The 112,929-nt window shown below is 46.3% G+C and overlaps 1 protein-coding gene across 2 annotated transcripts; it reads right to left on the bottom strand.

The window, feature by feature from the left end:
- Positions 1–17,659: 17,659 nt before the first annotated feature.
- On the bottom strand, positions 17,660–107,386 carry rtf1 (RTF1 homolog, Paf1/RNA polymerase II complex component). Of its 2 annotated transcripts, XM_041214683.1 has the most exons (18): positions 107,084–107,386; positions 69,236–69,346; positions 60,899–61,046; positions 59,001–59,205; positions 57,300–57,411; positions 55,942–56,053; positions 51,086–51,221; positions 49,441–49,618; positions 48,781–48,863; positions 38,657–38,744; positions 38,208–38,315; positions 37,126–37,203; positions 34,479–34,600; positions 25,322–25,379; positions 23,401–23,478; positions 22,734–22,832; positions 21,708–21,828; positions 17,660–19,446 (listed from the first exon to the last, which is right to left on the bottom strand). In XM_041214683.1, exons 1-18 carry the CDS (start codon positions 107,159–107,161, stop codon positions 19,340–19,342), a joined length of 2,022 nt encoding a protein of 673 aa, XP_041070617.1. In that variant the 5' UTR covers positions 107,162–107,386; the 3' UTR covers positions 17,660–19,339. The 2 variants fall into 2 exon arrangements, with proteins under 2 accessions (XP_041070617.1, XP_041070618.1); XM_041214684.1 differs by lacking the exons at positions 69,236–69,346; positions 107,084–107,386 and having other exon boundaries at positions 59,001–59,244; positions 60,899–61,028.
- Between the last annotated feature and the right edge of the window lie 5,543 nt (positions 107,387–112,929).

Here is a 112,929-nt window from a genome sequence, read left to right as displayed (position 1 = left end):
GGATTCCAAGGGTTATATTACAAGGAGAGATTTCTTAAACTAGGGATGAAACCCTGGAATTTGGAAGGTTAAGGGGTGATTTGATCAAAATTTTCAAGATATTAAAGAAAACAGATAGGGTAGATAGAGAGGAACAATTTCTACCAGTTGGGGAGTTTAGGACGAGGGGGCATAGTCTAAAGATTAGAGTCAGACCTTTCAGGAGTGAAATTAGAAAACTTCTATACACAAAAGGCGGTTGAAGTTTGAAACAGTCTGTTAAAAACCAGCAATTCTGAATTTCAAATATGAAATTGATAAGATTTTTGTTAGCCACAGGTTAAAGGGAAATGGAGCAAAGTGGGTACATGTAGTTAGGTTGCATATCTGCCATTCAATGAGATCATGGCTGAACAGGCTCAAAGGGCAAAATGGCCTACTCCTGTTCTGATGCTCCTAAAGGAAGGAGGCAACAAAATACAGGAAGACATGAATAAACTTGCAAAATTGGCACCTAATTGACAAACGAATTTTAATAAATATACCCCAATAAATAAACACACCCCAGGAAGAATAAGGCGGCCACTTACAGCTTGGATAATAAGACTGAATGGGGCAGAGGAGCAAAGGGATTAAGGGGTATGGACACCCAAAGTAGCGGCACTGGTTAATTAGGCCATTAAAAATCACAAAACCAGCATTAGGGTTGATTTCTAAAAGAACAGAACTGAAGCAGAGAAGTTATGTTAAACTTTGTACAACGTTGGTTAGACCACACTTGGAGTACTATGCATAGTTCTGGTCTCCATATTATAAATATCATGCAGGGGCACTGGAAAAGGTGCAAAAAGATTCACTAGGATGAGACCAGAACTATATATTTATCAGAAAAAACTGAACAGACTGGGTCTCTTTTCTCCTGGAAAGAGAAGACTGAAGGGGTGACATGATAGAGGTCTTTTTTTTACCCACTTACAGGATGTGCGCATCACTGGCTAGTCCAGCATTTATTGCCTGTCCCTAATTGCCCTCAAGAAGGTGGTGTTGAGCTGCCTTCTCAAACCACAGCAGTCCCTGTGATTTAGGTATACCTACGGTGCTGTTAGGGACAGAGCTCCAGGATTTTGACCCAGCAGGATATTTCCAAGTCAGGATGGCGAGTGGCTTGGAGGGGAACTTTCCAGGAGGTAGTGTTCCCATGTATCTGCTGCCCTTGTCCTTCCAGATGGCAGCAGTCGTGGGTTAGGAAAGTGCTACCTAAGGAGCCTTGGTGAGTTCCTGCAGTGCATCTTGTAGATGGGGGTACACACTGCTGCCACTATGCGTCAGTGGTGGTGGGAGTGAATGCTTGTGGAAGAGGTGCCAATCAAACTTCTTGAGTGTTGCTGGAGCTGCACTCATCCAGGCAAGTGGGGAGTATTCCATCACACTCCTGACCTGTGCCTTGTAGATGATGGACAGGCTTTGGAGAATTAGGTGAGTTACTTGTCACAGGATTCCTAGCCTCTGATCTGCTCTTATAGCCAAAGTATTTATATGTCAAGGCCAGTTCAGTTTCTAGTCAATGGTAAACCACAGGATGTTGATAGTGGGTGATTCAGCAATGGTAATCCCATTGAATGCCATGGGGCAATGGTTAGATTGTCTTGTTGGAGCTAGTCATTCCCTGGCACTTGTGTGGCACAAATGTTACTTGCCACTTGTCCTCTCAAAAGCCTGGATATTGTCCAGGTCTTGATGCATTTGGCCATAGACTGCTTCAGTATCTCAGGAGTCACAAATGGACATTGCACGATCATCAGCGAACATCCCCACAACTGACCTAATTAAATGGTTTGATAGAAGAAAATAATTCAACTCTAGGGGAGCCCAAAACTAGAGATCATAAATATAAGACGCTCAATACTAAACCATTCCTTCACTGGTCAAGGAATTCAGGAGAAACTTCTTTACCAAAAGAATGGTAAAAATGTGAAATGTATTACCAGGAATAGCAGTTGAGGCAAGTAATGTAGATGCATTTAAGGGGAAAATAGTTCGGCATATGAAGGAGAAAGGAACAAACAGATTTTCTGCTAGCTAGATTTAAAAAAAGGGGTGGGAGCAGTCAGATGTGCAGCATAAATGATATCATAGACCAATTGGACTGAATGGCCCATTCTTGTGCTCTAGACTCAATTATATCTGTTACAGAACTCAAATGTAGCAAGCAGTGAGGAGGTTACTAACAGACTTCAGGAGGACAAAGGCAGACTGGTGAAAAGCAGGTGCGCCATGTTGTTACAAGATTGGACAGAGATAATATAAATTAAATGGCACAATTTTGAAGGAGATATAGGGATAAAGAAACCTGGAGGTGCACATACACATATCTATGAAGGTAGCAGGAAACATTGAGAAGGCTGTTAAAAAGGCATAGGGGGATCGCTGGCTTTACAAGCAGAGACCTAAAGTACAAAACCAAGGAAGTTATGCTATAATAAAAACATTAAATACTGGAAAAACTCAGCAGGTCTGGCATCATCCACGAAGAGAGAAACAGGGTTAATGTTTTGCAGTCATACGGACTCAAAATGTTAACTCTGTTTCTCTCTCTAGATGCTGCCAGACCTGAAATTTTCCAGCATTTTCTGTTTTTATTTCAGATTTCCAGCATCTGCAGTATTTTGCTTTCATTTTAGAAGTTATGCAGAACCTTTATAAAACACTAGTTAGGTCTCCGATGGAGCAGTAGGTTCAATTTTGGCTAAGAGAGTACAGAGGAGATTTCCTGGAATGGTACCAGGGATGAGGGAATTCAATTATGTGCAAGGACTGGAGGATCTGGGATTGTTTTCCTTAGAAAGTCAATGACACGAGAGACCATTAGGAAAGGATGTAGGAAGGCTATGGTTGGAAGTAGGTTATGGTGTCGACAAGGGTTCAGTTCTGAGACCATTTCTGTTCACTGAATACATCAGCGATTTTGGCGACAGAGTTAGAGGGGGTGATGTCCAACTTTGAAGACAATACAAAAATAAGAGGCAATTTAAATAATTGAGGATATTATTAAGATGATGGAATGGGCAAAAAAGTGGCAGAAGGAATTCAATTACAGTGAGGTTGATAATAAAAAGCAACAATTATTCTTTTGGGATTGTTGGGTGGCGTGGAAAAAAACTAGGGATTTGGAGCTTCAGGATTACAAGACATTAAAAGCAACATCTAGAATGGATAAACAACACCTCAAATGGATATGGCCAGAAAAAACAAATACTGAATTTGATGGCAAGAATGTGGTATAGAATAAAAAAAGCTGATGTTGAGGATATGCTTAAGGCCACAGTTGATAAGGCTATAAGACGTAGGAGCAGAAGTAGGCCATTCGGCCCATCGAGTCTGCTCCACCATTCAATGATCTGATAATCCTCAACTCCACTTTCCTGCCTTTCCCTACACTGAGGTTATGCCCTCTGGTCCCAGACTCCCCCACAAAGGGAAACAACCTCTCAGCAACTACCCTATCAAGCCCCCTAAGAATCTTACATGTTTCAATAAGGTCACCTCTCATTCTTCTGAACTCCAAGGAGTACAGGCCCAACCTACTCACCCTTTCCTCAGAAGAAAATCCCTCCATACCCGGAATCAATTTAGTGAACATTCTCTGGGCTGCCTCTAATGCCAGTATGTCTTTCCTTAGATAAGGGGACCAAAGCTATTCACAATATTCTAGGTGTGGTCTAGTTAGTGCCTTGTATAGTTTTAGCAAGACTTCCCTATTTTAATACTCCATTCCCTTAGAAATAAAGGCCAACATTCTAATTGCCTTCCCTATTACCTGTTGAATTAGTGTATTGGCTTTTTGGGATTCATGCACAAGAACTCCCAAATCCCTGTGCTGCAGTTTTCTGCAGTCTTTCTCTATTTAAATAATATTCAACTCTTCTATTCTTCCTGCCAAAGTGCATAACCTCACATTTTCCCACATTATATTCCATCTGCCAAGTTTTTGCCCACTCGCTTAACCTGTCTTTATCCCTCTGCAGACTCGTCGTGTCATCCTTACCACTTGCCTTCCCACCTATTTTTGTGTCATCCGCAAACTTGGCAATAGTATATTCATTTCCCTCATCTGAGTCATTAATATATATTGTAAATAATTGAGGCCCCAGTACAGATCCCTGTGGCACTCCACTAGTTACAGGTTGCCATCCCGAAAATATTCCCCTTTTCCGAACTCTGTCTTCTATTAGTTAGCCAATCCTCTATCCATGCTAATATACTACTCCCAACACCCTGGGCTCTTATCTTAAGTAGCTTTATGTGCGGTACCTTATCAAACACCTTTTGGAAATCCAAATATATGACATCTACAGATTCACTTTTATCTATCCTGCTCGTTACCTCCTCAGAGAATTCTAATAAATTTGTTAGGCAAGATTTCCCCTTCATAAAGCTATGCTGACTGCTTGATTAGATTATGTGTTTTTAAATGCTTTATTACATCCTTCATAATAGTCTCTACCATTTCTCCAAATGAAATGTTAAGCTAACTGGCCTATAGTTAGCTGTTTCTTGTCTCCCTCCCTTCTTGAATAAGGGTGTTGCATGAACTGTTTTCCAATCCTCTGGGCCTTCTCCAGAATCTAAGGATTCTTCGAAGATTACTACTAGTGCGCCTAATATCTCTGTAACTAATTCCTTTAATATTCTAGGATGCAACCCATCAGGTTCAGGGGACTTATTGGCCTTTAGCCCCATTAGTTTCCCTAGCATTTTTTCTCCAGTGATAGTTATTTTATTTCCTCCCCACCTTCTGCCCCTTGATTATTTAGTATTTTTGGAATGCTATTAGTGTCTTCCACAGTAAAGACTGAAGCAAAGTATTTATTCAGCTCCTCTGCCACTTCCTGGTTCCCCATTATTATTTTCCCAGCTTCATTCTCTAAAGGGCCTATGTTCACTTTGGCCTCTCCCTTCCTTTTTATATATCTGAAGAAGCTCTTACTGTCTGTTTTTATATTTACTTGCTAGTTTACCTTCAAAGTTTATTTTCTTCCTCTATTTTTTTGGTCATCTTTTGTTGGTTTTTAAAACTTTCCCAATCTTCTGGCTTACCACTAATCTTTGCCACATTGATTGTTTTTCTTTCAATTTGATACTGTCCTCAACTTCCTTGGTTAGCTATGGTTGGTTTATCCCCTTCCTTGAATCCTTCTTCCTCACTGGGATATATCTTTGAGAGTCATGAACTATTTTCTTAAATGTCTGCCATTGTTCATCAACCATCTTTTCTGCTAAACTGCTTTCCCAGTCCACTCCAGCCAACTCTGCCCTCATACCATTGTAATTACCCTTTTTAAGTTTAGCAGTTGTTTCCATCCAAGCTTCTCTCTCAATCTGAATGCTAAATTCTACCATGTATGGTAACTGTTTCCTAGGGGATCCTTTACTCTGAGATCATTTATTAAACTTGCTGCGTTACACATTACCAAATCCAAAACAGCCTGATGACTGGTTGGATTCACAACATAAACGCAAAATACTGTGGATGCTGGAAATCTGAAACAAAAACAAAAATAGCTGGAAAAACTCAGCAGGTCTGACAGCACCTGTGGAGAGGAATACAGTTAACATTTCAAGTCCGTATGACACTTCATCAGAACTAAGGAAAAATAGAAATGAGATGAAATATAAACTGGTTGAGGTGGAGGCAAAGAAGAGATTGCCAAAGATGTCATAGACAAAAAGACAAAGGGGTGTTGACGGTGGTGATATTAGCTATGGAATGTGCTAATGGTGACATTAAGGATAGAAAGCAGGACGAGCAAATGACAGATAGCCCTAGTGGGAGTTGGGTGGGGGGAAAGGATCAAAATGGGCCAAAAAGGTGGAGATAAAACAATGAATGGAAATACATTTAAAAATAATAGAAATAGGTGGGAAAAGAAAAATATATATATATATAAAATAAATATATATAAACTATTGGAAAAAGGGGGTGGAGATGGAGGAGAGAGTTCATGATCTGAAGTTGTTGAACTCGATGTTAAGTCCAGAAGGCTGCAAAGTGCCTAATCGGAAGATGAGGTGCTGTTCCTCCAGTTTGAGTTGAGCTTCACTGGAACATTGCAGCAGGCCAAGGACGGACATGTGGGCATGAGAGCAGGGTGGTGTGTTGAAATGGCAAGTGACAGGGAGGTCCAGGTCATGCTTGCGGACAGACTAAAGGTGTTCCACAAAGCGGAACCCAGTCTGCATTTGGTCTCTCCAATGGAGAGGAAACCACATTGGGAGCAGCGAATGCAGTAGACTAAATTGAGGTAAGTGCAAGTGAATTGCTGCTTCACTTGAAAGGAGTGTTTGGGCTCTTGGACGGTAAGGAAGGGGGAAGTAAAGGGGCAGATGTTGCACCTTCTGCAGTTGCATGGGAAGGTGCCGTGGGAGGGGGGTTGAGATGTAAGGGGTGATGGAGGAGTGGACCAGGATGCCCCAGAGGGAACGGTCCCTACAGAATGCTGATGGCGGGGGGGTGGGGGGGGTGGGGGTGGTGGTGAAGGGTAGATGTGTCTGGTGGTGGCATCTTGCTGGAGTTGGCAGAAATGGCAGAGGCTGGTGGGGTGATAAGTGAGGGCAAGGGGTCTTTCCAGCTATTTTTGTTTTTGTTTCAGATTTCCAACATCTGCAGTATTTTGCTTTTATGTTGTGAATGCAACCAGTCATCAGGCTATTTTGGGTTTGGTAATGTGTAACGAGGCAGGTTTAATAAATGATCTTAGAGTAAAGGATCCCCTAGGAAACAGTGAGCATAACAAGTTGGAATTTTGCATTCAGTTTGAGAGAGAAGTCGGACAAGAGGTTCTATCATGGTTCTGGGAAGGAGAGGAAGGTGTGAGGGCAGATGCGCGGGAGATGGGCTGAACAGGGTTGAGGGCCCTTTCAACCACCGTGGGTGGAAAACCTCGGTTAAGGAAGAAGGAAGACATTTCAGAGGAACTGTTTTGGAAATTGGCATCATCGGAACAGATGTAACGGAGGCGAAGGAACTGAGAGAATGGGATGGAGTCCATACAGGAAGCAGGGTGTCAGGAGCTGTAGTCGAGGTAGCTGTGGGAGTCGGTAAGCTTGTAATGAATATTAATGGACAATCTATCACCAGAAATTGAGACAGAGAGGTCAAGGAATGGAAGTGTCAGTGATGGACCATGTAAAAATGATGGAGTGGAAATTGGAAGCAAAATTAATAAATTTTTCCAGGTCTAGATGAGAGCACGAAGCAGCACTGAAGCAGTCATCGATGTACCGGAGAAAGAGTTGTGGGAGGGGGCTGGAGCAGGACTGCAACAAGGAATGTTCCACATACCCCATAAAGAGACAGGCATAACTGGGGTCCATGCGGATACCCATAGTCACACCTTTTATTTGGAGGAAGTGGGACGGGTTTAAGGAGAAATTGTTCAGAGGGAGAACAAGTTCAGCCAGACGGGGGGAAGAGTGGTGGTGGATGGGGATTGTTTGGGCCACTGTTTGAGGAAGAAGCGAAGAGCCCTCAGACCATCCTGGTGGGGGATGGAGGTGTAGAGAGATTGGACGTCCATGGTGAAGAGGAGGCGGTTGGGGCCAGGGAGCTGGAAATTGTTGATATGATGTAGAGCGTCAGAGGAATCGCGGATGTAGGTGGGAAGACACTGGACAAGGGGAGAGAGAATGGAGTCAAGATAACAAGAAATGAGTTCTGTAGGGCAGGAACAGGCTGACTCGATCGGTCTGCCAGGACAGTCCTGTTTGTGGATTTTGGGTAGGAGGTAGAAGCGGGCCGTCCGAGGCTGGGAGATCATGAGGTTGGAAACTGTGGAGGGAAGCTCTCCAGAGGAAATAAGGTCAGTGACAGTCCTGGAAACAATGGTTTGATGTTCAGTGGTGGGATCATGGTCCAGGAGGTGATAGGAAGAAGTGTCTGCCAGTTGACACTTAGCCTCTACAAGGTAGAGGTCAGTGCTCCAGACAACAGCTGCACCACCCTTGTCAGCAGGTTTGATGACAAAGTCAGGGTTGGACCTGAGAGAATGGAGTGCGGCAAATTCAGAAAGAGACAGGTTAGAGTGGGTGAGAGGAGCAGAGAAATTGAGACGACTGATGTCACGCTGACAGTTCTCAATGAAAAGATCAAGAACAGATAAGAATCCAGAGGAAGGGGTCCAGGTGGAGGGAGAATATTGGAGGAGGGTAAAAGGATCCATTGAACGGATCCGTTGTCCTTTTGTCTATGACATCTTTAGCAATCTCTTCTTTGCCTCCACCTATCAATGGCCCTCTCTCCAGCTCTACCTGTCCCACCCCCCTCAACCAACTTATATTTCAGCTCATTTCTATTTTTCCTTAGTGCTGACGAAGAGTCATATGGACTTGAAACATTAACTGTATTCCTCTCCACAGATGCTGTCAGACCTGCTGTTTTTCCAGCTATTTTTGTTTTTGGATTCACAACATATTGTTCTAAGAAACTCCCAAATACACTATGAATTTTTTCTCCTGTCTACCTCTGCCAATTTGATTTCCCACTCTACATGAAGATTAAAGTCATCCATGATTAATGTACTGCCTTTTTAACATGTCCTCATTAGCTCCTGATTTATTCTCCACCCTACATTATAGCTGTCAGGGGGCCTACAGACTACTCCCACCCATGTTTTTTTCCCCTTGTTATTTAAAGAATCAGAGTCATTAGAGATCTATAGAACAGAAAAAAGGCCCTTCGGCCCAGCAAGTCTGCGCCGGTCAAACAAGTAATCCCATTTTCCAGCACTAGGCCCATTGCTTTGTATGTCATGGCATCGCAAGTGCACATCCAAATATTTCTTTAATGTTATGAGGGTTTCTGTCTCTACCACCCTTTCAGGCAGTGAGTTCCAGATTCCCACCACTCTCTGGGTGAAAAAATTCTTCCTCACATCCCCTCTAAACCTCCTGCCCATTACCTTAAATCTATGCTCCCTGGTTATTGATCCTTCCACCAAGGGGGAAAGTTCCTTCCTATCTATGCCCCTCAATTTTATACACCTCAATCATGACCCCCCCTCAATTTTCTCTGTTCCAGGGAAAAATAACCCCAGTCTATCCAATCTCTCCTCATAACTAAAACTCTCCAGCCCAGGCAACATCCTGGTAAATCTCTTCTGCACTCTCTCTAGTGCAATCACATCCTTCCTATAATGTGAATTCCAGAACTGCACACTATACTCTAGCTGCAGCCTAACCAGTGGTTTATACAGTTCCAGCGTAACCTTCCTACTCTTATATGCTATGCTCAGCTAGTAAAGGCAAGTATCCCATATGCCTTGTTAACCACCTTATCTATTGGTCCCGCTACCTTAAGGGACTGGTGGATATGCACACTAAGGTCCCTCTGATCCTCGGTACTTCCCAGGGTCCTACCATTCATCGTGCATTCCTGTGCCTTGTTTGCCCTGCCCCAGTGCATCACCTCACACTTATCCGGATTAAATTCCATTTGCCACTGATCAGCTCATCTGACCAGCCCATCTATATCCTCCTGTAATCTAAGGCTATCCTCATCACTATTTACCACCCCAATTTTCGTGTCATCCGCGAACTTACTGATCCACCCTCCTACATTCAAGTCTAAATCATTTATATATACCACAAACAGCAAGGGACCCAACACCGATACTTGTGGAACCCCACTGGACACAGGCATCCAGTCACAAAAACACCCCTCGACCATCACCTTCTGCTTCCTGCCACTCAGCCAATTCTGGATCCTATTTGCCAAGTTACCTTGGGTCTCATGGGCTCTTACCTTTGTTACCAGTCTCCCATGCGGGACCTTATCAAAAGCCTTCCTGAAGTCCAAGTCGACTACATCAAATGCATTGCCCTCATCTACACACCTGGTCATCTCTTTGAAAAATTCAATCAACTTGGTCAGACATGACCTCCCCTTAACAAAACCATGCTGACTGTCCTTGATTAATCCCTGCCTCTCCAAGTGTAGATGAATTCTGTCCCTCAGAATTGCTTCCAATAGTTTCCCTGCCACTGAGGTTAGACTGACTGGCCTGTAGTTCCCTGGTTTATCCCTTCCTTCCTTCTTGAATAATGGTACCACATTGGCTGTCCTCCAGTCCTCTGGCACCTCTCCTGTGGCCAGAGATGTATTGAAAATTATTGCTAGTGCCCCTGCTATCTCCTCCCATGCCTCACTCAACAGCCTGGGATACATTTCATCTGGGCCTGGAGATTTATCTACTTTTAAGCCTGCCAGACCACTCAGAACCTTCTCCCTTTCTATGCTAATTTCTTTAATTATATCACAGTTCTTCTGCCTGATTTCCATACCCATGTCACCCTCTCACTTGTGAACACCAACACGAAGTATTCATTTAGAACCTGACCTCTGTCTTCCAGCTCCACACACAAATTACCACCATGATCATTAATGGGCCCTACTCTTTCCCTAGTTCCTCATATTCAATGTGTTTGTAAAATAACTTTGGATTTTCCTTTATTTTACCTGCCAATGTTTTCTCATGCTCTCTTTTTGCTGTCCTAATTTCCTTTTTAAGTTGTCCCCTACACATTCAATATTCCTCCAGGGCTTCCGCTGTTTTAAGCCTTTGGTATCTGCCAATAAACCTCCCTTTTTCTCTTTATCCAATCCTGTATATCCCTCGACATCCAGGGTTCCCTGGATGTGTTGGTCCCATCCTTTGTCTTTACTGGAATATGTTGGCCCTGTACTCTCCCTATTTCCTTCTTGAATGAATCCCACTACTCTGACGCAGATTTACCTAAAAGTAGCTACTGCCAGTCCACTCTGGCCAAATCAGATCTGATCTTATTAAAATCTGTCTTCCCCCAAATTAGAACTCTGATTTCTGGCCCGTCCTTGTCCTTTTCCATGACAACCTTGGAGTGACCGCGTCTAAAAACGTGCTATCCACAAAACTCTCAGCCTCACGGACGCACCTGTGCCTCCAGCTGCCGCTCAAGCTCCGAAACTCAGAGCTCAAGTAACTGCTATTTCTTACCTCCATCCATATGGATTCTACACCTTCTGATCCAAGATTCTTTCTTGCTATCGTACTTATCCATCTTGTACTAACAAATCTACCCCACCATCCTTTCCTTCCTGCCTGTCCTTTCAAAAAGTCACATACCCCGAATATTTAGTTCCCAGTTGTGATCTCCTTGTAACCACGTCTCCATAATGGCTATAAGATCATATCCATTAACCTCTATTTGTGTCGTTAATTCATTCAATTTGTTCAGAATACTATGTGCATTTAAGAGCCATTAATTTTGCCTTTTTACCATTTTTTCTTCATTTTGACTCTATTTGCTGCTTTGTTTAACGTTTGCACACACTGTCCATTCCTGTCACACTCTGAGTATCATTGCCTAAGTAGCTGCCCTCCAAGGCTGCCCTGTCCTTTTACTTTGTAAACCTTCGTATCCCTTCTCCAGAATCCTACCGCACTCCCCCCATCCCCCCTCCCCTTTAGTTTAAAGCCCTCTCTACGGCCCTAATTATTTGGTTCGCCAGGACACTGGTTCCAGAACGGTTCAAGTGTTGATGTATGGTGTGTGGTTTTGGGTTCCACACTATAGAAAAGGATGTAACAGATTCACAATGATTCTGTCTGGTATGAGGAAAAACAAATACTAAAACAAATCTAAAAATTGAAGGTGTTTTGTTAGAAGAGGAAACTGCAGGATGATTTGATAAAGTTAACATTATGAAGGGACTGGGAGGAGAGGGAGACTGGTTGAGGGATCTTAAATATGGGGATGTAGATACAAGTTTAAATGTGAGATTTAAAACACAGAAGAGAAACTTATTTTAAATTTTAATTGTCTCTATCAGAGACACAATCGCCCAGTTTAACCTTGACTCAATCCAACATGTAATGCCTCAGTTGTCTCTCTCTGATCTAACCAAACCATTTTCTCTCTCATTGATCCACTCCCTCACCATGACTTATCCCTCTATGAACCTTATTCTGTTTCGGGGTTTATTTCGCTCTCTGGTTACCTGGGCCATGTCGGACCGACGGCAGTCTCAGTCGGTGATTCTCACCCGGAACGTTCCTGCGCCACCGCGACTCCGGGGGTAACCGAAGGCGGGACACCATGCAGGAGCGTTACCTGGCAACAGCAGCCAGGCAACGGAGCGATAGAACTAGCCTTCCCCACGCTTAGTGTCCTCATTAGACAACATGGTATTATAGGCAGTCGTCACTTATACAGTCCCTGTTAGACAACGTGGTATCTTTAACAGCCATTTGCCACCATCTTCAATGGACAACATGATATTATGGACAGTCATTTACCACTGTCCCAATTAGTCAATATGCTATTATTGACAGTCGTTTGCCAGGGCCCCCTTTAGACTACATGGTACTATTGAGAGTCACTTTACCACTCTCCGCATTCAACATATTTAGTAATTTTCCAGGATCCCCTTCGGACAACATGGGACACAGGTGTAGGCCATTCAGCCCTTCATGCCTGCTCAGCCATTCAATAAGATCTTGGCATATCTGGTTGTGATCTCAGTTCCACTTTCCTGTCTGCCAACTAATAACCTCCACTTCCTTGACAACCAAAAATCTGTCTAACTGTATCTTGAATAAATTCAATGACCCAGCCTCCACTGCTCATGAACCTCAGAAAAAATTTCTCATCTCCATCTTAAATGGGAGAGCTCTTATTTTGTCTCACCTCGTTCTAGTCTCCCCCACAACTGAAAACATCTTCTCAGTATTTACCCTATCTTAAATGCTTCAATAAGATCATCTCTCATTCTTCACAACTCCAATGGATATAAGCCCAACCTGTTCAACCTTTCTTCATAGGATAAGCTCTTCATCCCAGGAATGAGTCAAGTTATCCTTCCACGTACTCCTAACACAATTATATCTTTTTCAAGTATGGAGACCAAAACTGTAGTGTATTTCAGATGTGGTCTCACCAATGCCCAGCACAGCCACTGTAAAACTTCCCCACTTTTATATTCTATTCCCCTTGCAATAAATGCCAACATTCATTTGCCTCCCTAATTATTTACTTTACTCGCATACTAACTTGTGATTCATGTACTAGGAGACCCAGGTCCTTCTGTGCCACCAATTTTGCAATCTCTCTCCAGTTAAATAGTATACTATTTTCCTATTCTTCCTGCTAAAGTGGACAAGTTCACATTTTGCCACATTATACTCCATCGGCCAAATTTTTGCCTACTCATTTAACCTGTCTACCTCTCTTTGCAGACTCTATCTCCTCTTGACAACTTACTTTCCTACCTATTTTTGTGTTATTAGCAAACTTAACCACCATACGTTCGGGTCCTTCATCCAAATCATTGATGTAAACCACTCTCTTGTGGCACTCTCCTGGTTACTGCTTGCCAACCCAAAAAAAGACCCATTTATCCCTGCTCTTGCTTCCCATTAACTAATCAATCCTCTGTCCATGCCAATGTTATCCCCTACACCATGAGCTCTTATTTTGTGCAGTAACTTTTGATGTAGCACCTTATCGAATGCCTTTTGGAAATCCAAGAATACATCTACAGGTTCCCCTTTATCCATATTGCTTGTTACTTCCTCAAAGAACTCTAATAAATCAAACACTATTTCCCTTTCACAAAAACCATGTTGATTCTGCCTGATTGCATTATGATTTTCTAAATGAGCTGCTATTTACTCCCGAAATGCTATTAATGGATTCTAGCATTTTCCCTGACAGGTGTTCAGCTAACTGACCTACAGCTTCTTGCTTTCTGTCTCCCTCCTTTCCTAAGAGGTGTTACATTAGTGATTTTCTAATCTGCTGGGGCCTTTCCAGAATCTCATGTGAGTTTCCCCACACATTGCTAAATGTGCACCCATTAAATGCTGCAGTCAGCAGGACCACGAGGTTTCCATTTCTTGTTGTTTTAACTCCTGCATGCACCAACACCTGCATCCCTTTTTCAGGTTAAAATTTCCCCCATAGTCAGTAACGCAGGATGCTGGGGGAAAAGTTACTAACAGGATAGGGGAGATAGATTAACTTCAGTAGAGGTAGTCAGTAACACAGTGCTGGGGGAAGAGTGACAGCATGAGGGATCTTAATTAACATCAATGGAGATATAGTCAGTAGTACAGGATGCTGGGGAGGGGTTACTGAGTGGCAGTGGGAGGGAGCTAAATTAACCTCAGTAAGGATAGTTAGTAAATACAGGTTGCTCTTGGTCGACTTTACTGAGCGACAGTGTGAGGCAGCTGGAACAAGCAAAGATAAAGCCACATTTGATCACTTCAGTGTATCACTCTCCACCTACATCCTGCTTTCTCCTCCAAAACTCACTTCCTTCTGGAAATAGCTCTTCACTTACAACTTCACTTTCAAAATAACCATTTAGACTTAGAATATGCAATTTCTGCAGCTACCACCAATGTGCTCAGTCGCACTCTCAACACGGCCACATTTACCATTCTCTCTCTCAACACTGCCCTTTGTACAGCTCTCATCTCTGCTCCCTCATGTTCAAGGAACACAGACATGAATGGATCATGCAGACAACTAGTTTAGTTATCCACTGCCAGATCTGACCGGATCACAATGCATTATTTATTAGGTCCTGCTCACCATTTCAGGGTCATCTTGGAACACAAAGGTAATTCCAGGCTTCTTTCCTCTACCACATTTTCTTAAAGCCCTGTCCCCTCCACCCTCACCTCCAAGTGCGAGTAGCTCATGGATTTCTTTGACACTATGATTGAGACCATCCAATCAGCTGCCTCTGCTGCATCCCTCTCTTTCCCTGGGCCAAGACCACTGGACCAAACTTCCAAGAATACACATAACCCCCACCCCCAATGCTGAATTTACATCTCTCTCTCTCATCTGCCCCTAACCTTCTCTTGAGCTCAACTTGTCCATGAGTCCTACCTCCTGGTCTCTCAAACCTATTCCCACTAAACTGCTGACTAGTTAACTTCCCTTTCTGCTCCCCATATTAGGTGATATTAACTGTTCTCTCTCAAGTGCTGCTCCCCACTCCTCAAAAATCATTCCTCAACTCCTCCACTCCTGCAAACAGCCTAATCTCCAATCTCTCTTTCCTCTTCCAAGTCCTTGAATGTATTGTTCCTCCCAAATCAGTGCCCTTCTTTCCCAGAACTCAAATGATTGAATGCCCTCGACCATGTTTCCACCCCATTACTGAAATGGCTCTTATCAAAGTCACAAATGGCATTCTATATGACTATGATTATTCCTTCACATCCTCCCAAGCCGTCTGCAATCATTAACAGTGTTGACCAAACCATCCTCCTCCAACATTCTTTCGCTGTCCAGCTGGGTGTAAGTGTTCTTGCATGGTTCCATCCTTATCCAGCTCATATCAGAGAATAGCCATCAACAGCTTTTCATCCCATTCCTTCACTGTTACCTCTGGTGACCCCAAGGATCTATGCTGACACGTCTACACTGTCTCCAGTCAGTACTGGATGAACATTTTTCTCTAATTAAATACTGGAAAGTGAAAAGCCATTGTCTTCAGTCCCTGCCACAAACTCCCCTTCCTAGCTACCAACTCTAAAACCTCCCCCAGTAACTGCTTGAGGCTTAACCAGACTGTTCGCAACCTTGGTGTCATATTTGATCCTGAGATGAGCTTCCAACCACATATCTGCACCAGCTCTAAGTATGACAGACACATTTGCTCAAGGGTAATTAGGCAAGGACAACCACATCCCAAAATTTAAAAAAATCACCTAAACTCATTGCAACACAGTCACTGACATTCTTCCCTCACTTTCACAGGAGGAATTGGAACATAAGAGGCGGCAGCAAGGGACCCACCTGGCAGCACACCCTCACCTCTCTGGAGAAGATGGACAGGAGAATTATAAATGTTACACCCTTGTTCAAAAAAGGGGTGCAAGAATAAGGCAGTTTAACCTCTGGTGGGAAAGTTTTTAGAAACAATAATCCGGGCCAAAATTAACAGTCACTTGGACAAATGTGGATTAAGGAAAGCCAGCATGGAGTTGTTAAAGGCAAATAATGTTTAATTAACTTGACTGAGATTTTTAATGAGGTAACAGAGGGTTGACGAGGGTAACATGGTTGGTGTAGTGTATGTAGACTTTCAAAAGGCTTCTGATAAAATGCATATAAACAAGCTTGTCAGTAAAACCTATGGAATTAAAGGGGCAGTGACATAATGGATATGAAGTTAGCAAAGTGACAGAAAACAGTGGTGAATGGTTGTCTTTCAGCCAGAGGAAGGTGTACAGTGGGGCTCCCGGGGCTGATACCAGGACCACTGCTTTTCTTGATACGTATTAATGATTTAAGCTTGGGTGGAAAGGGCACAATTTTAAAACTTTGGGGATGAGTCAGAATTTGAAGTATTGAGAACTGAGGAGGAGGTTAGTGACAGACTACAACACGGCAGAGTTTGGTAGAATGGGCAGACACACAGCAGATGAAATTTAATGTAGAGAAGTGAGACACCCTGGATGTCCCTGTGAGCACTCATATCCACAGCTGTGACAGAAGCAGACTGAGCCTGTATGGCACCAAGATGAGATTTCATGACATCTGAGCTTCCATAGCAACATTTAGACATTGGGTGGCCTCTGTTGCAATAAAAGCTGATACATCAGTCCAATAAATTGCTCATCCTGTGCTATGTGGGAACTCCAGATGCTTGTCATGACTTGGACAACCAGAACTCATCTGGAAAAATGAAAAGGTTGTAGGTCCCTTTGCTAGAAGAGAAAGTTCTATTTATGAAAACGTTTGATAGGATAGATGTGGAAAAAATGTTTCTACTTTGAGGAGGCCAAAACTAGGAGCCATAAGTGGAAGGTAGTCCACTAATAAATCTAATAGGAAATTCAGGAGAAACTTCTTTACCCAAAGAGTGGTTAGAACGTGGAACTCACGACCACATACAGTAGTTGAGGCAAATAGCAGCAATGCATTTAAAGGGATGCTAGACAAATATACAACAGAGAAAGATATGCACATAAGACTAGGTGAAGAAGGGCAGGGAGAAAGTTTCGCTGAAGCACAAACATCAGCATAGAGCAGTTGGGGTGAATGGCATGTTTTTGTAATATGAATAAGATGCAATTCTATTTATGGTAGTGTAGTGATTATGTTTCAGGACTAATAATGCTTAATTTCAAACAAAGAAGCTTGAAATTTTGAATCCAGTTTGAAAGAAAATCTGGAATTAAAGTCTCTACCAGTAAAAGTGATCACAAAGCTGTCAGATCACTGTGAAAACCCAACAAGTTTAGTAACATCCCTTTAGGGAAGGAAACCTGCTGTTCTTAAACCTGATTTCACCGATATGTGACTTCAGTTTCACACCACTATGATGACTCTTAACTGCCCCTAAGTGGTCCAACAAGCCACTCAGTTTTAGCAAGAACAGGTATCAGCAGTTCACGGAAGGTGGCCCACCACTTCCTGTGGGGAACTAGGGATGGGCATCATATGGTAGCCTTGCCAGTGACACCCACATCCCCTGAATGAATTGGGGAAAAGCAGTTTAATTTCTCAAGATCCATATCAGAAAAAATTCACCGGCAATTTTTTTTCTTTTAAAAATGCCGCATTTTCTAGTAAGGTTAAGATTAGAATATCTATAGACTGGATTAAAAATGCCCAGCCAGACGGTGGATTAGCACTTTATTAACAACACTACCATGTAGTGGCAGGAATACAGTACTACAAGAGTACATTGTTTTCAGTTTCATATATCTTCCTGTTTGTTAAACTGACTCGGAGCACATTCACAATACAACTGCCCTGCCGACATCTGAAGCGACCATGCTCCACTCTCAACTGAAATTACTGCCCAGTACAGGGTATATTTTGCTGGTTTAATCTGGGAATGCCTGCAGCCTATCGTGGACCACCCCACCCACCCTCACATTCAAAACACAAAACCAAGCCAATGATTTAAAGAGCGTCTGGGTTGCTGGGCTAGGCAGGGCAGACACACGTCAATGTAGCTCCAGTCTCTTGGGGTTTAAACACGAACAAGAGATTCGCTGCAGAACTAAACACAAAACTCTGATGGAAATGCACATTAGATAAATTGAAGGAGGAAAGATTAACAATTCAGGCAGCGCATGACCATGCTCATTCCAGCTGAAACACTCACCTGGGTTTCTCTTTCAGATGCTGACAGATCAACCACACATACTAAAGTTTTCTGCTTCCCAGGTACTGCTTGTATTACTTCTTTTTTAAATAAGGACTTGAAGTGAATGAAAAATCCAAACTGATTTAAGTAGCTAGGTGGTGCAGGGTTCAATTCCTGGGGTGCCTTAATTACACAAAGGAGATATTTACAGGGCTGAAGTGATACAGTACTAACAAAGCCCTGGGAGCAGCAGCGGACTCCAGCTCACTGGGTTACTGTCACAGGGATCAGGCAGAAAAGAGCTCGCAGCCAAAGTAAGCCCGAGTGATGGCATCACTGTCTGAAATCATGAGGAGAGATAAAGGTAGCAACACTTCAAATGAGAATGAGGACACAGGGCTCACATGGCTTGATTGATCCAGTCTCCTCAATGACAGAAACTTCCCCATTGGCTGCTGCCTGGAGCCCTTGGCTGATGTGGGACCAACACCTTATTTACAGACTGATGAGTCAACGTATGGAGACTCCCTAAAGAAAACTGCCAGCAGTGGGGCGAGGGGTGCGGAGGTGGTTGGGGGAGGGGGTGGTGGTGTTGACAGTTCATTGGCAATGGAAATCAGACACTGAAACTGGGAGGAAAACAATTACTTACCATCATTTACAGTAGCCAATAGGCCACATGCACTAAACAACCTAGCAGCCAGAACAGATGTGGCGGGGTGGTGCTCTGCATCCAGCTGATCATAAATGCAGCTGGCCACCAGATGTTTTCTTCTGCTAGGCACTTAAACTACTGTGTACATGTACAAAACACAGCTGTAGAAAAAAAAGTTTCCTGTATACAAGATGTTCTAGTGGGAGAACACTGCTTCAAACAGAGCTCGCCAAATACACAAATCAAACCATCCCCTCAGACAAACTCTGGTCTCAATCCCCGTTAAGATTAAAAAAAGACCGTAGACCTACTGAGTGGGATCACTTTGCAGCCAAGCACTAAAGAATGACAGAAAGCAGCACTCAACTTACTTTTACTAAAGGAAAAAAAAAAATAAAAATCACCAGGAGTTTGGTTTTTTTTATACAATGACCGTTCTGCCTGAACAGAGTCAGGCAGCCGGGCTCAGTCTTTCAATGTCCACTTGCTGCACTCATCCACTGCCAGTGAGACACATGCAAAGAAATGCAGCAGCAGTCTGGCCATGCTCAAATCAGCCCCCGGCGCTTCTTGTAGTCCTCCAGGTTTAGGGATCGCCTTGGGGTTCCATCTTTAACGGACGGAGTCTTTGAACTCACCGACAACGACTTGGATTCTACGCCAATATAGAAAGGAAATAAAATTAATGAACAGCAATGTCTATTTATTTAGCAGCTTTATCCTAGCAAAGATGTCCCAAGACACTTCACAGGAGCTTGATCAAGCAAAATTTGACACCAAGTCACATAAGGAGATATGAAGACAGTTGAGGCAGATTTTAAGGAGTATCTTCAGGAAGGAGAGAGAGAGAGAGAGAGACACAGAGGTTAGGAAGGGAATTCCGGATCTTAGGATCTAGATAGCAGAAGCATAGCCACCAATGACGGAGCCATAAAAATCAGAGGTGCTCAGGCCAACAAGAGAGAATCTAACCATTGTCCCTTGACATTCAATGGCATTACCATCACTGAATCCCCCACTATCAACATTCTGGGGGTGACCATTGACCAGAAACTGAACTGGACTATCCATGTAAATACTGTGGCTACAAGAGCAGGTCAGAGGCTAGGAATCGTGCAATGAGTAACTCACCTCCTGACTCCCCAAAGCCTGTCCACCATTTACAAGGCACAAGTCAGGAGTGTGATGGAATACTTCCCACTTGCCTGGATGAATGCAGCTCCCACAACACTCAAGAAGCTTGACACCGTCCAGGACAAAGCAGCCTGCTTGATTGGTACCACAAACATTCACTCCCTCCACCACTGATGCACAGTAGCAGCAGTGTGTACCATCTCAAGGTGCACTGCAGGAATTCACCAAGGCTCCTTAGACAGCACCTTCCAAACCCTTGACCATTACCATCTATAAGGGCAAGGAAGCAGGTACATGGGAACATCACCATCTGGAAGTTCCCATCCAAGTCACTCACTATCCTGTGTTGGAAATATATCACCATTCCTTCACTGTCGCTGGGTCAAAATCCTGGAACTCCCTTCACAACAGCACTGTAGATGTACCTACACCACAGACTGCAGCAGTTCAAGAAGGCAGCTCACCACCATCTTCTCAAGGGCAACTAGGGATGGGCAATAAATGCTGGCCCAGCCAGCAAAGCCCACATCCCATGAATGAATAAAATAAAATAAAATTGGAGAGGCACAGATTCTCAAGAGTGTTCCAGGACTGGTAGATGTTACAGGGGTAGGGAGGGGCAAGGCCATTAAGGAATTTGAAAGGAGGAAGAGAATTTTAAAATTGAGGCATTAGTGGACTGGGGACCAATGTAGGTCAGCAAGCACAGGGGTTATGGATGATCAGGGCTTGAGGGGCTGGGAACAAGCAGGTCTTCAGTTTAGTGTGAATTTCATGCTTATGCAGGGGTGAGTGCTGGGAAATAGGACACTATCAACAAGGGCTCAGTGTTACCATCAAACTCTCAGATACATCATAGGCTAAACAAAATAAGTGACGGCCATTTACTGACTCATTCCTCAGGGCAATGTCTTGACCAATCAGGGTCAAGTTGCCTGTTTAAATTTCAAACAATGCTTGGCAGTTAACTGTCAGTGGTGCATCCTCCATGGCAATGCCACTTGCCAACCAATCAGCACTCTTCACATACAGTATAAATTGTCGTTCACCACCCCCCCCACCCCAAATTGGTGTTCTTGCGAGTGTCTTGCTGAGTGCAAGATAAAAAGCTTAGTCATGTCTCTTTTTTCAGCAATACTCAAGTTCTGTACTACCAAATGACTATAAGGGTAAAACTACCTCTGGACGGTCCCAAACATTCCTAGAACAGCTACAGCATGGGTTAGAAACAGAGTAAAGCTTCCTCTACTCTGCCTCAAACATGCAAAAGGGCATGGGTTAGCTCCTTTTATACTGTACCATTAAGTACTCCCAGACCAGGTGTGGTGATTCACTAGTGCTCCCTTGACTACCTCAAGGCTAGAGTTTTGTAGTGGTTATGTAACTGATCTAGTAATGCAGAGGTCTGGATTAATAATCAGAGAACACAAGTTAAAATCCCACAATAAATATCTGAGAATTCAAATGCAGTTTCGTTAAACTGTCAGTGGTAATACTCTAATTTCCAAGTCAAAGAGTTGTGGGGTTCCATTCCAGTTACTTGAGCTCATCATCTACAAAAGTAGTACTGAGGGAGTGCTGCACTGTTGGAGGCAGTATCTTTCAGATGAGACGTTAAACTGCCGTCTTAGGTGGATTTAAAAGTTTCCATAAAGTCCGCAACGTAATAAGACTTGAAACAATTGACAGGCAGCCCAGTCTGGATTGGAGACATTTTCATTTGAACAATTCGCAATAGGTTAAAACTGACCAAACAGTAGCATTTCCAAGTCTCAGACTCACCTGCGTTGGGTACTTGCAGATCGATCTTGATGTCGAAGTCGTGTGCTTTGAAAAGATCCTCAGAGAGGTCGGAATTGGATTTATTATTACTGTCCTCCTTCTTACTGCTTCCCTGGTCTTGCTACAAGGAACACACATCATTTACAAAAGCAGGAATTACTAGACAAAATAAGTCCAAGGTCCATCTAGTGCACCTTCTACCATTCTGGTAGTCACAGGATACAATATTGGAGTTATTGACAAATCATTGTAATCAATCTCTATCAATGAGATTCACCAGATCCAGACATGAGGTGAAGAAACCCCAATGATGGAATGTTTCAGGAACAATGGGTCCACAATCACCTGTTCCTCACAAGCACGCAACTCATATCACTTCACGTTTCAAGTTACTGATACACTGGGTCCCAGAGTGTTATCAAAACTGCATCTCAAAAACTATTTCTGTGAATCTCTGTTCTACCTATCCTTTTCCAGAAGTTATGTAACTTCCCGGGTATACCTCTGTATTTGTGGAAAGTATAAGACATCAGTGGAACTGCTCCTGAAGAGTCAACACCTTCAGCAGAGAAGGGGAGAGTACCAATGACAGAGAAATATCTCTTTTGAATAATCAGCTTGCGATTTTGAGGGAGATATAAGCTACCACGACAATAGCTGATAACAGACTGACAGAAAGGGCTATTGGTGCTCCCTTAGGAACGAACATACCACTGACAGAGGTACTGGAGAGGCTGATAAAACTAAAAGGTACAGGAAGGGAATCAAAGGATATGAGGATAGGACAGGAACATAGAATTGTGGTAGAAGATCAGCCATGATCTCACTGAAAGGTGGAGCAGGCTCGAGGGTCCCTATGAGCTACTTCTGCTCCTATAAGGCCCAAATGATCACAACAACATCCCCAGCAATTGCTCCATCCAGATCACAAAACCACAAATGCCCTTAACTAGGGAGAGTCAAAGACTTGCTCCCTGATACACCCCACAGGATGACCTATTACCCTCCATTACTTCTCATTCTTACCGGTTTGTTTAATTCCAGTGGCAGCTCTGTCTGGGATCCGGACCCATACTTTGCATTCAGATGAGCAATGATTGCAGCCTGGACAGCAGGATCCCGGGACTGAGAAAACATAAGCAGCATCATAAACCTACCCCCAGCATAGAGGCAGCATCATAAATCTACCCCCAGCAGAGATTGCATCATTACTGGGTGAGTTATCCAGAGGCTTAGACTAATGATCCAGAGACACAAGTTCAATCCCACCACAGCAACTGAGAAATTTAAATTCAATCAGTTAAATAAATAAATCTAGAACAAAAAGCTGCATCAGTAACAGTTACTGTGAAACTTCTGGATTGTTGTTAAAATCCATCTCATCCACTAATATCCTTCAGGGAAAGAAATCTGCCACTTACCTGGTCTGGCCTATGTGACTCCAGATCCACTCTTAACTGCCCTCTGAAATGGTTCAGCAAGCCACTTAGATGTGTTCAAGAAGACAGGGCACCACTTAGAGGGCAGTTAAGAATGGTAATTCGGGATGGTAATAAATGCTGGCCTTGCTAGCGACATCTATATTCGCATGAATGAATAAAAAAATTAACTTCACTATTCAGTCAGCATTGTAAACCCTCCCCGATCAGACATCGTGTAAGTTCTCACTGACAGCATTGCAAAGAGACCTTACATTGGAGACGATGGTGGGCTGACACTGGCGTCTGGTGAAGGGGTCCATCTGTTTGGTTCTCTCACTCTGGACCTCAGCCTGCAAAGGGAGGGAGGTAACAGTAAAAACAGGAGTTATGCTGCCCCCCCCCCACATTAAACAGTCACCTCATATCAAAAGCAATCTGCATATGACATGTTTTCTTCTGATCAGTATTTTGCCAATCTACTGCTGCCCACATTCTATACAGCACTGGTCACTCCCACACACCTATCACACTGACCTTGCTGACATTGGCTCCTTCAACATCTCAGATTTACTATTGACATCCTCCTGTTAAAGTCTTTCCATAGTCTCTCCCCTCGCTGACCCTTTAACCTCCTCCAGCCCTACAATCGCCCCCATCCCCTCAAACCAGGAACAGCAGCATTGTGATACTATTAATCCAGAGGCCTGTAGTAATGCTTGAGCAACACAAGTTCAAATCCCACCACTACTAACAGAGTTGGCTGAGTCCTGAATGACATATCTGCCAGACTGGGTCTGTGGTACGTGGTGAGAACATCAACATGGGGTAAAACCTACTGACGCCTGGAAGATATAATAATTTCAATAATGTTATTGGAATTGATTGTAAAATAAAGTAATAGTGGTATGTGTCTGTGTGAGACTTAATTGAATTAGAGGCAGCTAGTCTGAGTGCTTTGATGTAAGAGAAGTTCGGTTTGAAAGGTTAATTAGGTAAACATAGAGGAAGTTTAGAAACATAGGTGTCAAGGGAACATCTGTATTTTTAAATAAACCATACTAGACTGTTTTCAAAAGAGGGAGTAAAATGTGTCCCCTAGCCAGGGGAAGTTTAGAAAGTTCTGTTGAAGGGTCATGAGGACTCGAAATGTCAACTCTTTTCTTCTCCGCCGATGCTGCCAGACCTGCTGAGTTTTTCCAGGTAATTCTGTTTTTGTTTTGAAGTTTAGAAAGTGTCTGTTTATTTTTCCCAAAGATTACTGTTAAAATTTAGTGCTATGAGAGATTTTTATTTTCATAGTACAGTCGAAAGACAGTGAAACAATAGGTATTTGCATTTAAAGTGGAAAATGTGTATAAAGAAGTGAAGGCTGTGTGTGAGGGAAGGTGGTCTAAAATTCAACAAGTGTGAAACGCCTTCAGTCTATATGGACCAAACTGCTGCCTCCAGGGGCTGAAGTTAAAAGAGCTCACTTTGAATTCGACTGTTATGGGTATTGTTCACTTTGCCTGGGTCTTTTAAAATCTGTGTGTCTTACTATTGCCTTAACGAAAGTGTAACTGGGAGTCAGATTAAGTAGGGGATTTAGAAGTTATCATAGTAGTAACTTGTAGATGTATTTAAAGTCATTTCTTCTTTTAATAAATGTCTAATCTAGTTTTGTAAAAATCTATAAGACTTGGTGGTCTTATTACTATTGAATTTAGGGCACGCATCTCGACATTTATACCAAGTCCAAAACAAGTTGTGGCAGTTGTTTCAAGTTTCCCTTTGGGATTTGAACAACTCCGCACTTACCATTGGCTGTGCTATAACACTTGATTACAATTTCTATGCAAAATATAATTAACCCAACCATCACTAATTTTCATCCCTCCGCTGCTGAAAATGATAAACGTTGGCAGACAGGGGTATCTGAGGTACTCATTGCCTTTCAATTCCTCATCTAAGTGGTTATCCTTCATGATGAATCTAAATAACTAGCATTTGATTATGAAGGACATCACAGCATGTCATTAGGAAGTGATCTGGAGAGCAGCCCTGGTTAATTTTCTCTTCGCAATCCAGTGGCTCTGAAGCCAACTTTAACCCATGGGAAGCCACATCTCAGCACATAGTGGAGGTTGAACCATCTGGTCTTCAGCTAAATACTTTTGAATCAGTAGCAAATAGTTACTCAACGACAGCACTTACCAGCAAAGCCTTCTCAGACTCCACAATGTTCCACTCTCTGTTCCTCTGGTTTATGTAACTAGGGGAAAGGAACAACAGGTTTCAATTGAGACACTTCTAAAACAAACCAACACTTGACTGTTCTGTGTGGTGTGCAGTCACCTCCAAGGCCAGTTTCAAATTCTGGCTGGAATGAAGGATGGCTTTGCCACCAGGTGAAAGTGTATCCTCATGCACATCGGGGCTCAGCAACCCAAAACTTGGACAACTTTGCACATCAACACTTGGCCTATGGAATAGTGAGTCTGTTAAGTGGATTCAAGCTAGATGGTGAAGTACAAAACAGGACACAGAGCTTTTCCTTGTTGGTAGGTTTATTTACAGGATGCAAAATTATATTTGTCTGCCTCTAAATTACCAACAGTATTCCAGTTGACTCGTTTTATACTTCTTTAGTAAAGCAAAACTCAAAAATTAAACAAAAATCAATAATTGAGGGGATGACAGCTCCTGGTGGGGCACTGTAACAAAAATCAAAATGTCAAAGGAAACTTAGCTAACTAAACCAAAATATCATTCCCAGGGATGACAATGCACCCCCACCGATTATGGAAGGCCTCTGGTATACCAATGTGTTCCCTCACCAAAGCCACCCAGCCATGAACATAACCAAGCAAGAGGGGCAGGCAGTCAAGCTGGACAACACCCTTGACCACCCACTGCCTGGACCTGTTGATGACCATCTTGGCCAAGCCCAGGAGCAGGCTAATGAGGAAGTCCTCCTCCCCTCCTGGCTCTCAGTCCTTAAACAAACAACGCTCATCACTTGTGCATTTTAACACAATCAATCAACCATTAACACAGCATATCCGATCGTGGCAAGGCAACATCCCATGCTGGGTCCTCTCTAAAGCCTCAGATTCCTTCTAAGAAAATGGGACTCAAAATGCACACAACACAAACTGAGGTCAAAGAGGTTTCTTGTAGGTTCATCGCGACCTTTTAGTTTTTAATATTCCATACCTCAATTAAAATTCCCTCAAGATAATGCCAGCACAGACACAATGGGCTTGCAGATTTTGATTCAAGAATTCAATGTACTTTTGCCAATAATGAAAGGTATCCTGAAAAGGTTTGCCCCAATTCAGTTTTACCAACTGGAAGAATTTCCACTGTTTGTAAAAAAAAAAAAGCCCTCAGGATTTTCAGGCCAATTTCTCAGCATTACCAGGACTTAGGTGGCATTTTAGGAAAACTGCAACTGAAATATACAATGTATCCACACATAGTAACAGGACTAGGCCATTCAATTCCTCAAGCATGATCTATTAGATCATGGCTCATCTGTGTCGAATTTTAGTTCCATATCCCTTTATATCCTGGCCCAACCTAAATCTATCAATACCAGTTTTGAAATTTTCAATTAGCCCCCGCCACAACAGCCTTTTGGGGGAGGAGTATTCCAGATTCCTACTTCCCTTTGTGATGAAAAAAGCTTCCTGACATCACCCCCTGAATGGCTTAGCTCTAATTTTTTCATGTCTCCTTGTTCTGAACTCCCCCATCAGAGGAAGTAGCTCATATCTGGCTACCCTACTGAAACCTGTGATGGAACCTGCAGGCAAAGCTTTTTTCTTTCCAGAGACAGAACCCAATTGAAGGGAGTCAGCAACAGGAAGCAGACCCGCCCAATTGCTAAGGAAACTAAGACTGAAACTAAGACCGAAACTGAGATTGGGAGCCATCAGAGCTCAGTAGAGGTTGATAAGTACAGTGATGCATTACAGGAAAGCTGATGAAGACAGAGGCTAGATCCAGAAGCTGGAAATAAGCAAATACTCAGTTTCTGCGGCTGTTTCTGTTACATGAAGATAGTATTGGTGGATCTACACCATCTAGACAGTTGAGAAGGTTCTGCAGATGAGCGCCATTTTTGGCAAAGACCACACCCATGGAACTCTGGTCGGTTGGGCACTCATTTTGGCTGGGAATCAGGCTCACTCTCCTAGGAGAGGAGCTGAAATTCTTCATGGGGAAAACAAAGTTCTGAAGGACTTTGTGGCTGAGTTTGATCATCTATATGCTGAGTAGACAGCTCAGCCATTTTGTAAGATCTGTCTTAGCTGCAATTGCCATTTAATGTGTAATTTATCAACCACAATTTGCCTCTTAATTTATTTTTAACTTGTGTTGATTCTGGATTTGAGAGGATAAGAGAGTGCCCAAGGTAATATTTTGCTTTTGTTTCATTTGGCTCTTGTATAGTAAAAATGTTTGTTTTAAACTGAGGAAACTTGTGGCTTCATTCTTTCAGTAAATAACTGAGATTTTGGATTTTTTTTAAAAAAAAGTTACTGCTCTCCACCAAGATCATAACAATCCTTTAATCACCTTGAACATCACAATTAAGGTGAGGTGTCTCAATAACATCAACAGAAGTTGTTTTCTTAGAGCAAAGGAGGTTATGAAGAGATTTGGTAGAGGTGTTTTAAAATCATGAAAGGTTTTACTAAGAGTATTTTTTTAAAAAAGTTTCCAGTGGCAGAAACAGCAGATATGCCCTCCACCCATGCTGCAGCATTCTATGATTCTATAAATTAGACTTCTCCTTAATCTTCTATACTCAAATGAATAAAGTCTAATCTATGCAACCGGTCATTATTATCTGTCCCTTTTAACCCGGTATCATTCTAACAACAATAAAGAGATAGCAGAAAAATTAAATAATTATTTTGCTTTGATATTTAAAAGGGAGATATAACAAGTAGACATGATGGTGAATGATGAGATGAGCAATGAGATAAGTGTACTTAAAATTAAAAAAAGGATACATCGAATAAACTAAAACACAAAAATAAAAAGCCACTGGTCCAGATGGGTTGATTCCATGTCTTTTAAAAGAATCCAGGGAAGAGGTAGCAGAGGCATCACTTATCTTATTTAATATGGATCAGTAAGGGGTGTACGAGGAGACAGGTGACTGTGCCTGACTGAGATGGAGGCCGAGTGAGTGGCAAATGGGTTCACTTGAGAATTCAGTGCACGGGGCGGGGAAGTGGTGTGATATACATAAGAATTATTCTAAGTTAATTAATGAGTAATCAAATTAAGTTAATGAAATAACATAAGTAACAATGGCAGGATAGGTGTCAGGCTGCAGCTGTGGAACGTGGAAGCTTTTGGATACCAAGGCAATCCATGACAAACACGCCTGCAGAAAGTGAGTAACTAGAGGAATTCCAGATCAGGATTATCAATCTGGAAGCTGACCTGAAGACACTACAAAACATAAGGGAGGAGGAGAAATACCCGGACACTTTGTTCCAGAAGAGAGTCACACCTCTCATAAGAGGGCACCTGTTTTGGTCAGCAGTGACGGGGAGATGAGGATGTGACCCTGAGTGAGGAAAGTAAAAGGACTGAGCAGACAGTAGTGGAGGAGCTTCACACTTCACAATTATCAGACAGGTTAGAGGTGCTCACAACCTGTGTGGATGAAAGCAAGGTCTGCAAGGCTGGCCATGGCACCATGGAACAGGAAGCCATTCAAGCAGGGGTGCAAACAGGAATGTAGTGGTAGTAAAGGACAGCATAGGGAGGGGGATTGACACTGTGCTCTGCAGCAAAGAGCAAGAGTCCAGAAGGCTGTGTTCCCTGCCGGTGCCAGGGTTCAAGACATCTGATCAGGGCTGGAGAGGAATTTGCAGTGGGAGGGGGAGGATCCAGTTGTCATGGTCCACATAGGTGCCTACGACATAGGCAGGACAAGAGGAGGTGGTTCTGCATAGTCAGTATGAAAAGCTAGGCACCAAATTAAGTAGCAGAACCTCAAAAATAACCATCTCTGGGCTATTACCTGAGCCACATGCAAATTGGCATATGGCAAATAAAATTAGAGATGAACAAATGGCTCAATGACATGTGGGAGAAGAGGGTTCCAGTTTGTGGGGCACTGGCACCAGTACTGGAGAATGTGGGGGCTGTACTATTGGGACGGTCTCCATCTGAACCCTGCTGGGACATGGAAATCGCATAACTAAGGAAATAGAGGGGGCTGGGGTAAGGGATCTAGTTTGGGTTAATGTAACAAATCGATGGGTAGATTCAAGGCAGGAGAGCATAATAGTAATATGGGAAACAAGGGTCATAGAATAGCAGGAAGGGACTAGTTAGGAATGACCTTGATTCAGGAGGTCAGAATGTGGAATCGGTTTGGGTGGAGGCAAGGAACAGTATGGGAAGGAATTCACTAGTGGGAGTGGTCCACAGGCCATCTAACAGTAATCGCAATGTAGGTCAAAGTATATAATAACTCAGTACGTGCGATAAAGGGACGGCAATAATCATTGGTGATTTTAGTCTACATATAAACAGGAAAATTCAGATTGGGAGTAGTAGCCTGGGTGAGGAGTTCATAGAATGCTTCCAGGATAGTTTCTTAGAGCAGCACCTTCTGGGACCAACCAGAGAGCAGGTTATAATAGACTTGGTATTGCGTAATGTGACAGGATTAACTAATGACCTCAGATTGAAGGCAACCCTAAGTAGCAGTGACCACAATATGATTAAATTTTACATCCAGTATTAAAAGGGAGAAGAGCAGGTCTAAGACTAGTATTTTAAACTTAAATAAGGGCAACTATGTAAATATCAAAGCTGAGCTAGCTGAAGTGAACTGGGATAGTGGGCTAGCGGATAGATCAATAGAGAAGCAGTGGCAGACATTTAAGGGGATATATAGAATATTCAGAATAAGTATGTTTTTTATTCATTTACGTGGTGTGGGTGTTGCTGGCTAGGCCAGCATTTATTGCCCATCCTTAACTGTTATCAAGGTGGCGGCGGCGAGCTGCCTTCTTGAACCGCTGCAGTCCCTGTGGTGTAGGTATACCCACAGTGCTATTAGGAGGGAGCTCCAGGGTTTTGACCAAGCAACAGTGAAATAACAGTGATATATTTCCAAGTCACAGTGGTGAGTGGCTTGGAGGGGACCTTCCAGGTGGTGGTGTGCCAACGTATCTGCTGCCCATGTCCTTCTAGATGGTAGTGGTCGTGGGTTTGAAAAATTCCAAGGGGAGGATTCACTATCCATGGTTAACTAAAGAAGTTAACGAAAGCATCAAACTTAAGGAAAAAAGCATATAACTGGGCAAAGATGAGAGGCAGGTCAGATGATTGGGCAGAATGTAAAGAATTGTAGAGAATGACTAAAAAGTTGATCGGAAGAATGAAATTATATTGAGAGAGGAAGCTAGCTAGAAATGTAACAAGTGGATAGCAAGTGCTTCTACAGGTATTTAAAAAAGGAAAAGAACAAGTAAATTGAGTGTTGGTCCTCTGGAGTGTGACAATGGGGAGTTAATAACAGATAATAAGGGAATGGCAGGTGAAATGAACCGATATTTTCATTGTCTTCACTATAGAAGATAAAAAAAATTCCAGTAATAGCTGTAAATCAGGTGGTTGTGGGCGGGGTGGGGGAAGAGAGGAACATGATGAAATTACAATCACTAGCAAAGTGGTACTGAGCAAACTGATGGAGCTGCTGGCTGACAAGTCTCCGGGTCCTGATAGACTACATCCTAGGGTCTTAAAAGAGGTGGCCAATGAGGTAGATGTATTGGTGTTAATTGTCCAAAATTTGCTAGATTCTGGAAAGGTTCCATCAGACTGGAAAGTAGCAAATATAACCCCTCTATTCAAGAGAAGGAGGCAGAAAACAGGAAAGTGAGGGATGACTTGATTGAAGTATGTAAGACGCTAAATGGTATTGACGAGGTGGATGTGAAAGGATGTTTCCTCTTGTGGGTGAGTGCAGAACTAAGGGATATTGTTTTAAAATTAGGGGTCGCCCTTTTAGGGCAGAGGGGAGGAGAAATTTGTTCTCAGAGGATTGAGAGAGTTTGGAACACACTGCCTCAGAAGGCAGTGGAGGCAGGGTTATTGAGTATTTTTGAGGCGGTGGTGGATTGATTCCCTGGCCTAACAAGAATCTACGGTTATCAGGGGTAGATGGGAACGTGGAATTCGAAACACAAACAGATCAGGCATGATCTTATTGAATGGTGGAGCAGGCTCAAGGAGCCAAATGGCCACTTCTGCTCCTATTTCGTATGATCGTATAATTTGTTCAGAAAAGGTATAGTGCCAGAGGATTGGCAGATAGTTAACTTCATCCCTAAATTTAAGGAGGGGCAGAACGACCCAAATCTTCCTGTCTCCAGGTCGTTGGAATTAGGATGTACGACAGGAGATGTGCATCAGGATCCTGTGGCCTGGCACACAGACTTGTGGGAATTGCCTGGGAAATTTAAACTTCCGATGGGCTGAATCCCTGTGGCTCAGGGCCATCCGCGAACATCTCCAACCGCGAGCTCTGGGCAGGCACTTTGGTTAGATACATGAGACTTATCTGTGTACTTAGTCTGGAAATGTTTAAGACAGCTTAAAACCCAGTCTAACAGCTGGTAACTCCACAACCAAACCCTCAATCCCTCCCAACAATACCCGGCTAGCAACCCCCCTCACCCATTCACTCACTAACCCACATCATTCAGCAAAAGGCTTAGACATTTAAAAACTTACCTGAATACAGCAGTTACTTCTGTAAAATAAAAAGGATGTGCCCCTCTCCTCTTTTTCACCCCCCGGAGTATACTACGCTCACTGGACTTACCCACACTGCTGGAATTGAAAGTTCCCGGACGAAATGGGTAGTATCGCCAGGTTGGGGAAAACTTCACAGACAACATTGCTATTCATTAGGCCTGCTTGTCCAGGGAATTATAGGGAACACCAGTCAGCTTAACATCAGTGGTAGGAAAAATTATGTAATTTTTGCTAAATGAGAGATAATAATGAAGTCAGTGTGGGTTTCCAAGAAAAAGTCTTGTTTAACCAATCTTACTGGTTTTTGAGGAGGTAACAGACAGAATAAACAGTGGTAATGCAGGTGTAACTTATCTGATTTTCAAAAGGCCTTCAACGAGGTGCCCAATAACAAACCAATGAATAAGGTCAGAGAATGCGGAGTCAGAGGAAAAGTGGCAGAATGGATCACTAGCTGTTTTCAAGATAGAAAGCAGAGTGGAAGTAAAGGGTAGTTTTTCCAGATTTACAGAAGGTGGGAAGTGGTATTCCACAAGGGTCAGTGTTGGGACCACAGCTGTTCACAATTTACATTAACAATTGAAGTTTGGAATCAAAAACAATTTCTAACTTTGCAGGCAACACCAAATTGAGGGTTAGATAGTCAATACAGAGGAAAATTGCAACAAATTAAAAGAGAGCAGGCTTAAATAGGTAATTCCATTATAAACTTGCAGGGGAATTTATAACATGCAAAAAAGTGGACACATGAGTGCGCACAAAATATTCATATAAAATAGTTAATTCTTGACACTTAACACATTCTCTTCTTCTGCTGCCGAGTTAAATAACTGGGACAAAAGCCCCACAATGTCCTTGTCCGATGTCTTCGCACAGACCTCCCAGTAGGGTCCAGATAATTATCAGGACAGAGCAGTGGCTGATTTATCTTTTCTGTAACCTAGTATAGAGATCAACAAACTCAGCACAGGTGAGGGATACAACCTAGGCCCTCAAAGTTCTGTATGTGTCAGCTGTTCACTGAGTGCTTGGGAGGCTTGGACCCATTCTATTTCTAAATAACTGCCTTCTGGTGCAGCCAGTGTTCTTGTTCAGGTGTCAGTCATGGCTCAATGAGCAGCACTCTCCCTGCTGAGTCAGGAGGCTGTGATTCAAACCCCACTCCACAGGCTTGAGCAGGTGAGGTGACAGTGTCTGCCCTTGACATCAAGGCTACATTTGACGGAGTGTGGCATCAAGGAATGTTAGCAAACTTAAAGGTAATGGGAATCAGGGGGAAAATTCTCCACAGGCTGGAAGCATACCCAAAGTTGGAAGCACACCCAAAGGAAGATGGAGGCCAATCATCTCAGGACATTGCTGCAGAAGTTCTTCAGGGTAGTGTCCTAGGCCCAGCCATCTTCAGCTGCTTTATCACCAAACTTCCTTCCAACACAAGGTTAGCAGTGGGTTTAATTACTGATGATTGCAGTGTTCAGCACCTTTCGCAACTCCTCAGATACTGACGCAGTCTGTGTCCATATGCAGCAAGACTTGGACAATGTTAAGGCTTGGGCTGACAAGTGGCAAGTAACATTGTGCGCCACCAGTACCAGGCAATGACCATTTCCAACAAGAGAAAATCTCACTATCTCCCCTCAAAATTCAATGGCATTACCATCGCTGAATCCCCACCATCAACATTCTGCTTGTTACCAATGGCCAGAAACTGATGGTGGGACCAGCAATGTAGGCTGGGAATTCTGCAGTAACTCACCTCCTGACTCCTCAAAGCCTGTCCACCATCTACAAGGCACAGGTCAGGAGTGTGAGAGAACACTCTCCACTTGTATGGATGAGTGCAGCACCAACAACACTCAAGAAGCACGACACTATCGAAGACAAAGCAGCCTGCTTGATTGGCACCCCATGCACTAACTTAAATCTTCACCCTCTACCACTGGTGCACAGTGTGTATCATCAACAAAATGCACTGCAACTCACCAAGCCTCCTTCAACAGCACCTTCAAAACTGCAACCTCTACCACCTACAAGGACAAGGGAAGCAGATACATGGAAACACCACCATCTGCAAGTTCCCCTCCAAGCCATTCTGACTTGGAAATGTATTGTCACTGGGTCAAAATTCTGGAACTCCCTGCAACACAAGGGCTGCAGTGGTTCAAGGCAGCATCTCTCAACCATCTCAGGTACAATGAGGTATGGGCAATAAACACTGGCCTTGCCACATCCCAAGAACAATTTTTTAAAAAAACTCAAGCTAGGCTGACATTCCAGAGCAGTAACTGAGCAAGGGCTGCCCTGTCAGTTTCTGTCATTCGATGCGATGTTAAAATTCAGGTCCTGTCTGACTTCTCAAGTGGATGTAAAAGAACACATGACACTATTTGAAGAGGAGAGTTCTCCGGTTGTCCTGACCATTTATCCCTCAGCCAACATAACTTAAATAAATGACCAGATAATATGTTTAACTTGTGCTTGTGGGAGCTTACTGTATACAAATTGGCTGCCTTATTTCCTACATTGCAACTGTACACTTTGGGATGACCAGAGGTTGTGAAAGTCACACCTGATGGCAGAGATGTTTTTGGTGCGAAGTCTATCGAGGGCCTCAGCCCGTTCTTCTAGTTCATTCAGCTGATCCTGGATTTGTCGTGCTTTATCTGGCTCACCCGCTTCTTCTGCCATTGCCTTAAGAGAAAAGGAGGGAATGAGGGATTACTAGAGTGGAGATAGTGGGTACCAATATACTGTAAGACTTCAAATTTAAGACAGACTCTTACTACAAGAGCTGTAACTTGAATTGACAGGGAAACTATCATACAGCTATCTAAACAACAAAAGATGCTCTCCGGGTAGCACAATGCAACATTAGTTGAGGAAACTAGCCTGAAAGTATTCCTGTGCCACAGTGCGAGCAGGGCTGATGGCAACAATGGCCATGAGCTCTGACCTCCTCAGTGGCCATGGTTACTTCAGAAGCCTGGCTTTAGCTCCTCCTCTCTTGCTTGGCTCCAAAATGAGTGTCTATTTACTTTTTTACAAAAGGGGTTTTTAGTCCCCTCTAAGATACACACTTGCAGATGAACATGTACCACGCAGGCTGTTTACAAGGTGTCCCCATTTAAGGTAATAAATATGCACGGCCGTGCAAAAAAATTTAGACTTACCCTGCAGTGAAATGAACAGGAACAATAAAACATTTAAAAGGAACACTGATTCTCAGAATTGACACTCTTCCTGGGGTTGAATAAGGTCCACTACACCCCAAAACCTTCTCTGCCATGTGCAGACCTTAACCAATGGGAACTTCTTGCAGCACCACTGACCCAGCGTGAGCGTGACTTCGGTTCTAGTGACATTCTTTGCAGCAAAACTTTGTTAAGCTCATTGCGATTACAAGATTTCCCTTCAACAAACTGAACTTGCCATAAGGAGCCGTGTCTAGGACAGATGTTTCCAAGGAAAGCAGCGCAACACAAATATTTTGACAAACTGCAACTGCCCATTTTCTGCCCCTTGGCCTGGTTCCTAGATAACTCATCAAGTGACTTGACATGGTTCGACAGCCTTGTCTCCTGCCTCCCAGCTTGGTTCTCTGATAGCTGACACATCTGAACATATCAATACCGTCACATTCAACTTCAAGAAAACCAGTTTTCTGCAAAATCAGGATAAAAGTGTGAAGATGCCAACACAAAAGAGCCAAGCTGATCTGACTTAATTTTCATTATTTTCCTACAGGCCCCTTTCTTTTGCAACCATCCCCCCACCCAAATAAGGCACATAGTTGGTTATGAGAGAGTGGTTAACCCAGGGGGCAGTGGGTAGATAACTTGTGCTGGATAAATATATGCAATTCTAGAATATCTGTGCCAGAGGGTTTGGAGTCCTTAGAAATGATGATCCACAATCTTGGGCACAGTGTGGAAGACAGAGACAGGAGTTTAGGGTTAACAAACAGAGAAAGCCTGGGTGCAGTGTTTTGGTGCTTTCCTGTACGTAACAACTATTTACAGCTTACCTGGAACCGGTGCAATGGTAGTGGAAATGTGGCCCTGCACAAACTAGGGCACAGAAAGGAGAAATAACTTTCTCACAAACTACCTAGCAACTGATGCGCAGTTAATTTTGAGAGAGACAATTTAATTTATCAACACAATGTCTGGACCTAAACTTTTACATGGAGAACCAAAGCTACTTCCCCTCTGAGTACAGCTCAGCCTCCAGTAGAAATAAACAGTTTGCCATCTAAATTGTAAGAGGTGGGGCAAGAGGAAAGGGGCCATCATTACAAGAGTTTTAATACACAAACATACACTTGTAACATACTGCATCATCACAAAACATCACAATCCTGGTGCAAAAGCAAATTATAATTTGCATTTACACAATGCCTTCAACGTCCTGAGGTATTGCACAAATATAAGTTTGTGGAAGGCAGAATGCAAGCCAGAGCGCAAGACTTTAGGACAGGTGATCAAACACAAGATTGGAAAGATGGGTTTTGAAAAGGTTTTCAAAGGATGAGAGCAAAATGGAGAGGTTTAGGGAGGGAGTTCCAAAGGATAAAACGAAAGGCAAGGTCAGGAGACCAAAGTGTGTGGGAAGAGGTGTAAGGTTAGTAAAAGGAAATGGTGAGGCCATGTAGGGATTCAAAGATGAAGACAGACACTTATAACAAAAATACATAAAAATAGTGCAGGAATTTATAATGCAAACATATAAAGGACAGAGCATATGACTTCAGAATTAAGATCAAATTACGTGTGCCTCCAGTTCATTCTCCAAGCCCAACTTGCCTCATGACAACACTTGGGCTTGGAAGCCCTGCGGATCTTTTCCACCCCCTAACCAGCAATCTCTGCTGAGTTTTCCAGCTACCTAAACTCCACTGAAATTTATTTTTGAAACTGTCCCCACCCTTATTTACCTTGGTCAACTCGCATCCCAAATAAACTTCTCTAGCTGTGCTACCACCATTCCAGATGCTCCCTTTAATAGACATTTCCCCTTCTCGTCTCTACTCTTTCCTCCTCCTTGCCATCCTCCTCGTCGTCTCATCCATCTCAATTTTCCCCACTTAGTCCTCCTATATTCATCCTTTGTCCTGTACCCCAACTATCCCTGCATCCCAAACCCCATGCAAACTGAGTGTGATACACCATGTGCAAAAAGTAACACATGCACATCCACATTTACATAGCGTCACTCACCTTTTCTTTCATAAGCTGAGTCTTTTTCATTGCGTAATTGGAAGGTGCTTTCCTGAATCGGTCTTTCTCCTTCACAATCTGCAAGGGCAGGACAGAACTGCTCAACAAGGGCAAGAACATGACTGTTACTCTCAGCTTTGGCAGCTCCATCAAGTGTTAAGCTGCTCTCAATTTTAGGAGTAGGCTTCTGTATATTTAGACAGCACCGTATCTTCTGGAGGTGATTCTGTATTGCCTAAATCTCCACTGTCCAAATGGTGCCTCATATAATAGCCAATTCCCCACAACACTTCAGTTTTGAACAAGAGTCATATTTGGCTCAAAGTTAACTCTACCTCTCCACAAATGCTGCCAAGCCTGCTGAGTTTTTCCAGCACTTTCTGTATCTGGATTCCCTCTGACACATCTGTTTGCAAATTCAGTACCTATTTTGGTACTGAGGCATAGATACCAAGAGAGTCCCATGTTCAATCCCTGATCTAAACTAGGCGGTTATCATAGATTGAAGTGTTTGTGTCAACTCCAATAACACATTTTAATCTGACTTCCATTTGATGTCTGCATGTTTTACAATTTATTCAATACACATATGTATCCCTCATGAGTCACTTGTAAAGAAAATGAATCATTTAAAGTATTGTGAAACTATTTCCACTGACCCAAGAAAATGTGTGTTAAATACTGGTCAGTCACCTTCTGGAGCAGAGTTAAATCAAGCCCAGACTGATGGGGGTGACACCGTCTGCTGGCTGTATGGGATCAACTTGAAATGAACCTCTCAGATCTACAGCATGAAATGTCCCAACTCTGGCATGAGGTTTGTAATCTTAGCAGTTACAGAACAGTTGGTGCGGAATATGGAACAGGGTCAGACATGACAGTGAGCTCTGCTGCAATCTTGCTAAAAGTGACCCAGAAATCATTAAGTGGCTCTTCTTCTCTTTGACAGGGATAAAGGATAAAGTGTGAATTTCACCCGAGTGGAATACATTTAACTACAAAATAAACCAAGTGATAATGGAGATAGTTAAAGGACACTTAGTGATTTTGCCTGACTGGTTGGCTCTTGATAAGTCACATACCTCTTCAATGTCACGGTCATTGAATTTATACTCCAGTGCCTGTTTGATCTGCTGCTCCTTCTTGTTGACTTCATCCATGGTTGGTAACTGCATTCCTCCCATCATTATCTGTAATAAGGGGACTCAAGTTAAGCTATCTTGATGAGACTGTGGACTCACTGCCCGTGCAATTCCCAGGGACCACACACCACAATTCCCCCAACAGTGAGCCATGAGCAGGGCTGAAACCCAGCAATTACCTTGCGAGCTTTCCAAAGTCTTTACAGAAGGGACCCTAATTCTAGTAAGCCATTTTTATTTTGTATGTAAATCATTCAACTACCAGAGCATGTGGTCGTGTTAAGACATTGGCCTTGCAGCTTACCAACTGCCACAATGCCATCACATTCTTCTAAATTTTGGATGCACAAAGCCTAAACAAACAAATCCCACCCCACCACAGAACTCACCGTCTCTCTCCATTTCATGAACTCTGTTTCTGTGAACTCTTGGTTTGACACAAACTCAAGACGAAACACCCGTTCATCTGAGCCATGTCTGCAAAAAAAAACTTCCGTTACCAGAAAGGTTAAAACTATGTCGAAAATGAAACTTGTACCCATCACTGCTGTTTGCAGTTAATCCGGGAAGTGCTGATACTGACGTAGTTGACTTCTGCAAGAGATGTCACGTGTGTCAAATGGTTGGAAAGCTCTAGCCATTAATTAAACCAATTCCATTGATTCCTATACCTACTTTCAATGAATCGTTTAGTGAATTTGTTGGATCCTTACCCAAAACAGGGTATCAATACCTTTTCACTATCATGGGTTTGACTACAAGATTCACAGAGGCCATTCCCTTAAGGTTACTGCTAAGGTATAGATTGCCCAGAGAAGTTCAATCAAGCCACGGGTCAAATTTTGTGTCACAGGTATTCCAAGAAACTGTGCAATTTATGAATAAAACTTAAATCAGTGCACATCACCCACAGTCACAAAGGGTGTCGAAAAGATGCCAAAAAACTTTAAAAACTATGATCAAAGTTTATTCCCTTGAATATCCAGGGGATTGGGATAAAAGAGTTTCATTTTTATTGTTTGCAATTAGGGAATTAACATGTTTCAGTCCCTTTGAGTTAGCCTATGAACATTAAGTCAGAGGACCACTTAAATTTATTAAAGAGAAGCGTATGGATCAGGAAGAGGAATTTACTCTCTTAGACTGCGTCCAAGTTTCAAGACAGACTGTCAAAAACGAGCACAGTTGCTCTCAACAGGTGATAAAAAAAAGAAAAGACATCTGAAGAACACTCTTAAATCTAGGGATAAGGTAATGTTTCTGTGACCATGCCAGGTGAACTACTGAAGGCTAGATTTAGTGGACCATATTTGGTTAAAAAGAAACTTGAGGTAAACTATGTTATTAGTTAGGAGAACTCAAAACAGTTTGCCCAATAAATGTGCTGAAATGGTATTACGACATGGAGGATAATCAATTAATGAATGTGCTTCAGATGGTAAAGGAGGAACAGAGTGGTATGGCTAAATCAGGGGATTCAGGTAAGACAGAGACTTAAAGTTTTCAAATCCAACCCCAATAAAATTAGCCAATACAGAGGTGTTAACGAATCTGGATAAAATATTACATCATCTTCCAGCAGAGTCTTCAGGTGACATAGTCAAATTGCTATGAGTCACTGTGTAGAGATAAACCCAGACAAACTTCTTTAGCTAAGCATGTTGTATCCACTAAACAAAACTATTATGGACTGAAATAAAAGCAAAATACTGAGGATGCTGGAAATCTAAAACAAAAACAAAAATTGCTGGAAAAACTCAGCAGGTCTGACAGCATCTGCAGAGAGGAACGCAGTTAATGTTTCCAGTCTGTATGACTCTTCATCAGACCTAAGGAAATAGAGAAATGTGGTGAAATATAAGCTGGTTGAGGGGGGTGGGACAGGTAGAGCTGGATAGAGGGCCAGTTATAGGTGGAGGCAAAGAAGAGATTGCCAAAGATGTCAGACAAAAGGACAAAGGGGTGTTAACGGTGGTGATATTATCTAAGGAATGTGCTAATGGGGACATTAAGGGTAGAAAGCAGGACAAGTGTCAGATGGCCCTAGTGGAGGTGGGGTGAGGGGGAAGGGATCAAAATGGGCTAACAGGTGGAGATAAAACTATAGATCGAAATAAATTTAAAAATAGGTGGGAAAAGAAAAATATATTTTAAAAATTATAAATTATTGAAAAAAGGGGGATCGGAAAGGGAGTGGGGATGGAGGAGAGAGTTCATGATCTGAAGTTGTTGAACTTAATGTTAAGTCTGGAGGGCTGTAAAGTGTCTGTTCGGAAGATGAGGTGCTGTTCCTCCAGTTTGCGTTGAGCTTCACTGGAACATTGCAGCAGGCCAAGGACAGACATGTGGGCATAAGAGCAGGGTGGTGTGTTGAAATGGCAAGCGACAGGTAGGTCTGGGTCATGCTTGCAGACAGACCGTAAGGACTGAACCTTGTGAAATTGGCTCAAGTCAGGGAAGAACTCAATTTCATGTTGGATAAGGATAGTTTAAAACAGCCAGAGGAGAGCTGGTATTTTCACAGCTTAAAACAGCAAGAGGAAAGCCGACAGCACACGGAGAGCAGATCTGTGAGAGAAGGGCAGTGGTGGCGGGAGACAAAAACCAGCAGCAGAGAGCCCCTTCAACCTGTTTCTACCTATCAGAGCTGAAGTGTGACATCACAGAAAAACCAGATAGGTTATTAGTAGGTATCTCTTCCCTGTCTCTTTTGATTGGCCAAGTGGTTTAAATCAGGAGATATTATTACAGCTGAAGAGTACAGTTAAGAATTTCACTTAAAATATTTAACATCCAAATTAATTAATTAAATAGAGATGGCTGGGCAGGTGATATGTTACAGCTGTAGTACATGGGAGCTGGTGGATGCTGGTGTGATCCACAGCGACCACATCTGCAGCAAGTGTTGTCTGCTCGAGGAACTTCAGCTCAGAGTTGATGAACTGGAGTCTGAGTTGCGGAAGCTGCGAAACATTAGGGAGGGGGAGAATTACCTGGACACTGTTTCAGGAGGCAGTCACACCCCTTAGATTAATTACATCAAATTTGGTCCGTGGTCAGGGACAGGAGGGTGTGACTGTATGGGGATCCAGAATTTAGCTTTGGAGAAGCCTCAGCCAGTGCCCTTGTCCAATAGGTATCAGGTTCTTGTTCCCGCTGTGGACGAGGGCACAGACTGCAGGGAGGATGAGTGAACTGACTTGGACACTGTGGTACAGAGCACCATTCAAGTGGGGGGAGAAAAAGAAAGAAACGTAGTAGTAACAGGGGACAGCATAGTTAGGGGAATAGATACTGTTCTTTGCAGCAAAGACAAAGTCCTGAAGACTAAGGACATCTCTTCTGGGCTGGAGAGGAACTTGGACTGAGAAGGGAAGGATCCACTTGTTGTGGCCCATGTAGGTACCAACAACATAGGTAGGACTAGGAAAGAGGCTCTGCTGAGGGACTACGAGCAGCTCGGGGCTAAATTAAAAAGCAGAACCACAAAGGTAATAACCTCCGGATTACTACCTGAGCCACATGCAAATTGGCGTAGGGTAAATAAGATTAGAGGGCAAATGTGTGGCTCAAAGATTGGTGTGGGAAAAATGGGTTCCGATTCATGAGGCACTGGCATCAGTATTGGGGAAGCAGAGAGCTTTTCCGTTGGGACAGGCTTCATTGGAACCTTGCTTTAACCAGTATCCTGGTGAATCGTATAACTAGGGTTGTAGCTAGGGCTTTAAACTAACTAGTGGGGTGGGGCGGCGGGGGAAGGGGGGTCAATTGAAGGTAAGTTTAGAAAATCAGAAATAATCGAGAGAGCAGAGGTGCAGGGTAGTGAAGAGGCGAACGATAATCAAAGTGTGACAGAAAGAGACAGAAAATATAAGAAGAGTGCAGCAGAAATTGAAACTCGAATAAGTGATAATGGTAAAAAGTCAAAGCTTAAGGCTCTTTATCTGAATGTACGCAGCATTTGTAACAAGATAGATGAATTGACGGCACAAATAGAAATAAATGAATATGACTTGATAGCTATTACAGAGACGTGGTTGCAGGGTGACCAAGGCTGGGAACTCAATATTCGTGGGTATTTGACGTTCCGGAAAAATAGGCAAAAAGGAAAAAGAGGTGGGTAGCTTTGTTAATAAAAGAAGGTATCAGTGATGTGAAATCAGTTTGGGTAGAAATAAGGAATAGCAAAGGGAAGAAGTCATGGGTGGGAGTCGTCTATAGGCCCCCAAAGAGTTGCCTCACTGTAGGACAAAGTTTAAATCGGGAAATAATGGAGGCGTATAAGAAGGGTGCTACAATTGTCATGAGTGATTTTAATCCGCATATTGACTGGACAAATCAGATTGGCAGGGGTAACATGGAAGACAAATTTGTGCATCAGGGATTGTTTCTTAGAGTAGTATGTTGCAGAACCTACCCGGAAACAGGTTAATTTTAGATCTAGTAATGTGAAATGTGGCAGGATTAATAAGCGATCTTTTAGTTAAGGATCCTCTAGGGGGTTGTGATCACAACATGGTAGAATTTCAAATTCAGTTTGAGGGCGAGCAACTCTGATCTCAAACCAGTGTCCTCAACTTAAATAAAGGCAATTACAGGGGTATGAAGAAAGAGTTGTCTAAAGTGGGCTGGGAAAATAGACTAAGGGGGAAGGTCGGTGGATGAGCAGTGGCAGACATTTAAGCAGATATTTCATAATGCTCAGCAAAAAATTATCCCAGTCAAAAAGAAGGACTCGATGAGAAGGATGAACCACCTGTGGTTAACAAAGGCAGTCAAGGAGAGTACCCAATCAAAAATGAAGGCATACAAAGCAGAGAAAACCAGTGGCAGGCCAGAGGATTGGGAATATTTTAGGAACCAGCAGCAGATGACTAAAAAGCTAATAGAGAGGGAGAAAATTGATTTTGAAAGTAAATTGGCAAAAAATATAAAATCAAATAGCAAGAGCTTCTACGGGTATATAAAAAGAGAGTAGCTAAAGTGAGCGTGGGATCCTTTGAAGATGCGACTGGAGAATTGATAACGGGGCACAGAGAAATGGCAGATAATTTAAATCAATGTTTTGCATCGGTCTTCATTCCAAAGATATCAGATAAGCAAGGAGTTAATGGGAGGAAAGATCTTGTAGCAGTTTCTATTACAAGGGACAAAGTATTTGATGGGGCTAAAGGCAGACAAGCCGCCAGGACCAGATGGCCTGCATCCCAAGGGTTTTAAAGGAAGTGGCTGCAGAGATAGTGGAGGCATTGGTGGAAATATTCCGGAACTCACTAGATTCCAGGAGTGTCCCAGCGGATTGGAAAACCACAAATGCAATGTCCCTGATCAAGAAGGGGAGACATTCAAAAAGCAGGAACCTATAGGCCTGTCAGCCTAACATCTGTTGTTGAGAAAATGCTAGAGTCCATTATTAAGGAAGAAATAGCAGGACATTTTTGCTTAACGCAATCAGAGTCAACATGGTTTTGTGAAAGGGAAATCATGTTTGACAAATTTGCTAGAGTTCTTTGAGGATGTAACAAGCAAAGTTGATAAAGGGGAACAAGTAGGTGCAGTGTATTTGGAATTTTAGGAGGCATTCGATAATGGTGCCACATAAAAGGTTATTGCACAAGAGCTCATAGTATTGGGGGTAATGTATTAGCATGGATTGAGGATTGGTTAACTCATAGGAGATAGAGTCAGGATTAATGGGTCTTTTTCAGGTTAGAAAGATGCAACAATTGGAGTGCCACATGGTTCAGTTCTAGGGCCTCAATTATTTACTATCTATATTAATGACTTGGAGGAGGGGGCAGGGTATAATGTATCCAAATATGCTGACAATACAAAAATAGGTGGGAGAGCATGCTGTGATGAGGGCATAAGGAATCTGCAAGGTGAAACAGACAGGTTGAGTGAGTGAGCAAAAACTTGGCAGATGGAGTTTAATGTAGTAAAGTGAGAGGTCATAAACTTTGGTAGGAAAAATCAAAAGGCAGACTATTATTTAGATGTAGAGAGACTCCAAAAAAGTGCAGCACAGAGACATCTGGGTGCTCTTGTGCAACACTCAAGCCGCTTTGACTCAGTTCAAAAAGTTAACAAAAAGTTAGCATGCAGGTGCTGCAAGTAATTAAGAAGGCAAATGGAATTTTTACCTGTATTGCTAGGGGATTGGAATTTAAAAACAGGTAAGTCATGTTGCAACTGTACAGGGTGTTGGTGAGGCCGCACCTGGAGTACTGTGTACAGTTTTGGTCCCCATATTTAATAAAGGATATACTGGTATTGGAGGCAGTTCAAAAGTGATGCACTAGGCTGATTCCTGGGATGAAGGGGTTGACTTATCAAGAATGGCTAAACAGATTAGGCCTTTATTCATTCGAGTTTAGAAGAACGAGGGGTGATCTTATTGAAACATACAAGATTCTGATGGGGCTTGACAGGGTAGATGTTGAGAAGATGTTTCCACTAGTGGGGGAATCTCGAACTAGGGGACATAGTTACAGAATAAGGGGACACACATTTAAAACTGAGGTGAGAAGGAACTTCTTCTCTCGGAGGGTAGTGAATGTCTGGAATTCTCTATCCCAGAGAGTTGTGGAGGCTGGATCACTGCAAGTATTTAAAGAGGAGGTAGATAGATTTTTGAAATACCCGGGAGTTGAGGGCTTTAAGGAGCTGGCACAAAAGAGGAGACGAGGCCTGGGGCAGATCAGCCATGATCTTATTGAATGGCAGGGCATGCTTGAGGGGCCAAATGGCCTATTCCTGCTTCTCTTATGTTCTGATTGAACTGAGTCAAAGTAGCTCGAGTTCACCAGTCATACTGGTACAAAAACCTGACGGAACTTAAAAATTTTTCATCGATTATCATAAAGTGAATGTGTACCAAAAACTGATTCTTATCCTATACTGTGAATTGAAGATTGCATTGATAAGAGCTGGAAACTCAAGAGTTTATCAGCGTGATTAACGTACTAGCAAGCGCCACTAACAGATCAAATGAAGGAAATTTCTGCTTTTGTAACACTAGACGGAACATATCAATGTAAAGTGATGCCATTCGTAATGAAGAATGCACCAGCTATTTTTCAAAAGCCAACAAGTTATGAATGAATTATCGAACTGTGTAGTCGATGTCAACATTTAATGGTCTATAGCAAAACTTGGGAAGACCATTTGAAACACCTCAGTGCACTACTCGAGAAACTACAGAAAGCTGACTTAGTGATAAATTTGGTGAAAAGTGTTTTTGCCAAGATCACTTATTTGTGACACATCATGGGACAAGGTAGAGTGTTGCCCAGAGAAGCTAAAGTTCAAGCAATTATGGACTCTCCCGTTCCCAAAACCAAATAAGAGATAATACTTTTCCTCAAAGTGTGGACTTCACAGGAGTTCTTCCTGAATTTCAGCACTGTAGCCCCCCCTATTAACAAACTTATTGAGGAATGACCAGACAGAATGTTGTCAGGCTGCTTTCGAGATTAAAGGCTGTCTTAATAAATGGGCCTGTGTTGGCTACTCAAATTTGAGCAAACCACTCAAGATAGCAATTGATGCCTGTGATGTGGGCGTCGGAGCCATGTTGTTACAAAATTACAAGCTAACATCGTCATCCAGTCAGTTATTTATCGAGAAAACTTAATCCTCGTCAATGAAAGCACTCCACAGTTGAAAACAAAGTGTTAAGTCTTGTTTTGGCTCTTCAACAGTTTGAAATATACGTTTCCAGAAATGCCGGAGAGGCTGTTATCTACACAGATCGTAATCCGCTAGTGTATTCAGATAAATTCCAGATCAAGAATCTCCATTTGTTGCACTGGCATTGGATGCTGCAACCAATTACCTTAAAAACTGTTCAAGTTGTAAGGAGGAACAACATAATTGCAGGTACTTTATTTAGAGCTTGATTATCCATTTACTTACCCAGAACGTATAAAGGAAACTTATAAACTTAAATGCCAAAAGTTTTGGTCAATATCTCCATCTGTTTAGGCCTAGGGTCGCAAGGTGCTGGACTTGTGCATTTTAAATGAACTATGGTGAGGGGATTATTGCGTGTACTATGCATAAGATAGTTGCTAAGAGCTTATAATGCAGTTTTAAAAAAACACGAGTAAGGCTCTCTTTTGAGGGGGGGTTGTGAGATGACTCGTGCTTTGGGTGGGGGAAAGAAAAACTATTTTGTGTTGGGGTAATGGTCCTTTTAAGAGCTAGGTTTCTGCTAAAGCACCTTGCTTCCAATATCTGATCATGTGACCAAGTTGCCTGGAAGATAAGCAACAGCAAAAGGGTTAACAAGGTTCAATTGTACAGGTAAGTAGATTCTGGGTATGGCTCTGGTCTCAAGCATGGTTTTAGTTTTTTGAAAAAGCTTGCTGCAGGAAACATCTCTTTCAAGCAGAGTGCAGGTGAAATCCTATGTGCTGGATGAAAGAGTATTAAGGATTCCTAACAGTGAGTTGGACTTCAAGGATAGCTGAGCTGTGAGAGTGTGTTTTTGATGCAGTACCCCAGTAAGAGAAGATTTGAAGGGAAAACCTCATCAGAAGTAAGTGGAGGGCCCGAAAAATCTCAACCCTGATACAAATCTTTTAAATAGTACTCAGCCCAAGTGGTTAATCTTCCAATTTCTGATAAGTATTGACTTGAGTTTATTGGGTTTGAGTATCAAATCGGTGTACAAGGAAGGTTTAGTTAAGAACTTTGGTTTAGAGTATAAGCATCTGTGTTCATTGTATTTTAAATATCTTTAACATAACTGGCTATTTAAGATTGAGTCTAGTTGTTAGTATTCAGGTTCTTTGATTTGTGCATAGTAAAATTCTTTTGATTTAAACTGTGAACCCTGCAGCTTCAATCTTTTGCTATATATCTGGATTTTCATATTCTAAAAGAAATATACAAATGTTATTGTTTCTACCAAGATTATAATACCCTGCACCAGAAAGGGTTTGGAGGGGGTAGAATACATTCAAGGTATTTGCTCCTGACCACTCTGCTTGCTGTGTTGGAATCAGGTGAGAACAGGGCCATAATCAAGATGTCACTCCCACCCCTTGCTGACACTCTACGAACAAAGCACTGGAAGGTGGCATTTGCTCACGGAACTGCAGCCATGTAAGAGTTGTTAGCTGTGGGAGTGTAGGGGAGGTGGGAAGAAAACACTGAAGGTGGGAAGGGGGGGAAGAGAAGAGGAGCAAAAGAGGGCAACATGGGAAGTTTGTTTCCACACTGTAATTTGATAAAATTGTGTTTAATAAATAGATAGGTCTCCACTTGTGGGGAAGAGGAAAGCTAAGGGCCATAAATACAACACTCATTAACTCAATCCAATTGTGAAACTTCTTTACCCAGAGTGGTTAGAGTTTGAAACTTGCTACCACAAGGAGTGGTTGAGGCAAGTAGCACAGATTCATTCCAGGAGATGCTGGGCAAATATAAAGAAGTTAATGGGTTAGATGTAGAGGGGGTAGGAAGAGGTTCATGTGAAGCATAAACACCAGCATAGAGCAATTAGACTTGAATGGCCTGTTTCCATGTTTTAGACTCAATGTAATGCAAAATCTTCAACTGTGTTGAAGGACATCCCACATTGCATGGCACAGTCACTGAACAGGATGGTGCAGTGGTACAAGCTCCTCCCTGAGCTAAAACCAACTCTCTCAACTAATTTGGCTGGTGCACCACAATCAATTCACCAACAACCAACAGCACGATAACTCAAATATAGGCATCACCGGGTTGGTTCTGAACTGTACTGACCATAGATCTTGATGTCAATCTCAGGTGAGATGGCTGACCTTAGGCAGAGCAGCGATGTGGTATCACATTATCCTCAGGTTAAAGGAAATTAAATCAAATTCTGGGGGGGTTGGACCAATTTCCAGCAATCCTACATAAACAGGAAGCAGCCATTCATCCCCTCAAGCCCCATAATTCAGACGGATCATGGTTGATCTGAACACCTTTACCGAACAAAAATCCATCAGCTTTGAAATTTTTAGTTGCTCTCTAGCCTCGTTAGGTTTTTGTTTGCATGCTGGAGGGAAGAGAGGAAATTCTGCATTTCCACTATCCTTTGTGTGAAGAAGTCCATCACTCCAAACAGCCAAGCTCTAATTTTAAGGTTATGCCCCCTTGTTCTGGATTCCCTCTGATAAAATAAGTTCCCTCCATCTATCTTATCAACTCCTTTAGGCTTTTTAAATACCTCAACTATATCATCCCTTAATCCCAACTGGAAAGAATCTGTGCCTGCATTTGTTAAGGATAGGATTCAGTTTGGCTGCAGCACCAAACTTATTTCAAGCCACCTAGTGAACACCATTTTGGCTGACTTGTGAGGAAGTGATTATTCAAATACAGGATCACAGAGTTGGTTCTGCCCATCAAACCACAGTCCAACAGCAGCTACTACCTTTCAGAGAATAATCTGCAGCAGAGGCAAAGGAAAGAAGCTGACAAAATAAAATGTGTTCAATTGGAATGGAGAGGGGAGTTTTCCCTTCCTGGTACCTACCGTAACTGCAAGCCTTTGTTTGTTCTTGAACTGCCCAGTTGGTAAACCTTGCCAGTTTCTACAACACCAGTGATCTCTGCGACCTGGAAGCAGGGAAAGATATTTATAACTATAATAAAAGCAAAATGCTGCAGATGTTGGAAACCTGAAATAAAAACAGAAAATGCTGGAATAACTCAGAAGGTCTGACAGCATCTGTGGAGAGAGAACAGAGTTAATGTTGAGTCCATATGACTTCTTCAGAGCTAAAAAGACATTTACAACTACTAGCCACACACGTATTTCTGTGGCTCCAAGAATCCTAATTGTAGTACCTAGGCTTGTAAAAGAGATGAACTGAGCTAATGCCAAGCTTGGATCTTAAAGCCTATAGGGAACATTAAAGTAAGTTCTTCAGTTTCAGTAAGGAGTAAGTTAGTGCAGAAGTGGTGCAACAAGTCTTGATTGCAACTGAGTGATGATGCTGACAGGAGAAAGTGTGTATTATTTGGAGTCTAGAAGGAAATTTGAGAGGAACGAAATGGGGAGATACAAAAACAAAAAGAAGATGGTGGGACCAAAGTGAAAGATTTGTGGGAGCTGCTACATCCTCACCCTAAATATCGACCGTCACAGCACCACATTGATGCAATACACCAATAGCCACAGCTCCATGCTTACCCTGTATACTGGTTTCCCATTGCTGTTTCCAATGCCAATGCGGACAAAGCAACCAACTGCTGTTTTGGAAAAGAAGGGCATGTGACACCATCGCTCCAGCTTATACCGTGAAAGTCTGATTTTGTTGAGTTCCTCTGGCAAAGTGACCGGAAGTGACTTGGCTGGAACTTCCTCTTTTCTGCCCAAATAAAAACAAGTTATAAACTCAGCAACAATGAACTGAATTTCTGATATTAGTACTAGACACAGCAAGTGTCTCAATACCATCTCCAATCACAAGAATACCAGCCAGGTTTCCTTTTTTTACTGCTACCCTTGAATCCATTAAACATGTGTGTTAAGGACAGAATCAGGTTCAGCTTAAACCCATTCTGGGATTGAACCTGTCCTAACACCATACTATCCACAGTATAAGAATCTAGAAGATAAACTAAAGCCATACCACTACTACTACAAGTTGTGCACAAAATCATAGAAGCATTACCAGGGTTCCTTCTTCCTTCTCTCCTGTCACCATCACAGGCCCTTTCACTAAGAGCACAGATACTCCCTGTGCCTCTCTTGCAATCTCTACAGGGCCTACAGCCATATCCTCCTCTTACTGTCAATCCCATCCAGTGCACCTGCTGGATGCTACCCTCAACAGCCTCTTTCCTGTCCTTCTCATCCCACCAACTACTGCCTCCTTGGACTCTGTTGGAAGATCAAGTGAGACTCCCTTGTGAACAAAGCTCTTACAATCTCCCCATCCTTATAGCTCATATGAAGTGAAATTTGGCTAACCATGGCCTTCACGGAAGTCTCCACAGCTACCTTCTTCTTTGAGCATCTCAATCTGTTTCACTTATCTCAACTCTCCTTCGTTTGTCAGATCCAACACCAACACTTCTTTTCTCCGCTCGGCTTTGCATTGAGTAACAACCCATCCTCAATGATTTCAATTTCCACCTCTGCTCTCCCAGCCATCTTCTCTTCTGAGGTCACTGCACTCCTAACAACTTTCGTAAGAATCGTCCTATCCATATTCATGCACAACTCCTTGACTTCCTCATCTTCCATGCCTTTGACTGTAGTCAAAGCCATCTTCAATCACCAATCCCATGTAACTCCCCCTTCCCTCCAACTACATCTGCCTCGAAAAATCTCTCTTCCCCTAAATTCCTCACAACCTTCAAACTCCTAACTTCCCAGCTTCTTCCATCACCTACCATTCACCCCAATTTCTCTGCAACTGATGATTTTATGAAGCACTTCCTCATTTCAACCTCTGATGCTTCTGTCTCCCGCAAAACGTTCACCAACTCTCACACCCACCACCTGGGGCACATGTTCACTCCATCAAGTCTGAGGGCTACTTATATAAACATATTTTGTGCACAATTGTTGAAGCCATTTATCAACAGATCTTGCTGTGCCATACAATTGACCCCTGCTCCATTGATTTACATGCCCTCCCATTACAAACTTCCAGGCGAAGGGGCAATGTTCATTCCATGCACTGGTCAACTTCATTACAGAGCACTGAAACTTGCCCTAAAGCCCAGTGTGTTAACAAGAACGTAATGACCCACAATAATTCAGTTTAAGATCCTGGTTACCCAAAGGTGTTCACTGTAGGTTGGTTGAGGTCACATTAATAACTTACTCTTCCTCTTCATCAGAAGATGACGACCTAGACGACCGATCACTCTTCACACTAGACTGCTCCTCCTCCTCCTCCTCTTCATCGTCAGAGTAAACATCGCTGGCTTTTAAAGGCTGTTTCCTGGCCAACAGTTCAGCTGAAATAAACAAGATAGATCAAACTCCAGGCTCATTACTTCCATGCACTATGAAGACCAGTTTCCTCTCCTGCTTACTTATGTCATACAGTCAGGCCATCTTTTTCTCCCCTCCTCTTGCACACATTGTCACAGGCTTGAGAGGCCCCTGGATATGCTCATATCTATCCTCTGTGCCTCTCAATGTTCTCTGATGGGCCCACTGAAGCAGGTGCCCCACCCTCTTTCACCTACCTTTCCATGTAGCATGCCTGCTAGGGCCTAGATTCACTAACCACCTTCCCATCACTACCACCGGGTCCTGCCAGTGGAGCAACAATTAATATCCTTCTCTGCATCTCTCTCCACAGTGTCTGTTCTCTTGGGCCCACAACCTTACTATGGAAGATTGCACTTGATTTTGATGACAACTTGGCTCGTGGATGGCGACACCTTCCCCCTTACTGAATTCTCCCTGCCTGACTATACTTCCTTACATTACAATGGTGACCATGCTACAAAAAGCATTTAATAACCTATAAACTACTTTGGGTTGACCGGACGTCACAAGAGGCACTTTATAAATTCAAGACCTTTTTTTTAACCATCTGCCCTATCCAAACTACTGCAAAGGTTTTCATTACCAAATCACACATTATCTCTACCTTTATTCCTGACACTTTCTCCAACTTTAATCACCTCCATATGTCCCATCCTCTTGCTCAAAGTCCTTCTCAATGCACCCCCAGCCAAGCTTCCCTGCAAGTTACCCTTCCTTAGCCTCTGCACTAAGCAACTTCCAATCCTGTAAAATCAATCTCCATCTTAAAGCCTTTTGCTCTCTTTCCTCCAAATCCACTGCTCTCCCTAAACTCATCTCACTCTATAAAGTTTCCTACTCATAATCACAGCTAGCTCCTCCATTTGCTACAATGTATCTACAGCTTAATTACTCTCTTTGATATGCTTGGCTCCAGCCAAAATCTTCACTCTGCCAGTTTAGTCAAGTCCCCAACTTTACCCCTAGCCAACTAGGGTCTGTTTAACTGGGGTTGTAGAGTGGGCTTTAAGCTAAATAGAGGTCAGGGGGTGATTTCTGGAGAGGTGATATATAGGTTTACTCGCAAAAGTATATGGCAGAATGGCAGGGCAGCTATTTAGATAATGATACCAAGAGTGTGGCAGGAAGGGCCAGAATGTACAAACATTAAAAAACAGCAGCAAATAGGGTCAAAGGCGGGAAAAATGGTAAAAAGGCAAAATTAATGGCTCTTAAATGCACAGAGTGTTCGGAACAAAATAAATGAATTAATGGCACAAATAGAGGTTAATGGGAATGATCTTATAGCCTTTACAGAGACATGGTCACAAGGAGATCAAAGCTGGGAACTAAATATTCAAGGGTATGTGACTTTTCACAAGGACAGGCAGAAAGGAAAAGGGGCTGGGGTAGTTTTGTTGATACTAGATGGAATAAGTACGATAGCAAGAAACGATCTTGAATCGGAAGATGTAGAATCCATATGGATGGAAGTAAAAAGTAACAAGTGGAAGATGACACTGATGAGAATAGTCTATAGGCCCCCCTGGAGGACAGAGACTAAATCAAGAGATAATAGGGACAGGTAAAAAAGGCAGTACATTAATCGTGGATGACTTAATCTTTATTAGATTGGGAAAATCAAATTGGCAGAGATAGCCAGGAGCAAGAATTCAGAGTGTATTCGGGACAGTTTCCTGGAGCAATATGTTGTGGATCCAACCAGGGATCAAACTATTTTGGATCTGGTAATGTGCAAGAGGCAGGCTTAATAAATGATCTCAGAGTAAAAGATCCCCTAGGAAAGCGTTACCATAACATGGTGGAATTTAGCATTCAGTTTGAGTGAGAAACTTGGGTCAGAAACAACAGTGCTAAACTTAAATAAGGGTAATTACAAAGGAACGCGGGCAGAGTTGCCTGGAGTGGACTGGGAAAGGAGTTTACCAGAAAAGACGGTTGATGGACAATGGCAGACGTTTAAGAAAATAGTTCATGACTCACAGCAAAGATATATCCCAGTGAGGAAGAAGGATTCTAGGAAGGGGATAAACCAACCATGGTTAACCAAGGAAGTTAAGGATAGTATCAAATTGAAAGAAAAAACATACAACTTGGCTAAGATTAGTGGTAAGTCAGAGGGTTGGGAAAATTTTAAAAACCAACAAAAGATGACCAAAACATATAAAGAGGGAGAAAATAAACCTTGAGGATAAACTAACAAGTAATATAAAAACAGACAGTAAGAGCTCCTTTAAATGTATAAAAAGGAAGAGGGGTCAAAGTGAACATAGGCCCCTTAGAGAATGAGGCTGGGAAATTAACAATGGAGAACCAGAAAACGGTAGAGCAGTTGAATAAATACTTTGCATCAGTCTTCATGGTAGAAGACAGTAATAGCATTCCAAAAATACTAAATAATCCAGGGGAAATAAATACAATAACTATCACTGGAGAAAAAGTACTAGGGAAACTAATGGGGCTAGATGCCAATAAGTCCCCTGGACCTGATAGGTTGCATCCCAGGATATTAAAGGAAATAGCTGCAGAGATAGTGGATGCACTGGTAGTAATCTTCCAAGAATCCTTAGATTCTGGAAAAGTCCCAGTGGGATTGGAAAACTGCCAATGTAACACGCTTATGCAAAAAGGGAGGGAGACAAAAAACAGGTAACTATATGCCAGATAGCTTAACATCTGTCATCGGGAACATGCTAGAATCTATTATAAAGGATGTAATAGTACAGCATTTAAAAATGAATATAATCAAGCAGAGTCAGCATGGCTATGTGAAGGGGAAATTGCGCCTGACAAATTTATTAGAATTCTTTGATGTGGTAACAAGCAGGATTAATAAAGGAGAATCAGTAGATGTAATATATTTGGATTTCCAAAAGGCGTTTGCTAATGTACCGCACATAAGGCTACTTAATAAGGTAAGAGCCCATGCAGAGATAGAGGATTGGCTAACTGATGGAAGACAGAGTTGGGATAAGGGGGGGCATTTTCAGGATGGCAACCTGTAACTAGTGGAGTTCCACAGGGATCAGTGCTGGGGCCACAATTATTCACAATATATATATTAATGACTTGGATGAGGGAAGTCAATGTACTATTGCCAAGTTTGCAGGTAACAAAAATAGGTGGGATGGCAAGCGGTGAGGGTGACACAAAGAGTCTACAGAGGGATACCGAGGTTAAGTGAGTGGGCAAAAACATGGCAGATGGAATATAATGTGGGAAAATGTAAGGTTATGCTCTTTGGCAGGAAAAATAGATGAGCTGAATATTATTTAAATGGGGAAAGAATGCAGAAAGCTGCAACACAGCGGGATTTGGAGGTCATAGTGCATGAATCACAAAAAGGTAGCATACAAGTTCAGCAGGTAATAAGGAAGGCAAATGGAATGATGGCCTTTATTTCAAAGGGAATGGAGTATAAAAATAGGGAAGTCTTGATAGTTTTGGTCCCCTTATCTAAGGGGAGATGTAATGGCATTGAAGGCAGTCCAGAGAAGGTTCACTAGGTTGACCCTGGGTATGGAGGGATTTTCTTATGAGGTGAGGTTGAGTAGGTTGGGTCTGAACTCATTGGAGTTTAGAAGAATGAGAGGCAACCTTATTGAAACTTAGATTCTTAGGGGGCTTGGTAGGGTAGATGCTGAGAGGTTGTTTCCCCTTCTGGGAGAGTCTCAGACCAGAGGGCATAATCTCAGAGCAAGGAGTCGCCCATTTAAGACAGAGATGAGGAAGAATTTCTTCTGAGGGTAGTCAATCTGTGGAATTCTTTACCACATAGGGCTCTAGAGGCTGGGCTGTGAAGTATATTCAAGGCTGAGATAGATCGATTTTTAATTGGTAAGGGAATCAAGGATTATGGGGTAAAGGCAGGGAAGTGAAGTTGAGGACTATCAGATCAGCCATGATCTCATTGAATAGCAGAGCAGACCCGATGGGCTGAATGGCTTACTTCTACTCCTATGTCTTATTGTCCCCTGAAGTCAAAGTGCACAACTCGTTTCGCTATCCATCACTTGATCTTGCTGGATTTTTTTGTCTATCACCGTGAAGTGCTTTCGGATGTTTATCTCTGTTAAAGAGCTAAATATGTGCAAGTTGCCATTGGTTTCTTGGCTGCTGTAAGTGGAGTCACTTATTGGGGGAAACTGCCCTGTCCTACTTAGGCTCCACCAGTGAAGGAGAACAAGCTAGCTAGAGTGCAGAACAGGCAGGAAGCTTACAGCTTCCCTTAAATGAATGGAACTGCTCTGGGATCTACAATACTCCCACTAAAGCTGAACAAAAAGAAAATTGCACAGAAGATCTTTAAGTTGGATAAAAATTGTGCGTGCAAGTGAGGAACAAGAAGAGAGAATGAGTGCAAAGGGAATGGAGTATAAAAATAGGGAAGTCTTGATAGTTTTGGTCCCCTTATCTAAGGGGAGATGTAATGGCATTGAAGGCAGTACAGAGAAGGTTCACTAGGTTGACCCTGGGTATGGAGGGATTTTCTTATGAGGTGAGGTTGAGTAGGTTGGGTCTGAACACTGTATAAGTTCCAACCTGAAGTGATCCATTCAAGGTCATTAAAATAAGTGACAAACAAAAGGTTGCATGGTTCAGTCTTCATCGAAACCTCAGGCACACTGGATATTATCCTGGATGATCAGCCTGCTCATCTGTAATCACTGCATTTCTCACCTGTTTTGTTTTTCTTTTTCTCTCGTTCAGCTTTCAGCTCCTCCATTGCCTGAGACTTCTTGTCCTGTTTCTCATCCCTTCTTGATCGCCGCTCTTTATTGTGCGACATCACCTAAGTGACAAAAACATGAGGTCCATGAGGTGCACTCATTTCTGTCAGTCAATTCTACAGACTTTTACCCAGTTACAAATCTTCAGCAGCTCCACATCCTTAAGAATAGCTCTCTAGTCCTTAAATTAAAATAACCATTTCTTTAGCTGCTTTTACCCTGAAGGCGCTATGTCCTACTGGTCAACAGTCCCAGAGCTGCTCACCCATCCTCAGGCCCTTGCCTTTTTACCCACCCTCAACTTGAGAGCCTAGATAGTAATGGCAGGCTACTCTATCTTAAAGGAATGCAGGTTGCAGCCACAGGGGCAAGTTACCTGAGCTAACTTGCCTCCGTACTTTTACCAGACAATGAGGCGAGTGTTGGGCAACCTCTTAGCACCTGGCTAAGATCACAGTGGACTGAGCCTAGGGCTTCCTGGCCCATGTGGCTCAGAACAGTCACCAGAGGAAACTGAAGCAGATATTCTTCACTTGACTAGATGGGTGCAACTTAGCACCAAGCAGAACAAAGCAGTCTGCTTGACTGACACTCCATGCATGACCTTAAACATTCACTCCATCACTGAGCACAGTGATCTACAAGATGCACTGCAGCAACACACCAAAGCTTCTTTGACATCGCCTTCCAACCCCATGGCCCTTACCACCTGGAAGGACAAGGGCAGCAAGCGCATGGGAATAACACTACCCTTGAAGTCACACGTTATTCTGACTTGGAAGTACACCATTGTTCCTTATCTGTGCCTGGGTCAAAATCGTGGAATTCCCTATGCCACAGAGGCTGCAGGGCAAGCCTTCAAGGGCAACTAAGGACGGGCAACGAATGCTAATGATGCCCATATCCCAAATATAATTATTTTTAAAATGCATCGTGATTTGTCACTGAAGAAAAACCCATCAATGTCCTCTTTCACACATGGAGAATGATCACTCCACATATTCAGCAATGATCTTCTTAAAACACAATCACCACAACCAAGGAGTAACAAGCACAATCTAGTGATGGGATGCAAGGAAACTGGGGGGGAAGAGGGTGGTTTTTTTTTTAAAATGGAAACACGAATGACCATCACCTGCAAAACAAGTGGTTAAATATCAATAGCTCAGACTGAACAGCACTGAGCCAGAGATCAAATCAGTGAACACAAGGGTTAGGGTGGGGCCCCCAACCTCATTTTACAGTGGAATGCAGAGAGATTGGCAGGAAGAACACCCTCAAAGTGGACAAGACTGAAAAACAGGATACCTGAGACTCTTGAATCTGCTGCATCTTCTTCTCTCGCTCTTCCTCCATTTTCTTCTTCTTCTCTTTCTTTTCTTTCTTCTTTGCTGCCTTCAGCTTCTTTTCAATTTCAAATCTGCCAAATTTGAAAGAACCCTTTAAATACCAGCTGAAGTTCCAATTTACCAGAGCTACACTGAGCTAATCCTGTGCTGGGCATGACAGATAAGAAACAAATCTCAACAGCCAAAATGGTAACACACTCCCTCTCCTTTCTCCCTCACCCTCGCAGTTTAAGTCCACCTTAATTAACGCATGCCCACTACATGCATTTTACCTCTTTACCTTCCAATTATCAAAAGAAAAAGCACTAGTCACAAGGTGCTGATATCATTGATATCTGATGCCTGATATCATTGGTGTAGATGGGATGTAACCAAAGCACACAGACCAGCCTATCCCAGGTCAGACTCCTGGCCTGAACTGAGTTGGGTGAGCATTCAACAGTAGCACAGTTTCTTTTATCACCAAGACCACCTACATCCAACCTGCTTAACATCACCCGTCTCCACCCCTGCCAAGGTACATCCTGCTGCTGAAATTCTCATCCATGCCTGTTGCCTCTAGACTTGACTAATCTAATGTTCGCTTGGCCAGTTTCCCCACCTGGCACCATCCATGAAATTGAGTTCACCCAAAATACTGTTGCCTGTATCCTGACTATTATCAAATTCCATCACTTAATTTGACAACACCCCAATTTTAACATTCTCATCCTTGTTTCCAACCTCCTCTATAACCTTGTCCCTTGCTATCTCTAAATTCCTCTAGCATTCTACCCTCCAAGATCTCCATCCACCTTCAAATTCTGGCCTTTTGCATCCCAGATTTTCTTTGCTTCACCTGGTGGCCATGCCTTCAGCTTTTTAGGCCCCAAGATCTGGAAAACCCTTGCTAAATCTTTCCATCTCTTTCCTCCTTAAAAACTACCTCTTTTACCAAGCTTTTGGTCACCTGCCCAACATGTCATGTGGCTCTGTCAAACTTTGTTTGATAGCATTCCTCTGAAGCATCTTCAAATTTATATAGCATTAAAGACTCTATATAAATGCAAGTAGTTGTTGGCGTAGTGGTATTACAACTGGCCTCAGCATCTCAGCTGTAGAGGAATAAATTAGTACCCATGTAAGTGGTGCGCCTGAACAACTATCTTCACGATGCCCATATTGAGCACTTTACAAAACTGAATTTCTCTCTCCCTGGCACAGGGGCACTTAGGCCAAATGTAGAACTCCGACTGCTGCTTAGGTGAAATCAGCTCACTCAGCAGAGACAGAAGACGAAAGCTATAACTTTGTAATATGCTTTAGTGCCACACAGACCATTTGCCACATGCCCAACTGTCAGTCCAGCTGAATGTGAAGTTCAGTGAGCTGGCCAGCTCTACACAACATGCTTCAGCAAGATATTCTCTTCCTTATGACTCAGCATGTACCAGCACTTGCTGCAATTACCATGTGTGACACACTTGGGAAGCTTCACTAAACAACATTTAATTTTCTAAAGGACTCAACATTAAATAATAACTATGAAGTTTGTACAACCACAAAGCTGTGTTCTGGGACTGAATAAGAAAGTAAAATCTAGAGGTCCCAGAATATCAGAGATTAAAAAGCGCCCATACCAAAAACACTGACCACTCGGATCCCTGGCACAGAATCTCACCTCCTCCTTAGCACCTCTCTTTTCTCTATCCGATTATAGAGTTCCTGCTCTCGTTCTTTCTCAGTCATTTGTTCCAACCTTGCTCGGTCTTCTTCATCACCCATGAAGTCATCATCATAGCCATCGTGGAATTCTTCCTCCTCTGATGAGGACGAAGATTCAGAGCTTGAAGATGAGCTACTGCTCTCCGAATCAGAAACTTCCCCTGAAATTTCGAACACACGACTCATTCACCAAGAACCATCTACACATGTGAAGAAGGGAGACGGGAGTGGTGGAATAAACATCTTACATTTATATAGCATATTCAATGTGGTAAAGCAATAGCCCAGAATTGCAATAACATCAAGGCTGTTAGCACTCTTATTATGTGTAAAAGTGACAGCAATTTATGACATCCATACAAGCGCAGTTAAACGTTGATACCCAGAAGTTGTTTTCTCTGATACCCTGCAGTGTGAGCTGTTGGGAGTCTTCGCAGATGGAACCAATTAGAAACCACTAGTTCAGCGTGAACTTCAATTATTTGCCACTATTCTCGCCATAGGGATCAATAAGGTTAAACTTAAATAAAAGCAAAATACTGTAGATGCTGAAGATCTGAAATAAAAAGAGCAAGTGCTGGAAAAAGGCTCGGCAGGTCTGGCAGCATCCTTTGAGAAACAGCACAACATTTTGAATCCAATCTGACTCTTCATGCTCAATCAAGAGCTACTCGGTTTTTAATTGCATACTAAATCACAATCACTCTCTGACCTTGAAAAACTAATTTTGCAAATGTGAAAATTTAGTCTCAAGAAAATTTAAAAATTGTAAATGTAAAAATGTATGTTTTTTTAAGTTTGTGTTTTTGTGCCTGCTGCCTGCCTTGGTGCTGGATGCCAAATCATCTGTAATAGGTACAATATTAAAACTGACATCAGAATAGAGGATGCCTGCACTCTACATCCTGCAGAATCTTTGTTAGTAGCTTTTAGAGCTCACTGTTGAGCATGTTCCTAAGTCTGGATTTTGCAGCCAGCATCTATCTCCATCCCTGTAACCTCCTCTAGCCCTACAACCATCCTGCATCTCTGAACTCCTCCAATTCTGGCCTCTTGCAAATCCTAGATTTATTTCACTCCAGCATTGGCAGTCTTGCTTTCAGCTGCCTGGCCTGAGCTCTGGAATTTCCTCCCAAAGCTTCTTTGCCTCTCTCTCCACTTTCAAGATGCTACTTGAAACCTATCTCTGATCAGGCTTTTAGTCACTTATCCTACTATCTGTCCCCTCATATGGCTTGGTTTCAAATCTTGTTTGGTAATGTCTCTGAAATGCCTTGGGGCATTAAAAACACTATACAAATCAAGTTCTTGCTGTTAAGTTCTGCTCTGAAGTCATATGGACTTAAAACGTTAACTCTGTTTCTCCCTCCACAGGTGCTACCAGACCTGCTGAGTTTTTCCAGCATTTTCTGCTTTTATTTTAGATTTCCAGCATCTGCAGTATTTTGCTTTTTAGAGATGGACTCTCCCTTGGTTTGGTGAATTGCCACTGTCAAAGTACTCTACTGCCTCTAACCCCTTCCACTCATGCCCCTATGCATCACTGACCTCTAACCCCTTCCATTCACACCTTATAATCCACTGACCTCTAACCCTTTCCATTCACTGCCGTGCCCCAGTGCCACTTCTGCACGAGTGACAGTGTGTCAGAAAGTAGTATGTAACTGCCATCTTGTAACCAGGCCAGAAAGTTAAAAGCGACATAGCCTGCAACAGAGCAAGGATGGAAATTTGCATGTGTTGGCAGCACTGCTGCACTATATGAATTATTCTCATTAATTGAAGCACAAAGTGGACAGTCATTAATTACAGCTATACTTGGGTGTAATTTACTGAAGAATTCCAATGGTTTACCTTCCTCTGGTGCAGAGCTATCACCGGAGCTGTCTTCAGCTGAGCTGCCAGATGATGCCGCCTTGTTCACCGCTCTCTTGGTGGCTGGTTTCTTCTCCACACCCTTGCCTTTTCCCTTCTTTTTGGTCTTGCTGCCTCCCACTGTCCACTGAAAAGGAAAACATGCTGTCAACTAAAATGTCCCTGTTAGCGACAGGAGCCTCCTCTGATAAAGGTCCCAGGCAGTGTAGCCCTGGTAGCTGCACAGCAAGCATCACTTGTGTTGAAAAGAGGCTTTAATTTTCTGCTACTGGGACCTTCCACTTAACAACATAAAACCAGCTGGAAATCACAATCACAGCATCAAGAGGCATTACAACTAATGGTCTTGTAATGGAGCATTTAGCTAAGGGGCATCATGACAGCGTATTGCATACTAGATCCCAGTGTTCTGTTCTGAGTGGCCTTTTACTGGTTAAATCTATATTGTTCTGTCCTGAAAAATAGTGGGAACACCATGCACAAGTATTCCCTCTGCTCAGGTACAGCACAGATTAGATTCAGAGTAAAGCTCCCTCGTAAGTTAACAATGTGCTTCAACACTTAGACAGGAATATGCCCTATTAGACAGGCAATTTTTCCCATTTCTGACACCAATTATTCTGTGGCCTTACATGGTACAAAATCAGAAGTGGATCAGGAATAGTCAGATAAGGCTTCAAGATCCTACAGGCAGTACGCAGCCAAAACATTAATCCCAGCATGACCCCACCACTGAACATCAAGCCATTGTTTCCAGGACTGTTACTGACCTCATCACCTCTGGAGATCTTCCTTCCACAGCTTCCAATCTCAGTCTTCCAACCTCGGACGGCCCGCTTCTACCTCCTACCTAAAATCCACAAACAGGAATGTCCCGGCAGACCGAACATGTCAGCCTGTTTCCTGCCCCCTGGAACTCATTTCTTGCTATCTTGACTCCATTCTCTCTCCCCTTGTCCAGTCCCTTCCCACCTATATCCGCAATTCCTCTGACACCTTACATCATATCAACAATTTCCAGTTCCCTGGCCCCAACCACCTCCTCTTCACTGTGGACATCCAACCTCTCTACACCTCCATCCCCCACCGGGATGGTCTGACGGCTCTCCGCTTCTTCCTCGAACAGAGGCCCGAACAATCCCCGTCCACCACTACTCTCCGCCGTCTGGCTGAACTTGTTCTCTCACTGAACAATTTCTCCTTAAACTCCTCTCATTTACACCAAATTAAAGGTGTGGCTATGGGCACCCTCTTGGGCCCCAGTTTTGTCTGTCTCTTTATGGGGTATGTGGAACATTCTTTGTTCCAGTCCTACTCCGGCCCCCTCCCACAACTCTTTCTCCGGTAAATCGATGACTGCTTCGATGCCGCTTCATGCTCTCGTCTGGACATGTCTTTCTTCTTCCATAACCGAGGTTTTCCACCCACGGTGGTTGACAGGGCCCTCAAACATGTCCAGCCCATCTCCCGTGCATCCGCCCTCACACCTTTCTCTCCCTCCCAGAACCATGATAGGGTCCCCCTTGTCCTCACTTATCACCCCACCAGCCTCCGCATTCAAAGGATCATCTTCCACCATTTCCGCCAACTCCAGCGAGATGCCACCACCAAACACATCTTCCCTTCATCCCCTTGTCAGCATTCCGCAGTGATCGTTCCCTCCGGGACACCCTGGTCCAGTCCTCAATCACCTCAACCCCCTCCCACTGTACCTTCCCATGCAACCGCAAAAGGTGTAACACCTGCCCCTTTACTTCTCCTCTCCTCACTGTCCAAGGGCCCAAACACTCCTTTCAAGTGAAGCAGCATTTCACTTGCACTTCCCTCTACGGCATTCGCTGCTCCCAGTGCAGTTTCCTCTACATTGGAGAGACCAAACGCAGACTGGGTGACCGCTTTGCGGAACACCTTCGGTCTGTCCGCAAGCATGACCTAGACCTCCCTGTCGCTTGCCATTTCAACACTCCACGCTGCTCTCATGCCCACATGTCCGTCCTTGGCCTGCTGCAATGTTCCAGTGAAACTCAACGCAAACTGGAGGAACAGCACCTCATCTTCCGACTAGGCACTTTAGTCTTCCGGACTGAATACTGAATTCAACAATTTTAGATCATGAACTCTCTCCTCCAACCCAACCCCTTTCCGATCCCCCTTTTTTCCAATAATTTATATAAGTTTTTCTTTTCCCACCTATTTCCATTATTTTTAAATGTATTTCCATCCATTGTTTTATCTCTACCTTTTAGCCTTTTGTGATTCCTTCACCCCACCCCATCCCCACTAGGGCTATCTGTACCTTGCTTGTCCTGCTTTCTATCCTTAATTAGCACATTCCTTAGATAATATCACTACCTACAACACCTCTTTGTTCTTTTGTTTATGACATCTTTTGATAATCTTCACCTATCACTGGCCCTCTATCCAGCTCTACTTGTCCCATCCCCCCTTAAACCAGCTTATATTTCACCTATTTTCCCTTAGTTCTGTTGAAGAGTCATATAGACTCGAAACATTAACTGTGCTCCTCTGCACAGATGCTGTCAGACCGGCTGAGTTTTTCCAGCTATTTTTATTTTTGTTTTGGATTTCCAGCATCCACAGTTTTTTGCTTTTATATTAAAACATTAATCCCACTAGCCCTTGGACGTGAAAGGGCTGTGTCAAATACCAGTGCTTGTACAAACATACCAGTGTTGAAACTCAGGATGGGAAGAGGTACATTAAACTGAAACCAGCACTCAGCATGCTGAATGAATTAACATTTACTTGTTAATTGAAGTGACACCCTGAAATGACTCAATCTTTCAATGCTCGCCCGTCACATTTTGAAATCCACACTCAGTGCCATGCGCCGCCATATGAACACACTCGACCTCTCTCTCCAGCAGCACCGCCGTACCCTTTTTCAAAGCTGCGCGTGCCCCCAGTTTCATTTTATTCTTCGGCTCATCCGACGCCTCAACAAGAAACTTTTTCTCTTTCTCTCAAGTGCTAAGGAACGCAAGCTCCAACAACTCATCGACACCAACACCCATCTAGGACCCTCCACCCCTGCCTGTCCCTCCGGCCCCACCCCATCTTCCAATCCCAGCCCCAGCTGTGTATTCACTATACCCCCCGACCTTCCCCTCTCCGATGCTGAACGTTTAGTGCTCAGCAAAGGACTTAGTTTCATACCCTTACGCCCTCACCTCAATGAATTTCGGGCTCGGCATGATGCTGAACTCTTCTTCCGCCGTCTTCGTCTCCGGGTTCACTTCTTTGGGCAGGAGTCCTCTCCCCATTCAACGGATCCTTTCACCCACCTCCAATATTCTCCCTCCACCTGGACCCCTCCCTCTGGATTCTTACCTTCTCTTGATCTTTTCATTGAGAACTGTCGGCGCGACATTAATTGTCTCAATTTCTCTGCTCCTCTCACCCATTCTAATCTCTCTCTCTGAACTTACTGCACTCCATTCTCTCAGGTCCAACCCTGACATTGTCATCAAACCCGCTGACAAGGGTGGTGCTGTTGTTGTCTGGCGCACTGACCTCTACCTCGCGGAGGCTGAGCGTCAACTTGCAGACACTTCCTCCTACCTCTCCCTGGACCATGACCCCACCACTGAACATCAAGCCATTGTTTCCAGGACTGTCACTGACCTCATCTCCTCTGGGGATCTTCCTCCCACAGCTTCCAACCTGATAGTCGCCCAACCTCGGACGGCCCGCTTCTATCTCCTACCCAAAATCCACAAACAGAACTGCCCCGGTAGACCGACCATCTCAGCTTGCTCCTGCCCCATAGAACTCATTTCTCGTTATCTTGACTCCCTTCTCTCTCCCCTTGTCCAGTCCCTTCCCACCTACATCCGTGATTCCTCTGACACCTTACGTCACATCAACAATTTCCAGTTCCCTGGCCCCAACCGCTTCCTCTTCACCATGGACGTCCAATCCCTCTACACCTCCATCCCCCACCAGGATGGTCTGAGGGCCCTTAGCTTCTTCCTCAAACAGAGGCCTGAACAATCCCCATCCACCACTACTCTCTTCCGTCTGGCTGAACTTGTTCTCACACTGAACAATTTCTCCTTCAACTCCTCCAAATAAAAGGTGTGGCTATGGGTACCCGCATGGGCCCCAGCTATGCCTGTCTCTTTATGGGGTATGTGGAACATTCCTTGTTCCAGTCCTACTCCGGCCCCCTTCCACAAGTCTTTCTCCGGTACATCGATGATTACTTCGGTGCTGCTTCATGCTCTCGTCAGGACTTGGAAAAATTTATTAATTTTGCTTCCAATCTCCACCCCTCCATCATTTTCACGTGGTCCATCTCTGAAACTTCCCTTCCCTTCCTTGACCTCTCTGTCTCAATCTCTGGTGATAGACTGTCCACCAATATCCATTACAAACCCACCGACTCCCACAGCTACCTCGACTACAGCTCCTCACACCCCGTTCCACCCCATTCTCTCAGTACCTTCGCCTCCGTCGCATCTGTTCCGATGATGCTACCTTCAAAAACAGCTCCTCTGACATGTCCTCCTTCTTCCTTAACCGAGGTTTTCCACCCACGGTCGTTGACAGGGCCCTCAACCGTGTCCGGCCCATCTCCCGCGCATCCGCCCTCACACCTTCTCCTCCCTCCCAGAAACATGATAGGGTCCCCCTTATCCTCACTTATCACCCCACCAGCCTCCACATTCAAAGGATCATCCTCCGCCATTTCCGCCAACTCCAGCATGATGCCACCACCAAGCACATCTTCCCTTCACCCCACCTATCAGCATTCTGTAGGGATCGCTCCCTCCGGGACACCCTGGTCCACTCCTCCATCACCCCCTATTCCTCAACCCCCTCCTATGGCACCACCCCATGCCCACATAAAAGATGCAACACCTGCCCCTTCACTTCCTCTCTCCTCACTGTCCAAGGGCCCAAACACTCCTTTCAAGTGAAGCAGCATTTCACTTGCATTTCCCCCAACTTAGTCTACTGCATTCGTTGCTCCCAATGTGGTCTCCTCCACATTGGAGAGACCAAACGTAAACTGGGCAACCGCTTTGCAGAACACCTGAGGTCTGTCCGCAAGAATGACCCAAACCTCCCTGTCGCTTGCCATTTTAACACTCCACCCTGCTCTCTTGCCCACATGTCTGTCCTTGGCTTGCTGCATTGTTCCAGTGAAGCCCAACGCAAACTGGAGGAACAACACGTCATCTTCCGACTAGGCACTTTACAGCCTTCTGGACTGAATATTGAATTCAACAACTTTAGGTCTTGAGCTCCCTCCCCCATCCCCACTCCCTTTCTGTTTCCCCCTTCCTTTTGTTTTTTTCCAATAAATTGTATGGATTTTTCTTTTCCCACCTATTTCCATTATTTTTAAATATCTTTAAATCTTTTGTGCTCTCCCCACCCCCACTAGAGCTGTGTCTTGGGTGCCCTACCATCCATTCTTAATTAGCACATTCATTTAGATAATATCACCAATTTAACACCTATGTGTTCTTTTGTTCTGTTGTTTGTGACATCTTTTGGTGATCTGCTTCTATCACTGCTTGTTTGTCCCTGCGGCCACGCTGGCCCCCTCCACTTCTCTCTCTCTCTCCCCGTCCCCCCACACACCTTAAACCAGCTTACATTTCAACTCTTTCTTGGACTCGAACTCAAGTTCTGTCGAAGGATCATGAGGACTCGAAACGTCAACTCTTTTCTTCTCCGCCGATGCTGCCAGACCTGCTGAGTTTTTCCAGGTAATTCTGTTTTTGTTTTGAATTTCCAGCATCCGCAGTTTTTTTGTTTTTATATTAATGCTCGCCCTTTGTTGTTTGACAACTGAGAAATTCTAGTGACTACATCCAGACATACAAGGACCATTAAAAGGACACAAACGAGAGCCAACCAGTGATATAAAGGGCCACCTTCTGTGCCCAGCTGTGAACACATGGCATATGCTGATAATTACACCGTCCTGTGCAGTTTATCATCATGAAGTACTGTGAATGCTTTGAGCTCATATGGACTGAGATTCCCATGTTGCTTTTATGGAAGTGAACCAATGCAGTGGTTAGAAGTCAAGAAAAGCTCCACAGGAAGACTTCCATTCCAAAGAGTTTTCTTCCCTGCCACTTGAATTTCCTGTGCAAGTCCTCACTCCATCCCCAGGGGATAAGTCATAGGAACATAGGGGCGGGAATAGGCCATTTGGCTTGTCAAGTTGGCTCCGGCATTCAAACAGATCATGGCTGATCATCTAACTCTTTTCCCCCTCACCATCCCCATATCCCTTAATGTCATTAATATCCAGAAATCTATCAATTTCTGTCTTGAACATGCTCAAATGATGAGCTTCCACAGCCCTTTGGGGTAGAGAATTCCAAAGAGTCACCACCCTCTGAATAAAGAAATTCCTCATCTCAGTCTTAAATGGCCTGGCCCCTATTCTGAGATTGTCTCCCCTGGTTCTAAACCCACCAGCCAGGGGAAACATTCTATCCACATCAATCCTGTCATCCTGTAAGAGTTTTGTAAGTTTCAGTGAGATTACCTCTCATTCTTTGAAACTAGAGAGAATACAGGCCTAGTTTCCTCAATCTCTCCTCAAAAGACAAGTCCACCATCCCAGGGATTCACCTGGTGAACCTCCACTGCACTCCCTCCATATCAACATATCCTTCCTTAGATAAGGAGACCAAAACTGTACACAATTCTCCAGGTGTGGTCTCACCAAGGCTCTATGGAGTTGCAGCAAGACATATTTACTCCTGTTCTTAAATCCCCTTAAGATAAAGGCCAACATACCATTTGCCTTCCTAATTGTTTGTTGTACCTGCAAGCTAGCTTTTAGTGACACATAGACAAGGTCCCTTTGGACATCAACACGTCCCAATCTCTCACCATTTAAGAAATACTCTGCCTGTTTTTTCTACCGAAGTGGATAACTTCACACTTATTCATATTATATTCCATCTGCCATGTTCTTGCCCACTCACTTAGCCTGTCTAAATCTCCTCGAATCTTCCTTGCATCCTCCGCACAACTTACGTTCCCACTTAATTTTGTGTCATCAACAAATTTGGAAATATTACATTTGATCCCCACATCCAAATCATTTATATAGATTGTGAACAACTGCAGTCCCATCACTGATCCATATGATACCCCATTAGTCACAGCCTGCCATCCTAAGAACGACCTGTTTATTCGTATTCTGTTTTTGTCTCTTAACCAATTCTCAATCCAGACCAATAAATTTTCCCCAATCCCATGTGCTCTAATTTTATTTACTAGCCTATTGTGTGGGACCTTATCAAAAGCCTTCTGAAAATCCAAATACACCACAAACATTAGTTCTCTTTTATTAATGCCACAGGTAACATCCTCAAAAAAAACTCCAACAGGTTTGTCAAACATGATTCCCCTTTCAGAAATCCATGTTGACTCTGCCCAATCAACATTAATTTTCTTTAAGTGTCCAGTTACCACATCCTTTATAATCTTCTTACATTTTCCCTACTAATGACATCAAACTAACAGGTCTGTCATTCTCTGTTTCCTGCCTTCTTAAATAGAGGGGTTACATTTGTTACTTTCCAGTCAACAGGCACCTTTCCAGAATTTGTAGAATTTTGAAAGATAACCACCAATGCATCCACTATTTCTATAACAACCTCCCTCAACCCTCTGGGATGTAGTTCATCTTGTCCAGTGGATTTATCAACTTTTAATCCAAGTAATTTTTTGAGTACTAGCTCTTTATTAATACTAATTTCTCTGTGAAGAGGAAGATACAGAAAATCTCCCAGTGATACTTACAAGTCAGGTGAGACTTGAACCAAGCCTTCCATCAGAGCTGCCAGCTGGTAGGTCTGAGCAGCCTTGACTCAAATATTCCACCTGTATTGGAAGAGGGGGCAGGACAGAGAGAAGAGTGTACCAGGTCTCTGAACTGTGACCCCCCTGGTTGCACAATGACCCTGAGGGTCACAGAACCACTCCACAGCATTTTTCAGCATGCCTGAGGTACTAATACACCCTTGATATATAAATAACCACTAAGAACTCTGACATACCAATGACGTTGCCTTACAACCCTGTCATATGACACTGCACATTGCAGTCCCAATGCAGTAGGGTGTGACAGGCTGAAGGTTGTACTGGGTGCGCCCAGAACACTGAAGCTGATATAATAAAACCATGTGAAGGTGGTGAGTTCAGAGTAACACCAAAAGAAATCACCTCCCACCATCCCACAACCTTTACAAATACTCACACCCAGCAATTTACATTTTTCTCGATGTTTAATAGAGACAAGGGTACATGGCTCACCTCATCGCCACTGTCCGAGGTTTCCGAATCTGACGATGCCGACGGTTTGCTTGCCTGCTGCTCCTGCTGCTCTGGCTCACTCCGCTTCCTCTTAGCCAATGACAGCAGCTCCTGAATGAGTCAAGAGACACATTAAATCAGTTAACAGTTTTGCCTCCTGATAATTAACTAAACCCTGCCTAACCCACCAAACCTAATCGGAAGGAAAGCATTTATCAAGGGTGAGAGCGGCCAAAAACAGAAAGGACCAGAAAATCAGTGGCCGACAAAGAAGTTTGAAATTTTTTGTGACAAGAATCACATAATTGTAGCACTTTTTATGATCTCTGGTGAAATGCAAATGCTTCAAATAGGTAGAATTATTAGGCTTCAAGTAGGTAGAAAAAATAGTGTTCCCTTTACCTTCTATTAACGTCAAGACTGGATCAATGTATTCGTATCAAATCACTAAAGTGAACTGAGCATTCCAGTATTCAATGCAGTTTGTGTGTAACACAGGTTGAAGTCCATACTAAGAACAGAGAACGACCTTACTGGATTATGTCCATGTGATGCAAAGCGAAGGACTATGACAGTGCTTCGCAAACTACTTTACAATGTGACCTCATGTTAACTTACCCTCAACTTCTCAAGGTGAATTAGGGATGAGCAGCAAATGCTGGCCTGGCCAGCGACGTCTACATACCGTCAATGAATATATAAAAAGAATTACGCTTGGACATTAGCTCCCAGATGCCAGCAAAAACAAATCAGCAATGAAGCAACATTCAGTCTATGATTATTGAAGTGCAGGTATCACATATCATATAAATATGAAAATCTGGACTCAAAGCAATCTGTAAAAATGTTATTTTATACACACAAGTTTCAGCCAAATTCTTCATATTCCCTGGTGATAGAAGACTCAGTGAAGCCCCTCTGCCCCTCCATCCCACACAAAAGCTCCTCTTCCTAACAATCCTCCCCCACACACACTCATTCAGTAGCCTCTCTCCCCAACACCCCCCTCACTGACTCAGCAGACCCTATTTCCAACACTACCGGAGACTCAGGCTCCATTGCTCCCTCACCACCCCCAACTCCCCAGGCCTGCAGGATGGCTCCACCAAGTGGTCAGCAGTAGAGTGCATCCTCCCCAAGGAGGGAGTGTTGGCAGCCAGGTCCAGGCTGGCACAAGTTTGAGTGGCGTCTACTCGAGTCCTGCTCCCAGCCTTGCAGAGATCTTCCAGGCCAAGACACTCTCCTCCCGGCTTTGGCCGCATTGGAGGCGGTGGCCAAGGGGAGGAAGTTAGAAAAAAAACCTAAAAGGTCAGAATCTCATTATCCAAAAGTCAGAATTCCACCAAAATATCTTATTGCTGGTTTATGGCTCCAAACTGAGCAAGTAAATACTGGGGATAAAACCAGGTCTGAGAGCAAACCTGGGGGTGAGAGAGGGGGACAGAGAAGTTAAAACCAGGCTTGTGAGCAGACCCACGGGCGAGTGAGAGGATAAAACCAGGCCTGAGAATGAATTAGTGGGAGGAGAGTTAGATGCCAGAGCTTCAAGATCAACAAAAAAAAATCAAGGAATAATGTCACAAGACAGCAGGTAGGTGATAGGGATTAGTGAATAATGCAGCTTTGTTTTTGCTTCATGTTAGGGAGATGGGTCAAAAAGAGCTAAGAATCTAACTTATTACTTTATTAAATTGATAAACTTACATAACCTAATCTGTAGAATTGTTCAAACAATAATTTTAATTAATTAACCATACAATTTAGATAGACAAGGCAGGGCAGGTCATGTGCCGCAGTTACAGCATTTGGAAGTTTCAGAACAGCATTGATGTCCTGGCAACCAGATCTGCAGTGTCTGCAGCCTGAGGAACTTCAGCTCAGAGTTATAGAGCTGGAGGTCAAGCTGCAGACAATGCAAGGCATCAGGGAGGGGAACAGTTACCTGGACACTTTGTTCTGAGAGACAGTCATATCTCTTAAGTTAAGTAGAATTTAGTGATGGTCAATGGTCAGGGACACGAGGCTGTGACAGAGTCAGGTAGGTTTGGAGATCCAGGATTTTAGCCTAACAAGTACAAGGCGTTTGCTGACTGTGTGGATGAGAACAAAGACTGCAGGGAGGTTGACAAATAGACCATTGAACATGGTACAGGATAGCATGGCAAAAATACTGCTCTCTGCAGCCAACAACTAGAATTCTAAAAGCTGCACTGCCTGCCCGGTGTCAGGGTATGGGACATCTCATAGCTGGGGAAGAATTTGGGAGTGGGAAAGGATAGGATCCAGTTATCATGGGGGTCAGGTGAAGGGAAAGTTAGAAACCTAAAAGAGAAAACTTGAGACATATAAGTATTGTGATTTGGATAAAGACAAGTAGAGTTGGTCAGAAAGGAATAGAGTCTAACAGTGAATATGGTCCGTGCAAAGAGTACTGGTAAAGAAGGTCAAATTTAAGGCCCTTTATCTGAATACACAAAGCATTCATAACAAGGTAGACAAACTTGCATCACAAATACAAATAAATGGGTTTTGATCTAATCACCACAGAAGCAAGATGACCAGGACTGGGAAATTATAGATCCAAGATACACAACATTTCAAAAAAATAAGCCAAATGGAGGAGGAGGAAGAATAGCTCTGATAATAAAGGATGATATAAGGACAGCAGTAAGAAAGGAGCTTCACTCAGAAGATCAAGAAGTGGAATCTGTAGGGGTGGGGGTTAGGGGCAAGGATCAGAAATGCTGGTGGTGGTATTTACAGGCCACCTAACAATTATACTGTTTAATGGCCAGGAAGCAGCGGGTATTTTCAAGTTGACAGGCTGTAACTAGTGCAGTATTGCAAGGATCAGTGTTGGAGCCTCAGCTATTTGCAATATATATGAATGACTTAGACAAAGACACTGAGAGCAATATATCTAATCTAACTGACAATACAAAGTTAGGTGGAATACAAGCTATGAGGAACACACACAGAGGCTGCTATGAGATATCGACCAAAGAGACTTTTTTGTCATCAGGACAATTCGCAAGAAAATACGAATGTCAGGGGAAACAACATATTTATACTGTATGAGGAGAGAGACTGATTAGTAGAGAGGTTGCCATGGAGAATGCACCAGTTGGTGACTGACAATTAACTGCCTAGCATTTATTTGAAATTTAAACCAGGCAACTTGACTCTGATTGGTCAAGACATTGCCCTGGAGAATGAACCAGCAAATGGCTACCACTTATTTGTGTTTAGCTGAAACAGGCACAATGTATGTACACGTTCTTTCTGTCTACAAACAACATTATTATTAATACATGTAGCTTCAAGTACATAAATGTGCCACACTGTAAGCCCAACTGACAAATTTAAATTGGTTGTCAGCATAGTTCTTAGCACGCTGAGGATTATTTAGCAAATGTTGTCCAATCGTGAGATCACATCTAATGTTGGACACTGTGTTTTGAGTTTTGCAAGTATGAGCTTGTTGGGTATGGTCTGTATCTTGCTCTTTGCAAACAGTGGAAGGGACATGCTGTTTGATATGATCCAACAGTCTTTGAGATGTATGGCCTACATGCCTAGCATCACACTGGCACTGAAATTCATATGCCACGTTACTCACTTGTGTGATAGGCAGGACTTTTTTTGGCTTAACGACAGCATCCTGTTAGTGGCGAATACCTCTTGTGTTGCCACTGCATTGTAGCAGCGTGAAACAGCAAACTTCACCTGTTGCTCAAATTTTTGAGATACCTTACCCTTCCAGAGTAATCTGTGATAGACTGGGCACTTTTCAGGACCGAAAGTGACTGCACATGATATACTGCATGAAATGATCTGATCAGAGTAGCTATTATCCTGCAGGGTGTCTTTGATGCACCCTATTTCAGCATCAAGCTTGCATGGTGAGCAAATGACTCAGGCCTTATTTACAAGGTTGCCAATAAGGCCAATCTTACAGCACGCAAAATTGTAAGAGTCCCAACTTGTGTACTGACCAGTGAAGGTAGGCTTGTGATATGCTGTGGTAGAAAACCCCTGGCAGGTTTCTCAGCTAGTACGTCAAGGAAAGGGAGTTCATTTGACTGCTCCATTTGCTAGGTGAATTTGAGTGTAGGATGGAGCCTATTAAGACATGCAAGGAAATTATTACATGCAGCTGCAAATTTAAATATGGCAAACATACCATCCACATATCAGAAATATGCAAGGGGTAGGAGGTTGGGTGTCATTCCATCGAAGACATGTTTCGTATGGAACCAAACAAAGATGTTTGCGTGAGCTGCGCCTAGAGGGCGTCACATGGCAACACCATCTATTTGGGCATACATAGTGTCATTAAAGAAGAACTCAACTGCGCAAGTTGCTGAGTTCATAAGCTCAGTGAATGCTGATTCATACAATGATGGAGTGTATAAATATGCTGTTTCCCTTGATATTGGTATTTTCTTGAAAATTGTCCTGATGAGTGTAAGATGAACAAGCTTTGACAATAAAGTCTCTTTTTCAGCAATACTCAAGTTCTGTGCTAGCAACCAACTAGATATAGACCAGCTAAGTGAATGGGAAACAGAGTGGCAGATGGTGCACAATGTATGGAAGTATGAGGTTATTCACTATGGTAGTAATAGAAAAGCAGAATCTTTTTTTTTAAAAAAAGGGCCTGAAACCTTTAAACATTGATGACTTGTGTACTTGTACTAGGAACAAAGTTAGCATGCGAGTCCAGCAAGCAATTAGGAAGGAAAATGGCATGTTGGCTTTTATTGCAAAGGGATTGGAATACAAGAATAAGTCAGTCTTGTTACAATTGTATGGTGCTTTGGTCAGACCACACCAGAAGTACTGTCTCCATATTTAAAGGAGGATATACTTGCTTTGGAGATGGCACAGCAAAGGTTAACTGGATTGGTTCATGGATTGAGAGGGTTGTTCATGATGAGAGATTGAGTAAATTGGAACTATACTCTTTCAAGTTTACAAGAATAAGAATTGATCTCATTGAAACATACAAGATTTTAAAAGGGTTTGACAGGGTAGACACTGTTTCCCCTGGCCGGGGAATCTAGAACATGGGGTCCCTGTCGCAGGATAAGGGGTCGATCATTTAGGCATGAGAGAAGAAATTTCTTCACTCTTTGAAACTCTCTACACCAGAGGGTTATGGATTGAGCATATTCAACATTGAGTTAGATAAATTTTTGGTGTCACAGGAAATCATAGGATATGGAGAGGTGGGGGAGGGGGGGGGAGGAGTGGAGTTGAGGCAGATATCAGCCATGATCATATTAAATGGCAATGATCAGGCTTGTGAAGCCATATTGTCTATTCCTGCTCCTATTTCATCTGTTCTGTTCAAATACTACACCAAACCCCCCACTGAGGGCAAAATGCAGCAGTTTATAAAATATTCAACTTTTAAAGTATTTCCTTCAGCCAACCCCTCCCTTTAGGCAGATGACCCAATCAGTGAGAATTTGTGCACCCACTCAATCAATGCAGCCACTCCAGAATTGCTCAGCAAGAGAATCATTGGAGTACCTCCCCCAACACAAACATCACTAGAATTGTCTACAGATGAAGAGATCCATTTGCAGTTAAGACTGTACATCTGGAGTTAGAAGTTGAGCACTCAGATTATGGCCTGTCCTGTCAATAACACAACTTCAAAACTCAGATGGAATCGTCTGAATGGATATGAAAAAGTAAGTAGTGCAGGTCGAGTATCCTTTATCTGTAAATCCTAAAACTGAACAGATCCAAAAACCGCACTTTTTTTGGAACCTCATTAATCTTTAGCGCAAGAAGTCTCTGATCCGAGCAGACATGACCCAACCGCAGGAAGTCTAGCTGTTGGTCTATATTGTTTACCTTGCAATTTTTGTCTGCACTGTTTACCTTGTGAACCCTCTCCTACAAGCAGACTTGCAGATGGCGCCATAGGTGGGAACTTATTACAGATATCCTGTATTTATTATTAAGTGGTAAATCTTATTTTCTAGCAATTTTTTTTTTACTTTAGACTATAACTAGCCTAGGCTTTGGCCATTGTAATTAAGTAGGCCTAAGCCAACATGCGGTATCTGAAAACCAAAATTATCTGAAATCTGAAACATGATCAGCATCAAAGGTTTCAGATAAAGGATACTCAACCTGTAACTCTAGAATCGGTTCCTATTGTTAAGTGTAAATGGTCCAACCTATTTACTTGAAACCTACTGACCAACAGGAGTTTCAGGTTTGTCCCTCAGGCATTGGCGCTGTTTGAAGCCCACTCTTTAAAGGTACATAAAAGAGCTAGAGTTTAATATCTTTTGTTCTAACTGGCTAGAATACTCAAGTTCTTTATATCAGTGTTTACTAAGGAAGAGGAATCTAACAAAATATCAGTAGAAAGCAGAGATAGTGGAGGTAATTGATTGTGGGAAAATTGAAAGGGAGGAAGTACTAGAAAAGCTGGCTGCGCTTAGGGTAGATAAGTTACCTGATTCACATGACTTGCATCCACTTGCTGAAGTGGGGTGGAGATAGCAGATGGGCTTGCCTCAATTTTTCAATCTTCCTTAGATATGGCAAGTGAATGACAGACGATTAGAGTGTCGCAAATATGACAATCTTATTCAAGAAGGGGTGCAAGGACATTCCTAGCAACTACAGACCTATCGCTAACATTAGTGGCGGGTAAGCTTTTAGAATCCATATTGAGGGCCAGAGAATGGAAGGGACAGAGAGAAAAACACCCAAGAATACACCAACAGTCAAGGCTAGATGTTACAAAGGTAACAAAAAGACAGAACTAAACGTTCTGTATCTGAGTGTGTAGCATTCATAAAGTAAATGGATCAATGGTACACATTCAAGTAAATAAATATAATCTGATAGCCATTACAGAGAAGTGGCTGAAGGATGACAAGGACTGGGCCCTGAATTTTAAGGGGTATATGACATTCACAAAGAATGGGAAGCTAGGTAAAGGTGGAGGGGCAGCACTGTTAATCAAGGATGGCATTGATGCAATAGTTAGAGATGACCTTAGTTCAGGAGATCAGAATGTAGAATCAGTTTGGATGGAGATAAGGAATAGTAGGGGAAGGAAGTCACTAGTGGGAGTGGTCTACAGGCCCTCTAACAGTAACCACAATGTAGGACAAAGTATCCAATAAGAAGTATTGGGTGCTTGTGATGAAGTGACAGCAATAATCATAGGTGAACCAACCAGACAGGTGGTTATATTAGACTTGGTATTGCATAATATGACAGAATTAATGACCTGAGTGAAAGCACCCCAAGGTAGCAGTGACCACCATATGACTGAATTTTATATCCAGTTTGAAAGAGAGAAGAATGGGTCTAAGACTAGTATTTTAAACTTACTTAAGGGCAACTATGTAAGCATGAAAGTGAACTGGGATACTAGGCTAGGGGCTAGATTAGAGAAGGGGATACTTCAGAATACTCTAAGTCTATTTCGATCATAAAGAAACATTCTAAGGGAAGGACCCACCATCTGTGGTTGATTAAAGGAGTTAAGGAAAGCTTCAAACTTAAGGAAAAAGCACATATCTGCGCAAAGATGAGTTGCAGGTCAGATGATTGGTCAGAATAAAACAAAAAGGCAGAGGGTGACTAAAAGATTGATCAGGAGAAAGAAATTAGGTATGAGAGGAAGCTAGCTAGAAATGTAAAAACGGATACTAAGAGTTTCGACAGGAATTTAAAAAGGAAAAAAGTAGTGAGTGTTGGTCCTCTAAGAGAATGACAATGGGGAGTTAATAGCAGATATAGAAAAATGGCGGCAGAAATGAACAAATATTTTGCTTCTGTCTTCACTATAGAGTATACAAAAAACTTTCCTGTAATAGCTGTAAATCAGGAGGTGGAGGGGAGAGAGGAACTTGGTGAAATTACAACCACTAGGGAAGCGACACTGAGCAAATTGATGGAGCTGCAGGCTGACAAGTCTCTGGATCCTGATGGACTTCATCCTAGGTCCTAGGGTCTTAAAATAGGTGGCTACTGAAGTAGTAGATGCGTTGGTGTTAATTTTCCAAAATTCACTAGATGCTGGATAGGTTTCATCAGACTGGAAAATAGCAAATATAGCCCCTCTATTCAAGAGGGGAGGGAGGCAGAAAACATGAAACTATAGGCCTGTTAGCTTGACATCTGTCATGGGGAAGGTGTTAAGATTCGAACATTGAGGTTGTTATAGCTGGGCACTTAGAGAAATTCAAGGTAATTGGGAAGAGTTGACATCGTTTTGTGAAAGGGAAATCATGTTTAACCAATTTATTGGAATTCTTTGAAGTAACATGTACTGTGGATAAAAGGGAACCTGTAGACATACTGTACTTGATTTCCAGAAGGAATTTGATAAGGTGCCACATCAAAGCTGGCTGCAGAAAATTAAAGTTCTTGGTATAGGGGGCAACATATTAACGTGGATAGATGATTGGCTGGCTGGCAGAAAACAGTATACGTAAATGTGTCCTTTTCTGATTTGCAGGGTGTAGTGCATGGAGTTTTACAGGGGTCTGTGCTGGGACCTCAACGTTTTACAATTTATATCAATGACTTAGATGAGGGGAGCAAAGATGTGGTAGTTAAATTAGCAAATGACACAGATAGGTAGGAAAATATGTTGTGAAGAGGACATAAGAGGGTTGCAGACAGATATAGATCTATAAGTTGAGTGAGTGGGCAAATGTGAAATTGTTCACTTTGACAGGAAGAAAAAAAAGGCTGAGTATTACTTAAACAGAGAACGACTGCAGAATTCCAAGGTGTAGGGGGATCTAGGTGTTCTATTGCATGTGTCATAAAAAGTCAATATGCAGATACAGCAAGTAATTAAGAAGGAATGCAATCCTTTATTACAAGAGGAATTGGAACAAAAAAGTAAGGATGTTATGCTTCAATAATACAGGGCATTGGTGAGACCACATCTTGAATACTGTGTGCTGTTTTGGTCTCTTAATGAAGGATGTAGATGCATTGGAGGCGGTTCAGGGGAGATTTACTAAATTGATACCTGGAATGAGCATGCAGGATAGGTTTGACAGACTGGGCTCGTTTCCACTGGAGTTTAAAAGAGTGAGGAGTAACTTGATCAAGTATAAAAGATTCTGAACAGTCCTGACAAGGTAGAAGTGGAAAGGGTGTTTCCTCTTGTGGTTGAGTCCAGAACTAGGGGGCACTGTTTGAAATTGGATTCGCCCTTTTAGGACAAGAGACGAGGGGAAATTTTCTCTCTCAAGGGTCATGCGATTTTGGAACACTGCCTCAGAAGGCAGTGGAGGCAGGGTCATTGAATATTTTAGTAACTATTTTCATATATAGATACTTCTCAGATACATCTCTAAATTGATTCCTATAGTTTGCTCGAGACCAGTTACTGACACAAAGCAATTGGGTCTGTCAGAACCTTGGCTTGTTCGGATTCATTTTTTTTGAAAATACGATCTTTGGTTGATTTTCAACTCAGCAGGACCTTCCCGTACCCATAATTCTTCATTAAGCTTAGCTCAATTCACTTAACAATACAATCAATATACAGTGCCCACCCAAAGGGATATATTGGCTTTGAGTACTTGAAACCTGTCCAGCTCATCTATGCAAGCGATGTCAAAGTGGTTACATTTATTTGGATGCTCCTAGCGCTTTCACTATTTAGTAATAGTTGTTGTATTTTCAATAATAATGCTGGAGTAAACTGGGCATCTGAACTTCCTTCTCATTTCTTGGGTTTCCAGTGCTCCTCTCTCTACCTTGTGGAAATTAAGATTCCGCCATTAACTCTTTCTCAAGAACTTAAATCAACACAACTGCCTACCCCACCTAGCATTCCTCCCTCCAAGGTCCTCCAGTCATTTAAAACTCTCTCCTACTCATTTCAACCTTTCCCTGCTCTATGAGCCTTACCCCATCACCTAGATTTCTCAGGTTCAAAAAATTTACAAGACACCAATATAGTGGCAGGACTCAGATGGCTGGCAACTCCCTCAGAAGCTCGTTTTGTGCCGTTGTTACTCTAGACTAGCTGCAAGGTCTGTTTATTTCCTCCTGAACAAGGTTAAACTGAGATACCACTTGCCCCCTCAGATGGATCCAAAATATCTCATGTCATATTTGAAGAGCAGACAGTGCTCCCCATGGTGTGCTGACCAATACCCATCCTTCATCCAACATCTAAAGGAATGATCTAGTCATTATCTCATTGATGTTTGTGGGACTTTGCTGTGTACAAAGTGGATCCTGCATATTCTAACACAGCAACAGTACACTACGCTTCAAATTACTTAATTGACTGTATAGCACTTTGGGACATTGAGGACATGCAAGGTGCTACAGAAACACAAGCTCTTTCTTTCCTCACCGCCAGGCTTGTCTACTCCAAATCTCTCCTCGCTAGCCTTTCACGCTCAAATCTCAAACTCTGAAGTTCATACCCTATACTGCACTAAATTCCACTCTACTAGCCTTCCCTCACTGACATACACATGCTTTCCAACCCCAATAACTTGCTAAAAATCCTCAATTTTAAATCCTGTTGGCTTACCTCACCTGATTACCATAACCTCCTCCAGCCCTGAAGCCACCTCGCCTTGCCAACCATTACAGGTCCACCTGAGTTCTTTGCTTTAGAATTCCCTCTCGCCCCAACCCTCCTCAAAATCTTGCTTATCAAGGCATTAGTTCACCTTACCCACCCTCTTCTTTCCAGGTTAGGTTTGTGTTTACACCAAATGTGTAGCAGCCAGAATCTCAGAATCTTTACAGTGCAGCAGGCCATTCGGCTCATCGAGTCTGCACTAGCTCTCTGAAAAAGCATTCCACCTAGTCCAACTCTCCTGCCTTATCCCTGTAACCTTGAACATTCTCTCTTTTCAGATAGCAATCCAATTCCTTTTTGAATACCTCAAATCGAACCTAGCCTCTGAGCAAGTTCGTTTCAGGCTCCAATCACCCTCTCAGTGAAAAATTTTTTCCTCCCATGGCTTACTCCTTTTGCCAATTATTTTGAATCTATGCCCTCTAGTTCTTATGCTCTCGAGTGGGAACAGTTTCTCACTATTTACTCTGTCCAAACCCCTTAGGTTCTTGAAAACGTCTATCAAGTCTCCTCTCAGCCTCTTTTTCTCCAAGGAAAACAGTCCCAACCTCTCCAATCTACCCTCATAGCTACAGTTCTTTATCCCTGGAATCATTCTTGTGAATTCCCTCTGTACGCTCTCCAATGCCATCACATCCTTCCTCAAGTATGCCACCCACAACTGGATGCAGTACTCCAGATGAGGCCTAACTAGTGTCTTATACAAGTTCAACATGAACTCCTTACTCTTGTACTTAACGCCCCAATAATAAAGCCTAAGCTAATATATGCTTTATTAACCGCTCTCTCAACATGTCCCATCTTCAGTGACTTATGCATATATACACTGAGGTCCCTCTGTTCCTGCACCTCCTTTAGAGTTTCTCCCTTTATTTTATTCTGTCTCTCCATATTCTTCCTGCCAAAATGAATCACTCTACACTTCCCTGCATTGAACTTCATCTACCACTTGTCTGCCCAACCCACCAATATGTCCATGTCCTTTTGAAGTTCAAGACTATCCCGATCACAGTTGGCAATGTTTCCAATCTTCATATCATCTGCAAATTTTGAAATCATGCCCTGAACACCACAGTCTTGGTCATTAATATATCTCAGGAAGAGCAAGGGTCCCAAACGCTGACCCCTGAGGAATCCCACTAAAAACCTTCCTCCAATCTGAAAAACAACCATCCATCATTACCCACTGTTTCCTGTCACTCAGCCAATTTCTTATCCAAGTACTGACTCTCCCTTTTATTCCATGATCTAGAAATTTTGCTCACAAGCCTGTGTGGCACTGTATCAAATGCCTTTTGAAAATCCATATACACCATATCAACAGTGCTGCCCTGGTCAACCCCTGCTCCGTAATCAAAAAACTCCAGCAAGTTAGTTAAACATGATTTTCCCGTAATGAATCCATGCTGGTTTTCCTTAATTATCCTGCACTTGCCCAAGCGACTACTGCTTTTGACCCAAACTACAGTTTCCACAAGTTTCCCTTACGGAGGTCAGCCTGTGACTTATTTTTATATTAAAGCCACGATAACACAAATAGGAAGAGTGAGCCATTTAGCCCTTCAAGCCATCACCGTCATTCAACAAGATCTTGGTTAATTTTCTACCTCAAATCCATCTTCCCACATTATCCCAATATCCCTCAATTCCATTTGTCTCCAAAACTCTATGACTTCATACTTGAATATACTCAACAAGTCAGCATCCACAGCCCTCTGGGGTAGAAAATTCCGAAGATGCACAATGAAGGAATTTTTCCTCATCTCAGTGCTAAACAGTCAACCCCTTATTCTGAGACTGAGACCTATATTCCAAACTCACCAGCCAGCAGAAGTATTTTCTCAGCATCTACCCTATGAAACCTTAAGAATTTTCTACATTTCAATTAGATCACCCCTCATTTTTCTAATTCCTTGAAAGTATAGGCCTAGTCTATGCAATCCCCTCATAAAGCAAGCTCTTCATCCCTGGAACCAGTCTAGTGAATCTCCCTTGCACTCCAAGGACAAGGATGTTTAGGAAAGGAGACCAAAAGTGTACTCAGTAGTCCTGGTATGGCCTCACCAATGCCCTATATAACTGCAGTAAGATTTCCTTACTCTTATACTCTAATCTGTAGCAACAAAAGCTAATGCACCACTTGCCTTCCTAATTACCTGCTGCACCTCTAAGTTAACTGTGATTCATGTACAAGGTCCCTCTAAATGCAAACATTTTCCAATCTCTTTCCATTTAAAAAATATTCTGCTTTTTAAATTTTTCCTACCAAAGTGGATAGTTTCACAATTAGCCACATTATATTCCCATCCACTCACCCAACCTGTCTATATCCCTCTGCAGCTTTTTGCATCCTCACCACTTATTTTCACATCTAACTTTATCACCAGCAAATTTGGATATGTTGCATTCAGTACTCTTATCTAAATTATGAAAGATTGTATATAGTTGAGGCCCACATACTTATTTTAATTCTTTCAAGGGATATGGGAGTTGTTCGCATAGCCAGCATTTGTTGCCGATCCCCAACTGCCCTTGAGAAAGTGATGGTGAGCCATCTTCTTGAACTGCTGCAGTCCATGTGACATAGATACACTCAGTGTTGTTCAAGAGTTCCAGGGTTTCGATCCAGCGACAGCGAAGGGAAGGCGATATAGTTCCAAGTCAGGACAGTGTATGGCTTGGAGGGGAACTTGCAGGTGATGGTGTTCCCATGTGTCTGCTGCCCATGTCCTTCTAGGTGGTAGAGGTCATGGGTTTGGAAGGCACTGTCAAGGGAGCTTTGGTGAGTTCCTGCAGTGCATCTTGTAGAAGGTATACAATGCTGCCACTATACTGGAGGGAATAAATGTTTCAATTGGTGGATGGAGTGCTTTGTCCTGAATGATGTCAAGCTTCTTGAGTGTTGTTGGAGCTGCACTCATCCAGGCAAGTGAAGAGTAATCCATCACACTCCTGACTTGCACCTTGTAGATGGTGGGCAACCTTTGGGGAATCAAGAAATGAGTTACTTGCCACAGAATTCCCAGCCTCTGATCTGCTCTTCCAGCAACTGTATTTATATGGCTAATCCAGTTGAGCTTCTGGTCAATGGTAAACCCCCAGGATGTTGGTGTGGGGGATTCAGTGATGGTAATGCCATTGAATGTCATGGGGAGATGGTTAGATTCTCTCTTGTTGAAGATGGTCATTGCCTGGCAAATATGTGGCATGAATTTCACCTGCCAATTGTCAGCCCAAGCCTGACTTGTCCAGGTCTTGCTGCACATGGACACAGACTGCTTCAGCATGAGTCATGAATGGTGCCCAACATTGTGCAATCATTAGCAAACACCCCCACTTCTGACCTTATGATGGAAGGAAGGTCATTGATGAAGCAGCTGAAGATGGTTGGGAATAGGATACTACCCAGAGGAATTCCTGCAACAATATCCTGGGATTGAAATCATTGACCTCCAAATACCACATGTATTTTCCTATGTGCTAGGTAAGCCTCCAGCCAGTGGAGAGTTTTCACATGCCACCATCCCCTACCCCACCATGGCAGATTGCTATTGGCTTCAATTTTGTCAGGGCTCCTTGATGCCACCCTCAGTCAAATGCTGCATCAACGTCAAGGACAGTCACTGTCACCTCACCTAAAGTTCAGCCCTTTTGTCCATATTTGGACCAAGGCTGTAATGAGCCAAGGGGCCCTCGTGGAATCCAAACTGAGCATCTGAGCTGTGTAATTGCTGCTTGATAGCACTGTCGACAACAATGATCCCTGGAGAAATTGTTCACTAATTCAGTGCCATAAAGACCTTATTTCCTACAGTGACAGTTATTAGCCTATAGTCATGACAGGAAACAGATTTGTACATGTGGTACAACCCTTAAAATCAAAAAGCAATCTAGCTTGGTAAAACTTCAAACAGATGCCTCAGACCTAAACCAGCATACAATCATACAACAGAGGAGGTGGTTATTTGAACTATTCCAGCTCTTTGAAAGAGCTACCCAAACAATCCCACTACCCAGGTCATGCCACAACCACCCTCCCTCCAATTACCTTGCATTTTTTTCTTTAAATTATTTATCTAATTCCCATTTGGGAGTTAGTACTGAATCTGGTTCTCCTACCCTTTTAGGATAGTGCATTCCAGATCAGGACAACCCTGCATTAAAAAAATTCATCATTCATCCAGTTCTTTTGCCTATTACTTTTTTTGTATCCTCTGGTTACCGGCCCATCTGCCAGTGGAAACAGCTTCTCTCTATTTATTATTCAATTTTAATCACTTCTATTAACCTTCGCTGCTCCAAGGAGCCATTCACAGAAATCCAGCAACAGCTCCAGTCCTAACAACAGATGAGCACTCTCACCAACACTTCCTCACACACATTTGAAAACAGGTAAGTGTTCCAAGTTTCTTTCCTCCAAATTGCTGGCACAGATCATTGATGGGCCACAGTTCAAGGATGATAAGAAGTACGCAATATTTCTCCAAGGTGCACATTAATTTGTGAGGCCAAGCTGTGGAGCACAGGAACCCTGCTGATTTAATCCTTCACTTAATTACAACACCACAACATTGCCATCTGACACCAGAACTCAGCACATGCTGAAGTCTGGTCTGTATCAGCTCATTTGAATCCTCATAACAACTGAGCCTTTGGGGGTGCTCTTCCTGTGTTTATAAATTCAATACTTCTTTTCACACTGACAACATGGTGGTGCTGTGGAGCAGGGCTCATAATGCCTACAGTATTGTATGGGAAAGAGTGTAACCACCAAACTGCACCTCCATGCTGTACAGTAACAGACCTATACCTCAGTTTAAACACTCACAGACTCACACCCCCACCACTATTGTACCGCAGTACTGTCCAGAGAGACACTTGTATCCACCACCACTGCGCTTGTTTCAGACAGTGACAGAGCTGTACGCGCCAGGAGCGTTGTTAGAAAATTACAGTGCTATACCCGCCATTACCGTGCTGCAATGTGAATATAGTAACTGACTACTGTCCCCACAAAAGGATGGGGAGCTTTAACACATTTTACAGAAATATTGTTTCAAACACCCCTACCCAAAAAACATGACAAGCCTACAATCCTCTCCCTGATGCCTCCTCAATTTACCATAGTCACAGAATGCATTATTCAACTCCATTTATGTCATAGAAGGACAAAATGATCTCCATCTATCCATATTTAATATTAAAAAGCTTCAATCTGCATGCATCACCTATCAGCAAAACCTCATTTCCTGTTGCCATATTCTTGTTAGCTCAATTGTCATGACTCTACCCTGCCCTCACAACATGTCCACATTTAGAATGAAAACTGTCCATGTAAACTTGTCATATTGTGATTATACACTTCCACCAGTGGGTTACTAATTTTGCAACACCCAGCTTTTCAGTGTGTACTACGGGGCGCTCCTCTGCTCAATCAACTCTACCTCTCTGCCTCCCAAATGCCTTAATAGTTAATTTAAAGTAACACTGAAGTATTACACAAAGATAACCAAGAGTATGAATTCAGTATGGGAACTGAATCAAGGCAGTGTCTTGATCCTGTCTTCTAACCTTGCTTCACCTAATAATAGTAATTGGTCTTCACTCCTTGTGGCAATACCACAGGAAATTGACCATTATATTAAATATTATAATTATACATATATTCATTAAATTATATCAATATTTTATTGTCTGCATGTACTTGCGGTATTTTCCTGTTTGCATTTCTCATTTACTTTTATGTAAACTGTCACTAATTATAGGCTGCAATCATCAGGTGGCACTGTATTATGTGGCCTGTAAATCAAAGGCCTTTGATAAGGTAGGCTTGTGACAAAGGTTAGGACATGAGGAATCCAGGAACAAATAGCTGAATGGATAGGAAGCTGGCTAAAAATTAAGGATAAAGGATTGTTACAATATTCAGATTGATTAAAGGTAGAAAACAATGTTCCATGAGGGTCAGCACTAAAATAACTTATTTATAACCTACATAAATTATTTGGAATTAGGAACAAGTAACTATCAAAAATTGCAGATAACAGACTTTGTAGTATAGCCAGTGAGAAAGAATGTAACGTAATAAAAGACACTAGAAATTTGTAGACTGGACAGTTAAGTGGCAATTGAACTTTAACATAGATAATATGTGAGGTGACACAATTCAATAGGAAGAATAGAAACATCAGTTACACCTTAGAAAACAAGAAACTGATTGCTATCAAAAACTGGATTTAGAGTACAGGTGAACAATCATTAAAAGCAGCAGCACAGGCTAGCAAAACAATTAAAAATGTTACCAAAGCGCTGGGATTTATTTCTAAGGGGATGGGGCTCAAAAGTAACAAAGTCATGTTGAACGTTTATTTGACCCTGCTTACACTGCCAACAGTATTGAACAGAGTTCTGACTTCCATACTACTAGAAGCACTGGAGAAAATTTACAAGGATAGCACGAGAGCTGAGGGATTAGAGCTATTAGGACAGATTGAACAGATTTGGGCTTTTTTCTTTGGAAAAGAGAAGACACAGAGGTGACCTGATAGGGGTCTTTAAAATTATGACTAGGTTGAACAGGGTAGATGTGGGATAATCCAAATCTAAGGCCCATAAAGGCAAGGTAGATTAATAAATCAAATAGGGAAATGAGGAGAAATATTTTGATAGTGGTTACAATGCAGAATTTGCTATCACAGGAGATAAACAGTTTAAATGCTTTCAAAAGGAAACTAGAGAAGCTCATAAGGAAACAGATATGGTGAAAGGCTGGGAAGAGGCTTGGAATGGGAGGAGACCCACGAATTAGAGTGAATGGTCTGTTTCTGTGCTAGATATTCCATGTGATTCTATGAAAGCTTGCTGGAAATTTAGTTGCTTTTTTTGTCTTCCATTTCTGAAATTGCATTAAAAATTGATAACATTTATCCATTGTCTTTTGATGCCTTAAAAGTTACTAGGAGTTGCCAGCCTCTCTGAAAAGTCGGCGATTGAGCAGGTGTCCTGTACCCAACATTCTTCCCTCAATCTCCATTAACAAAACACATCAACCTCATTGCTGTTGTGGGGCATAGCTGTAGCACTAACTACACAAAGTCATTTAAAAGCAAAATGCTGCGGATGCTGGAAATCTGAAACAAAAACAAAAATTGCTGGAAAAACTCAGCAGATTTGACAGCATCTGTGGAGAGGAAGAGAGTTAACGTTGAGTCCGTATGACTCTCCACCCATGAAAAGTCATACGGACTCGAAACGTTAACTCTGTCTTCCTCTCCACAGATGGTGTCACACAAAGTAATTTGTTAGCTATGAAGCACTTTTATACAATGCCCTTCATAACTCTGGCATGCCTATAGATTGTCTTCTCTTCTAACTTTCAATCAGTCCAATATTTTCCTTTAGCTTCTAGCAGTTTCTGCTCAGTTGTTTTCCAAAATCAAGCAAAGCAAGAGGATGCATTGAAAACCTTTATCCAGACAGTGTTTTTGATTTACGTTACTTTATTGAGAGGGGAGAGTGGAATGAAAACAGAAGTGAAGATGAAAAGGGTTAAAGGAAAGGGAGAATTAGCAACAAGTCTAAGCAGCAGAGAGCACAGGACAATGTACACCAGGGACCATTATCAACTACCTGGACATGCTATTCTTTTGGAGCAGGCTCTATGGCCTACACTGTTCCTATGTGGAAGGGGGAAATAAAGGGGGACACACTCTAAAGAGAGATTGAAAAAGACTGAAAGAGCTACAGAAAAATGTTGAAAGAGAGAGATCATATTCTGACATATCGTGCCATTGGAGATTGACAAGTGATATTAAAAGTTTTGCATACATCCATTCCATTTATTTACATAAGCAGGGGCAAAAAGCACAAGAGCAAAGAGGGAATGAGAAATTTGTTCAAGGGAACAGTCAGGCTACAGGTATCAGTTGCAGCTTTGGGTACTTCCGACCGAAAAACCAAGTCAAATTGGGCATGGCCAGTGTAGATTCATCAGGATGATTCCAGGGATGGGAAACTATAGTTAGGAGGAGAAACTAGAGATATGAGACTGTTCCCACTTGAACACAAAGGAAAGGGGAAAACTCATGGAAGTCTTTAAAATTATCAGCAGTTTTGATAGTAAACAGGTGATGGAGTCATGACATGGAGTCATCTATTTAAATTTGCCACAGAGAGAGAAGAAAAATTAAGGGAGATTCCTTTACATAGAGGGCTGTTGAGAGCTTGGAATGCTTTGAGCGGTTAGGCAGAAATCTTTTAAGGAAAGACTGGATAAATATATGAAGCAGAAGATATAGGGAGAAGGTGGGATCGATATTAGGTTTTTGCAGTAGAGTCAGCACCCAAGTGGGCTGAATGGCCTTCTTTAAAATGGTGAAATTGTATGGTTTTTCCCCCCCAAGTGTCACACGTGCTTCCGGCAATATTTTCTGCCACACTTTTTTAGTAACGTGGTTAGGGAACAGTGTACAAGCAACAGTACAGGAGATGTGCCAGTGATAGTAACACGATCACTTATTCCTGACACCATTTGTTAATTGAGCCAAACACTATTAATCAAAGAGGTAGGAAATTAACAGTAAGAAAGTTGCTTGAAAAAAACGGTCCCAACGGTACAGTGTGCGTTACATGGAACATGCACATCATAAGCGAAATGCATCAGCCAACTGACCATGTGCAGTGACCATAGGAGATTTGAGAGTGGAATGTTTATAAAAATTCTTGTATGATTCCTAGAAACAGAAGAACTAGCAGAAAAGAGGAAGCACCCACAAATAGCAAGAAGATGAATGACCAGTTAATCTGGTTTAGTTGGTACTGAAGGAAAAGACTAGTCCAAGAGAGAGAGCGCTTTCTGCTCTTCATGTAATACCAATTCGATCTGTAGTACCAACTTGAACTGCTACAAGAGGATCTCAACTGTAAACATCTCATCTGAAAGACAGATCTGCGACACCGGAGCACTCCCTCAGTACCGAGCTTGAATCTTAGATTGGGGCTCAGACTCAACATGATTTGAGGCAAAATCAGAACCAACTGAACCAAGTCCAAAACTTGAAGCAGATATAACAAGTCTTAGCGCTTATATAACACTTCATTACACTGGAAAACTTAAAGACTCCTCTGTCCAAAGAAACCCAACTTCTTCAACTTTTCCCAAGAAACTATCAGGTGGTGAGGGTACAAGTAACTTTCTGTGTACTATTTTGTCAGCTTATTTCTGATACACAGTCAGGTTGTTGTAGACTCCACACTGCTTTAGAGCTGTGTTTAAATGCCGGAACAATCTGAGAACCCAGCAAGATGACTTGCCCAACTCAAACAGCTGGCAATGACATTTCAATTCAGATCAAACTATCAATCCAGCGGCCTATGCCGAATCAGATTTTATAAGAGCCAGCGGTATGTAATTGGTATTGTGGAGCAATGGAGATGGGCTCCTGTTATTGTTACTTAAGTAACTACAGGTGTATGTATATATGGACATCAGATATGGCACAGAAACCAACAGCTATCTCACATCAAGCTAGAAAGCTGCAATTCTCTGTAAGGGGATAACTCCTTTAGAAAAGATAAAATCAGCAGAACATGGTGACAAATAAAAATATGTCACATACTTCCAATGTTGCAGGTTGGTAACAGTCACCATTGCACACTCAAAATATTCCCAAAGGAAGCCAAAGTAACCACACTGCTCAGCAAAAAATCAGTTTCAACACCTTTCCAAAGCTACAAATATAAATTCAGTCTCAAAATGGATTTCTGTATCACATCCACCACCAACTGTGCCGATATCATTCATTCAGTGAGACACTGCATGCAACATAAGGACCTTGCATTGATTTATATAGCACCTTTAAACATTGTAAAATGTCCCATGATACTTCAAAGGAGCATAATCGGGCAGAATTTGACATGGAGCCAGAGATATTAGGACAGGTGGCCAAAAGTTTGATCAGAGATAGGTTTTAATGAGCCTCTTAAAGATGGAGAGTTTAGGGAGGGAATTCCAGAGCTTAAGACCTAGGCTGCTGAAGGGTATGGACAGCAATGGGGCTCTAAAGGAAAAAAGAATGTCCAAGAGGACAGAATTGGCAAGGGTGAAGTTAGGCAATGTTAGAGTGGATGTAGGCTGGGTGATGGAGAGAATATGGGGTTGGAAGCCCAGCTGAAGATCAAATAGGATGCTGAGGCTGCAAACAACCTAGTTCAACCCCAAGACATTGAGCAGGGCAAAGAGATGAAGTCAATGGTTAGGAAATAGGGTCCAAAGATAATGGTTTTAGTCTTCCCAATATTTAATCAGAGGAGATTTCTGCTCATCTAATACTGCCAGGCTGAAGCAAGGCAAAACCTTTAATACAGCATCTTCAACATATAAAAATGTCCCGAGGAGATTCACAGAGGGATAAAGAAAGAAATGGGTGCCAAGCTAATGGAGGTGAGATTAAGAGGAGCAAGCAAAGGGTTAAAGAAGCAAGTTTTAAATGAGACATGCCAAGGAGTTGAGGAGGTTTAGGAGAGGGATTCCAAAGGGTGAGGCCAAGGCCACTGAAGGCTCAGTCACCAATGGTGGGGCAAAGAATGCATAGGGGCATAAGAGGCTGGAATCAGAGGAACACTATAGTTCCTGAAGGGTCTGGGAGGGAGGAACAGTTGTAGTGCTAGAGGAACATACAGAAACTTGGGTAGCGGGGTGGCTGTTGTGAAGCATCGGCGGAGACCAGGAACTAAAGCGAGTGAGTGAAGACAGGACTTATGGCTCTGTGGACTTGGTGCAGAATACGACATGAATAGAAGGATATTGCCTGAAATGAAATGGACAGAGCATGGAGGATGGGATTAGTCAAGTCTGGAGGTACAAGAGGCATGGATGAACCTTTCAACAGCAGACAGCCTGAGGTAGAGGTGAAATCAGGCAGTGGTTGTGATGGAGAGAATATAAGATCAGCTCAGCTGCAACTCTGACAGTGTAAACTGTCAGCTTTAACCTGAAATAAGGGAAGGGGGATGAGATTGATGGATAAGGTTAGAAGTTTGTAGCGGAACCAAAGGCAATGGCTTCAGTCGTCCCAGTAATTAACTGGAGGAATTTGCACATCTCAGTCTGACAAGAAGCAACAGAGGCATGGAGGGGAAGAGCTGGGTGTCATCAGCATGAAATTAAAGCTGACTATGTTGAAATGAGGTCATCAAGGGGTAGCATGTAGGTGGAGAAGATTGGGGGTGGGGGGGGGAAGGATCTTTGGGCAATTCCATAGGTAGAGGTGCACAATGGGAAGAGAAACCATCAAAACACAAGAAATAGGAATAGTCTGCCATATGACCCTTTGAGCTTGCTCCACTATTCAACAAGATAATGGCTGATTTTCTACCTCAACTCCACCTTCCCACACTATCCCCTATTACTCAATTTCTTTGGTGCCAGAAAATCTATCAGCCTCTATTTTGAGTACACAACAACTGAGCATCCACAGCCTCCTTGAGTAGAGAATTCCAAAGATTCACAACACTCAATGAAGAAATTTCTCCTCATCTCAGTTCTAAACAGCTGACCACTGTGACCCCGTGTTCTAGATTCCACAGCCAGGGGAAACATTTTCTCAGCATCTATCCTGTCAAGCCCCTTAAGAATTTGCTATTTTTTAAATTCAATCAGCTCTCTCATTCAACAACAATTTATATTTATACAGCACCTTCAATATAAAATATCCCAAGGGTTTTCACGGGAGCATTATAAAATAAAATATGACATCCAGCTACATAAGGAGACAATAGGTCAGTTGACAGATTTTATGGAGTGTCTGAAAGGAGGAAAGCAAGGTAGAGGTGGAAAAGTTAAGGGAGGGAATTCCAAAACTTGGGCCTAGGGCAGTTGAAGGATGGCACCAGTGGTGGAGTGATTAAAATCAGGGATGCTCAAGATGCCAAAATTAAATGAGAGCAGAAATCTCAAAGGCTCATGGGGCTGGAGGGAATTACAGAAATAGAGAGGGGCAAAGCTATGGAGGGATTTAAAAATGATGAGAATTTTAAAATGGAGACATTGCTTGACCTGCAGCCATTCAAATGATGGATTTCTAAATTCTTCTAAACCCTAGGAAATATAGATCTAGTCTACTCAATTTTTCCTCATAGAACAATCCCCTCGCCCTAGGAACCAGTCTCGTGAACCTTTGTTGCACTCCTTCCAGGGCAAGTATGTCCCTCCTTAAGTAAGGAAGCAGACAAATGCCCTGCATAATTGTAATAATTGTAATACAATTTCTTTACATTCCTACCAGCACTCCAATTCCTTTGTAACAAAAGCTAACATACTAATCGTTTGCTGTACCTGCATGTTAACTTTCCGTGATTCATGTACGTAGAAGATCACCCAGGTCCTTCCAAATGCAAGCATTTCCCAATCTTTCATCATTCAAATATATCCTTTATTTTTCCTATCAAAGTGAATAACTTCAACTTTATCAGACTATTCCATCTACTATGTTCTTACCCACTCACCCAACCTGTCGATATTCCTTTGCAGCCTCTTTGTGTGTTCCTCCCTGCTTACCTTCCGCTCTTTTTTATCGTCAGCAAACTTGGATACATTACATTCAGTCTTATCTAAATAATTAATATATATTGTAAATAGTCAAAACCCCAGCACTGATTCTTGCGGTACACCACTAGTTACAGCCTGCCAACCTGAAAATGCCCTGTTTATTCCTGCTCTGTTTTCTGTCCATTAATCAATCCATGGTAGTATTTTACTCCCATGGGTCCTAACTTTGTGTAATAAATAGGATCTGGCTACAACTGGATAGTTCAGAATGGAACCAGTTATAAGCAGCCCCACTCAGTTGGTCAATGGGGAAAAGACATTGGTGAAGAATGGAGTGGGCAAATAAAACAAAGCCTGCTGGCAAGTTACGGATTAAAGGCAGATCATGTATCGTGGTCAGTCACACGTCACAGAAAGAAACGTTTCAATACTTTATTGTGGTGGAAACCAGATTGGAGGGATTCAAATAAGGGATTGCAGGAAAGATTTGGGACATATCCAACAGTTTAGGAGGAGAGATTGGAGATGGGGCAATATTTAGTAATAATTCACAAAAACTCATGGGTGGACACATTCAATTTCAGAAAGCGACCACGAAGGTGGGACACAGAATCCATCCAATCTTAATCAGCCCACACCAGTGCCTGCCTGCCCCCCTCTAATTGATCTCAAAAACCCACAATGTTAGGCTCACGCCCACCATCAGTCTGTCGCTCCTCTATCTCAGTGGTCCATGCCCCACAATTGTCATCCTCTATTACCCCGTCCTATTCCCTTCACCATGTCCACCCCTCCATCCCCCACATGCCCACCACCATTCCACTCCTTGTTCCCTCCTGCCCCCTTCTCACCCGAATTCCTTCATCACTCTTTTCCCTTCCTAGGTGTCACCTCGCCTTCCCCACCTCCCCCGTCACCCTCGGCCCCACACCTAAACCCACCCGCCCTCGGCCCCTCACTCACCCCCACCCTCCTCCCCTCGCCCGCCCCCTCGGCCCCTTGCCGGCCCTTCACACACCCCGTCGCCCTCGACCCCTCACCCATCTCTATCCCGTCACCCTCACCTACCCCGTCACCCTCAGCCCTTTGTCCACCCCAGTGTCCTTACCCCCTCGCCGACCACACCCCGTCGCCCTCAGCCCCTCGCCCCTCCTGCCGCCCACCCCTTCGCCCTCAGCCCCTCGCCCCCCCCACCCTGTCGCCCTCAGCCACCCGCCCATCCCGTCACCCTCAGCCACCCGCCCATCCCCCCACCCCGTCGCCCTCGGCCACCCCCCAGCCCCCCACCCCGTCGCCCTTGGCCCCTTGTCCCCCCACCCCCCCCAGCGCGTCGCCCTCGGCCATCCACCTGCACCCACCACCCACCCACCCCCGTTGTCCTCGACCACCCACCCATCCCCACCCCATCGCCCAAGGCCCCTCACCCCTCCCCCCCATGCCCTCACCCCACCGTCACCCTCGGCCCCCCACCCGTTACCCTCGGCCCCTCACTCACCACCCCCCACGTCTTCCTCGGTCCCTCAACCCCCCGCACCCACCAACACCCTCGGCCCCTCACACCCTCTCGTCCCACGTCACCCTCGGACCCTCTCTCTGCCCCCCCCCGCATGTCACCCTCGGCCCCTCACTCACCACGCCCCACGCCACCCTTGGCCCCTCACTCCCTCACACCAGCCCCACCCCCCCACGTCACCTTCACTCACCCTTGGCCCCTCAATCACCCCCCCCCTCACGTCACCCTCGGCCCCTCTCTACCCCCCTGATGTCACCCTCGGCCCCTCTCTACGCCCCCGATGTCACCCTCGGCCCCGCACTCACTGCCCCCCCCCCCCGCACGTCACCCTCGGCCCCTCACTCACCTACGCCCCCCCCGTCACACTAGGCCCCTCACATCACCCTCTGCCCCTCACTCACCCGCACCACCACCCGTCACACTCGGCCCCTCTCTACTCCCCCGCACGTCACCCTCGGCCCCTCACTCACCTACACCCCACCCCCCGTCACACTCGGCCCCTCACATCACCCTCACTCACCCGCACCCCCACCCGTCACCCTCGGCCCCTCACACCAGCCCACCCCCCCGTCACACTCGGCCCCTCACTCACCCCCCCCCCCACACCCACCCACACCCCGTCGCCCTCGGCCACCCACCCAGCCCCCCACCCCGTCGCCCTCGGCCCCTTGTCCCCCCACCCCCCCCAGCGCGTCGCCCTCGGCCATCCACCTGCACCCACCACCCACCCACCCCCGTTGTCCTCGGCCACCCACCCATCCCCACCCCATCGCCCAAGGCCCCTCACCCCTCCCCCCCATGCCCTCACCCCACCGTCACCCTCGGCCCCCCACCCGTTACCCTCGGCCCCTCACTCACCACCCCCCACGTCTTCCTCGGTCCCTCAACCCCCCGCACCCACCAACACCCTCGGCCCCTCACACCCTCTCGTCCCACGTCACCCTCGGACCCTCTCTCTGCCCCCCCCCGCATGTCACCCTCGGCCCCTCACTCACCACGCCCCACGCCACCCTTGGCCCCTCACTCCCTCACACCAGCCCCACCCCCCCACGTCACCTTCACTCACCCTTGGCCCCTCACTCACCCTTGGCCCCTCACTCACCCCCCCCCCCTCATGTCACCCTCGGCCCCTCTCTACCCCCCTGATGTCACCCTCGGCCCCTCTCTACGCCCCCGATGTCACCCTCGGCCCCGCACTCACTGCCCCCCCCCCCGCACGTCACCCTCGGCCCCTCACTCACCTACGCCCCCCCCGTCACACTAGGCCCCTCACATCACCCTCTGCCCCTCACTCACCCGCACCACCACCCGTCACACTCGGCCCCTCTCTACTCCCCCGCACGTCACCCTCGGCCCCTCACTCACCTACACCCCCCCCCCCCGTCACACTCGGCCCCTCACATCACCCTCACTCACCCGCACCCCCACCCGTCACCCTCGGCCCCTCACACCAGCCCACCCCCCCGTCACACTCGGCCCCTCACTCACCCCCCCCCCACCCCCACCCACAACGTCACCCTCGGCCCTTCACTCACCCACCACCCCACGTCACCCTCGGCCCCTCACTCAACACCGCCCCACGTCACCCTCGGCCCCTCACTCAACACCACCCCACATCATCCTCGGCCCCTCACTCAACACCACCCCACATCATCCTCGGCCCCTCACTCAACACCCCCCCACGTCACCCTCGGCCCCTCACTCACCCTCCCCACTCAACACCCCCCCGCATCACCCTCTGTCCCTCACTCACCCCCACCATGTCAACCTCGGCCCCTCACTCACCCCCGGCCCCCCCACGTCACACTCGGCCCCTCTCACCCCCACCACGTCACCCTCTGCCCCTCACTCACCTCCCCACGTCACCCTCAGCCCCTCACTCACCCCCCCCACGTCACCCTCGGCCCCTCACTCACCCCCCCCACGTCACCCTCGGCCCCTCACTCACCGCCCCCACGTCACCCTCGGCCCCTCACTCACCTACACCCCCCCCCCCCCGTCACACTCGGCCCCTCACATCACCCTCACTCACCCGCACCCCCACCCGTCACCCTCGGCCCCTCACACCAGCCCACCCCCCCGTCACACTCGGCCCCTCACTCACCGCCCCCCCCACCCCCACCCACTCAACGTCACCCTCGGCCCTTCACTCACCCACCACCCCACGTCACCCTCGGCCCCTCACTCAACACCGCCCCACGTCACCCTCGGCCCCTCACTCAACACCACCCCACATCATCCTCGGCCCCTCACTCAACACCACCCCACATCATCCTCGGCCCCTCACTCAACACCACCCCACATCATCCTCGGCCCCTCACTCAACACCCCCCCACGTCACCCTCGGCCCCTCACTCACCCTCCCCACTCAACACCCCCCTGCATCACCCTCTGTCCCTCACTCACCCCCACCATGTCAACCTCGGCCCCTCACTCACCCCCGGCCCCCCCACGTCACACTCGGCCCCTCTCACCCCCACCACGTCACCCTCTGCCCCTCACTCACCCCCCCACGTCACCCTCAGCCCCTCACTCACCCCCCCACGTCACCCTCGGCCCCTCACTCACCCCCCCCACGTCACCCTCGGCCCCTCACTCACCGCCCCCACGTCACCCTCGGCCCCTCACTCACCGCCCCCACGTCACCCTCGGCCCCTCACTCACCGCCCCCACGTCACCCTCGGCCCCTCACTCACCGCCCCCACGTCACCCTCGGCCCCCTCACTCACCGCCCCCACGTCACCCTCGGCCCCTCACTCACCGCCCCACGTCACCCTCGGCCCCTCACTCAACACCGCCCCACGTCACCCTCGGCCCCTCACTCAACACCACCCCACATCATCCTCGGCCCCTCACTCAACACCCCCCCACGTCACCCTCGGCCCCTCACTCACCGCCCCCACGTCACCCTCGGCCCCTCACTCACCCCCCCCCACCCACGTCACCCTCGGCCCCTCACTCACCCCCCCCACCTCACCCTCGGCCCCTCAATCCCCACCCCCCACGTCACCCTCGGCCCCTCACTCACCCCCCCCACCTCACCCTCGGCCCCTCAATCCCCACCCCCCACGTCACCCTCGGCCCCTCACTCCCGCCCCCCCCACGTAACCCTCGGCCCCTCACACCCCCCCACCCCCCCCCCTCCCCCAACGTCACCCTCGGCCCCTCACACCCTCCCCCCACGTCACCCACAGCCCCTCACACCCCCCCGTCACCCTCGGCCCCTCACTCACCCCCCGTCACCCTCGGCCCCCCACGTCACACTCGGCCTCTCACTCACCCCCCCACGGCACCCTTGGCCCGTCACTCACCCCCCCATTTCACCCTCGGCCCCTCACTCAACCCCCCCCCATGTCACACTCGGCGCCTCACTCACCCCCCCCACGTCACCCTCGGCCCCTCACTCACGCCCCCCCAACATCACCCTCGGCCCCTCACTCAACCCCCCGCAACATCACCCTCGGCCCCTCACTCAACCCCCCGTCACCCTCGGCCCCTCACTCAACCCCCCGTCACCCTCGGCCCCTCACTCAACCCCCCGTCACCCTCGGCCCCTCACTCAACCCCCCGTCACCCTCGGCCCCTCACTCAACCCCCCGTCACCCTCGGCCCCTCACTCAACCCCCCGTCACCCTCGGCCCCTCACTCAACCCCCCCGTCACCCTCGGCCCCTCACTCAACCCCCGTCACCCTCGGCCCCTCACTCAACCCCCGTCACCCTCGGCCCCTCACTCAACCCCCGTCACCCTCGGCCCCTCACTCAATTCCCCTTCACCCTCGGCCTCTCACTCAACCCCCGTCACCCTCGGCCCCTCACTCAACAGCCCGTCACCCTCGGCCCCTCACTCAGCCCCCCCCACGTCACCCTCGGCCCCTCACTCACGCCCCACCCACGTCACCCTCGGCCCCTCACTCACCCCCCCCCCCCACGTCACCCTCGGCCCCTCACTCACCCCCCCCCCACGTCACCCTCGGCCCCTCACTCACCCCCCCCCCCCAACGTCACCCTCGGCCCCTCACTCAACCCCCCCCCAACGTCACCCTCGGCCCCTCACTCAACCCCCCGTCACCCTCGGCCCCTCACTCAACCCCCCGTCACCCTCGGCCCCTCACTCAGCCCCCCCCACGTCACCCTCGGCCCCTCACTCACCCCCCACCCACGTCACCCTCGGCCCCTCACTCACCCCCCCCCCCCACGTCACCCTCGGCCCCTCACTCACCCCCCCCCCACGTCACCCTCGGCCCCTCACTCACCCCCCCCCCCAACGTCACCCTCGGCCCCTCACTCAACCCCCCCCCAACGTCACCCTCGGCCCCTCACTCAACCCCCCGTCACCCTCGGCCCCTCACTCAACCCCCCGTCACCCTCGGCCCCTCACTCAACCCCCCGTCACCCTCGGCCCCTCACTCAACCCCCGTCACCCTCGGCCCCTCACTCAACCCCCGTCACCCTCGGCCCCTCACTCAACCCCCCCGTCACCCTCGGCCCCTCACTGAACCCCCCGTCACCCTCGGCCCCTCACTCACCCCACCTCACCCTCGGCCCCTCACTCACCGCCCCCCCACCTCACCCTCGGCCCCTCACGCACCCCCCCCACGTCACCCTCGGCCCCACACTCACCCCCCCCCCACGTCACCCTCGGCCCCTCACTCACCGCCCCCACGTCACCCTCGGCCCCTCACTCACCGCCCCCACGTCACCCTCGGCCCCTCACTCACCGCCCCCACGTCACCCTCGGCCCCTCACTCACCGCCCCCACGTCACCCTCGGCCCCTCACTCACCGCCCCCCACGTCACCCTCGGCCCCTCACTCACCGCCCCCACGTCACCCTCGGCCCCTCACTCACCGCCCCCACGTCACCCTCGGCCCCTCACTCACCGCCCCCACGTCACCCTCGGCCCCTCACTCACCGCCCCCACGTCACCCTCGGCCCCTCACTCACCGCCCCCACGTCACCCTCGGCCCCTCACTCACCGCCCCCACGTCACCCTCGGCCCCTCACTCACCGCCCCCACGTCACCCTCGGCCCCTCACTCACCGCCCCCACGTCACCCTCGGCCCCTCACTCACCGCCCCCACGTCACCCTCGGCCCCTCACTCACCGCCCCCACGTCACCCTCGGCCCCTCACTCACCACCCCCGGCCCCTCACTCACCACCCCCACGTCACCCTCGGCCCCTCACTCACCACCCCCACGTCACCCTCGGCCCCTCACTCACCACCCCCACGTCACCCTCGGCCCCTCACTCACCACCCCCACGTCACCCTCGGCCCCTCACTCACCACCCCCACGTCACCCTCGGCCCCTCACTCACCACCCCCACGTCACCCTCGGCCCCTCACTCACCACCCCCACGTCACCCTCGGCCCCTCACTCACCACCCCCACGTCACCCTCGGCCCCTCACTCACCACCCCCACGTCACCCTCGGCCCCTCACTCACCACCCCCACGTCACCCTCGGCCCCTCACTCACCACCCCCACGTCACCCTCGGCCCCTCACTCACCACCCCCACGTCACCCTCGGCCCCTCACTCACCACCCCCACGTCACCCTCGGCCCCTCACTCACCACCCCCACGTCACCCTCGGCCCCTCACTCACCACCCCCACGTCACCCTCGGCCCCTCACTCACCACCCCCACGTCACCCTCGGCCCCTCACTCACCACCCCCACGTCACCCTCGGCCCCTCACTCACCACCCCCACGTCACCCTCGGCCCCTCACTCACCACCCCCACGTCACCCTCGGCCCCTCACTCACCACCCCCACGTCACCCTCGGCCCCTCACTCACCACCCCCACGTCACCCTCGGCCCCTCACTCACCACCCCCACGTCACCCTCGGCCCCTCACTCACCACCCCCACGTCACCCTCGGCCCCTCACTCACCACCCCCACGTCACCCTCGGCCCCTCACTCACCACCCCCACGTCACCCTCGGCCCCTCACTCACCACCCCCACGTCACCCTCGGCCCCTCACTCACCACCCCCACGTCACCCTCGGCCCCTCACTCACCACCCCCACGTCACCCTCGGCCCCTCACTCACCACCCCCACGTCACCCTCGGCCCCTCACTCACCACCCCCACGTCACCCTCGGCCCCTCACTCACCACCCCCACGTCACCCTCGGCCCCTCACTCACCACCCCCACGTCACCCTCGGCCCCTCACTCACCACCCCCACGTCACCCTCGGCCCCTCACTCACCACCCCCACGTCACCCTCGGCCCCTCACTCACCACCCCCACGTCACCCTCGGCCCCTCACTCACCACCCCCACGTCACCCTCGGCCCCTCACTCACCACCCCCACGTCACCCTCGGCCCCTCACTCACCACCCCCACCCACGTCACCCTCGGCCCCTCACTCACCACCCCCCACCCACGTCACCCTCGGCCCCTCACTCACCACCCCCACCCACGTCACCCTCGGCCCCTCACTCACCACCCCCCACCCACGTCACCCTCGGCCCCTCACTCACCACCCCCACCCACGTCACCCTCGGCCCCTCACTCACCTCCCCCCCCCCCCACGTCTCCCTCGGCCCCTCACTCACCCCCCCCCCCACGTCACCCTCGGCCCCTCACTCACCCCCCCCGTCACCCTCGGCCCCTCACTCACCCCCCCCGCCCACGTCACCCTCGACCCCTCACTGATCCTCCCCACGTCAACTTCGGCCCCTCACTCAACCCCCGTCACCCTCGGCCCCTCACTCAATTCCCCTTCACCCTCGGCCTCTCACTCAACCCCCGTCACCCTCGGCCCCTCACTCAACAGCCCGTCACCCTCGGCCCCTCACTCAGCCCCCCCCACGTCACCCTCGGCCCCTCACTCACCCCCCACCCACGTCACCCTCGGCCCCTCACTCACCCCCCCCCCCCCCACGTCACCCTCGGCCCCTCACTCACCCCCCCCCCCACGTCACCCTGGGCCCCTCACTCACCCCCCCCCCCAACGTCACCCTCGGCCCCTCACTCAACCCCCCCCCAACGTCACCCTCGGCCCTTCACTCAACCCCCCGTCACCCTCGGCCCCTCACTCAACCCCCCGTCACCCTCGGCCCCTCACTCAACCCCCCGTCACCCTCGGCCCCTCACTCAACCCCCGTCACCCTCGGCCCCTCACTCAACCCCCGTCACCCTCGGCCCCTCACTCAACCCCCCCGTCACCCTCGGCCCCTCACTGAACCCCCCGTCACCCTCGGCCCCTCACTCACCCCACCTCACCCTCGGCCCCTCACTCACCGCCCCCCCACCTCACCCTCGGCCCCTCACGCACCCCCCCCCACGTCACCCTCGGCCCCACACTCACCCCCCCCCACGTCACCCTCGGCCCCTCACTCACCGCCCCCACGTCACCCTCGGCCCCTCACTCACCGCCCCCACGTCACCCTCGGCCCCTCACTCACCGCCCCCACGTCACCCTCGGCCCCTCACTCACCGCCCCCACGTCACCCTCGGCCCCTCACTCACCGCCCCCACGTCACCCTCGGCCCCTCACTCACCGCCCCCACGTCACCCTCGGCCCCTCACTCACCGCCCCCACGTCACCCTCGGCCCCTCACTCACCACCCCCACGTCACCCTCGGCCCCTCACTCACCACCCCCACGTCACCCTCGGCCCCTCACTCACCACCCCCACGTCACCCTCGGCCCCTCACTCACCACCCCCACGTCACCCTCGGCCCCTCACTCACCACCCCCACGTCACCCTCGGCCCCTCACTCACCACCCCCACGTCACCCTCGGCCCCTCACTCACCACCCCCACGTCACCCTCGGCCCCTCACTCACCACCCCCACGTCACCCTCGGCCCCTCACTCACCACCCCCACGTCACCCTCGGCCCCTCACTCACCACCCCCACGTCACCCTCGGCCCCTCACTCACCACCCCCACGTCACCCTCGGCCCCTCACTCACCACCCCCACGTCACCCTCGGCCCCTCACTCACCACCCCCACGTCACCCTCGGCCCCTCACTCACCACCCCCACGTCACCCTCGGCCCCTCACTCACCACCCCCACGTCACCCTCGGCCCCTCACTCACCACCTCCACGTCACCCTCGGCCCCTCACTCACCACCCCCACGTCACCCTCGGCCCCTCACTCACCACCCCCACGTCACCCTCGGCCCCTCACTCACCACCCCCACGTCACCCTCGGCCCCTCACTCACCACCCCCACGTCACCCACGGCCCCTCACTCACCACCCCCACGTCACCCTCGGCCCCTCACTCACCACCCCCACGTCACCCACGGCCCCTCACTCACCACCCCCACGTCACCCTCGGCCCCTCACTCACCACCCCCACGTCACCCTCGGCCCCTCACTCACCACCCCCACGTCACCCTCGGCCCCTCACTCACCACCCCCACGTCTCCCTCGGCCCCTCACTCACCACCCCCACGTCACCCTCGGCCCCTCACTCACCACCCCCACGTCACCCTCGGCCCCTCACTCACCACCCCCACGTCACCCTCGGCCCCTCACTCACCACCCCCACTTCACCCTCGGCCCCTCACTCACCACCCCCACGTCACCCTCGGCCCCTCACTCACCACCCCCACGTCACCCTCGGCCCCTCACTCACCACCCCCACGTCACCCTCGGCCCCTCACTCACCACCCCCACGTCACCCTCGGCCCCTCACTCACCACCCCCACGTCACCCTCGGCCCCTCACTCACCACCCCCACGTCACCCTCGGCCCCTCACTCACCACCCCCACGTCACCCTCGGCCCCTCACTCACCACCCCCCACGTCACCCTCGGCCCCTCACTCACCACCCCCACGTCACCCTCGGCCCCTCACTCACCACCCCCACGTCACCCTCGGCCCCTCACTCACCACCCCCACGTCACCCTCGGCCCCTCACTCACCACCCCCACGTCACCCTCGGCCCCTCACTCACCACCCCCACGTCACCCTCGGCCCCTCACTCACCACCCCCACGTCACCCTCGGCCCCTCACTCACCACCCCCACGTCACCCTCGGCCCCTCACTCACCACCCCCACGTCACCCTCGGCCCCTCACTCACCACCCCCACGTCACCCTCGGCCCCTCACTCACCACCCCCACCCACGTCACCCTCGGCCCCTCACTCACCACCCCCACCCACGTCACCCTCGGCCCCTCACTCACCACCCCCACCCACGTCACCCTCGGCCCCTCACTCACCACCCCCACCCACGTCACCCTCGGCCCCTCACTCACCACCCCCACCCACGTCACCCTCGGCCCCTCACTCACCACCCCCACCCACGTCACCCTCGGCCCCTCACTCACCACCCCCACCCACGTCACCCTCGGCCCCTCACTCACCTCCCCCCCCCCCCCACGTCACCCTCGGCCCCTCACTCACCCCCCCCCCCCACGTCACCCTCGGCCCCTCACTCACCCCCCCCGTCACCCTCGGCCCCTCACTCACCCCCCCCGCCCACGTCACCCTCGACCCCTCACTGATCCTCCCCACGTCAACTTCGGCCCCTCACTCATCCCCCACACGTCACCCTCGGCACCTCACTCACCCCCCCAACATCACCCTCGGCCCCTCACATCACCCTCATCCCCTCACTCACCCCCCGCACGTCACCCTCAGCCCCTCACTCACCCTTCGTCACCCTCGGCCCACACGTCACCCTTGGCCCCTCACTCAACCCCCCCGTCACCCTCGGCCCCTCTCAACCCCCCCGTCACCCTCGGCCCCTCTCAACCCCCCCCGTCACCCTCGGCCCCTCTCTCAACCCCCCCGTCACCCTCGGCCCCTCTCTCACCGCCCCCAGGTCACCCTCGGCCCCCCCACGTAACCCACGGCCCCTCACACCCCCCCGGTCACCCTCGGCCCCCCACTCACCCCTCGTCAACCTCGGCCCCTCACGTCACCATCGGCCCCTCACTCACCCCCCCACGTCACCCTCGGCCCCTCACTCACCCCCCCCACGTCACCCTCGGCCACTCACTCACCCCCCCACGTCACCCTCGGCCCCTCACTCACCCCCCCACATCACCCTCGGCCCCTCACTCACCCCCCCAACGTCACACTCAGCCCCTCACTCATTCCCCCCCCGTCACCCTCGGCCCCTCTCTCAACCCCCCGTCACCCTCGGCCCCTCACCCAACCCCCCGTCACCTTCGGCCCCTCACTCACCCCCCCACGTCACCCTCGGCCCCTCACTCACCCCCCCCACGTCACCCTCGGCCACTCACTCACCCCCCCACGTCACCCTCGGCCCCTCACTCACCCCCCCACATCACCCTCGGCCCCTCACTCACCCCCCCAACGTCACACTCAGCCCCTCACTCATTCCCCCCACGTCACCCTCGGCCCCTCTCTCAACCCCCCGTCACCCTCGGCCCCTCACCCAACCCCCCGTCACCTTCGGCCCCTCACTCAACCCCCCCGTCACCCTCGGACCCTCTATCAACACCCCGTCACCCTCGGACCCTCTCTCAACACCCCGTCACCCTCGGCCCATCACTCACCCCCCCACGTCACCCTCGGCCCCTCACGTCACCCTCGGCCCCTCACTCACCCCCCCACGTCACCCTCGGCCTCTCACTCACCCCCCCACGTCAACCTCGGCCCCTCACTCACCCGCCCACGTCAACCTCGGCCCCTCACTCACCCGCCCAAGTCAACCTCGGCCCCTCACTCAGCCGCCCACGTCAACCTCGGCCCCTCACTCACCCGCCCACGTCAACCTCGGCCCCTCACTCACCCGCCCACGTCAACCTCGGCCCCTCACTCACCCGCCCACGTCAACCTCGGCCCCTCACTCACCCGCCCACGTCAACCTCGGCCCCTCACTCACCCGCCCACGTCAACCTCGGCCCCTCACTCACCCGCCCACGTCAACCTCGGCCCCTCACTCACCCGCCCACGTCAACCTCGGCCCCTCACTCACCCGCCCACGTCAACCTCGGCCCCTCACTCACCCGCCCACGTCAACCTCGGCCCCTCACTCACCCGTCCACGTCAACCTCGGCCCCTCACTCACCCCCCGCACGTCACCCTCGGCCCCTCACTCACCCTTCGTCACCCTCGGCCCCTCACGTCACCCTCGGCCCCTCACTCACCCCCCCACGTCACCCTCGGCCCCTCACACCCCCCCGGTCACCCTCGGCCCCCCACTCACCCCTCGTCAACCTCGGCCCCTCACGTCACCATCGGCCCCTCACTCACCCCCCCACGTCACCCTCGGCCCCTCACTCACCCCCCCCACGTCACCCTCGGCCCCTCACTCACCCCCCCACATCACCCTCGGCCCCTCACTCACCCCCCCAACGTCACACTCAGCCCCTCACTCATTCCCCCCACGTCACCCTCGGCCCCTCTCTCAACCCCCCGTCACCCTCGGCCCCTCACCCAACCCCCCGTCACCTTCGGCCCCTCACTCAACCCCCCCGTCACCCTCGGCCCCTCACTCAACACCCCGTCACCCTCGGACCCTCTCTCAACACCCCGTCACCCTCGGCCCATCACTCAACCCCCCCACGTCACCCTCGGTCCCTCACTCAACCCCCCATCACCCTCGGCCCCTCACTCACCCCCCCCCCCACGTCACCCCCGGCCCCTCACTCACCCCCCCCACGTCACCCTCGGCCCCTCACTCACCCCCCGCACGTCACCCTCGGCCCCTCACTCACCCCCCGCACGTCACCCTCGGCCCCTCACTCACCGTTCGTCACCCTCGGCCCCTCACGTCACCCTCGGCCCCTCACTCACCCCCCCACGTCACCCTCGGCCTCTCACTCACCCCCCCACGTCAACCTCGGCCCCTCACTCACCCGCCCACGTCAACCTCGGCCCCTCACTCACCCGCCCACGTCAACCTCGGCCCCTCACTCAGCCGCCCACGTCAACCTCGGCCCCTCACTCACCCGCCCACGTCAACCTCGGCCCCTCACTCACCCGCCCACGTCAACCTCGGCCCCTCACTCACCCGCCCACGTCAACCTCGGCCCCTCACACACCCGCCCACGTCAACCTCGGCCCCTCACTCACCCGCCCACGTCAACCTCGGCCCCTCACTCACCCGCCCACGTCAACCTCGGCCCCTCACTCACCCGCCCACGTCAACCTCGGCCCCTCACTCACCCGCCCACGTCAACCTCGGCCCCTCACTCACCCGCCCACGTCAACCTCGGCCCCTCACTCACCCGTCCACGTCAACCTCGGCCCCTCACTCACCCCCCGCACGTCACCCTCGGCCCCTCACTCACCCTTCGTCACCCTCGGCCCCTCACGTCACCCTCGGCCCCTCACTCACCCCCCCACGTCACCCTCGGCCCCTCACTCACCCCCCCCGGTCACCCTCGGCCCCCTCTCTCACACACCCCCCACGTCACTTTCAGCACCCCCACCCAGCACCCTCGCACCGCCCGCCCCCCCCAAATCACCTTCGGCACTTTCACCCCCTCCCCCCAGTCACCCTCCCCCAGCCCCCCTCCCCCCAGTCACCCTCGGCCCCTCACCCGCCCCCCCCTCCCCACAGTCACCCTCGGCCCCTCACCCGCCCCCCCTCCTCCCAGTCACCCTCACCCGCCCCCCCTCCTCCCAGTCACCCTCACCCGCCCCCCCTCCCCCCAGTCACCCTCGGCCCCTCTCCCCCTCACCCGCTTCCCCCCCCAGTCACCCTCGGCCCCTCACCCGCCCCCCCCCTCCCCCCAGTCACCCTCACCCACCCCCCTCCCCCCTGTCACCCTCACCCGCCTCCCCACCCCCCAGTCACCCTCACCCGCCCCCCCCCTCCCCCCCAATCACCCTCACCCGCCCCCCCTCTTCCCAGTCACCCTCGGCCTCTCCCCCGCCTCCCCTCTTCCCAGTCACCCTCGGCCTCTCCCCCGCCCCCCCTCCCCCCAGTCACCCTCGGCACCTCCCCCCCCCCTCCCCCCAGTCACCCTCGGCACCTCCCCCCCCCCCCTCCCCCCAGTCACCCTCGGCACCTCCCCCCCCTCCCCCCAGTCACCCTCGGCACCTCCCCCCCGCCTCCCCCCAGTCACCCTCGGCACCTCCCCCCCCTCCCCCCAGTCACCCTCGGCACCTCCCCCCCCGCCTCCCCCCAGTCACCCTCGGCACCTCTCCCTCCCCGCCCGTCGTCACCTTCGGGCGCTCACCCGCCCGTCACCTTCGGGCTTTCGCACCCCTCCTTCCACCCTCAGCCCCTCACCTGGTCTAGGTTCTCCTCGCTGCCGCTGTCGTCACTGTCCGAGTCGATGACGATCCGACCCTTCCGCTTCTTCACCATGGCGGGGCTGTGAGCGGGCCCTCGGCCCGGCGGGATAGGCGGACCGGGCCGAGAGAATCAGCCCCGCTGTCCGGCGGGACTGACGGACAGGACCGAGAGAGTGAGACCCGCTATCGAGGGAATGGGCGAAGCCGGGCCGGGAGACTGATTGCCCTTGTCGAAGGAGAAGGAAGGGCCAACTGAGCCCGGTGGCTCCGCTGTCACAGCCGCGTTACAGGCCTCAGGCTCAAGTCGCACAATAACCTGAGGCAGCTACTGCGCATGTACGGTGCGTCATTAAAATACGCGGTGACATCAGTAAAGAAGGAGCTTTGGAGAGAAAGGAACAGAGAGGGAAATAATGCAGAGAACACAGAGAGAATAGAGAGAGAACAGACAGAGAGTAACAAAGAGAGGGAGAGAACAGAGAGAAAGATGAGAAAAAGAGGGAAAGAACAGAGAAAGTGAAAACAGAAAGAGAGATCAGAGCGAGAGAACAGAGAGGGAGATAACAGAGAGAGAACAAAGAGAAAGATCAGAAAGAGAGGGAACGAACAGAGAGAGTTAAACAGAAAGAGGGAGAGAGAACAGAGAGAGAGAGAGAATAGAGAGAACAGAGAGAGCAACAGAAAGAAAGAGAGAGCAGAGGAGATTAGGTACAATAGAGAGGACAAATAGAGAGAATAGGGATCGAGGACAAGTAGAGATAATAGAGAGCGAGGACAAATAGAAAGAATGGAGTGACAGCACAGAGAGAAAATGGAAATAATAGGAACAGAGAGTGGAGGATAAATAGAGGGAGAATAGGAAGAGGGCAAATAGCTAGAACAGAGAGGAAAAATAGAGAACAGAGAGAGGGGATAAATAGGGAACACACAGGGAGATAATGGAGATAATAGAGAGAGACCAGTGAGTACAAATAGAGAGAGAATGGAGATAATAGAGAGCGAAGAGAGAGAGGACAAATAGAGAGCGAATAGAGAGAGACAATAGGGAGAGAGGACAAATAGAAAATAGAGAGAGCACGCAGAGGGAGCAAATGGAGATAATAGAGAACAGATAGAGAGGACAAACAGCAAGAAAATAGAGATGATAGAGAAGAAAGGAAAAGGAAATAAAAATCTGCATCAGATTCAACCACCTTGTGAGCAGAGAAGGAGAGAAAATAAACAAATCCTGCATTCCGGATCCCACTACCTCATGAACAGTAAGAAAATTGGAAATTTGAAAAAATGGTGAGAAATAGAACAAAACAAAGAATAAAGTGAAAAATAAGATTGAGAAACAGAGAGAAAAGTAGAGAAACAACATTAAAAATAAGGATGGGCATGGGCCATATGGCCCTCACCTGTTCTGTCATTCAATAAGATCATGGCTCAACTTATACATCAACGCCATTTTCCCACACTATCCCCATAACCCTTGTTTTCCTTAGTATCCAAATTCTACTGGTCAGCCTTGAGAGTACTCTGTGAATGGAGTGTACACAACTCTCTGAGGTAGTGAAAACTAAAGATTCACAACCCTGAGTGAATAAATTTTCCCTTTTCTCAGTCCTAAATGGCTCACCCCTTATCCTAAGATTATAGCCCCTAGTTGTACACTCTTCAGCCAGGGGAAACGACCACTCAACCTCTACCCTGACAGCCCTCCCAGAGTCTTATATGCTTCAATGAAATCACAACTCATTTTTCTAAACTCCCGAAAATATAAGCCCATTCTACTCATTGCACCCCTCTAAGGCAAGTAGATCCTTCCTTAGGTATGGAAACCAAAGCTGTACACAATACTCCAGGTGTGGTTCCACCAAAGCCCTGTAGAATTGTAGCAAGACTTCTTCACCCTTGTACTCCAATCCCCTTGCAATAAAGACCAACATATAATTTGCCTTCCTAATTACTTGCTGTACCTGCATGATAACTTTTGGTGATTTTGTACAAGGACTATAAATCCCTCTTCAGATTTCCGCTTTATTATTGGGAATAAATTTATTGCATCACAGATGCACAAAATGAAAGCAGTGATTTCAGGTTTAAGTCATCAGGTCCAGGGCATTTGTTGGCACAAGCAAGTTGGAAAGGCTTTATATAGACAATTCTTGGTTAGATCAGTTGGTAGCTAATGGGGCTTTTTTAAAAAAGCCCAAAGACACGGTCTCAAATCCCACACTGGGTGATTAATTTTTTACTTTCTATTGCTTATTTATTATCCAAAGAATGTATTAATTTACAGAAAATAGCATAAATCTTTATGATAGCATTTGCAAAAAGTCCTATTTAAAAAACAATACCTCAATCTATTTCTGATGAGAATTTTAATACTAATGACTGACAAATGGACAGAACACTTTGGCCAACAGTCAATCCTAACCCTAATGCTTCTGTTTTAATTTCGTCCTTTTTACCAGGTTTTAGTTTGCATCTCAAAACTCAATTTAGGATGTCTGTTTAGCTGCAAATGATAAAGTCACAGACTGATTCACTGTGACTGGCACAGTACCTGTGCATCACAGAATTGTTACAGTGCAGAAGGAGGCCATTCAGCCCATTGTGTCTACAATGGCTCTCCAAATGAGCAATTCACTTTGTGCCATTTTCTCGCCTTCTCCCTGTAACCCAAAACATTCTTCCTTTTTGATAACAGTCCTTTTGAATGCTTCAACTGAACCTGCCTCCAACAGCCTCTCAGGCAATGCATTCCAGACCTTAACCACTCGCTGCATGAAAAGATTTCCTCACATCGCTTTTGCTTCGATTTTGATCCTATCACGAGGGGGAGCAGTTTCTCCCTATCTATTCTGTCCAGACCCTTCATGATTTTGAATACCCCTATCAAATCTCCTCTCAGTCTTTTTTCCAAGAAAAACGCTCCAAACTATGTTCATAACTGAAGTTCCTCATCCCTGGAACCATTATCATGAAGCTTTTCTGCGATCTTTCCATGCCCTCACATCCTTCGTAAAGTGTGGCAGCCAGAGATGGATCAATATTCCAGCTGAGGTCAAACTAAAAAGTGCAGGAAGTGCTCCCCTAGTATTATGGCACAAATAAACATAGCCTTTTTAAATAGTAGTGTCAATTTTCCTATCTACCAATCTACTGGGACCATTCCAGAATCTGTGGAACTTTGGAAGATCACAACCAATGCATCCATCATCTCTGCAGCCACTTCTTTTAGAACTTTAGGATGTTGGCCATCAGGTCCAGGGGATTTGTTGGTTTTTAGTCCCATTAATTTCTCCAGTAATTTTTCTTTATTGATATTAATTACTTTAAGTTCCTCACTCTCATTAGACCCGCGGTTCCCAACTCTTTCTGGCATCTTCTATTGTAAAGACAGACAAAAAATATTTGTTTAACGTCTTTGCTATTATCTTATAATTTCTCCTGTCTCAGCTTCTAAAGGATCCACATTTATTTTTGCTACATTTATCCTTTTTGCATATCTGTGGAAGCTCTGAAAATCTGTTTTAATGTTTCTTGTTAGTTTACTCTCATATTCTCCTATTTCTCCCTCTTTATTAAATTTTAGGTAATCCATTTTGCTTTTCTCTAAATTCTCCCACCCCTCAGGATTACTGGGAAAGGAGTTTAGCAGAAAAGACGGTTGATGAACAATGGCAGACGTTTAAGAAAATAGTTCATGACTCACAACAAAGATATATCCCAGTGAGAAAGAAAGATTGTAAGGAGGAGATAAACCAACCATGGTTAACCAAGGAAGTTAAGGATGGTATCAAAGTGAAAGAAAAAAACATACAATGTGTCAAAGATTGGTGGTAAGCCCGAGGATTGGGAAAATTTTAAAAACCAACAGAAGATAACCAGAAAAATAATAAAGGGAAAAAAACTTTGAGGGTAAACTAGCAAGTAATATAAAAACAGACAGTAAGAACTTCTTTAAATATAAAGAAAGGAAGAGAGAGGCCAAAGTCAATATAGGTCCCTTAGAGAATGAGGCAGGGGAGATAATAATGGGGAACCAGAAAATGGCAGAGCAGTTGAATAAATACTTTGCATCAATCTTTAGCATAACAAAAATACTAAATAATCATGGGACAAATGGGGGGCGGAAATAAATAAAATAATTGTCACTAGAGAAAAAGTACCAGGGAAACTAATGGGGCTAAAGGCCCTTAAGTCACCTGGACCAGATGAGTTGCATCTAGAATATTAAAGGAAATAGCTGCAGAGATAGTGGGCGCACTGGTAGCAATCTTCCAAGAGTCCTTAGATTCTGGAAAAGTCCCAGAGGATTGGAAAACTTTCCATGTAACACCCTTATTCAAAAAGGGAGGGAGACAAAGAACAGGTAACTATAGGCCAGTTAGTTTAACATCTGTCACTGGGAAAATGTTCGAGTCTATTATAAAGGATGTAATAGCAGAGAATTTAGAAATGCATAATCTAATCAAGCAGAATCAGCATGGCTTCATGAAGGGGAAATCATGCCTGACAAATTTATTAGAATTCTTTGAGGAGGTAACAAGCAGGATAGATAAAGGGGAACCAGTAGATGTAGTATATTTGGATTTCCAAAAGGAGTCTAATAAGGTGCCACACATAAGGCTACTTAATAAGATAAGAGCCCATGGTGTTGGGGGTATTATCTTGGCATGGGTAGAGGACTGGCTAATGAATAGAAGGCACAGGGCAGAATTTTATGACAGCGGGATTTTACGTTCCTGCTGTCGTCAATAGGATTTATAATGGCCCGCCGCATTTTACGGCCCCATCCCCACTGAAACAGGGCCATAAAATTCTGCCCAGAGAGTTGGGATAAGGGGGGCATTTTCAGGATGGCAACCTATAACTAGTGGAGTGCCACAGGAATCAGTGCTGGGGCCATAATTATTTATAATATATATTAATGACTTAGATGAGGGAAGTGAATGTGCTATCGCCAAGTTTGCGGATGACACAGAAATAGGTGGGAAGGCAAGTGGTGGAGATGACACACAGAGTCTACAGAGGGATATAGACAGGTTAAGTGAGTGGGCAAAAACATGGAATATAGTGTGGGAAAGTGTGAGGTTATGCACTTTGGCAGGAAGAATAGAGGAGCTGCATATTATTTAAATGGAGAAAGACTGAAGAAAGCTGCAGCACAGAGGGATTTGGGGGTCCTCGTGCATGAATCCCAAAAAGCTAGCATACAAGTTCACCAGGTAATAGGTAAGACAAATGGAATGTTGGCCTTTATTTCAAAGGGAATGGAGTATAAAAATAGAAAAGTATTGCTAAAACTATACAATGCACTAGTTGGACCACACCTGGAATACTGTGAACAGTTTTGGTCCCCTTATCTAAGGAAAGATATACTGGCATTGGAGGCAGTCCAGAGAAGGTTCACTAGGTTAATCCTGGGGATAGAGGGATTTTATTTTGAGGAGAGGTTGAGTAAGTTGGGCCTGTACTCATTGGAGTTTAGAAGGATGAGAGGTGACCTTTTTGAAACATATAAGATTCTTAGGGGGATTGATAGGGTAGACGCTGAGAGGTTACTTCCCCTTGTGGGAGAGTCTAGGACCAGAGGGTATAATATCAGAGTAGGGGGGCGCCCACTTAAAATAGACATGAGGAGAAATTTCTTCTCTCAGAGGGTAGTCAATCTTTACTGCAGAGGGCTGTAGAGGCTGGGTTGTGAAGTATATGCAAGGCTGAGATAGACAGATTTTTAATCTGTAAGGGAATCAAGGATAATAGGGAAAGGGCAGGAAAGTGGAGTTGAGAGTCATCAGATCAGCCATGATCTCATTGAATGGCGGGGCAGACCCGATGGGCCAAATA

Source organism: Carcharodon carcharias, chromosome 20 (genome assembly GCF_017639515.1).
Source record: "Carcharodon carcharias isolate sCarCar2 chromosome 20, sCarCar2.pri, whole genome shotgun sequence".
Taxonomy (NCBI): Eukaryota; Metazoa; Chordata; class Chondrichthyes; order Lamniformes; family Lamnidae; genus Carcharodon; species Carcharodon carcharias.
Note: the sequence above shows the minus strand (reverse complement) of the source record. Positions and strands in the feature narration are given on the sequence as shown.

Coding starts and splice junctions, on each gene's coding strand:
- rtf1 (XM_041214683.1), bottom strand. CDS start 107,161: ATGGTGAAGAAGCGGAAGGGTCGGATCGTCATCGACTCGGACAGTGAC. Junction 59,206..60,898: donor TAGCTCTGCACCAGAGGAAG/GTAAACCATTGG, acceptor TCGAAATTTCAG/GGGAAGTTTCTGATTCGGAG. Junction 38,316..38,656: donor TCATGAAATGGAGAGAGACG/GTGAGTTCTGTG, acceptor CCCTTATTACAG/ATAATGATGGGAGGAATGCA.